At 37.0% G+C, this 115,269-nt stretch overlaps 6 protein-coding genes across 8 annotated transcripts; 1 reads left to right on the top strand and 5 right to left on the bottom strand.

Annotated features, from left to right (window-relative positions):
- The first annotated feature begins 627 nt into the window (after positions 1–627).
- Positions 628–5,113, top strand: rfc2 (replication factor C (activator 1) 2). The gene is made up of 11 exons (XM_067424097.1): positions 628–786; positions 967–1,036; positions 1,132–1,173; positions 1,266–1,372; positions 2,158–2,259; positions 2,790–2,890; positions 2,999–3,156; positions 4,192–4,257; positions 4,339–4,419; positions 4,512–4,625; positions 4,884–5,113. Exons 1-11 carry the CDS (start codon positions 677–679, stop codon positions 4,992–4,994), a joined length of 1,062 nt encoding a protein of 353 aa, XP_067280198.1. The 5' UTR covers positions 628–676; the 3' UTR covers positions 4,995–5,113.
- A 136-nt stretch (positions 5,114–5,249) lies between these two features.
- On the bottom strand, positions 5,250–9,457 carry si:dkey-183i3.6 (LAT2 domain-containing protein). 2 transcript variants are annotated; one of them, XM_067424098.1, is made up of 12 exons: positions 8,636–9,457; positions 8,105–8,209; positions 7,927–7,969; positions 7,700–7,743; positions 7,410–7,449; positions 7,157–7,185; positions 7,032–7,070; positions 6,920–6,941; positions 6,736–6,779; positions 6,391–6,450; positions 5,956–5,997; positions 5,250–5,639 (listed from the first exon to the last, which is right to left on the bottom strand). In XM_067424098.1, the coding sequence occupies exons 2-12, from the start codon at positions 8,205–8,207 to the stop codon at positions 5,608–5,610; spliced, it is 498 nt and encodes a 165-aa protein (XP_067280199.1). In that variant the 5' UTR covers positions 8,208–8,209; positions 8,636–9,457; the 3' UTR covers positions 5,250–5,607. The 2 variants fall into 2 exon arrangements, with proteins under 2 accessions (XP_067280199.1, XP_067280200.1); XM_067424099.1 differs by lacking the exon at positions 7,927–7,969 and having other exon boundaries at positions 7,700–7,735; positions 8,636–9,455.
- Positions 9,458–9,771: 314 nt separating this feature from the next.
- si:dkey-183i3.5 (uncharacterized protein LOC566445 homolog) lies at positions 9,772–19,658 on the bottom strand. Its single transcript, XM_067424715.1, has 11 exons — positions 19,192–19,658; positions 14,396–15,084; positions 14,035–14,246; positions 13,367–13,427; positions 13,193–13,288; positions 12,896–13,072; positions 11,925–12,050; positions 10,983–11,096; positions 10,799–10,905; positions 10,442–10,725; positions 9,772–10,116 (listed from the first exon to the last, which is right to left on the bottom strand). The coding sequence occupies exons 2-11, from the start codon at positions 14,918–14,920 to the stop codon at positions 10,097–10,099; spliced, it is 1,722 nt and encodes a 573-aa protein (XP_067280816.1). The 5' UTR covers positions 14,921–15,084; positions 19,192–19,658; the 3' UTR covers positions 9,772–10,096.
- A 4,645-nt stretch (positions 19,659–24,303) lies between these two features.
- Positions 24,304–56,492, bottom strand: ddx10 (DEAD (Asp-Glu-Ala-Asp) box polypeptide 10). Its single transcript, XM_067424714.1, has 18 exons — positions 56,210–56,492; positions 55,658–55,718; positions 55,445–55,575; positions 54,057–54,215; positions 53,839–53,959; positions 53,252–53,441; positions 53,039–53,165; positions 47,340–47,502; positions 47,066–47,150; positions 46,222–46,323; positions 43,157–43,244; positions 42,762–42,850; positions 41,229–41,580; positions 39,057–39,176; positions 38,803–38,967; positions 32,136–32,192; positions 28,692–28,852; positions 24,304–24,652 (listed from the first exon to the last, which is right to left on the bottom strand). The coding sequence occupies exons 1-18, from the start codon at positions 56,396–56,398 to the stop codon at positions 24,448–24,450; spliced, it is 2,565 nt and encodes an 854-aa protein (XP_067280815.1). The 5' UTR covers positions 56,399–56,492; the 3' UTR covers positions 24,304–24,447.
- Positions 56,493–56,982: 490 nt separating this feature from the next.
- On the bottom strand, positions 56,983–92,280 carry dixdc1b (DIX domain containing 1b). Its single transcript, XM_067423645.1, has 21 exons — positions 92,062–92,280; positions 86,376–86,505; positions 86,160–86,285; positions 85,836–86,085; positions 83,426–83,545; positions 72,096–72,202; positions 71,856–72,010; positions 71,690–71,779; positions 71,245–71,298; positions 69,727–69,777; positions 69,500–69,604; positions 69,350–69,403; positions 65,644–65,736; positions 63,220–63,291; positions 63,031–63,096; positions 62,635–62,796; positions 62,471–62,537; positions 61,646–61,754; positions 61,417–61,525; positions 58,455–58,534; positions 56,983–58,344 (listed from the first exon to the last, which is right to left on the bottom strand). The coding sequence occupies exons 1-21, from the start codon at positions 92,119–92,121 to the stop codon at positions 58,338–58,340; spliced, it is 2,067 nt and encodes a 688-aa protein (XP_067279746.1). The 5' UTR covers positions 92,122–92,280; the 3' UTR covers positions 56,983–58,337.
- Positions 92,281–107,372: 15,092 nt separating this feature from the next.
- Positions 107,373–113,734, bottom strand: zgc:171740 (uncharacterized protein LOC795694 homolog). 2 transcript variants are annotated; one of them, XM_067424232.1, is made up of 6 exons: positions 113,580–113,734; positions 112,318–112,499; positions 111,719–112,165; positions 109,598–109,808; positions 108,032–108,055; positions 107,373–107,914 (listed from the first exon to the last, which is right to left on the bottom strand). In XM_067424232.1, exons 3-6 carry the CDS (start codon positions 112,112–112,114, stop codon positions 107,730–107,732), a joined length of 816 nt encoding a protein of 271 aa, XP_067280333.1. In that variant the 5' UTR covers positions 112,115–112,165; positions 112,318–112,499; positions 113,580–113,734; the 3' UTR covers positions 107,373–107,729. The 2 variants fall into 2 exon arrangements, with proteins under 2 accessions (XP_067280333.1, XP_067280332.1); XM_067424231.1 differs by having other exon boundaries at positions 112,327–112,499.
- Positions 113,735–115,269: the final 1,535 nt, after the last annotated feature.

Genomic DNA, 115,269 nt, shown 5'->3' with positions numbered 1-115,269 from the left:
GCATTGTGTATTCAGAGCAAGTAAAGCTATTATCATCATCATATTTGCAGTCTCGTTAGGGATCATTGTCCTAGATTTGAATGCAAAGAGATAATCTGATCCATTTGTCAGTGTGAGAAACTTTAAGTTGACCAACAGATGCTCTGAAGGTTATGAGTTGTGAGTTAACTTTCACATGTTTCATCCTGCAAGTTAGTATTTTATTTATTTAAAAAATAAAAAATGAATAATAATAATAATAATAATAATAATAATAATAATAATAATAATAAAAGTAATTATAGAAATAAAGTGTATTTCTTTTTAATTTTTAATTTTTTTTATAATTATTTTGACATTTGCTCATTGACAGTGCTGAATCTATTTTAACATTGCGGTCGTTCTGTAACATTTTGGCGTAAAATACAGAAAACTATTAAAATAAAATATTGTAAGTGTTCCTTTATTTATTGCTTTAGCTTATGCTTCTTTATTGAACTTATTATCTTAAAGGGCAATATAACTATTTTATTCAATACATTTGATCAGATTTTACATTTTCTTTGCTAGCTTGTTAATGCTGCTATATTGTCGAAAAGTATTAATCTAAATAAAAATGTAGGGGCTCCCTTTGCCGGAAGTGACGACATATGTTTTGTTCCTGTCGTGGCGGGAATACGCGCTGCTGACGGTCAACATGGATGTTGAAATGAAAGAGACAGACAGTGAACAAATTCAAGCCGACGGACCGCCTAAAAAAGACAATAATACACCGAAAACATCATCGACTGCTTATGAACTACCATGGTACTGTTTGTGGCTGTTTGTAAGCGCGCTGTCGTGGCATTTAAGTCAATTTTAATATCGCCAAAATGTCGCCTGCAGTATAACTTCCATACAGCAACAGAATTGCCTAGCTCGATTTTATTTGCGGTTGCATGTTCATTGTAATTGGTAATTGTGATTTAAGTGTGTTATTACTTCCAGGGTTGAAAAATACAGACCTCTGAAGTTGAATGAAATAGTTGGAAATGAAGAAACTGTCAGCAGACTGGAGGTCAGTATCGGTAACGTTACGTTATATGCCTGCAGTGGTGAATAGACTTATGGAAATGCTGACATGTTAACTCTTTTGGGCCATTATTGTCGCAGGTGTTTGCAAGAGAAGGAAATGTGCCTAACATCATCATTGCTGTGAGTTAAAATATGCTTTCACATCCAAATGCCATCTAAAATTACGTTTTGATATATCCCTATGCTATGCATTAAACAATGTTTGTTTTTAGGGTCCTCCTGGCACTGGAAAAACTACCAGCATTTTGTGTTTGGCTAGAGCTCTTCTTGGCCCAGCCATGAAAGATGCTGTACTTGAGCTGAATGCCTCAAATGACCGGTAAGAAGCACACTTAAAGGGACAGTTCACCCCCAAAATGAAAATTTGCTCGTTCTAAACCCATAATACTTTCATTCATCTACGGAACACAAATTATCTTTCTGATGAAACTATATAAGTCAAAATTTTCTGAAGAGACTATTGCTTTATATGATGAACAGATTGAATTTGGGTTTTTATTCACATAAACAGTGAGCAGCGAACAAACAGGAGCTCAACCGAACCTGCTTTGACAAGTGAGATCAAACCTCAAATGTGCTGTGTAGCACACGAGAATGAACCTCATGGGTCCTTGCACATCAAGCAAACATGCTTTGGCTTCCGTTTACCACAACTGATGTGTGAGTTGATGAATGTTTATATGTGAATTAAAGCCTAACAATATTTTCATCATATAAAGTGAATAAAGTCTCATTAGAAAATTTGGATTAAACAGCTCAATTAATTTTGATTAGGTATTACAATTTCTTTATATTTTTGCAAGTGTCAAAGTGGTAGTTGCATAGCTGTCAATGGAGGGATAGAAAGCTCCCACATTTCATCCCCTCCAAAAAATCTTCATTTGAGTTCAGATGATGAGCTAAAGTCTTACGGGTTTGGCATGACGAGGTGACATTTGACATGGTGACTTGTTGAGTAGAATTTCCATTTTTGGGTGAACTAACCCTTTAAATAGATGGCATTGTAAAGGGAAACTAATGACACTTTTTTTAAAAAACAGGTTTTCTACTGATTTTTGGGATAATCATGTTTGTTTATATTTGTTTGTGTATTATTTATTCCAGTGGTATTGATGTTGTAAGAAACAAGATCAAAATGTTTGCCCAGCAAAAGGTCACACTCCCTAAAGGTCGCCACAAGATCATAATCTTGGATGAAGCTGACAGGTAAAAAGTATTTTAAATAATTTGTATAAAAAAAAAAAAATTATATATATATATATATATATATATATATATATAAAATACACACATGCATACATACAGGGCTCGACAAAAATATATAAAAAAAAAATTTATGATGCACCACAATAAAAATTCTGGGCTAAAACAAACAAAAAATTATGAATGCACTTGTATGAAAACCTTATATCTTTTATTTTTTGTAATTATTAAAAGTATTTGTTGTATAATTGTATTAATTTGCCTTTTTAATAAAATTTATTAATTTGAATAAAACTGTATTTTTAACCAATTATTCAAATAATATATGGTCCTAGATTATTATTATCAGAGTAGTGTTATTTTACCACTGTTGCCCAGCCTGTCTTTAGAGCTTATTCACAGCAGCACCATCTTTTTAAGATATCTTTCCAAGAAATTTCAGTAGACAAACTCCATAAAATATATTATATATTTTAATTATTAGATGTATAAAAAATGCTTTCTTTAAGTACGTGTTTGTATTTCTAAACCAGCATGACAGATGGAGCTCAGCAGGCTCTCAGAAGAACCATGGAGATATACTCTAAAACCACACGCTTTGCACTCGCATGTAATGCATCGGATAAGATCATAGGTGAGTGATGTGCCACATAAAAAACAAAATGCTGTTTATTATGGATTGTCATTTTAACATGCTTCAAAGTACAGAGTTTTTTCAGATGATCCTATCGTTGCGTTACAGAGCCCATCCAGTCCCGCTGTGCTGTGCTACGTTACAGCAAACTCAGAGACGACCAGATCATGATGCGTCTGACCGAGGTGGTAGAGAAGGAGAACTTGCATGTCACCAATGATGGACTTGAGGCCATCATCTTCACTGCTCAAGGGGATATGAGACAGGTGAGGTCAATGATCTTTTTCTTTTTATGTATGTACATTATTACACACCTATAATGCCCATTTTTACAAGATTTAATTTAAGTTTCAGTTGTCCCCAGAATTTGTCTGTTGGGTTTCAGCTTAAAATACCTCATAGATCATTTATAAATCCATGCTGTAATTACCCATTTCTGACTAGTCAACAACAGTCTGTTTTCGTGCATGTGCCTTTGAAAGCAAATAAGCCGCTGTGCCACCCCCTCTCTACACAGTTCTTGCCTCAATCAGATTATCTACCAAATACTATTGATATCTGCTTGGTTTTGATTTATCATCCATATTGTGATCATTCTCACGGATAGCATAGTTCTTGTTTCATCATTAAAGTGTATTATTTCCATGCTTTTTAAAGCTATAAAAGTTTAAATTTCTAATGGATAGTTTTCTGAGTTTGTAGATACCATGGAGATTATAGCACTTAAACAAGGAAAAACTCAGATTTTCATTATATGCCCCCTTTTAAAGTACTTGAATTTGACTTCTTGATATTGAAGTCCTGGTAAACCTTCGAAAAATAGCTATATTTATGTAGAGATGCTTGAAAAGTGCTTGACTTATTCAATAAATCAATCCACAAATACAGTCTTTTAACACTGCAACCCATCTGATAAACCCTCACCAGACCTTTTCTCGATACAAAGTATGCCAACATAATATTAAATTATTTGTCCGATAATATCCATTTTAAGCTTTGAAAATATGTATTATTAAATACGTAAATACATTAAATATTAATTAAGATATTATTACTCTATAGTTGTAATTTGAGTTTTAAAAAAACTTAAAATGATAGATATTATTTGATAAGTTTGATTTATAATTATAGTGTTTGAAAACTAAAAAAGTAGTGTTCAAAATCATTGATAGTCCTGGAATTTATTGTACAGTATTTTTTATGTTGACCAACATGTTAAAAAAAATGATATTGTGATAAATTGTATGACATATACTATACTTTAGTGTATAACTTTTTTGTATTTTTATTTATTTATATAGGCTCTGAATAACTTGCAGTCAACAAACTCTGGATTTGGTTACATCAACAGTGAAAATGTGTTTAAGGTATTTTTTGTTTTGTTCTTTTCTAATGCATGGAAATAATTTGTATGTATTGATGATGTATAAACAGTGTTGATTCTGCAGGTGTGTGATGAGCCACATCCTCTGCTGGTTAAAAGCATGCTAGAACACTGCGTCAATGCCAACATTGATGAAGCCTACAAGGTACCACTAAACATTTACCCTTGAAAATATTCAGTATCCGTTTGAGAAATAAGACTCTGGACACCAGGCAAAAATGATTCCTCTTTCTACAGGTTATTGAGCAGCTTTGGTCACTCGGATACTCACCGGAGGACATAATCGGAAACATCTTTAGAGTGTGCAAGACCCTTCAGATGGCAGAATATTTAAAGCTGGAATATATTAAGGTATGTATTGCCATTGTAGTATCTCCCTAAGAAGCATTTACATTTGCTTTAAACTTAACTTTAAAGGTGCAGTCAGTCATTTATTCTCTTATATTGCATTGACCCCTAGCACAATAGAGGCAGCATCACACAAATGTTTTTACCTTTTCAAAGCCATTTTTATTTTTTCCATGAGTGAAAGTATTAAATAACAGTGATGGGTACAGAGATAAACCAATTTTAATTTGAATCACACTTCATTATACTTTTAATTTTCAGGAAATTGGCTACACTCATATGAAAGTGGCAGAAGGGGTGAACTCTCTGTTACAGATGGCTGGTCTATTGGGTCGACTGTGCAGCAAGACGGCTGCACCTGATGCAAGCTAAACAATAGATGTTACCAAATAATCACACGTCTCCTCGTTGTTCTTAACCTCCACAACTTTTATATTTTGAAAAACGATTAAAAAAATGACAAGTTGCAGTAATAAAAATGTACAAAATGATATTTGTGAATGACTTGTTTTTACTATCACAAGGACAAGGAGCAACATAGTAGAACAAATTCCATTTACCTAATGAGAATTTGAGGCAATTTATAAAGCATGATTATGTTTTTTTCCAAACAATTAATTCCCTTGTACTGTATGTTAGAAAAAGTTACAGTTTTAAAGGTTTCGATTTCAAAATCGTTATGGAAATTTAAGAGCAAGGAGGAAAAAACATCAAGATGAAGAAAACAAACATCTGACTCGTGTCACCCCTTTATGAAACATGCTTAAAGATTGCACGCCTTTATTGTAGACCCTCTTTTAAAAGCTGTATAGCACTTGTCCATATTTGTTTGTTAACACTGAATTGAGCTGTTTATCAGCAGAGCTCAACATTATTTGACGATTAAAATTTCAACACAGTACACTTTTTAACTTAACAGTAAATGCACATCAACCTAAAAATAAGATGAAGCAAATTTATCTTCATTCTGTTAAAAAGATGTTTCTTATTTATTTGGTGCATTCACGTAGTCTGATTCTGTATAGAAGGGAAAGAACAAAGTGAGGGGTGCCGTTTCAACATAATTTTTGGTAACTTGAGTATGGGGAACTGATTCACTATTAACTTTTGCCTCAATAAACTCCTAATTTACTGCTTATTAATAGGAATGTAGTTCAGGTATTGGGTAGGATTAAGGGCTGTAGACCACGGCATTAATATGTGCTTTATAATTACTAATAAACAGCCAATATCCTAGTAATATGCATGCTAATACAGAACAAGTTAACAGAGAATTGGACCCCAAACTGAAGTGTTATTGAAATGTTTTATCAACCAAAAATGAACATATTACCTTCCTCACTCTCGTTTTTCAAGTTTTCATAATTACAGCTGTCTGTTGAACACAAAAATAAACATGTTTTATTTGTATATCTTAAATCTTAAATTAAAATCTCAAAATTGTTCTCAATCTATCCTAATATAAGAATTTTACAATAATATCTTTTCACAAATAAGGTTTAGCTAACACCTGTGTACATTAATGCTTATGTGTGTGTGCGAAAGCTAGGTGCCAATTACGCTCAAGGTAGTGGGGGGAAAAAGGTCAAAAAATGTTTATATATATCTATATATATATATATATATATATATATATATATTATTGTTGAGCTTAGGGTGACATTGGGGCCTATTTTGAAAATCATTATATAGTGTAATAATATTAATTGATGTTATTAATGACAGGTCTAAACTACTAACATCTGTCAGAATCGCTGAAAACACCAACCTGAGTCATGTTGCACTTCTTTTGTTGGGAAAACATTTCCGTATGTTCCAGTATCCAAATCTGAGGAATGTGACATTTCATTAAAATAACAGCTTTAAGCATCGTCATCCATTTGTGCAATGTATCATGCGCCTATGAACTCTTTTTTTCAGTTGTGTGTGAATTGTGGCGTCTTTTGAAATAGACATTCTGTATTTATCATCAACTGCTTTTTGGCATCTTCACCAGTTCACGGGTACTTAGTCTAAAATGTGTCACGACCTCATTTTTCCTGTGAACACGACTGAAGAAAGCGAACCGTGCTCAACGGTTGAATTAGACTAACAATTATCAGCACACATTTACCTGTTTCATCGCCGTTTACATAAATAGAATTTGGAATTGGGTCCCTGTAAACATAAAATGCATGTAAGCATATCATATTTAGACTGAAGCATAACTTTAAGCAAGCTTATCTTTTGAAAACCAAAGTCTTTGATTAGTATCTGGCTTGTTTTCCTCACATAACCATATGAGAAACTACACTCACACATATGTTGGTTCCATGATGCCTGTTGCAGAAGCAAAAACATGCATCACTTTAGGCTACAGGTTCATTAATAAAAATGACGTCTTAAGATAGCATTAACAATGACTCATACCATCTGGAAGGTTCTGATAACTCCAATGCATGTCGCATGCTGGGAAATAACAAAAATGATAACATCAAAATATTGCAAAAAATGTCCTAAACTGGTACCAAACATTGCAAATTTAAAAATCTTACTAATCGCAGGCCTGCTCGCCATGGATTCCCTGTGAAAATACATGTAGTAAACATTTTCTTTATTTTGATCTTTCTATCATGACTATTCAGAAAAGGCAGCAGTTGATTTTGTTCAGATACTAATTACAGCCATAGCTTTCATTACAAGAACATCCCCTTCCCCACTCAAAATAATATGGTATTTTAGATAAAGTGGACGTGAATATAACAGTAAATAAAACGAAATGGCAAGCTGTAATGACAAGGACCTCACCTTGAGGTTGAGAGCCTCTCTCTTTGGTTTTGTCTAATCACTAAAAAAAGACAAGATATTTATTCAATCTTGTTCATGAATAATGAAAAGTGCATTCTGAAGTTCTGAAAGAAAAAGTGTTAAAAAAACAAACTATATATATAAATATATAAATATATATATATATATATATATATATATATATATATATATATATATATATATATATATATATATATATATATATATATATATATTGACACTACATGTTCATGTAAAAAAAAAAAACGAATGTGATGAAAGTAGTTTACCTGTGTTCGATTGTTTATTGCCAGTAAATTTACCATCTAAAATGCTGAAAGCAAAAATAATAATACATTTATTATTTTTATTTTATTTTATAATACCATCCATTATTTGTAAGTGTGCATTTGCATACACACACACACACATACAATTTATTATTCATTATATTAAGTAGTGAAATTAATAATAATTAATCATTAACATTTATCATTAGATAAAACATTTTACTTACAAAGGATCTTGGTCATACAGGTCATTGTCTTCTTGTTGCATAGCTCAAAAATAAAATTATAGCTACATTAGACTACAGAGACAAACATATCTATAGTGCACACGTAACATAAAATCTAAGCATCTGAGATAAATTACAATGCATTTTTATAGAACCGTCGTGATGTCAGCCTACTTACAAGATTTCTTTCTGCAGCAGAGACAGAGAGCATAAATGCAACCAAGACATGCCAAAGAAGTGATGGCAAGGACAACTCCTTGCTGGCTTTGGACTTCAATCATGCCTTGAACAATACAACAACAAAAAAAGAAGATATAATTATCTTCCATCTAATTTAATTCTCTCCAAGGTTTACAGATTTTCTTTCACGCAAAGTAAGGAAATGAGAACAAATTGGTGTTCTCTATAGTCATTACCACAAATACAGCTCTCACCACTCTTGACACAATGGCACAGATCAAGATAAGGCAATTATTCATATGTGTGAAGATAATTGAACTTGATAGAGTTGGATGAAGAAGTACCATGAGTTAGTTATCAGCAGCGAACTGAACCACATGATGCAAGTTATGTAACCATCAATAGTTTATTACATTAATAAAAGGTCATTTAATGTGATAAAAAAAAGTGCTACAAGTATCTGACAAGTTAAAAAACTACCTTCACTCACACATGCACATTATTAAGGTTAATAGTGGTGAGCTGTTACCTTTACCGTGGCACCGATCTCCATTGTGATGGATTTAGCTAGAAGTCGAATGAAGGACTAATGAGAGAGCAGAATAAACCTGAGTGTTTCCTGTTTCAAACTGAATGTAACCACATCCGCACAGAATCATGCCGGACACCAGTGAAGAGACCACCACAAACACACAAGAAGAGGTGAAAACACCACCTTCAAAGTCTGCTAGCTACATGAGTGTTTAGTCATACAAAATGTCAAAACTTTGAAATGCAGCCACCTTCATTAGCACTTGGTGACAAAAACACACACACACACAAAACTACAACAACTGTTGCAACCAGACAGAGAATCACCTAGAACCTTATTGTTGTTTCATATATAGGGCAGAATATTATTTTAAAGGTAAAACATCTTCAGAGACAAACTGTTAGAGATTAGTTTTATAATTAACACACGTTTGGAGGGTCTTTCGAAGCAAATAAAAGCTGGTAAATGTTTGCGAGACGTAGCTTTTCAATGCTATAGGCTCGGGTGGTTTCATTATTTGGCCTTTCTGACATTTGAAAAAGTAGGTGGTGTGTGGGTGTTTTTTTCCGCTTTTGAAACAGTTTTTTGTTTTTACTATGGCTTAAATTTGATAAAGATCTTCATTTCGCGATATATTTGAAAACATGCCGTAATACTTTATTTTTCAGCGTACTTGTTATAGCCTATGTTTCATTCCTCCAGTAAATGTATGCACATTTACATGCAACTAACCCTGAACCAAACCTTATTAATCCTATAGTACATGATATTAATTAATTATTATATATAATTATTAATTAATATTACTGTGTATATAATTACACTGTAACAATGACACCTTAAAATAAAGTGTAACCCATTATCTAAGAAGGTTAAAATATTAATCGATTGGTCTAATTCAATTACAAATACAGTATTTTAACATTTTATATAAAACATATTCGTTATATAGACATTGTTTTATATTTATTTATGTATATATTTTTAAAAGAATGTGCATGTACATTTGATACACTTTTGCATATACATTTTAGTTTTTTTTTTACAGACACTATTATTATTATTATTAAAATAATGTTTATTAGAATTGTGATTTGATTGACATTATTACATAGAAAGATTAAAGACCACTGTGTTTTTTCCTCAGTAATAACTAGGATCATTTTTTATTTTATTGAAGCAGGGAGTGATGAATGAAAATAAACAAAATCGTGCAAAAACAATAGACATTTTGATCTGTTGTTCAAATGAATACAGAATGTGGACCCTCATCAAAAATGACCGTACAAAATCAGTACAGATGGGTAATTAATCTTTCATCGTTATGTTCACTGTATGCGACGGTGCTGTCAAAGCGTGTATATTTTTGGGAGGCGTTGATGGTAGGCTTCTTCACTGTGCCCCATATGTGGAAGGTCAGCATTCTGTTGTGGCTTGATGAGTGGAGGTTGTGAATCTTCAGTAAACAGTGGATGACACTGGGTGAAAACAACGGAAAGTGTGACTACAAGCGATCGTGACATTTCACTGCAAAGTATATATGAAGGTCATTTTAACCATTTGAGTTAAGTTAGGTGGGGTCCACAACTGAAGTTGCTTTTCTTTTTTAATATAATTCACTTATACATTATATTGTAAACAGAACAATTTAAGTGAAAATATAAACTGAAAAGATTATGAATTTGAAAATGTCTTAGTATTTGGTTTGTCTCTCTTTAGCCTTTCAATTTTCAATGTGGCCTCAGACCTTTGGAGCACACTATACATGTGTATAAATGTATGAAAGCATTTATGAATACTTACAGACACTGCTGTTCAGGCTGGAGGACATGTAACTGCTCCCTGCCCCGAAAGAACTTCCTGCACCTCCTCCAAAGCCCAGTCCTCCACCTAGTCCCAGTCCCATTCCTAGTCCCCCAAGACCTCCTCCTAGCCCTCCGCCCAGCCCAAATCCACCTCCAAGACCAGCACCTCCACCCAGGCCTGCACCTCCCGCACCCAGACCTAGACCTCCTCCTCCAGCAGCAGCTCCTCCTCCGACTACAGTCTTAGACATGTGTACGGTGACACCACCTCCAGACTTCAACCTGGTCCACGAGACAGATACAGCGTGATTGTTGAGTGAACAAAATCAAGTTTCCTCATGTTAAACCTCCTCACCTGTTCTCTTCACTGTCCAGGAGTTTCTTATAAGCTGTGATTTCAACATCAAGGGACATCTTGCTGGCGAGAAGCTCCTGATATTCTTGACCGTAATGAGTAATTTGCTGAAGAAAATGCCCATTTAGATGTAGTAGGTATATTAGGTTAATAATAACGATCATTTAGTCTGATTTGGGTTTACCTTTCTGAGGTCATCAAGCTGAGATTTGAGAGTAAGAACCTGATCCTGGTACGTCTCTGTGTGAGAGTTGGAGTGACATTCTGCCTCTTCCACCTGAGACTCCAGCTGCAAGTTCTGTCATTGAAGAGGCAAGCAGTTATTTACAAGAATGCCAAAAAAGGTACAAAGTTACATCTTTTAGCCAGGATTAAAGGGTTAGTTCACCCAAAAATGATTTTTTTTTCATCAATGACTCACCCCAATGTCGTTCCACACCCGTAAGACCTCCGTTCATCTTCAGACACAGTTTAAGATATTTTAGATATGTAAGTGTATGCCCACTTGCTGTCCACGTCCAGAAGGTAATGAAAACATCATCAAAGTAGTCCATATGTGACATCAGTTGGTTAGTTAGACTCTTTTGAAGCGTCAACAATATATTTTGGTCCAAAAATAACAAAAAATATGACTTTATTCAGCATTGTCTTCCGTGTTCCTCAAATTGCTGAAATCACGTGACATTGGCGATATGAATCACGAATCAATCTGCTGATTCGCCACCGTTTGATTCTTTATTTGCTATGTTTATTTGAGGTTTGGGAAAAAAACGCAGAAGAGAAGACAATGCTGAATAAAGTCGTATTTTTTGTTATTTTTGGACCAAAATGTTTTGTTGACACTTCAAAAGAGTCTAACTAACCAACTGATGTCACATATGGACTACTTTGATGATGTTTTCATTACCTTCTTACCTTCTGGACGTGGACAGGAAGTGGGCATTCACTTACATTCAAAGGACAGAAAGGCCTCCGACTAAATCTAAAATATCTTAAACCGTGTTCCGAGGATGAACAGAGGTCTTACAGGTGTGGAACGACATTGGGGTGTGTCATTAATGAAAGAAATTTCATTTTTGGGTGAACTAACCCTTTAATCTACCTTGTGAAACACTTAAATACGCACCAGAGATTTGAGTCTGTCCATCTCCCTCTGCACAGAGTCGATCTGAAGTTTGTAAACTCGCAGCTCTTCTTTGGCTGCGGTGAGTGTCTGAGAACTTGGCTGAGAGGATACAGACATCATCGAGAGCTAGATAGCCAAACAAAAGACAAGAGGCTGTAATTTAAACTCAGTCTGGCCCAAAACATTTTGTTACACCTGCAATACAAGCACTCGCCACTTGGGGGAAGCAGTTTGTAAAAGATGAATCCAGTATAGTTCACCATAAAGTCATGCATGTATAGGGTGACCACCAAAGACCTAAGCATGTATGAAATTTCAATAATTTATTTTTTTCTTCACTGAAATTACAATACCATCTAGATCTACTGTCCTGCAACAGATAAATAATGAGGTGGTCACCCTATGTAATGCATTATGTTGATTATAATAATAATAAAAATGTATGTGTGTGTATAAAATGCATTAGGTATGATGAATCAAAACATAATTATCCTTAATATTTAAATGTATATTTATATATAATTAAATAGATTTAATTCAATTGATAAATATTAATTTATTAAGACCACATTCAAATATATACAATCTTATTGTAAATGGTTTAAAGGGATAGTTCACCCAAAAACAAAAATTCTGTCATCATTTACTCACCCTCATGTTGTTCCAAACCTGTATGCATTTCTTTCTTCTGATAAACACACAAGATATGGTAACCAAACAGTTGTTGGACCCCACTGACTTCCAAAGTATGGGGGAAAAATACTATATAAGTCAATGGGGTCCATCAACTGGTTACCAACATTCTTCAAAATATCTTTTGTGTTCAGCAGAAGAAGAAAAAAATCATAGATTTGGAACAACTTGAAAGTCAGTAAATGTTGACAGAAGTTTAATTTGGGGGTAAACTATCCCTTCAATATGGCAAATAGGAGTATGTATAGCTTGCTTATTAGAGAACAAAGGTTTCATACACTGTCCTGCACTGAGAGGAGGGCGTCCTGCTTGCTGCGTTGAGCCAGGGCTTCATAGTGGGCTTTGACTTCAGTCAGCGCTAGGGTCAGATCCTTTGCCTGGGCTGCATTATCCACTGAGATAGACACTGCTGACTTCACACCACCACTCACAATGTTTCTCACCTCTTTCACTTTCTAACACACACCCGGACAGACATACACACAAGCTTAGGCCATTGGGGAAATATATAATCCATTTTAATGGTGCTGAAATAAACTGAGGTATATTGAAATAGAGATATCCTGCAGACTCACAGCGTCATACACCTGCTTGGACAGAGCAATATGATCCTCCACACCATTGATGCTGGTTTGCAACTCAAAGATGGTAAGGTAGAGATGATCCACTTCCTAATGGAGGAGAATTGGCGAGAACGGTCACCTGTAAGTCTACGGGAAACCTCCTGATGTATGATTTATGTTTCGTACCTCTTTCAGTGCAGTCCAGTCGAGCTCCAGAGATTTGGTTTGAGCTGTTTCCTCATCATACCTGAGTAAAAGAGGAGAGAGTGGACAGGTACATTAGCAGTTGTCCCCTTGACTGGTCCTTTCTTACCTAAAAGGCATATTTAATCTGTGATAAACACCTAAGCAGGTGGTTAAATATATAAAGAATAATTTGAGGAACTTTAAATCCCTTACTCATTATAGTAAAATTACTTGACTACATATGCCAACTAGATTCATGTAGAGTATTAAAATCAAACCACAAAGTGCCAATAAGAAGATAGAACTAAATGAGCAGCAGTTAAGTGGAATATAATTACAAATGTCCACTGAAATATTTTATGGAACGATAAATGTACAGTCTAAAATTAGCTTTAATGTTGGAAAAAGCAATGATGTTTCTTTAACATATTTTAAACTACTGCTGCTTAATATTCTTGCGATAGTTTTGTTAGGATTCGTTGATAGAACGTTTATAAGACGTTAAGGCTGTTATCTCCTTTTGCAAGATCATAAATGTCTTTACTGTAACATTTGATACATTTTCAATGCATTGTTGCTGAATAACACTTTTTAATAATAATGTATATTTTTATACATGAATGTACATTTCTGCTGCAGTGATAGAATTAGATATTCTGTGGATTCACCTGGCTTGAACATCATCAATAATGCCTTTATAGTGCTCAATCTCAGCAATGATGGCTTCTTTAGTAGCGGTGAGGCTGTCAATCTGAGATTTATACATTCCGATGGCAGAGGTCAGAAGGATGGAAGTGCTGGCAGGTCCGCCCTGCTCTGGGTTAGTAAACATAGAAATCTTAGCTTTTAGTACTGCGTTGTGTTGCTCCAGAGACCGGGCCTGTGAAATGACAAAGTCATAGACATTAGAACCTTAAGCTTTACTTTTTTACTTATCCTGTTCATCCAGTTTAGCATGATATTTGTAAAAATGCTTGTAATTAACCAGTTTAGTAAAAAACAAAAAACAAAAAACAGACTTTTACTCACCTTATCAATAAAAGATGCAAATTTATCATTGAGGGCCTGCAGCTCCTCCTTCTCTTTCAAGCGTGTGATCTGTACTGTGTCCAACGATGGGAGTGTTGGATCGATGCTGAGCACTGGACCGGAACCTGCGTCCACCGCAGTGGTAGAGCTTATGAAGGATGGGTTGAAACCATAACCTCCGATTTTGAAGACTCTGCCCCCCAGACGGGCTCTCAGAGGAGCCACACCTGCCCTAATTCCCGCTGCTCTGGCTCCTCCAGCACCCAAGCCGAGGCCGCCACCGATGGCGAGACTTCCCAGTCCTGCTCCTGTTCCTGCACCAGCTCCAGCTCCAAAACCTGCCCCCAGACCTCCTCCCAGGCCAAAACCGGCTCCTGCTCCACCCCCCCTCGCCATGCCGAGCGAACGGGACAGAGCCGCACTAACACCTCCACCGCTCCTAGCTCCGGAGAACAGACGGTTGCCTCCATAGGTGGCTCCAAATCTGACGGCTCCCCCACTGATACGCAAGCTTGAATCTGTCATCTCTGCACTCAGAGCTGGGGCCCAAGTCTTTGCCGAGGTGCTCAGTCAGGATGATTCGCTCCAAATTTGTGCTTTAAATACCCAGATTTTTGAAGGGCCGCCCAGAAAGCTTTGCTGTCAGTGAAAGTCACATGCCCCGGCGGACAGACAGGCAAGCGTCCACCCTGCAGGCACAGATTTATCTCCAACATGTTTGAGTAATTTAACAGCCTTGGTATGTGGGAATGAGAGAAACAAAAACCCGGCAGCAACTATATGTGCACATTTAGAAAGATTATCATATGATTCGACATTTTGAAAGTAATTTTATATTTGTGTAAGAACAAAACTTGAATTGAATTGAGCTGGATGGTATGAGCACTGACACTGTTATTGAACTGAAGTGAATCAACATTGATTATTTTGAGCTAAATTGGTTTAGTTTCATAATTGATGAACTGCATGATCTGTGTTCAGCACACTATTGTCATTTTTGGAGCTGCTTTACAGCCGAATTTGAATTTGTCATATACACTGTATTACCATAAGTAGTAGGACACCCCTCCAAATCTTTGAATTCAGGTGTTCCAATCACTTCCATAGCCAAATGTGTATAAATTCAAGCACCTAGGCATGCAGACTGCTTCTACAAACATTTGTGAAAGAATAGATCATTTTCAGGAGCAGTGAATTCAAGCGTGATACTGTGATAGGTTGCTACTTGTACAATAAGTCCATTCATGAAATTTCGTCACTACTAAATATTCCGGGGTCAACTGTTGGTGGTATTATAACAAAGTAGAAGCAATTGGGAACAACAGCAACTCAGCCACAAAGTAAAGGAAGTGAGTGACGAATCACACTTCCCTGTCTGGCAATATGAAGGACGAGTCTGGGTTTGGCAGTTGCTGGGTTTTGGAGAACTGTTTCCTGACTGAACTTTTCCAAGTGTAAAGTTTAGTGGAGGGGAAGGTATAGTGTGGGGTTCTTTTTCAGGGGTTGGCTTGGCCCCTTAGTTACAGTAAAAAAGCAACTATGCTGACAACTCCATATTAAACCCTACGGATTAAGAATGGGATGTCTTTAAATTTCATGTGCATGTAAAGGCATGGCGGCCCAAATCTTTTGGCAATAGTGTATATGCGTATTCTGTTAGTTCATTGTTCATTATTTAATTGACTTTGTTAATAGTCTTTTTACTATTATTACAAATGTTGAAAACAGTTGGGCAGTTCAATATTTTTGTGGAACCTGTGCTTTCTTATTTGATGAATAGAAAGACAGCATTTTGTTCACAACATTATAAATCTCTTTACAGTCACTTTTGATCAAATAATGTGTCCTTGTTTGTGCACATTTATAGAGACCATCATAATTGTCATTTTATTTTGGAGTTTAGTCTTATTCATCCACGCATGGGAGATAAACTGTGAATTTCATGTTACTGAGCTGACAAGTCTGCAAGAGGAGCCTGTCATAAATCAAGATGGGTGTGACAGTGAGAGGCAGGTGAAACATTACTTTTTTTTAACCCCAAAGGATAAATTAGAGTTGCTGCAAAACTGCTGACAGGTATGCAGCGTGCTGCAACAGATTCTAGAGTGTATGGGTCAGTCTATACTTTAACTCTAACCATCAGATAAACTGTATCCTAGTTATAGAAATCTCATTTTCTTTAAAATAAAGTTAGAATAGCAGGCAGCTCCTCTTAAAAGTAACAGAATGAATGTACTAGTGTCAGCTGCATCTATAGGGCTGAGATAGAATAGACATGGAAAGTTATTGTCCCGGGAGAGCTCTTCCCGACCCTAATACACCATTCAGCTGATTCCATGCTTTTACATCTCTAGAGATAATCTGACATTTTTATCAAGGCCCTCAAATCAACCTCTTTGTTAATCGTTTCACATGATCACCCAGTACCGTAAGACATTAAATGCCAGATTAGTTGTACATATTCATACCTTTATAAACATAATCATAGATCAATAAGAATAGATTTAAGTCTGGAAACGGTCTAAAACTGTGTTTTGTCATGTGTTCCAATAACAAGATGCAAATGACGATCGGCAGTTTGGCATGGATTATGCTGAAACTTTGCCAGAGGAAAAGCAACAGCTTTCATAACTGTCCAACCACGCATGTGGTCTCCTTTGTGGTCAAGATGACTCCAGAAATATAAAAAACAAACATTTAAATCATTAATAATAAATGTGGCAAAAATGCTCAGTTTGTCTGCATGATGTGTAGTCAAATAAGCTTTATTTGTACATGAAAATCATTACAACTATAAGAGTACACTTTAATAGCATAAAATAATCAGAAGTATAAATCTGAGAGAAACATTTTAATGATCTTTTAGATCAGTGTGCTTTGATATTGGCATGATGAACACATGGATCTGCTGAATGCTTGGTTATAGCAAAATCAAGTGCATAGGATAAAGTTCCTGTCTAAGCTCTGCAGTATTGTTTCATGTTCAACTACAACTACAAAGAAATATACAGTCTATAATAGTTACTAACAGTAGAATAGTAAAGTTCATAGTTTTCTATCATTCCCCTCCTGATTAGACAGGATTAACCCATTTAATCCCAAATTTGGTCACAATTGTAACCGGTGGAAACGGTTAAAAACAATAAAATCCATGATATCAGGCAGTTTAAAAAAAAGGGAAAGGCAAAAATGAATGAATATTACTTAATACTGGTTCATTAATGTAATAATACCTTGACATTTACACTTTTATGATGCGATTTAAACAAGTTAATTATTCAATATGGGGCTTGAGTTTCCCCCCGGGACACAAATGTAACCATTGACAAATATTGAACAGAGCAATGTAAATGATACATTAATAATAGGCCCTTTAAATATTATTATGTACTTAACATTGTAGATATATTATGTAGTATGACATGTTTTATCTCCAGAGGGGCAAACTGGAATAAACTAGTCAATTTACAACATGTAAAAATGTGCACATGAAATCAAGACATTCTGCTCACGACTGAACATTCAGTTCTAATTTTAAACCATTCAAGTTCTGAACTACAAATAAACCGAGGGATTCAATGGATCAAATAAGTACGGGGGGAGGGGGGGGAATCAGCACCTTGGACAGCACATACAGAGGTCACCATCCATTGATGTTCACTTATAACGCATTAGGCTGAGCTGTTATTGAACTAAAGGATAGTCATTATTCAGAGACTCTGTGAAGTCCACCATAACGACGTAAGAAAGGTCAATAATCATAACTCCCAACGTGAACAAAGATAATATAGATACCTGCTCATCTGACATATTTACAAAAGCCCGTTTTCATTGGCCCGTTATGAGGATCCATTAACTCCCTCGGGCTGTTTAGCGTCAGTGTTTGTCGGTGGGTGTTGCGGTGGAGCGGGGCGAGCGATCACGCAGCGGTTCAGTGCGGGCTTTACCCTGACCGGGACAGAGGAGCCACAGTTATCCCGCTCAAATTCCTCCTGTGCCCTGAGCATCTTCCTCCTCTTCATCTTGCTTTTGTGAAAGTGGTAGGTGGTCAGTGAGATTAATATAATCCCAATAATGACCAAACCCAGCACAAGAAGAGCGACAGTGGATGAGAAAGGCTGGAGCACGTGCTGAACTTTCTCCGCGCGAGTCCCGTTAGTCTCGGATGCCCCGTTAAAAGCGCCCCACATAATCTCAGATGTCTTCATTATTCACAGTCCTTGAATTCAGGCTTGCAATTCCACGAGAAATGCTTCAGATATCCAGATTTAATTCAATTAGCCATCTCTTAGTTGTGCCAACCCTTAAAAGGAGAAAACAATGAGCAGGTTTCAAAACTTGAAATAGCCTAAATTATTGTATTTAGCCTACTGACTTCCTAGACAACAAAAATGGCTTTTTGGAAAATAAAGAACGGTAATTAAACGTCTTACCCGTACCTTATATATCAGTCCAGCCGCGTTCACTGAATTGGTGTGGAAAAAAGGTGTTGGTTTGGAAAGACGACTTCCCACGAATCTCTGACGTAACCTGTATTCATTACGTATTCTGCGAGCCTTCTCCGCGACAACGTTGTAAAAAAACGTTTTTAACGTAATAAATATTTCAAAACGTTTCAAAAATGTTGTCTTGACGTTGCAAGCACATCCCCTCGCGACGTTCTGGAAACATCAGTTGAACATATGCCGCTGGTTTTGTCAGGCACGTTAAAGTACCATAACATAAATCCCCATTTGTTAGATAAAGATACAGATTAAATATTCACTATTGATATAATTTATCGTGAGGTGCCTTACCTCAGAAAACGTTCAGTCAGACTCCCTGCGCGCGCCGATCCAGTCAGTTAACGTTTTGTTCTGCCTCGAAAACTGTAGGCTATCGTGCGCGCGCCCGATTTAAAAATAAAATAAAACAAAAAGTCTCTTCCATTTACGTCAAAAACTAGGAATAATCAGAGTTTAGCCTACTTAAGTGTCTGGCAGGTTTGGTAAAATTAGTTAAAATCGACGTTCAAATTTTGTTTAATTCAGACTCGCAACCAACCCAAGAGAGCGTTCTCATTTATCTCACGATCCAGCGCGTGCTCTCTTACTATTTTTCGACATTTATTTTTAATGACGCATGAGGACCGCTCACTCCGCCAAATAAACCCCATGAGAAGGAACATTTGGAGCACCAACGGCTAGTGAATCAATGAAGTGCTCCAGTAAACACTTCACAGAGAGGGATCGCGTGGACGTGCATGTAAATGAGACAACAACCAACTAACAAACCCCCAGAAAGATACAGCTAGACTAGAGATGGTGCTGTCCAGTGCTGAAAATATCCTGGCTGTGGCTGTAAATTACTGTAAATTAAAATACACCTGGATAGATTTTCCATTTTGAATACGTGATTTTAATGTAAATTCCTTTAAGGTTAAGATTTAGACAATATTTTAAAAGCAATTGCATTGTGCCACTTCTATGCATTTTAAAAGTATTATTATGATTATTATTACATTTCATTACTAGCCTTGTCTAGAAAACATGTAATGCTAATATTTTACAAAGATAGTTTTCTCAATCTTTTTTTTTTGGGGGTCCAAAATCGCGGTAAAAGGGTTGACTATTTAAAGGCACAGTATGTAAGATTTTTGGATTAAATGTCCAAAAACCACTAGAACAACATTGACTTGTGTACTTTCATTAACGCAAATGTTTCCAAGAATGTTTAAATTCAGAGAAATAAGTCATTTTAACCAGAACACGGACCATGTCTGTGCGTCGCCTATCAATGACATCATAACCGTGTTACCCTTGTTTCCGGTTTATTTTGTATTGAAACCATGAAAAAACACCAAAGACGCTTTAATATATGATGTGCTTTATTAGACAGGTAAGGAACTGTTTGGGTACATTCATCAACAGAAATCTAATCAGTGTTATACAGCTCAACAGTTAGTCTTATTGTTTAAATCTTGTTTTCTTGATTTACCACGAGTGTACCATGTTTTACCACGCCTAATATCAATCTAGGTTACTGCAGTGTGCAACAAGTGTCTTATAGTAGTCGCCGAGTGAACGTGAAGAGAAGCATTATAACACACTTAAATAAAGCATCTAATATGATAAAACAGCGCCGCATATGCACGAACCAAAGTGGAAGTGGTCGTTTGTGGCATAATAAACGCTCTGCAAAGTCCAGGCCTCATCAAGCTACGCCTTTGTTTTGAATAAGCGACCTCGAAAGGCTAAAAATGACATGTTGTGGCTTTAAGTTTTGCCCTTGAAGAGTTCATTCAAATCACCTGGGGGCACATTACATATTTATAACTATGATAATTTTGTCTGAATACTCAATTCTGATACTCATGCTGTGGATTACCACTTACCTAATTATAAATTAATAAATGCAAATAGATAAAATATGTATAATAATGCTATAATGATTGTAAAATTGACTTTTGCTTATCTTATGCTCATTCAGTGGAATCAATGGTTTTGTTATTGATGCTCTTTTCACACAGGAAAGAAACGTATAAAAGTTGTTTTTATAACCTGTAACCTCAAACTGACTAAAGATGCTGAAGCCTCAATGGTCCTGTGCTTGTGACAAATTCTCTTCCTTCTCTAGTGGTCCTGCTAACCTATTCTGAAGTCAAGTAACAGCAGTCCCCTTTTCCTTCACAGTCAGATCACAGACCACTGGACACATGTTGAAACTACAGCTAAATTGCCTTATAGTCTTCACCTGGCAAAGGAGCCAATAAGCGATTTAACCACTTGGCAGTGACCTCATAAGACACTATAAAAAGATGTGAACCCATTCACCCTAGCAACAATATACATTCTATATAACAAATTGACATGATGAAATGATGAAAGAATTGTATAATTTGGGTAAACCATTACTTTAACAACCCTTCTTTGTTAAACAAAACAGTAGCTGCAATTTGAATTTGTATCATCATTAACATGTGCATGTACATTAAGCTGTGGGTGCACACTTCTACAGAGAAATGTCTGAAGTGCTACACACTCCTCAGTGCTGAAACAGTCATTAGAGGGGAGAAATAGCACAGAGGGAAATAGCTTTTCAGGCAGGATGAAGGCGCCTAATAAACTCACGTCTGTGATGGATGACTCTGCACCCACAAACCCAGAACACAAAGAGAATCTATGCAACCCAGTAATACACAAACACAATACATCAAGGTGCATGCCTGCCACATCCACCACAACACAACAAGTACTGCATGCCTGCAGTTGTTCGGTGAAGGTGATAAGTGATAAGAATCAAAGAAGGATAAATAAGCCATCTCTGAACTACACAGAGAGTACAAACATTAAACAAGCCCACTGTGAGAAGAGTCACTCCTATCATGTAATATACTTCCATGTGATATACTGGATATCACGACTAAAAGTTTGACAAAATTCACATTTGGGAGATCACTATATTTCTAAAAGTTTTGGGCCACCTGCCTTAACATGCACATGAATTTTAATGACAGCACAATTAATTCTTAATCCGTAGGGTTTAATATGGAGTTGTCCAACCCTTTGCAGCTATAACGGCTACAACTCTTCTGTGAAGGCTTTCCACAAGGTTTAGGAGTGTGTTTATAAGAATTTTCAACCTTTCTTCGAGAAGCACATTTGTGAGGCACTGATGTTGGACAAGAAGGCCTTGCTCGCAGTCTCCGCTCTAATTCAACCCAAAGGTGTTCTGTTGGGTTGAGGTTAGCACTCTGTGCAGGCCAGTCAAGTTCCTCCTCACCAAACTCACTCATCCATGTCTTCGTGGACCTTGCTTTGTGCACTGGTGCGCAGTCATGATGGAACAAGAAGCGGCCATCCTCAAACTGTTCCCACAATGTTGGGAGCAGAAAATTGTCCAAAATGTCTTGGTATGCTAAATAATTAAGAGTTGCTTTCACTGAAACTAAGGGGCAAAGCCCAAACCCTAAAAAACAACTCAACATCACCCCTCCACTAAACTTTACACTTGACACAATGCATCCGACACTTTGCATTGCACTTGGGGATGTAAGGTTTGGAGGCAGCTGCTCGACCATGGAAACCCATTCCATGAATCTCTCTACACACTGTTTTTGAGCTAATCTGAAGGCCACATTAAGTTTGGAGGTCTGTAGATACAGACTTTGCAGAAAGTTGGCAGAGTTGTTGTTGTTCCTAATTGCTTCCACTTTGTTATAATGCCACTAACAGTTGACCGTAGAATAATTATTAGTGAGGAAGTTTAATGAATGGACTTATTGCACAGGTGCTAGGCTGCTAACCTATCACGGTCCTATGCTTGAATTTACTGAGCAACGCATTCTTTCACAAATGTTTGTAGAAGGAGTCTGCATGCCTAGGTGCTTGCTGGTATACACCTGTGGCCAGTGTTTTGAACACCTGAATTCAGTGATTTGGAGGGGTGTCCTAATACTTTTAGCAATATAGTGGATCAACAATTTTAAATTTTACACTTCGATTTTCTGTCCAATTGAATGCTAGAATCTAAAGCACATTTATATGCTTTATAAGTATGTACAGAAAATACATTATTTCTTGATATTGTTGTATAATAAAATGTATTATAATATATTATTGCATGTAATAAATTATATAGGTATGGATTATAAAAATAAATAATGTTTGACATCCTCAATATAACTTATGATCCTATTAGCCTCATGTAAGCAAATTCAATCCATCACAGAGCAATGCACAGAGCTAACTTTAGACCCCCCCCCCCCCCCCATCCTGTTATTTTCTATCCCGCTAATAATAATTTAATTTTGCCAACAAGGGACAATTAAAGGGATAGTTCACAAAAATTTTTTGTCATTAATTCACACCAAAACTTAACACCGTGTGTACTTTCAAAACTTGTTTGTTTCTTCTGGTGAACACAAAAGAATATATTTTAAAGAATGTTAGTAGCCAGACAGTTGAGGTAACCATAGTTTTTCTTTTCTTTCTACTATGGAAGTCATGGGGGCCGTCAACTGTCTGGTTATCAACATTCTCTAAAATATCTTCTTTTTGTGTTAAACAAAAGAAAGAAACGTATACAGCTTTGGACTAACTTGATGGTGAGTAAATAATGACAAAGTTTCATTTTTGGGTTAACTATCCCTTTAATAATTGTAAGCGTGTAAACTTGATCAGATCACATTTCTGAAATTATTATTATTCTCACATTTCTTTTTTTAAAATAGAAGTTCTTGAACTATAACTCAAGTATATTGACTGAGGTACTGCACAGCAGGATTGACTCAGGACACCTATGTTAAACAGCGGCTATATAACTGTTATTATGGAAAACCAGCTGCCAAATCAGAGTGGGCGATTATATCTCCAGAGCACTTTGAGAAGCCATTAACGGATCTAAAAACAGGGTGAATAAGGTCACTGTGGTACAATGCAAGGTTATGCTGGGGCTAAATGGTGGCTGTATGTCTTGTATAAAACCAGTCCAATCTCCCTCCCGATATGAGCCAGCTAAATGCAGACAACCAGACAATTCAGAAAGATAGATTTGTTGAATAGGGGACAATAATTGCTAAACCAAAGTTCTACAAGAATCTTCCATTTCCAACAGAAATGTGGGAGATTAAATCACACATTAAGTGATGGTTCAATGTGACAGGAAGGCTATATTCAAACCAGAAATAATGAGAGCAGTTAACAGTAATAGGTTATAGATGGCACCTGGGACTTCAGTGGTTTTATCAGGATTGGCATCAGCTGCGCTGCTTTTTTTGCTTCGCTGCAAAACAGGAGTTTTTAGGTAATTTGAGAATGTCTGGCAAGATGCCACATAAGAATTCAAATCTTGAGGAGAGGATGTAAAGAAGGGAAGAGGCAGGAAAGGAAATTATAACCTGCGCGCACACACAATAAATCACAAAGATATGTGAGGCACTGAATCTTAAAGCTTCCATCACAATCAGGATACATTTTATTAGTAATGGGACATTTTTATAAATCAACGGACAATTACAATGAATCTAAAACTCTGAAGGGAAAGATGGGTACAGGGACCTGTTTTCAACGGAACTAGCTGCGACTGCCCAATAAATGCAACACAAGCTCCTCGTCTTCGGCCAGCGAGAGGCCAGTGTCCAGAGGTGTTGCTGTGGACTCCTTCCTGGGCTTCTTGCTGCCCACCTGTGTCTGCTGTACCTCGTCATCACTATCATCATCATCCTCACTGCTGTCTCTGCCGAAACTTCTCTTCCTGCCACCGTGGTCTGATGAATCGCTGCAAAGACAAAAATAAAACGGGTAACTGCACAGAAGGACAAGACAAGCTAGATATACAGGAGAGAGTGGGGAAAGATGTGCCAGCTGTGTCACTCCATTAATCTAAGAAAATGCAACCCTATATTGCCACAAACTACCTGTTTTTGTTTCATTTTAATGAACTTTCTATTTGTTTTTATCAGTAACCGAGTCATCACCTGCTTGTCATTTGAGTTCAATCACCTAGTGTATTTAAGTTCCTCCTTTATATTCAGTTGGTGTCTGGTATTGTTTGTGTAGCACAAGCTGTTATACTGCCTTCCTGCTATTGGATTACCCAAGTTTGTTTTATTAAAGAACGTTTTGTTTGAGGAAACTTGCCTGAACCTTTTTTCTATCATCTTCACCTGAATCAGATTGTGACATATACGTATGTACTGCTGCCTGTGTTTCAGAGATGCACATAAGGAAAATAAGCATTTTTAACCTAAAATTGCCAAAAAATTTAAATCATCAACATGCAATGAATTTTAAAGACATCTATGAGATGAAGGAGTTTTTCAATGTACCGGCCCATGCGGGTGACCTTAATAGCCAATGCAGAAAATTCTTAACATAATTAAACGAGTCAAGGCGAAAATGGTGCACTCATGCTCATCCAGAGCAACTAATACTATTTTAGTCAAGAGACTATGAGGTGTGAAAAGCTGTCCTCTGGTCTGATTTATAGCAAGAACCAAAAAATAATCTGTTTTGTAAAGGAAATGTTTACTTCCACTAGAGGGGCATGATTATTCATTAAAAGATCTTGATTCAGAAGAACCTCATGTGATCTTATTACTAAATGACAATGATTCGCCTATGTCTATTAAACCTTCGACAAAATCACACACCAGACCAGAACATTCAAATCTGACCCAGGAAGAGCAGTTATCATATATAGGTATAAAACAGCTTTACAAACAGTATATTCAACCACACAGTAGACCTACAATTATTTCTGTGTTACAAATATTCATGTTATCAAATCCCCGTTTGAAAGGTACTTCAGATAACAATTGTATTGATTACCTTGTTATGCAACCAGGTGGCGACAAGTGACTGTTAAAAATGTATGTCACTGAATCATTCTTTCAAGAAATTTGTTCAAAAAAGCGGATTCATCCAGTAATGAGCTTTAAAGTATTAATGAGAGAGTCATTGAACCATTGGTTTGTTTATATATATATATATATATATATATATATATATATATATATATATATATATATATATATATATATATATATATATAATATAAAAATTACATTTTTAAATAGACATTTTAAATAGATGAAAGCATGTCTGTGCCTTCCTAAACTCTTTGCAATAGCTAACAAGATTCCATATGTGTAATGAGATTTAGTCACTTCCATGGCATTGGCCATAGGTCTATAAAATCAAGCACCTAGGCACCATTCACCATACACTAAGCACCATTCGCGAAATTTCCTTACTACTAAATATTCCACAGTCAACTGTTGGTGGTATTATAAAAAAGTAGAAGCAACTGGGAAAAACAGCAACTCAGCCACAAAGTGGTAGGCTACGTGAAATGCCAACTTTCGGATTAAGAATACGGTGTCATTAAAGATCATGTGCATGCAAAGGCAGATGCCTCAAAACTATTTGCAATATATTATATGTAGACAGGATGGATCAGCACATTTACATATTTTTGCCCAAGTTAGGATCTAGAAGGGATCTTATCTATAGTTTTCTGTACAGCTCTTCCACATAATAAAACCACGAAGAAAACAGGAAGGACGAAAGGTAAGCACATTGTTTAATTAAGTTAGAAGGTCTTAAATGGTTTTAACTTAATTAAACGAGTTAAGACTTGAATTGTGCACTCATGTACATTCAGGACAACCAACCAATATCATTAAAACCCTGTCAGAGACTGTGCAGAGACCACCTGTAGGTGGGAAAATCTATGCTCTGGGTCTATAGCAGTCAGGGCTGTAGCTAGCACACATCATTAAGCTGTTAAGGGCTTCTGGTAATACAGAGTTTTAAATCACTGACTATGTCTGGAATGACTCAGGATTAGGGATGTGCAAAACTATGTCTTCATGATCGAATATCTAAATAAAGCACGTCCTCTAGTAAAAAATAAAATACCGGTAGTACTTTTTTTTAATACTTCAATATTTAAGCTCTATTAATAATTATGTAAACTCATAATTCATCAACAGAACAAGCAATCGTTAATCTCTTTCCAGTTCAACAATGGGCACTTCATACAGCATTATCCTGCACCTGTTCAGAAAGACAAATGATCCAGTTTATATTGTTTACTTGGACGTCTCCAGTGTAGACCGCTTCAAACAATGGTGCATCATATAAAAAATGTGCCTGGTGAAGATACGTTGGATGAGTTTATTATAAGCGTGACCATCGTGTTTGACCTAGACAGTGTAAGGTCTCATCATGACACATAGCAACAAAGCTAAAAGTATTCTTAATATGACGGACTGTTTATTTTAAGTAGCCTTTATTAATACAAATTTTATTTTGGGTGAACTACCACTTTAGAAACACGGTATATCAGTTTAATTTAAATTATTCACGCAGCCCTAATTGTTGGATCCCCTACTGTGATTGGTTAACTGCTGTAGGATCAGTGATACAGCCAGTTAAACTATAACTGAGAAGAGAGTCGTAGATTATTAATTAACAAACCCTGATTCTTTTCACAAGAATCTTCATAAACTGACCAATCATTCATTTAATTTCATTGTAACTCAGCATTCATTGTGAATTCACTCTCTCTTTAAGAAATATTCCCAAAGACTCATACAGCATCTTGTTATTCTGGACACAAAGTGTTGGCAGGGGCAGAGGTGAGGCAGGGCCAATAAGATCCCATTAGATTTATGGGAGGGGGGTATCTGTCAAGACAGCAAAGCAGGAAGACAGGTACCGCAACAGGAAAGAGCTCAGGGTTAGTGATGCCTCTGGCTCCAGTCCCGAACACCAGCCTTCGATATGACGGAAGAGATAGTGTGTGAGTGAGCCAAAGGAAGAGGAAGAAAGTGAGATTTATCAGATTTACAGCGCCGGAGCCTCTCTTGCATTCGGTAAGTGTAGCCATGCAGTAAACACCCCGCACTAAGTCATTAATCAGAGCCGCTGCTGCTGTCTATGCCGTATCACCTGCACCGCTTCACCGAAAGTGTTTGTGTGTGTCGGAGAGCGTCCTAATGTGTGTACATGAATGAATGACAGAAAAACAGAGACATAAATGTGCAGGCCGACAGATGGAAAGATCGACAGCAAAGGAGAAGAGGACGTGATCAGGTTTTACCAGAAAGACAAAAAGTGAGCATTAGAAACAGGGTGAGAGTGCCAAAAAAAAACCAAAAAAACATAACATCTGGTCCTAACTCTCACTTTAAATGTGGATGTAATTATTCATTTTATAGATTATCTACGGCCAACTAAAGGATCTGTGCTTAATGCCACCAAGGGGAAAATGAATCATCATGAATCATTTTACCCTTTAGAGGGATTTCTCCTCTGAGAGGCAATTCTGCAGCAGACCTCAGTACAAAAAGAACACCAGATCAGCATGCCGGAGCCTAATCGAACGCTACAAACTCAATACAAGCAGAGAGAGCTGAGAAAGCCGAGGCGGTAATTAAGTATCAGAAGAATCAATTCCTCATTTCGGAATAATTACGGCCTCATGATGTGGTGTCGGACTGATTGGCTTGATTTACCGTTGTAATGGTTTTTCCACTAACACAAAGCACTGCATATTTCTGCAAATGCAATGATGATGGAAAATATGATATTTGGTTCAACTCTGAAATATAGGGATTCAATTTGAAGCTGTTCACAATTAGAAACGTCATATTTTAGATGATCAATATCAGTTAGGGAATGTCCTTTGCCTTTCCCCAAAAAAACTCAAATCGGCTCTCATGGAGATGAATTTCAGAGCTTTACAATGCAGCATGACCTTTGAAAATGATAAAAGTCATTCATGTTGTTCACAAAAGCTTCATTCTTACCCATTTTCTTCAGAGGACTCAGTGCACACTTTGTCTGGGTCAGGAAGGGTGCTGGGGTCAAATTCTTCATCAGCACCTGACAGATACGCTACCACCTCCTCATCCTCACCATCGGCGCCATCCTCATCATCATCGTCAGCAGCAGCTGCTTTGTTTTTCTCCTTAGTGACAAGGAACAAGGAATACATAAATTTAATTTATATTTTCAATTTTCAGATTTATATTTTTATTTACATTGCATTTATACTTATTGCTAAAAGACATACACTATACATACATATAAAAATCAAGCACCTAGGCATGCAGACTGCTTCTACAAACATTTATGAAAGAATGGGTCACTCTCAGGAGCTCAGTAAATTCAAGTGCGGTACCGTGATATGCTGTCATCTGCTAAGTCCATTTGTGAAATGTCCTCACTACTAAACATTCCACGGTCAACTGTTGGTGGTATTTTAACAAAGTGGAAGCAATTAGGAACAACAGCAACTCTGCCACGAAGTGGTTGGCTACGTAAAAGGCCACACCTTACATCACGGAGTGCAATGCAAAGTGTCAGATGCAGTGGTGTAAAGCACGCCACCACTGGACTCTAAAGCAGTGGAGATGTGTTCTCTGGAGTGACAAATCACACTTCTCTGTCTGACGAATCGGTGGAGTCTGGGTTTGGTTGATAGCAGTAGAACGGTACTTGCCTGACTGCATTGTGCCAAGTGTAAAGTGGTGGAGGGGGGGATTATGAGTGGGGTTGCTTTTCAGGGTTGCCATGGCCCCTTAAGTTCCAGTGAAAGGAACTCTTAATGCTTCAGCATACCAATACATTTTGGACAATTTAATGCTCCCAACTTAGTGGGAACAGTTTGGGGATGGCCCCTTTCTGTTCCAACATGCACTTATGCACATGCATTTTTGCACTTATTTTTGGAGAGTACCCGAGTCCAGCTGAGCAACTGCCTTTAAGATATGCTAATAGACGATCTCTTCAGGTATTCTAGATCTTCTTGAGGCCATAGACTGTACTTCCCATCCTCTTCAAGGAACACCACTCCCTAAATAGGTCCACTTTTTGAGCAATTAGAAACAAATAATGTAAATTTTCTCCAGTGGTAACAGTGAAGGAATCAAACTCGTCTCGGTTCTTTCAAATTTCCAGGAAGCTAACAAATCTGACCCTGTGCTGGGAACAAACAGGTTTATTTCCCTACTGGTCTGCTCCACCTTCAGACTGACTTCTTGTGCCCTCAGGCAAGCTTCTTAATCCTGGTATGATGTGTCTGACCCAGCGTTCTGAGACCTTTTCTTCTTTGGTTTAAGAAAGACAGAATACCTGTGGCCGGACTGACATTTCTTCCTTCTTTCTTTCACAAAACCCCCCCCCATAAATCTACATCCACACTGTGTAAATATACACAGTATTACATACATCTAAACAGGCCACTTAGATTGGTAGAAAGAAACCATAATTTATTTTAGATAAAGCAACAAAATGAAACATACAAATTGAATGTGGTTGGTCATTTTAAACGTCAGTTAGACAATGTCTTCCTGTCTAAATTGGGTGGCATTTGGACTGAAAAATGTACAGTGTAGACCAACCTTTTGCTGTAAAAAGATTTGGTTCCAGGGGACTGTGTATATGTGTGCTTGGACCTGATAAGGGGTCTGTTCAGGTACAGGATACTCTGCATTCAGCGGAGCTTCTGCTTGTGCTGTAATCTAATCATGCTTTGTAAGACCCATTTGAATTCTGCTGACAGACCTGCGCTTTGAACAGACGCGTCGATGTGCACTGAATAACGCCAGAGTATGAGAATAGCCAAATACGGTTGTTAGTATAAAACTCACTTGAATGAAGCAAAAACTTCAAACAAAACTAGAGCAGACAATAAAATAAAATACATACAAATTTACAATAAATAGTATACTACCATTCAAATGTCTGGGGTAAAAATAAAAATAAATTAATACTTTTATTCAGTAAGGATGCAAATGACCAAAAGTAAAAGCAAATATATTTATAATGCTACAAAACATTTCCATTTCAATTAAATGTTGTTCCTTTGAATGTCATATTCAAAGAATCCAGAACTGTTTTTTTTTGTTTTTTCCAGCAAAACTCTTTATATGTATAATAATAAGAAACGTTACTATCTGAAGGATCACGTGACACTGAAGATGGGAGCAATAATGCTGAAAAATCAAATAAATATTTAAAATATATTAAAATGGAACATTTATTTAAAATAGTAATATTAGTTCACACTATTACAGATCTTCTATTTTGATTAAATAAATGCAGCCTTGCGAAGCATTAAAAAAAATAAAAATGTAAAAATTAAATTTAGATTTTTTTTCTACATTAATTTTACAAAAATGTAATTCTAAATTATAAAAAATAAGAGGGATTTCTTGGATGCTGATTAGATAGATGGTGTCAACAACAATCAATTTAAAATCAATATTTACTGGTAAATATCTCATAAGTCTGCCAACAAACTAAAAAAATAAGCTGACATTGGTAACATAACTGTTATTTACCAATATACTGTGTATCTCTAAAATAAATATGATATTCAATACATTTCCATGGTGCTTTAAAAAAATTATTTAAAATGTGCTGAAGAAAATTTTCTGAAGAAAATAGACATATATATATATATATATATATATATATATATATATATATATATATATATATATATATATATATATATATATATAGTAAAGGTAAAACTGAGCATGTTGAAGAGAAGATTTCAAACAGATGGTGTGATATTAATGAAAATCTCTGTGATGACTGCCACCGACTGAACAACAAGACTGTCTGTCTATCTATAAGGGTCTATCTAAGGTCTATCTATTTCCTCAAATGTCTAAAGAGGAGAAAACCAAAAGAAGTGAAACTGACAGGAAATGAAGCAGCACAGCTATCCGTTACAGCACATGCTGTCAAAAGGGTGATTCAATAGCGCTCTAAATTAATCTGGACTAATCGTAACGATGGACAGATCGACCACCAGTCGGGCTGTTAAATCGAAGGAATGAATGAATGCTAAAAGAGCGCCGAGATTCATTGTTAGGGAGGTGATGAATAGTCTCGCATTCTTGGACAGTCCTCTGCATTGATCAGATGACAAACGAGAGGAGAGAAGCAGCTGCATTTCCATATGGATGCGCAGAGCTCAATCCCCCAGTGAGGACAGGCAGAGAGAGATGGGACACATGACAGCTGCCAGCCAGACTATGAATTATGGGCTATCTGCGGGAGGGAAAGGCCAGAGACTGAGGGGCATCTCTCCCCTCTGACAGGAATTCCTCATTTCAAATCAGAATCAGAAACCATTTTACGAGCATTTGAAATCATCAACATTGCTTAACTCACATACATAACCAGCACTCATCATTAATATCTTTTGAGATAACTTTGATCTTCGGTTGACATACCTCTTTATGGTGTTTGTTTGCTTCCCTCCGAGCTGCTTTCTCCTTCAGTCTCTTCTCCTGTTCAAAATAAGAGAAAAAAAGAAACAGACTTAATAAAAAGCTGCACCATACTCAAATTTGGTCACGGCACAATCTCATAAACATGCCAGGGGTTGAAATGATTGCACAGACAGACTCAGGAAAAAAAAATACAATTTAACTTTAGTGCTCTGCATTTCTTTAGGAGAGAGAATGATGAGTACTTGATGTTTGTCTTGTGTCACTTTCTAATATGAAGGGCGACTGGATTGCCAGGCACAACTATACACATTACCAGTGACTCACGGATGTCTGGGAGACGGGAAATATTAAGAGGTTGAGGGTTGAATGGAAATCAGAGAGCTGAGAGTGTAATAAAACCAATGTCAAGTGGATTTCATTGGATTTTCATTACGTTCGAAATGTCAAATGATGCTAAATGTGGAAACATATCCATCGGTTCACTTTGAAACATCATTGAACAAAAATCAGTGCCACAGCATCAAAGTCAGATACAGCGATAGTTTGCCATCAAATGTTTTAATATTATAATTTTAAAATAAAAAATTACTTACGGAAAACTATATGGAAAGCATCAGCTTTCGTTTCTTCTCTGGCAGCCACAAGGACACGCTGAATGTGGTGAGTGCATGTTAGAAATCATTGTGCTCTGTACACTTTTCGTTTTCAAACCAAATATAGGTCTTTAGCCAACAAAGTTTAAATCCAGTCTGGCTAGCGCACTATCCAAAATATTTATGCATACAGTCAGTAGGTGTAGAGTTTTATGGCTGTTCGAAACTAATTTGACCACATAAGTGTTTACACTATGAAAGCAATCCAGTCGAATGCATTTTGGACCGGACTGCTTAAGTAGTCAAGCTCAAACGGTTTTCGACCCTGTTTACACCTGTAATTTGCGTAGTCCCCTTGTGATCCGATTGACCAAAATCCAAAACACCAGGTGTAAATAGGACACCATGGTACTGGAAATTTGCAAAAAAAGAAAAAGAACAACAAAAAAAACCTTGAGAAGGTCTAAGGACTACGCCTACCCCTAAAGTTAGACGTCCCTTAGAGTTGTTGACACGTCATATATGCAGCAAAACCCATCAGTGGTTTTAAAGGAACAGGGAAAAGTCTAAGCAAAAGTCTCTGCATCTCACATGCCTCAATTACAAATGCCATTCTGCTGGAGTAATAAAGACTTCATAAGAGAATACAAAAAATAAACGCACCAGCGAACCCAGCGTGTCTGATTAATGAGCATGTGCACGTATCTGATGGATTACTGGGTAGCTGCCTCTCAAACTCTGACAACACAAAATCTAAATGGATTAGGATGGTTAGGCTTTTCACAGACACGACAAAGTCTTCTGCCTTGTATCTTTCAGAGAAAAAAGAAGAAAAAAAAGAGGGTTTTATTGTATGCCAGTCTGCACGTCAGCACTTGACAGTACTGGCAGGAGAAATTGCCAGGAGAGACTGGCATGGTTTTATTTTAGTTTTTGCTTGGCTGAGAAGTTAAAAGACATAAAACGCACTATCCTGGGTTTACATGGACATTAACATCTCTGTTTACAAAAAAAATGTTTGAAGGTGAAAATAGTGCCTATTAAAACAAAATACCTATTACATATTGATAGCGGCTCCCTGATGGCCACAAATTAATTAGGCTACCCAACTATCCACCTTATTTTTCAACGCAGAAGAAAGCTATTTTCTGTATGTGCAAGACCTCCAAATGATTAGCAGTTATAAGGAAATAATGAGCAGAAAAACAAAGTGCTATAAATGGCAAAACTATTTGCGCTACAAACCAGTGTGTTCAAAATTACGAAAATACATTATTATAATAATAGGGTAAGAAATACCAGTTTGCAATATCAAGCAGCATAACAAGCTTTTTTGGACAGCTAAAAATAACTGGAATCGGATGACACCGGATACCAGACACATTCAATTTACAAATGCGCCCACTCTTAGCTGAAATATAAGGTGGATATAATTGCGAGAGAACACAAATGACCTAAACTATTAATTTTTTTCTTCACCATGTTCCTTTAAGCTCTTTAAAATAAAATAATGGTAACACATTAGTCCACTTTAGACATTGTAGTAACTAAAAGTAACTACATGTCAACTACCAACCACTATCAGACTGTCTGCCTAACATCTGCCAACAGTTAATTTTGATGCCCCTCCAACATCAACTTTGCCAGTAGACTTCTACTAACCTTCTAATTAACAGTCTACTAAAACTTTGCTTCCTTGATATTATATTACTCAAAGTCTATTACCCTGCCTTATTGTTTATTGTAGATACCTTGCACATATTTAGCCATTGCACTGAATAATGCATTGTGTACAATGTTGTTATTTTTGTTTATAAGAAATGCCTTATACTGCATTGGCATAGATGTACGTTTAGTTATGTATGTGTGTGTTTCTACCCATAAGAAGGAGGAGCAGAATTGTGTGCGTTTGTGTGTGTGTGATGAAGGACACAAAGAATTGTGTTTCTACTCATTGAACCTTAAAAGGAAATTAAGGTTCAGACATGAAGAGGCGTCCAGCTTGCACCTGTGAGGCCTTGAGAAGGATAATGGAAACTTTGGGAAAGTTACAACATGCGTCAAATCATAAAGATTAGAACCTAACTTCGGTGGGAAACAACAAAAGTATAAAAGACGCCTAAAAGCTCAGGACAAGAAGCTAAAAGCTGACTACACCTTTGACGCAACCTTTGATTATTGTATTTTACACTTTAATAATGACGTTTTATTTGCTTCTAGATGTATGTTTACAGGAAGGTTACAAATTAAAAGAAATTTAATTGATTATAAAAACTGTCTACTGAGGCTTGATTTATAGCATTTTAAGAATTTTAACAAAAACATAAGTCTTCTAACCAACATTGTAAGTAATTTAAAATGCTTATAATTCGGGCCAGACTCGACTTACTTTACCTAACCTGAGAAAAAATAATAATAAGGTTAAAGGGGTTGAGATCAAAGTACACAGCGCAAAACAATATGTAGTTGCAAATTAAAGGTGCAATAGGTGATCTGGGAAAATGTTAACTTTAGCCTGCAAGCATTAAAAGCATACAATCCCACCCTCCCTGCAAAACACAGATCAGGAGCGAGACGACTAGAGACAACATTATTGGGTTACATCATGTGTGCATTCACCAGTGAGAAAACTTTGCAGTATAATGAGTAACAGCACTACAAGAACAAACGTAAACAACTGTTTGCCTGCCATTCTCGCTCTGTCTGCACAGCGTATGTGAACGTGCTAGAGCTGGGCGATATGACTGAAAACTATCACAATCAAAGTGTTTCATATCGTCCGATAACGATAATAATCTATAGTTTTAATGACATATTTAAAATGAGGACCAGGAGAAAAATATATTACATTTAGGCATTTTTATTTTAAACTTAACCTTACTCTGGTTATAATTGCCTCAGTTATAAAGGCAGAAATGTGAACAAAACCACGTAAAACACTCAAATAATTAAAAATCTAAAATAACAATGAACACTTAATTATCTCTTAACATTAAGGTGCATTGCGCTTCCTTTATTTCTTTGTACAGTTTAGATGCTTTAAGACACTGATGTAGCGTACCCTACCTCTCCATGGCTGAAACTGAAATCGCCTCCATAACCTCAAATAGAGCACTATTTGAAGTATTTGAAGGGACAGTCATTTGTTGTGGCGTCCAAAACTATAGTGGACATTACTGAGTGCACTCATTTAACACCCCACTGCAATAACGGGTCTAGTACAACTGATGTACACTCAACAGCTGTCCGACTTCTCTCACTTGTTTTCATTTACTCCTTTAAGTGAACTATATTTAGTGTACGAACATAGGGAATAGTGAATGAGGGTTTAGGGGAGATTTCAGATCAGCCCATATCATTTCAAAGAATAGCACAACAGTGAGCGAGCACGTCGTCGAGTATAAACTCCTCCCCAAACAGACAAGGTGCATGCACTGTCAGCAGAGCCAAAAGAAAGTATAAACGAGGCTTAAGGTGGTTATATAAGTTTGTGGTATTACCAGTCTTGGTTGGGACGGTGGTCTTGCAATATTTGCAGACAACATTGGTCTAATACGGTCAGACTTATAAAATCCATAAAATGCAATACTGGCGAGCTGAATTGTTTTATAAACAATTTCCTTGCTCGCTGCAGGACTCATTTTTCACATATCTCTCTATGACAGTTCTGTTACTGAAGAATCCAACATGAATCTTGGTGAAACCAAACTAGATACAGTTACATGATTGCCTGTTAGCGTGTCACTCCCTATGTTGCTTGGTTACCAGAGAGAGAGTGCCTTTTTTTCATGCAACCTAACTTGCTCTTTTCATCGAAGCAAAAATAAATAAATTATCAAACGTTTTATCGAACGCATTTTTTATTGATATCGATTACATGTCTATCGCAATACATATTATCGTAGATAGCCCTAGAAAGTGCTGATGACGTATGATGTCGGCGTGAACAGGCTGCGCAGTGTTTACAAACAAATGTTGACTGACAGGGAACACATGCTATAATTTAATTTCGACCCAATGCAATGATTGAACGAACATTTTACTGTCATACGGTCTAAATGTATTTTTTACGGTCTAAATGTATTTTTATAAATATGTATCGGCTGTGAAAGACAGCCGATACATATTTATAAAAATATATTTAGACCGCTTAACATAACATAAAAAAAAATTCTGTAGAGAATCACCTATTGCACCTTTAATAAGAGTTGGTTGGTATGTAGTTGCAAAGATTCTTATAGTTAGTAGACGTTCTAAAGAGGACTACTTAAAAATAAAGTGTAACCAAAATATTTACTTGAAGTACCGGTACCCCCTTTTTAATTGAGATTTTAATATTTGGGTAATTTAGGTTAATAGTTTCATAACATGCAGGTGAACAAATGAAATATTTCATCTTTTTAAGTAAGTGTTTAAATTTTTTATTTTTTTATTAATAAAATATTTACTTAAAGGTCCACTGAAGTGCCTTGAAACGCGCCGCATTATTCAATGTGTTTGTCTTGTGTCTTGAACGTAATTTCCCCTGAAACGGCTTCAGCTGTTAGCAGCTCCCCCCCTTTTTTGAAACAGCCAATAGCGTTTTGTTAATATACAGTTTGACTAGAGCGCAAGAGCGGACTTTCTCTGTTTGGTAAAGCCAGTTTCCTCTAACACTGTTTACCATCATAATCTCGAAATGAAATGCAGCATTCTGTAAAGAAATTAAAATGGGTCGATATGTTTGTTGTCTGCGCGGACTCGCGCATATGATCCGCGCTGCGCTCTCGTGTCTGTAGTCTAAATTTAGACCAGAGCCGTTGGGGTGTGTGCGCTGCTGCGTTGCATGAAACTAACGTGAAAACAGACTTTATTCGCCTCAAATGAAAGCATATTTACACTGAATCGTTTCCTATCACATATATAGTGTGCTATTTGCCTTTCACCATGTAGAAATTAGTAAATGTATGTGGACTGGCCGATTTCAGCTTCAGCAGTGTAGGGGGCGGGCTTTAGATTCTAGAGCGCATTCTGATTGGACAGAAGATTTGACGAGAAAGTGAAGTCTGCGAAGATGTCACCAAAATCTGAGATTCGTTTTAGCGGAAGTGGGAGACTGTAAATTTTGAATGCTTATCTCCTAAATGCAAATTTTGTCATAGTTTTGGAACATACCAGCTTATTCATAACTTTAAGGCTAAAACAGTCATACTAAAAAAACTTACATTTTGATTTCAGTGGACCTTTAAGATTAATTACTCAATATATATTTAATCATTTTAGAAAGCATAGAATTAAAACAATGATTTGAATTTTGTATGATTTAATTAATTATTAGTTTTTATTTCATTATTTTAGGAAACCCTAGATAGTGGTAAGCACACAAATGGACCCATGCTGTTCATGTTAGTGCTGAATGTTAGTTGAAATCTTCCACCCTTCAATTCCAGTCCTCTCTCCACTATCGTTATAAATAAAGGAGGAAAACAGCAACACAAAAAATTACTTTAGGCTTTAACTGTAATGGAGAAAGGCCACCAAAACAGTCCTCATATGTATCTAGTTCTAGAAATAGATCCCATTATTTCTGTGCTCTCACTGAGCTACACACTCCCAGTGATCGATTTAAAAAAACAAAATAAAAAAAACTCCACTGAAACCTGCATCAGACATAAACTAGGGATGTACTTCACCATACTTGACTCTTAACAAGAAAACACTCTCCACTGGAATATGTGCAATGGTGTAATTTTTCCAGAGAGCAATCCTTTAAAAGCTTGTCCAATACTCAGAACTACAGTAATAAGTCAGAGGCCCAATCTCAAGCGCTGATGCCTGGAGCTTGAAGCCCCTGCCTGCACAGGCATCACAGTTATTTTCGATCTGCCTGAACCTGCGAGAGCACCAGCCACAGGGCCAAAGTGACTTTTCGATTCCTCATTGCCCTCAGCTCTTTCAATATACCTTTAATCTGAACACCTGGAGCTGATCACAATGAATCAAAGGCTTCTCTGAATCATTTTATTTAAGGTGGAGCCACATGGACTTGGCGTGAACCAGGAGGATGGTAAACATGATGGTAAATTTGATCTCACCCTGTGTTTCTCCTGGATTTTACGGCGGTACTCGATCTTGTCAAACTCCTGGTCTTCTTTGCGGAGTCGCTGTTTGGCTGCTTCCAAGTTGATGCCAGACACCTCTTCGTCCTCATCTCCATCTGGTACCATGGTCCTCTGTAGCGGAGGCCACTGCTGCACCTCCTGCAAACATATAGAAAACATAATTTACACTGCTTTTCATAATGACTATCATGTCATGTTGATGACTACTATCATTTGATAATACAAACCTCTCCATCCTCAGTGAAGATCTTCTTAGTGTTGACCTTTAGGTTTCTTTTATATACTTTCTTTGCATCTTTGAATTTGGACTCCTTTTTTGTCTTGTTCTTGGTGTTATCATCTGTGCCCTGAAGAAAGAAAAAACATGTTTTACATAACCCGATGTAATCATACAAATCTTTTTAAACTTCCTGGTGCAAAGATTAAACCTACTGAAAATGAAAATTCATAAAGGAGCTCGGAAAGCAGTTCATTCGATCCCTTCATTCAACCAGGACATTGACACCCTACACCACTCCACACTATTACTTTCTCCTTTGCAGTCATTAACGTTGAGTGCTGATGAGATGTGAAAAGGTTCAGATCTTGAAGAAAACCACTTTCCACTTAAATCCTCTCCAAACTCGAAAAAAGGTACTCGCTCATCTGCACTTCAACAGTCGCGTGTCACTTGAACCATAGCAGCTTTTAAACTGATCACATCACATTTTGAAAGACTAAATATCCAAGTGTATAGCTTAAGAAATGTTTTATATGATAATTCAAAGACATTTGATTGTTGTGACAGATGAGTAAATTATTGAATAGATCGATCATGTAAAGTGACCTTAGAACTGTGCATTTTGTTTTAGGTCCAATTTTATATGAAATATGCAGTCTAGTTGTTGCATGTTTTAATTAAATTGTTTAGGGCATGATAAAATATTTGTGTGTGTATGTGTAATATTATATCTAATGTAATATCTATAATATGGTTTGTTGAAGATACCAACGTGTAAAATAGACAGAGTTAGGTTAATGTATGTTTAGGTCGATGCATTCAGGCAATACATTCCCAAAACATTACAACAAGTGCTATGATCAAAAAGCGTGGACATAACAGCCACTTGTATGATAGTGCCTTCTGCTCGAATATAACTCAGTCATATACGGCGTCATCACCTGGGTGTTGATAGCGAGTAAGCGCAGGTGAGATATTTTTATTCTGGTGTGTCACCATTGCGCTGTGCATTGGGTCTAAGCCTATTTATTTCCACCCCCAATGTAATACCACAATCAGTATTTTAATCAACAGTAGATTTTTAATTTTGTTAACCTTTTACCATATGTCTGGGATTATCACAATAATATCGCGAGTTCAATATCATAACATGTATTGAATAGTGACATGAGAGTATCGATACACCCCTAGTAACAATGTAAAATTATTTATTGTTATATTAATATTTAATAATTCACCATTTAAAAAAATACCTTTTAGTACTAAATTAACACAATTGACTGCCCTTATTTTGGCAAAGTAGCAATATGGAGATTTTTAAAAGAAATAATTATTAAAAAAATAAAATAAATGACTGACTGACTGTACTACATTATTTCACTGTGAAGCCTCAAGACAAATTAGGCAGGTTTGACATGACTCACAGGTTCGCGTCTCTCATAAACTTGCCAGGTCTGCACAGGAGTCATGCTAACTGTCTCGGAGGCATATTGAGAGAAGTGTTATATAATTTAGCATGTCCTGATATCTACAGGCCCACTGAAACAATATGCTTTGAACGCAAAAATGCACAGAATTTCAATGAAAGACCTTCTAAATCACAGTGCAATGGGCCACAATAGTTACTCAACAACCACAGTACCTTAGGAGACATTCTTCCTACAGTTACAAAAATAAGCTACAATAAACTCCTTAGAACATACAGGTTTAGAGCTGAAGTGTGTAATTTATTGATTTGATATTCTCTATTAAAGTCCTGCGTCATGCTATAATAGAGGGGTGGTGAACTCCGGTCCTGGGGAGCCACAGACTTGCACAGTTTTGCTTCAACTATAAACAAACACACCAAGCTACAGGCAGGTGAGTTTTATCAGAGTTGGAGCTGAACTCTGCAGGACTGAGGCTCTCCAGGACTGGAGATCACCACCCCTGCTATAATATACATGGAAAATGATGCATAAAGGAAAGTCCTGTTATAGTAGTGTTTTTAGATTTTTCTGAAAGGAAAAAATAGAATATTACTCTATTGCATGGCCAAAAGATTGTGTCCATTTCCTTCTAATTAATAGTTTTAAATATTAATCTATTATCAAAATTATTACTAACAGGTGCATAAAATCAAGCACACAGTCATGTAATTTATATTAAAACATATGTGCACTATGTTATGTTTATTTACCTCATTGTCTTCACTTTCTTCATTGATATTGAACACATCTTTACGCTTGACAGTCAGCAGATTATTCAGGTCATCATCATCCTCTTCTTCATTAAAGCCACATAGCAGAGCTGAAGGCTTTAATGTCTCCTCCTCTTCATCATCATCATCATCATCATCATCATCATCATCCTCTTCTTCCTCAGACTGGGAAGACTCAGGTTGCTGTCCTTCAAATTTTGCTTTAAAACTCTGCAGCTCATCTTCAGACTCGTGTCCTGCAGCACCGCTGTCGTCCTGCGCCGCTCCGCTCTTTTGCTGTTGGGCCTTACTGAGAAACCGGACCCGTGGTGCCACCGCCAAACCCAGTGACCTGATGAGATCACACAAAAATGAACTTGAACGATCAAATGTCTGTCTTCCTGGTTCTTTTATTTTAGATCTTTTTTCCACTTTTTATAAATAGAGATAGTTTTGGCCAAAACAACAATACAAAGTTTGTGATCTTGTTTCACATATAAAATAATCTATATTATTATTAATTTATTTTTTAATTACATGCAGTAAAACAAATTATCATAAACAAACATTACTGCTGCATGCACGCACGCACGCACAGTCCTTCTCCAAAATCTTCCTCAGGGTCTGGTCACCTCTTCTCGTTGTGCAGCATTTTTTGCCACACTTTTTCCTTCCCACAGACTTCCCACTGAGGTGCCTTGATACAGCACTCTGGGAACAGCCTATTCGTTCAGAAATTTCTTTCTGTGTCTTACCCTCTCGCTTGAGGGTGTCAACGATGGCCTTCTGGACAGGGTCGGGTCGGCAGTCTTACCCATGATTGCGGTTTTGAGTAATGAACCAGGCTGGGAGTTTTTAAAAGCCTCAGGAATCTTTTGCAGGTGTTTAGAGTTAATTAGTTGATTCAGATGATTAGGTTAATAGCTCGTTTAGAGAACCTTTTCATGATATGCTAATTTTTTTGAGATTCAATTTTGGGTTTTCATGAGCTGTATGCTATAAGACATGAAATATTTCAGTTGGTGTGCAATTAATCTAAAATATATGAAAGTTTAATTTTTATCATTACATTATGGAAAATAATGAACTTTTATCACATATGCATTTTTTTTAGAAGGACCTGTATATATGTATTATATATATATAATTTTTTAAAATAAAAGTTAAATGCTGCTTTAAAAAGAAACTGTTTAAATACGATCATAATTATGACGGATTATGACATACTGACGTATCCGTTTAAATAACTTGATTGAAACACCTGATTCACATTTGTTTTTCTTTGTTATGTTTCGCAAATTTTAAAGAAAACCCAGTTTATGATGATGAATTACACATTTAAAAAAGATGTATTAAACAGTCTCTGTTTTGAAAACAGATGGTGGAGTTTTTTTGGGGGAGGATTTCATTGCATAACAATGACACATTTTAAAGTACTCATGAGTGTGTTCAAAGTGGACACATGCCATATACGCAAACACATTTACACAGAGGACTGGTGATACTGGGCATTACTTCACAGCATCCACTCACACGGCATATTCTGGGAGTTTGAGCTGGAAAACATCAAAGACATCTTTGTTCTTCATCAGATAGACTGAGCGGAGGTAGGACACGAAACACTGCAGTTGAGAGGAGGGAAAAAAAGAGAAGAAGTATTAGGGAGGATAAAATCTGAAAACTTATCCCTGATAAACACATTAGTGAGAGTGCACAAGCAGGCGTTTCATGGCAGCAATTTGCCCGATTACATTTCACGCTGTTCATCTCTCTATAATGAGCCTCACAAAGCTCAGCCCTGAGCGTGAGGCAGACAATCAGATTATCCTAAAAGCATGGCTCTGCTCTACAGAATAACATCAACCTTCAGTGTTTGAGACAAGGTGTGACAGACTGCACAGGAAGTCAGGTCTCCTCTCAGGCCTTACCCTCTGCGCCCGCTCCTTCTGCTCTATCTCCTGCGCCAGGAAGGCCTCCAGCTTTTGCTGAACTGACACCAACTTCTCTGGGTTTACCCTGAGAACAAATTAAAACAAATGATCAAAACAATAGGCCTTGTTTTTCACCTGATACAGCCATCTGGCAGGTGTAAACAGCCTAATATATTCATGAAACACACACGTGAGACAATATACATATACACACATACATTATTTGTATTTATATATATATATATATATATACACACACATATACACATACATATATATATATATATATATATATATATATATATACACATACATATATATATTATATATTATATATATATATATATATATATATATATATATATATATATATATATATATATATATATATATATAGCATTAGACATTTTATATTAGCCTGACAAACCAAACCCACATTAAGATGTTGGGTCTGGGTGGGAACAAACCAATCCAGGGCGTTTTGGTCTGATATGCCAGCAGCCATATCAACCTATAGCTCAAGACTGGTTTCCCACTGAGGCTAAGCAGGGCTGAGCCTGGTCAGTACCTGGATGGGAGACCAACTGGGAAAACCAGGCAGCTGCTAGTAGAGTTGTTAGTAAGGCCATCAGGGGGTGCTCACCCTGTGGTCTGTGTGGGCCCTAACGCCCCAGTATAGGGACACTATACTGTCAAAGAGCACCGTCCTTCGGATGAGACGTTAAACCGAGGTTCTGACTCTCTGTGGTCATTAAAAATCCCATGGAACTTCTCGTAAAAGAGTAGGGGTGTAACCCCGGTGTCCTGGCCAAATTCCCTCGATTGGCCCTTACCAATCATGGCCTCCTAATAATCCCCATCCACTGAATTGGCTCTATCACCCTCGCTCCTCTCCACCTATCACTGGTGTGTGCTGAGCGCACTGGTGCCGTTGTACTGTGGCTGCCGTTGCATCATTCAAGTGGATGCTGCACACTGGTGGTGGTTGAGGAGAGACCCCCGACATAAGTGTAAAGCGCTTTGGGTGTACAGTAGTACATATGAAAGTGCTATATAAATGCCTCATTCATTCATTCATTCATTCAGGGGGCGGGATAAACAGTTGTCTTTCTTTTCAAGTCCCTCTGCACACAATAGGATAGCGCTACAATCAATTAGAGCAACGAAGAAGGTGAAGGGGAGCTAGTTGATAGATCTCTGAACACGTCTTCCTTTTTTAAGAATGACTTCAGTGCCGTTCTGTTCTTTTTTCAAAGAAAAGCTCAACTCCAAGTCTTCCAGAGTCGCGGCCAATGCCGATTTAAAAAGGCCGCTGTTCGCCACTTTGTTTTCAAGTAGCATATGGAAACGGTCCAACACTGCCATCATTATGTTAAGCCCGCTCGACGACTCTATACAAGATGTGATTGGCCTGACTAGAGTTTGATTTTTCAAGCTTGCAAGCCAACAGAGTTGCAAGACACCCTGGCTGCAAATTGCATTTGCTGCTGCTAGGATGTGTCTAGATTACTACTTGAAAACAAAGTGGTAAACAGCGGTCTTTCGAATCGGCTTTGCCCAAGACTCCGGAAGACTTGGAGTTAAGCTTTTCTTTGAAAAAATATATAAATAAATAAATGTATAATGAACTGTATAATTGAAAAAATTTAAACTGTTTTAAAAATGTAAAAAATAAAAAAAGCTTATTAAACTAAGTTGAAGTAAATCAAAAATCATCATACACACATATAAATATATATTGTATAAGCAGTACATACTGCATTATTTTATATTTTATTTTATATAATGAGATGCATATTAATAAAACTAACTGTCCAAATATGAATATAAATATAATTGCTGAATATGTAGTGACATAATTAGCTTCAGATAAAAGTATCTGATAACATAATATATGTAAATGAAAGAAGGTAGATCATGTAAAGCACACAAATTGACATTTAATACAGATACTCAACTAACATAATTGAGCATTCTAGTCAAACTGGGATATTTTTGTAAAAACAGTAACAGTGACTAATAGCAACATAAAAGCAGCCTTGTGGAGACTGTGACTGCAGTTGAATTCTCACAGAGAAGATATCACTGATCATAATGATCACATGCATTAAAGGGTTAGTTCACCCAAAAATGAAATTTATCTCAATAATGACTCACCCTAATATTATTAATAGTTATTTTATATTTAGTCCTAGATCGTAAGAAAGTGTTGCACACTATACAGTCCATGTCCAGAAAGGGAATAAAAACATCATCAAAGTAGTCCATATGAGACATCGGTTAGTCAACTAGAATCTCTTGACACATCGAAAATACATTTTGGTCCAAAAATAACAAAACCTACGACTTTATTCAGCATTGTCTTCTCTTCCTGATTTGATTGCAATCCTCAAATAAAGATTTAAACGGTTATGAATCAACGGATTGATTCATGATTCGGATCGCGTGTCAAACTGCTGAAATCACGAGACATTGGTGATCTGAATCATGAATCAATACGCTGATTCACAACCGTTTGAATCTTTATTTGAGGATTGAAATCAAATCAGGAGGAGAAGACGATGCTGAATAAAGTCGTAGTTTTTGTTATTTTTGGACCAAAATGTATTTTTTGATGCTTCAAGAGATTCTAACTAACTAACTGATGTCACATATGGACTACTCTGATGATGTTTTTTATTACATCTCTGGACATGGACAGTATAGTGTGTATACACTTGCATACGCTTTCGGACTGAATATAAAATATCTTAAACTGTGCTCCGAAGATGAACGAAGGTCTTACGGGTGTGGAATTTCATTAGGGTGAGTCATTAATGACATAAATTAAATTTTTGGGTGAACTAACCCTTTAATCTGCTATCTTGTGTTCTTAGCATGCACGTGACTTTCACCATTCTTCACAAAGACACCATTCTTCTCTGTAAAACACTTAAGAACCAGCATCCAGAGCAGAATCAAGCCATATTTAAAAAACTAAGGCACAGACAAAACTAAACAAATTTCCCAAGCACGTCTTGTTTTGACGGAGCAATCACAAAGGAAAGAAGAGGTGCACTCACTGGATTTTGTTAATGGGAACTTTTTTCTCTTGAAGCTGTGCAATCATGCCTTTTTCCTCAGAAGGCAACAGGACAAGAAGCGCCTCGCCTCCCTCCTTATACCTAAAGGGTAACAGAGAGTTAAAAGGACAAATGCACTAAAACATGTCCTCTTTTCTTTGCTACAGAAAACAAGTAATAGCATTCAGTTTTAGAATGGCATGAGTAAACTATGACATTTATTTTTAGGAAAACTATCCCTTTAAGATCACACAGGCAAGTCTACTTCAGTACAGGCCTCTCACACAAAGGTTTCTCTTTTTTAAACACTCAGCTCTATGAGTGCTCATGTTAAAGCTCATGAGGTTTCTGCTGAGGGTGGTGGATCTACAAAGGGGAGTTACTGGTGATATCGATTTCACACCGAAAAGACAAGTATAGCACAAAGAACAGAGACAGCTTGGGTGAACGGCAGGTGTGTGCTGTCCCGCTCAAAGCTTTGAGAAGCTTGACATGTTTCCATAGCTAGACTGCAGCTCCTCATACTTGCCCCCAAGGCAAAATTGTAACAAGCCAAGCCAGAGTCCAAAAATGGAACTTAACATTTGTGTGTCTGCAAGAGCATTCCAGAGTAAGATCACATATAAAAGCACCCATAAATGTAATTTAAAACATTTGAAAAGCAGAATTCAAATTTAAACACTGATGTATAACATGGAAGTGATGATTAAACAGAACAAATCTGCCATCTAGTGTTACAATCTTGTGCAAATACAGATTCCTGTTATGATTTTTAAAACAAGGTTTCAAAATGTATCCAGTGAGAACAGAATACAACAATTATAATAATGTGTATCAGGGTTACCTGGCTGTTCTGCCAACTCTGTGAATGTATGTGTTTGCATCTTCAGGACAGTCAAACTGCAGCACCCAGTTCACTGCAGGGAAATCTAGGACCACAATGTTTTTTTAAATATGGCTGTTAATCAAACTGAATTATTTGCAGGGCATGCTGCTTAATTATTAACCTTTTAACAAGTATATTCGCTGAGATTTGTAGTCCAACAATAAACTGACAGTACTAGTTTAAGAAATTTAAACCAATGTGGGCAGATGTCCACAGAACAAATTTCCATTACCAAGTCCTCTGGCAGCGATATCTGTGGCAAAAAGGACTGCAGAGGTCTTGCGGACAAAGTCATTGTAAACCTCCACCCTCTTCATCTGCTGCTGTTTCCCATGCAAAGCAAGTATGGAGATACCAGGACGTAACCGGCAGAAGACCCGGAACAGATACTGAACCTGCACATAGAGAAAAAAAAAACTAAACATTTCAGTGGAACAAACAGTACACTACTAACAAAGATATATAATCACATTACATAAAAGGACACAGTGGCCAGAGGGGTTTTGAGTTAGTCCTCTTCCAGAACAGTGGAAAGGTCACTATGTGATGCTGGTGGAGGAAAAGGCTTTTGTGATTTGCTCCTCAAAAATATGTAGATCTGGTGATTGAGGCCATGGGAGATGTTCAATTTCAAGTTAATTGTCATCAAAACCACTCTCTCACCAGTCCTGCTGTGTTTATTGGTGTATCATCATGCTGATACACGGCAACTCCTTCAGGGTACAATGTTAGAACCATAGGTGCATGGTCCTCCAGAATGGTTTTGATCCACCCTTGAGCTCTGGGCAGCAACTGTCCGGGTGTTAAAGGGTTACTTCAGCGATTAGCATATGGCTTTGTATCAGTAGAAACCCTGGAGAATATTCAAATTATTGTGCTTTCCCCCCTCATATCTCCCTGAGACAAGAGATTTATGCGTTTTATTTCTGGAAAAATTCCTCCTATGATGCAAAATGACGATTTTTGCATCATAGGAGGAATGTTTGCCCAGAGGCTAAAGACTACAGCCAGCAGAGGGAGCCAGAGAGAGCTCAGCTTGCAGACAGGATCATTTAAACGGAGCTATGGTGAGCAATGTAAGTCTTTTAACTTCTTAAATTAATTTCTATGAAAGTTAAGCTTGCAAAGGCATGATCTGAAATGCGTGCCAGACTGAACTCGCGTTGTGAATGTATGCCGCGAATGTAGTCGCAGTTAGTTAGTTGCACTCCTGCAGTTAGTGCTCAGGGCTGTGACACTCGCGCGGTGACTCACTCATTATATTGAACAGACCAAGCCTGCAGTCTCCCTCTCATTTACTGAAGCTTTCGCGCCTCGATCGCCCCCCGGTGACCGGTCCCAGTATAGCCGCCCCTCTGTGTTTTCTAATGGACGCGAGGCAAACTAAATAATAAAATTACACTTCAAAAATGTTTCCCCAAAGTTAGTTTATGTCACTGAAGGCAGTTATCATCACGATGATTTCATTTCAGGTGTTCGTTTTAAAAATAAGTTTACTTTGAGTTAGTTATTTGATGCTATAAAAACGGGGGGTGTGACGTCATGATTGACAGCTGAGACTGGCGTCTTCTCTGAGTGAAGTTGTCACTGAGGCACTAACGGACTTTTTTTGAAATTTTTGGGAGCAGATTAGAGCTTTAGCTTTAATTTCTAAATTTCCATAACTGTTTATTTCACACCAACATAATTAATTGTTCTGCATCTGCGAGAGTGTGGGCGGGCTTTTGATATCGCTGCTGTACTTCCTGCTCTACTTCCTGCGCTCTACTGCGCAACTCCGGTCCCGAAATCGCTACTGCGCAGACTCGGTCCCAAGATGTCCGCGCCGTGCAAGGCCTCCTGAAAGCTTCAAATATGGCAAGCGGAAACGGATGATGTCGAGTCGTCCATATTTTTTTACGGTCTATGGAACAGACACGTTCAGTTTTTAATTGTAGTGTCTTCTCTAACTCAAGTTGGTGGTGTTGGGAATGGCCTTACAGGGCAGCGAAGCATTCTGGGAATTGTAGTCTTTCATCCCCATGGGACAAAAATACATTTTCTGTCTTTTCTCAGTCTAGAAGACACCAAATTCAAAAATAATTTCACATTTCTACTGCATTGATGACCCAGTTTAAATACAGATTCATCTTCCCAGCGCTGAAGTACCCCTTTAAGCTTCTTTAAGCCTCTTTCTCCACACCTTGACTTAGTGAAGGAGGACTCTGAAAACTATACATGTTTCACATTGTCCCCAGCCCAAGATTTGCACTCTTGGCACCAATGAAACTGACATTTGGCATTGGCACAAGAGACCAAAGGTTTGTCTATAGCAGCCCGACCATGAATATTGACTCTGTGGAGCTCCTGAATAGATTCTGTTTTGGTGAAAACAGGAGAGTCGATGTGTGCATTTAATTCTGCAGTGAGTTGGGCAGCTGGGGTTTTATATTTTTTGTAGTTTTTTTAGTACTCAGACATCCCTTACAGACAGCTTCCTGCTACATCGACAGTTACTCCTGTTGGATACGGTTCGTTCTATGTGGTGGTATGCCGACATTACCCTGGATACTATAGGTCTCGATACACCACAAAGACTTGCTGTCCAGTCCAGCTCACAGATGAGCCAGCCGGACACGTACCAAAAATGTGTTCTCTTTTGACCTCGTATTATGTTGTGTGGATTGCAATATTTGATGCACTATTGCTCTGCTAATTCATACTTAAAGGAAGTGTATGTAAGATTTAGAGTGCGGATCAGGCCGCATTTTTCTGTCCAAACCCGGCGCGCGTCCGACAGAGCAGTAACCGAACCCGACCCGAGCCCGACAGGCATTACAATATTTATGTCCGAGCCCGACAGTTAAAATCTATTTTTTTCCCTCATATACTAATGACACGTATGTTTGTTTGTGTGGAAAGCCCGCTTTTATTAAGGAACTATAGGAAGGCATTCTGAAATGACGAGCGCATTAGCACGCACATGGGGCATCAAACGTTACAGAGCCCAATCAAGTAGCCAACTGAAATTAAATGAACAAAGGTCTGCTAAAAATGGCCCAAGAACAAAACATTAACGTAACACAATTGAAATGCTTATTGAAATGAAAGCCATCTTACCAATTTTCTCAAACTGTATGGTTCCTAAATTGCAACATGGGATCTATTTACATAATCTATCCATCAAAGTTTAGGCTAATCGAGGTTTTATGCAGAAGGATTGCATCAACTGTGGATGGCTTCAAGGCTGTCCTGCTGCCAGCAGCGCTGAAGTTGCGCTCACTGGAATGACAAGGATGCCGCGGACAATATGCACGCACGTGTTGCGCGTTGTTGTCACGGCGACATAAACAAATTTCTGCATGCAGGAAGATGGATGTTAGGGTAATATTTTACATTTATTTTAATCATAAAAACAAACCGTTGCATCAAGTTAAACAGGCCCATTGGCTACTTGCATAAGCAGTTTTAAACTTAAAAGGTTCAATGCCTTATCGCGCTGACGTGCCCGAGCCCGACCCGAACGTCATTTCTAAATATCTGTCCGAACCCGGCCCGACCCGTCGGGTACCGTTGGAACCCGTCGGGCTCGGGTCGGATATCCATCGTGTAGAAAAGATTGTGGCCAAAACTGGTATGGTAATCACTTTGTAGCTGCAGCTGTGGTAACTAGAGCAGAGCTGGCAACCCAGATGCCAAAACTGACCGAAATTACTTTGTGATTGGTCGATCTTCAGGCCAAAACACAACATGTCAACATCAGTTGAGGGCTGCAACAGCTTTTAAATGACAATATACTGGCAGGACTACTGTTGTCAGTGATATAAGTATTTGAAATGAACATGATTTCTTAATGTCTAGTGACATATCAGGGACATTTTATGATTAATTGAAATACAATTCTTACATACAGTTCCTTTAAACTCCTCTCAGGGAATGTAAAATATTTGGCATGTGTATATAGTAGGGATGTCAATTTTCACAAATTCCCATGATCGATCATCGTTTAAATTAACGATCAATTAATCGATTAATCGTTAACCATAATACTGAAATATGCGTCTACAGCAGTGGCTTATAGCCGACAGCATGTGCAATGCTGCTCAAAACGCCATGTTCTTCACCAAATGAATGAGAAGGATTTTTATCTAAACAAAGGGCTATGGGATTGTAAAATTAGTCGATGTTATTTATAATTTAATTACATTAGGCTACTTATTTAATAACCAAATATAACATGTAATACAACACGAACGCCGCCTCAGATCTGTTATTCAGAATTTGTGGACGCACTTGCAAGAGCAACGTGCTGAAACGTCACCTAAACCCAGTTAATTCAAAACGATTTATTAAAATATTGTTTTCATTAATGTTATGTAATGTGACAGTCCCAATCATAGTTATTATTAGTCGCGCGTTGCTGTTTGAACTGCGCGAGCTGAAGCGGATGCGCTGAATCAATACTGGTAAGTTACACTGAAACTTTGCTAGCACGTTATTTAACTCAACAAAAAGCTTCCTATATGAGATTAATTAGATTTATATAAAGTTAAATGGACTGCATGGACAAAATATTACAAATTATATATCTTCACAAAATGATGCGAATGGACAAGTGAACTTGAATTGAGTTGCTGATATTCATATTCAGAATGGGAGACGTGTGGTGTTCACGCGCTCTAGGAACAACGCTCTGAACACAGCACCTAAACCCAATGACTTTACAACCATTTATTAAAATAGTGTTCTCATTTCTGTTATATAATATGATCGTCCCAATCATCGTTATAATGCATTGCTCTGCATGCGCTAGAAGCACTGAATGAAAACCGGTAGCCATCACTGACTGAAGCCATCTGTTAGTGCGCTTTATTTCGCTTGAAAGAAACGCATCCTATATGATTGATCACATATATAACGTCACAAAATAAATGTAATATTACAAATTACTTCAGCACAATCTGATGCGAATGCACAAGTGAACTAAGTTACATGCGCGAGTCAGAATGCGTGACTCATGTTGTGCATGCGCTCTTCCTGGATCAACGCAATGAAACACACGGCAAATAAACCCAAATAATTAACAATCACAATGTTTTATTAGGCTACAATAGTGTTCTCATTAATGTTGTGTAACATGACAGTCCCAATCATAGTCATTATTAGTGCTGTTGGAGCTGCACTCTGAAGCTGATCACCGCCACGCTTTTACTACCGCTCACCTCTAACGTTAATTATTAACCAAATGCATCCTTACGAGATAAATCAGCTATAGATAGGCCTGCACAAAATAAACACAATATTACAACTTACATTTGCACAAAACAAAAGGCTGCGAATGCACATGCAAGCTTGCAGTCATGATGAAGGTGTGACTCCAGCTGTAAAATGGTTCCAAATAGAACTCGGGCACATCATTTTTCCTCCCGTTTCCTCACGCACGCGCATGACCCTGCTTAATCGATGATCGATAAGTCTTATCGATCAAATGTCTTATCGACAATTAATCGATCATCGATTAATCGTTGACATCCCTAGTATATAGACATTAAACCTCCAACACTATATTGGCCAGGGTTTCAGTTTCACTGTTCAACACCAGTACATACACACACAACCGTTCAAAAATATGCATAATGTTACTATATATATATATTACTATATATATTTGAACCTACGAGTCAAAGAATTGCCACAAAAATATCAAGCAGCACGAATAAAAATAAGAAATGTTTCTTGACCAGCAAATCAGCATATTCAAAAGATTTCTGAAGGATCATGTGACATTGAAGACTAAAAGTTTGAGGACTTTTATTGTATTTTTGATCAAATAAATGCTGCCATTGTAGTGGGTATAAGCGTCTTTTTTCAAAAACATTTTAAAAAATCTGAATGGTAGCGCAAGTTATTTTTAAAATGATGTACTAAAGAACAAATAGTTTGAGCTCTTACCTCTTTGCAGCAGGCAAAGAAGACTATGATCTTCTTCTGAAGGTGACTTCTCAAAAATGAGAAGAGCATGTTGACTTTCTGGTGCAGCTCACACACCACATAGTTCTGTTCCAGAGTCGCAGGAGTACTGCAGGAAAAAAAAAACACTGACATTAAGAGCAGGCTGACTGACCGAACTGAACAACACAAATCACTATAAAATCACGATCTTACCTGAACTTGGCCTGCTCATGGACCGAAACGTACTCTGGGTTTTTCAGGCTAAGTCTGGCTAAATCTTTGACAGACCTGGTCTGAGTTGCGGAGAAGAGAAGGGTCTGTCGTGTTTCCGGGAGGTTTTCAACAATGGCATTGAGTGTGTCAGCGAATCCCATGTCTAGAATCCTGTCGGCTTCATCAAGTACTGCCATGGAAGAGGATGCATGTCATGTTATTGAAAATAATGGGATGAAAATAAGACCTGCACACATATAGACCACAGTTCAAAATTGTGGGGTCAGGATGCAGAAAACTGATGGAAAATGACAGCGAAAACTTTTACAATGATACATTAGATTTCTATTTGAAAGAAATGCTGTTCTTTTGAACTTTGTATTTGATAAAGTATCATGAAAAAAAGCATCACAGTTTCTACAAAAATATTAAGCAGCACAACTGTATTCAACATTAATGATAATATAACAATTAGAATGATTTCTAAAGTATCATCTGAGCATAAGGCTTTCAAAAACTTTAAATCTTGTCAACTGCAAAAGTTTGAAAAGAGGTGTATTTACTTCACTTTCTAAACATCATCTTACCAAGCATGTGCAGATTCGAAGCATGAAAAGCGGACGTCTCGTCCATGTGCTGCAGCAGACGTCCTGGGGTGCAGATAATGATATTTGTGCGGTGGATCTTCTCTGATTCATCTTTCAGATCCTGCAGTCATTGACAAATAATAACCAAATATTACACTAAAAAACCTAGACACAAAACATGCAAGAACAATGTTATACACTAAAAAATAAAGGCACACCTTTCCACCAATTATAAGGCCAGCAGAAAAATCATGGTTCTTTCCGACCTTCCTCAACACCTCAAAGGTCTGATAGGCCAGCTCTCGGGTGGGAGAGATAATAAGAGCGCCAAGGCCGTCCTCCGCAGTCCACTGTTCACGATACAAGCACTCCAAAACCTGGAGACAGTCACAGCATAAGAGAGGCTTCAAAATTAGGTCTGAATTCTGAGGGTAACACTGCAGATTAAACATTTAAAACATTTTTTTACTAAAAAAGTAATAAAAAAGAAAGTGCATCATCTTTTACTCATCATGTTTCTCTAAAATTTTCAGTAAATATTTACATAAATATATCTTTTTTATGTTTTTGAAAGAAGTCTCTTATGCTCACCAAGGCTACATTTATTTCATGAAAAATACAGTAAAATAAGTTATACATCTTAAAATGTCATTTATTCCTGTGATGGCACAGCTGAATGTTCAGCATCATTACACCAGTCTTCAGTGTAACATGATCCTTCAGAAATCATCCTAATATGCTGATTTGCTGCTCAAGCAACATGTATTATTATTATTATTATTAAATGTTAAAAACATTTGAGCTGCTTTATATTTTTTGAAGAAACTGTGATGCACTACTAGATGAAAGTAACTTTAAAAAAACATTTTTAATAAATTAAATACTTTTATTTAGCTTAATTTATTTAGCTTATTTATTAAGACAAAATTAATCATCAATCAAAAAAAATATTAAGCAGCAAAAACTTCTTAAAATAAACAATATTAAGAACCATTATTGATAGCTAAACACCAATAATAATTGAAAATAATTCAGCAGCAAATCAGCATATTAGAATGTTTTGTGAAGGATCACGTAACACTGAAAACTGGAGAAAAAATGTTCTTGCCATCACAAGAATAAATTACATGTGAAAATATATTAAAATAGAAAACATGTCTTTTAAAATGTAATATTTTACAGTATTTTTTTCTCAATTTTTTATTCAAATAAATGCAGCCCTGGTGATTAAGCACAAAATAATTATTATTTCAAAAACAGCTTAATTATTCCAAATTATTGACCGTTAGTGTACAAATTTACAAAAATAATATAAACCAGAACTAAAAAAAAACTTCTATTTTTTATAAATATAAAACAGTAACAGTTTTATACAATTGTGTCCATATTAACACATCTATCATCTTGAAAGTTATTTTACATATATACTGGGTAATAAAAGGTAAGCAGGAGTTAAGGTTAGGTGTAGGTACAGGGTTAGTACCTATTTATTGCAATTACTGTAATTTATGTACATAGTATGTACAAGTGAAACAGTAAAATAAAGTGCTACTGAACAGTGTTACCAAGTTAAAGCTACAACAAATCTCAGAGGTGTATGGCTTACCGGGATGAGGAAGGCCAAAGTCTTTCCAGAACCTGTCTTTGCAGCACCAAGAACATCTTTACCTCGCAAAGCAAAGCCAATAGTCTGCCTCTGAATCTCTGTGGGCTGCCTGTACTGAGCCTCAAGAAGACCTAATGAGAAGATCAAGATCCTTTTAAAGGCTGAGAAGATATAAATTAACTTATAAGCATGCAAACAAACAAGACTTCTCACCTCTCAGAGTCTTTTTTGAAAGTGGAAAATCAGAGAACTTCACAGCCTCTTTGGAATTGATCTAGGAAAACAGTTATGTCAAAACCTTCACAAGAATATCAAGTGGCATATTGAATTGGGTGTATTACGAGACTGGACTAAAGTATGGGACTTGCATAAAAAGCAAGAACACTTGGCATGCTTAAAAAAATAACACCTTCATAGGTAAACTGTACGTATATCAGTTATGTGGCCTGTTCTGTTCCAGGACTCAAAAAACAGTGACCTCTGAAAAAACAGTATGTGAAGACCTGGACTGACAGGCTTCCTGACCAGATACAACCATCAGCAACACAAGCACGATGCGTCACATGTCTATATTTCAAGGACTAGTAAGATTTGTGCTTGTTAACATTCATATGTCACCGGTTTACACGGTGACTGATCTGTGTGTCAAGATGACACAACATGCATTATAACAGGTAAGTAAACACGTCACGTGGCAACCCCTAAAAACAAGCAATAGACGTCAGAAATGCTTCATAACTTCAGCAGCATTCTATTATATCTCACCTCCGAGTATTTATTCACCAGTCTCTGTATGTTTTCTCTCTCCACCTCCCAGTCGCGTTTCCTCCTAGTGGTCTTTTGAGCTCGTTTAACTCGGGTTTTCGTTTTGTCGTACTTCTTTTTCCATTTCTCAAAATTCTTTACAGGGTCATCGGTTATCTTTTTCTTCTCATTGTTCTTTTTAACCCGCATTTTTACACTATTTCGTTGACTAGGTAGAGTGTACCAACGTAACAACACGTGAATGTTTACTTCGCGAGATGTTTTGCTCTCAGTGAGCGTCGCTGATTAAGTAAATCAGCGCCACCTATCGACCCGGGGCGGCGAGACACTTTTATTGATCCACCTCAGCGACCGAGCGACGTAGATGAAGCATAAATAAAAATGAATGCTGCCTTCACGTGCAATCGGAATTATAGTAAATAATAATTGTAAAAAAACAAAACAGTCATTAACCCCCCTTTAAAAGGCAAAATCTGAATTCGATGAGCTCGTATTAAGAAGGGGGAAGTAGGACATTTACGATAGCACGCTGTTTTAGGTGTGAACGTACACATATCCTAAAATATTACTTTGTTTTGTATTTTTAATTAAATAAATTGACAGCATTATGTAATAAACAGCATTGGTGAGCATACGATACTTTAAAAAAAAATGTAAAAAACGTATAGTTATTGAGTTAATCTTTAAATACAACTAGGGGTTAAAAAGATTATTAATAATAATAATACATTATAACAATAGCGATTATTTAATAAAAACACATACATAGTGTATACTGCTTCAAACTGTTTATTTGCAAACCAAATAACAATCTTCTTAAACCTGCAGTACTAAACAGCAATAATCAGGAGGGTAAAAGCAGAATTTCAGGAATGCATACAGCTGCTTGTACAACCATCCACTGTGTGAGAACACGGTTCATGTTAGATACAGGCTTCTCTGATGAGAGGAATTCTATCATTTTTTGGAAACAGAGGGGACATTTTCATATCTTTAAAATATTATTCAATATTTATAGGACATCATTTATACAGTGTAAAGGCACTATGCCTCGCTCTGTCTCTGAAATATTCACATATTTACATAAATATAAAACAAAACAAAAATACAAAAGGAAAACCCGCCTCTCTCAGGTAGCAGATTCCAGGCACTTTCCTGTAAACTCAAATCAGTGCTGTTGAACGGCACATCTCATAGTTCCTAAAAGCCCGCAATGATAAATCAGAAAGTACTTTCTTGCTATTCATCTGTACTACATTTATATATTGTGCTATGGTCAAAATCATGAACAATAATCTCACATTTATGCCATACAGTCAAATCTTCTGTGAACTCTGAAAAGACAAGCATTGAAAAAAAGCCTTCATCGCCTTTTTGAATGTTAAAAAACAATGATATCGTAAGATCATATATCAAACAAGCAAATTACTTTGGTCCTTGGATGAGTTTTTCATCATAAAGTATGTGTCTAACATGTTTTAGGGAAACTCTTTCTCTAAGATAAGAAAAAAAAATATATAGCAAAGCAACTACAGGCTTTAAACTCCTTTCCGCTCTATACTCACACATACTTTTACAGCTATTCTTTCTTTTAAAACACATTCACACAAGTACTCTTTACAGTCAAGATTACCTACTTGTCTCTTTCCACAGCAAAATTATTTCAATTTTGGTTAAACGAAATAAACAAAATTACTAGATAAAGGTAAACTGAGAAATCCAGTGTTTCATTACAGTAACAAACAAAAGGCTCCTTGCATCACAGTGAAGAGTTTGTCTGCTCGTAAAGCATTTGCTGGAATGGGTGTCTGTTCTATGGCAAGACCTTTAAAAGAGATCAGAAATGCTTTTCTCCCATCCTCTGTATCGTTATATGCATGTAATACTATTGGTCTGGATAGGACGCAAGATGAAAGTTTCCCCATTTGGTGATCCTTAGGATGATCCTCCATATCCTTTCAGGTTCATTCTGCCGTTCAGCTCATGCAGGATAGAGTAAAAAGTGGATGGGACTTTCTTAGGGCACTTAAGAGAATTCCATTCTTTGTACACTTAGGATACAAATCAATGTTATTTCATTTTGGCACAGATGTCTCAAATTCCTTTGACAGATTCTTGCTGACTCATGTTAGGTCCTGTGGAGGAAGGAAAGAGAGAGAGAGTGAGTGAGTGAGTGAGTAAGTGAGTGAGCTTAAAAAGGTGAAAAAACGATGGTGGATGCCGGCTGTATCGGTGCATGCAGTACCCTCTTTGCCCATGATCCTCCTCTACCCAGGCCACGATCTTCCCTTCCCAGCCAGGCACCACTGCATCATCTTGGAAAACCTGAGGGAATCCATTAATCTCCATTACTTACTGTTGATACAATAGATGTAACATTTGAATTAAAAATGTATTTAATTTAAATCAGTGGTTCTCAACATTTTTGACTGAACAGTCAAACATATATTAGCATATTTTGAATAGAAACTGGACATGTTTTTATATAGATAATTTAAAGGTGCAGTAAGTGATTTCTGAGAATCGCTGTTGAAAATGTCAATATTTTCAACAGCATTAAAAACAAACAATTTTGTGAATATTTGTTAGGTATCTGTTCTGTGTGTGTGCTGAAAAATAAATAGTCCTGGCTGTCTAATGGGCCTTTCACACCGAACGTGGAACGCGCTGCGCTGCGCTTGCGGGTTCAGCGCAGCCCTTCAGATGCGCTTCAATGGCCAGCGCAAAGTAGGCGGAGTTTTCAAAACTTTTTGTGAGAGTTCTATATGTCTATTTCTATTCATTCAATCAGCAGCAAATATGTATCTGTCCCGTGCTAAAAAGCGAGCGATAGCAATAACCCTTCTAGTAAGAAGAAGAAGAAGAAGAAGAGAGAGAGAGCAGCAAGGAAGAAGAGGCTGTGGGTGCATGAAACCCTCAGGTCCAGGGAACAGTTGGGTGAATTTAGGCTAGCGAAAGAGCTCCGTTTCCACAGAGACCGTTTTCAGGTGTACTTTCGGCTCAGTAGGGAGCAGTTCGACAGTTTGCTGGGCAGAGTCGGACCTAGAATTTCAAGGATCCATACAAATTACAGAGAGGCAAATTCTTTTCTCCCGATGTCCCTATATGACCGCAAACTTGTATTATACAGTTCCGTAAATTCCAACACGCACAGTACAAGATGTTCATCCATTTTGATTTCCATGCTCGTTTCGATGTACCATTTCTATTGGCTGCGCGGGTAATCGTCACAGAGCGCAGCGGCAAAAGTTAAAATATTTTGAACTTTGACCGCGGCATGTGCGCAAGCTCGTCAAGGGTGCGCGCCGCTGCGCTTGCACTTTGGTCAGCGCAGCAACAAACCGTCCTTGCGCGCCGCAAGCCATTGAAATGAATGGATTTCTTAGCGCAGCGGCGCCGTTGCCGCGTTCGGTGTGAAAGGCTCATCAATAGGAAAAAGAGCAAATCCAAGGACCACCAAAACGCACTTGTAGCCAATCAGCAGTAGTGGTATGCATTCATGATGGGGGAGGAGAGAAAGAGTGACACTGTGTCTACACCAAGCGGCAACCTCCCGCGATCTCTCTTGAAGCCAATACGAAAGTAATGCAAACTGTAAACTGCAATTCCTCGACTGGCCACTAGGGACAAGCTCCAGAAGAGAGCAGAATCTCATTGAGCCCCATGTTAAAATGACTTACTTTACAGCAGAAAAAAACATGTTTACAGCCTGGTACAAATTGTGGTTTTGGTCTATAATGCTAATTTTGACCTTCATGACAACTGTGAGGGGGGTGAATGTTTTTTTTATAACTGATTTATTTACATTATATAAAGCCTTAAAGTTTTGCATAATTAAGGGCGTGGTTACAGGTGGATAGCCATTTATCTGCCGTCTATAGTCATTGCGTCACCTAAGCTCAGCCCACATCCCGCCTTTTTGCCCATTTTCTGTTATCCGGGAATGACAAGCGATGACGCGCTCGCAAGATGGCAACGCCCAGCTCGCCCCTACTTTAAGCTTCAGAACGGCTTATCGGAATCCTATGGGTGACGTCCTGGACATTACATCCATATTTTTTTACAGTCTATGGCCTACACCGGACTCAACCGTTGTCGCTCAAATCGGAACAGCTAAAGGCTGTCTGCACAATAATAAATAGAACTAGGCACTAGTTAACTGTCAGAGATTTGTTGCTCACGTCGTGTCACACGTATGCGCCACAGCACGTATTTGCGTCAAACAGACGGAGCGCAATAGAATAGGAGCGCCATAATTCTGACTAAAATATAAATTTCGCTAAAATATTTGTTTTTGAACAATAAATGTGAAATACTGTATGTAGAATTTTAGACCTAAGTGTATTTCAATGATAGCTGTAACCATAAAATGACTTGTAATGGGGTAGGTAATCAAAATTTACTTAATTTGCTTTTTTAAAATTTATTTTCATTTTTATTTTAGTGAATTTAAATTCTGCTTTAAAAAGCAATGTTTTTCTTTTTAGATTTTAGTGTTACAATGTTAGAATGTAATGTGGTTTGACCCCTTTTCACATAATATTGATATTCACTATATTTGTTTTTTTCTAGCCTTTAATATTACCATTGTGTGTAGGACAACACTGGGCAGGATAGTAAATACAGAATTATTTTCTAAATCAAAATAGAAAAATGTTTTAAAAAAAACACAGCCCGATGTTGCATATAGTGTTTGTTATTCTGGGGGCAGAGCAATTAAGGGAGGGGTGTTTTTGTATGGTTGTTGATTTCGAATATCAACAGTGTTTCTAAGATATCGCTTACTGCACCTTTAATATACCACAATTTATTTTGTGATTTCAAAAAGTTTCACAAAGTGTGTGTTCTTCAATAAAAACACTAGTGTATATATTGGACTGGAATCAAAAATATAATAAAATTAATTGTGGTTCATTCATTTCCACTGATTAATTTCCATCTCCTCTTACATATTGTTATAATTCTGTTAATAATATATTATGCATTTAGGGGGAAATTGAAAAATAATTTCAGCTTACATCAAAATGTATATTAAAATTATTAATATATTTTGAATTATATTATTATTAATAAAATATAATTGAGATCATTTTAAGTCATCATGTGGCCCCCTTGAAAGTTTGCTGAGACCCCCATGTTGAAAACCACTGATTTAGATGCTTGAATATTGAGAGAAAATATCCTGTTGTTTGATTATGTGGCATTACCTCTTCCTTCACAGTGCCAAACTCCGGATCCAGTGCTTTAAAATGGTACCGATAATTGCCTTCCCGATCTATGGCATCCTTAAAGTCTCGCAAGGTGACCTCCCCAAGCCTGCCGACATAAGACAATGCAAAAGTTCACAGCACATACGTAAAGTATACTGCATTATAGTGATTTAAGGCTGAAGACCCACTCAAGCCAAATATATGTGTAACAAAGAGTTTGACTGACTTTTTGGGAATGTTGATCATGAATGGCGTGAGTGAGCGGTCAGTAAAGTACAGGACTTTGGTGCACGCCGATGAGTTTAGTGCAGGGCTGCTGTGAGAATGAGCCATTTCTGTAAGTGAGCAGAGGAGATTCTTCATTTAGTAGTGTTTTAAATATGCAGCAATATACCTACCGAGAAACCTGACAAGTGCAAATAAGTGGTCATGAATTGAGAAAACTAATTTCCCCTAACTTTTTGATATACCGGTATAGAGGTCATTGTGCTATAAAAACAAAGTGTACGTTTCAGAACTCCAAATGTCCATGTTAGTACAAAAACAGCTTTAATTTAAAAACCAAGCTGGAAAAGCACCTCGTTTTGTACTTGCCGGGTTTTTGCCACAAGACGGCCTGCCCTGCACCATCAGATCAACGTCTACTTCTGCATCATTGCTTCTTTAGCCTAGCCCACTCACATGTTTTAGAATAATTACTACATAAGCATAACTGGACTAAAAATAAAATGACCTTTCAAGGGATCCTAATTTTAGGAATGTGGCAGTTTATTTTCAACTAGTGAATGTCTGTGGATTATTTGGTAAACCTGTCGCCCTTCAAAATGGGCTTTGCAGATTTTTACAGAGCAATATAGACCCGGCAGTAATTCCACAACATTTAAGTAACTGTATTCATTCTAATGCCTAATCTATGATCAGTGATTTTTGATATGTGAAGACTCATGGTCTATGGTTTATTACCATTTATAAGCTAGTGACTAAGCGGTCAAATTGACGCCGTACTCTTAGTCCTGTCATTTCCTGTTTTGGGATTAGGATGTATGCTTACTTGAAGTAGGAGGGCAGGAGTCTCCATCTGAGTGAGATGATTTATGTCCTGGAGATTTGCCTCGGCTCTACAAAGAAACAGACTGATTTGACAAAAAAGAATTCTGGGACATTGATATCAGATGCAAAACCCGCTGTGTGAGACAGAGCAAACATTCCTCGTACCCTCCCGTCCTGTTTGTGGCGCGTTTCCAGGTCATAGAGGCGATCCATCAGGCTGGCCACACCTTGCTCAAGGGTGTCCAGAGTGTGATGCTGAGGGTCGTGACCTCCAAAGCTGTTCCTCAGACTACGCAGAGCATCTCTTACTAACTGCAGCTCCTCAGCCTACAAGAGACACAATTACATAGATCTCTATAGATATATTTATTCATTTATTTTGATTACCATATCAGCACATGTGGCTATTTTCACGGAAAGATCAATATATTAAAAAAATAAATATATAAGAAAAATTAACACAGTTTCTCATAATATAATATAATATAATATAATATAATATAATATAATATAATATAATATAATATAATATAATATAGAAAAGGCTTTAGGTATATTTACCCCGTGTTGTGGTTTTGATGTTGTCACTGGTGGGTGTGAGTAGCCGTTGTTTTGTGAGCCAGGAAGCTGAAACATAAGACAAGTCTTTACTTGAAACTTTAACGATTAATGGAAGTGTTAAACATACTCTGCAATGTGTGAAAACAAACAGCTACAGATAAAATTGTTTCAAATTTATAGGCGTGTTACCTCCTCCGTCTCATGGCTCATTAACTCTTTGAGAATACTCTCCTTGTGCTCCAGCTCCCTCTGCAGGCAAGCCTGAGAAATATAAAGACATTCTCTTTTACACACAATCGTCCTACAAAAACAAGTGCAGGAGTCTTTAGCTACATAACGAGGTAAACAGGTTCAAGCTGGTACTTGCCCTGGTTATATTTTCATTTGCAAATATATTAAATATTTTCAGCTGCATATTTTTAAGTTTCAAAAACATTTACTGTAAATGTAACCTACATTTACAACTATAAACAGTATTTTATATATTATATATTTTGAGTTATTATATATTTATCATTTGTTTTAACAGTAATATTACTTTATAAATTAGACTTTTTTTCTGGCTGATACTTTTGCCATGATGACATTTTTAATAACAAAAAATAACACATTAAAGTAACATTTTAAAGGGGTGGTTCCGTGATTTTTTTTTAGGCTTGGTTATGTTTATGGGGCGCAGTATAACATGTCTTAATACTTATTTTTTTTAAAACGGCATATTTTTCTTATATTTTACCTTTATTCCACACCACTGTCTCCACTGTCCATTGAACAGCTTGTTTGCTTCCTGCTTCTTTGAAGCCCATCCCTCCGAAGTTTCATGTATTTTTATTGGCTGAAGTGCCAAGCACAGGTTGTCTGGAAACGCCACGCAACTTACCATTACGAGCAGAAGTTACATCTGCGGTGACTAGCAAGGGTTGATGATGTCACCAACCGGGGAAGAAGCTTGTTGTAGTCCAAACCGGACGTTTTTGTAGTCAATAAGTTGCCGTAATTTTAAAAGACAATTATCTCCGTTTGCACTGAACTTTCAGTGCTGTAACTTTGCAGATACTGTTTATGCTCAAGCAGCAACATTACACTAACTAAAGTTAAAAAGGTGAAATTGCATGCAACCACCCCTTTAACATTTTTAAGTTTTAAAAGCATATACTATAAATTTAACCTACATTTACATTTATAATCATTTTTTACACATTATATATTTTGAATTAATACATATTTATTATATATTTGACACAATAATATTTAATGAATGTGACAAATGTAAAAAAAAGTATCCAGTTTTAGGTCAAAAAATTATTATTGCAAATTAAACATTAATTTTATATTGGGGGTGAAATGCTGTTTCATGCATACTGAGCTTTTTACACTGTTAAAGACTTGGATTCCCATCCTAAACATAGTTTCAAAAACTAATGTTGATGGAGTATTTCTGTGTCAAAAATACTCCTTCCGGTTTCTCACAAGTTTTTTTCGAGTACGAGTCCGCTTGACGTCGACAGAGCGGAAGGTCCTTGTATGGGCCATACGGGCTCTTCTCCCGGTAGGGTGCGCGCGCGCGTGACTAGAGGCGAGAGAGCAAATGCACAGCGCCCATAAACACTCTCTCAGCTGCAGATCCACTCATCCCTGAACACTTCTGTCGCGCCGCGCTCCACTTTATTCCTATGGGTGACATCAAACGACTTTAACACGGCCGCACAGCATTCCGGGAAGGCAGCGCTGCATTTGAACCGATTTGAACGCAGAAATGACGGGAAGCTTCATAACATCGCTTCAGTCGTGTCGCAATAGTGGATCTCCACGCTCACTGCTGTCAGGACTTCACGAAATCAACAGTTACCAAAGAAGTGTGTTTTTGACGGAGCGGTCCCAACGATAAAGCTTCACGGTCATGCTTTGGAAGCAGGCGGTGAGTAAAACTGCTTCAAATGTCTATGCCGTTGGCTATCGTCGCGTGAGTAAACATCAGTAAACAACACAATCGTGTATAACGTTAGTTAATTTATCAATGGAGCATGCGATCTATGGTGTGTGTTTAAATACATTTGTTTAGCTGAACAATATAGGTGTCAGTTTGTTTATCGTAAAACCACCCAAACATAAACCTAGCGTTCTCACAAAGCGTGCTTCGTCATTCAAATGCGCTAACGGTTACTCCATTGTTGTTCTCTGTATAACGTTACACTAGTCTGACGTGCAAAACCGTTTTGCTTGCTACTGCTAAGGTTTAGTCGCATACAATAGTCCATAAACCGAATCATGTCCTCATAAATTGCGAGTAAACACACACAAATGTTGACAGGCCACTAAATACAGTACATATGAAGGATGCAATACTACTCTATAGGTACTCAAGATTGACATGAGATTGACTGAAACTGAGTGTTTCACCCCCCCTTTAACAGAAGCTCTATGCATGTGCAAACTGAATTGCGTTGGCTCCATAAACAAGCCCAAACCTTTCTCGCACTGGTCATGCGCTGTCCTTTTGGTCGAGCCCTGATTATAACAGATTTTTTTTTATAATGATGTTAAATTATGACATTATCCATCTTACTGCCTCTGATAGGAAAGCAATGAGTCTGAGTCTGTTTGATGCTGTACCTGCTGGCTGCTGCTGTCTGTCAGTTTGCGCAGTGCCTCTTCCAGCTTCAGCTGTTGCTGCTGCAGAAGTCGATCTTTTTGGCCAAGTTCTTTCTGTGCAGCACAAAGACAGTGAGTTTAAACAAATTATAGAATGAGATGCGGTTTAATTATGAAAGCTGTAGGATAATTATCAGCATTTGATTAGAAATAACATTTTGTTATATGGGAGAAGCTACTTTGTAACTTGTCAAGCTACAAGCTACTCATAATTAAAGGTGCAGTGTATAATATTTATGAGGATCTATTGACAGAAATGCAATACATAACTTTGTTTTCAGTGGTGTATAAATACCTTACATATTGAACTGTTATGTTTTTATTACCTTAGAATGAGCCATTTCTATCTACATACACCACGGTTTCTTTTAATATGAAGTCGCCATTTTTTGCAGCAATGTTTCTACGGTAGCCCTAAACGGACAAATTGCTCTACAGAGAACTAGTCACTCTCTGCTGTCTCAGACGACATCTTTGTCCTGTATAAGCCACCGTAGATTCTTTAAAGTCAACCTACTCTTTTGAAAAGGTAGATAGCTTACACTACAAGTTACTAATAAAAAGTAACAACAAAACTAAAGATATTTGAGGGGCGAGAAAAAGCAGAAAGTAACAGTATTTTGATAATTATCTTTCTAAATTTATAACTACCAAATAATGGTTATATTTATTTATTCATTAAATAAATCAATCCGAGTAAATAAAAATGTATACAAATTTAGTATAGCAAATAAATATTTATATTTATTATAATAAATAATTAATGAACCCGAGCAATTAAATCAAATCAGAAATTCATTAAATAAAAGCAATCAGAGGAAATAAATAATATCTGGCATAAAAATAAAGAGGATCTCAATTAACGTGACAACATTAAACATGAATTAAAACAAAACAAAAATCATAAAAAAATGAGAAAAAAATTATATCATTCATATAAAAAACAATCAAAAACACAGTAGAATTAGAATAAATCCAATACTGGTCAAATTTTTGAGAACAGTAATATTTTTAAAATATTTTTTAAAGAAGGCTCTTCTGCTCACCAAGGCTGCATTTATTTGATTCAAAATACAGAAAAAAACAGTATTATTGTGAAATATTTTTATATTTTAAAAATAACTTTTTTCTATTTGAATTATATTTTAAAATGCAATGTATTTCTGTTATTCAAAGCTGAAATTTCAGCAACATTACTCCAGTCTTTAGAGTCACATGATCCTTCAGAAAACTTTTCTGTTCTCAAACTTTTGATCGGTAGTGTACCATTCAGGTGCTGGTCATATAATTAGAATATCATCAAAAAGTTGATTTATTTCACTAATTTCATTCAAAAAGTAAAACTTGTATATTATATTCATTTATTACACACATACTGATAATTTCAAATGTTTATTTCTTTTAAGTGTGATGATTATAACTGCCAACTAAGGAAAATGCTAAATTCAGTATCTCAGAAAATTGTAATATTACTTAAGACCAATACGAAGAAAGGATTTTTCGAAATCTTGGCCAACTGAAAAGTATGAACATGAAAAGTATGAGCATGTACAGCACTCAATACTTAGTTGGGCCTTCTTTTGCCTGAATTACTGCAGCAATGCGGAGTGGAATAGAGTCGATCAGTCTGTGGCACTGCTCAGGTGTTATGAGAGCCCAGGTTGCTCTGATAGTGGCCTTTAGCTCTTCTGCATTGTTGGGTCTGGTATATCGCATCTTCCTCTTCACAATACCTCATAGATTTTCTATGGGGTTAAGGTCAGGCGAGTTTGCTGGCCAATTAAGAACAGGGATACCATGGTCCTTAAAACAGGTACTGGTTGCTTTGGCTCTGTGTGCAGGTGCCAAGTCCTGTTGGGAAATGAAATCTGCATCTCCATAAAGTTGGTCAGCAGCAGGAAGCATGAAATGCTCTAAAACTTCCTGGTATACGGCATGTCACCAGCAGATGACATGGCACCCCAAACCATCAGTGACTGTGGAAACTTTACACTGGACTTCAAGCAACGTGGATTGTGTGCCTCTCCTATCTTCCTCCAGACTCTGGGACCCTGATTTCCAAAGGAAATGCAAAATTTACTTTCATCAGAGAACATAAAGGACTGCCGAGTGGTCCAAAGTTTTGTCTTTAACCTAGGCGAGATGCTTCTGACGCGATCTCTTGTTTAAAAGTGGCTTGACACAAGGAATGCAACAGCTGAAACCCATGTCTTACATACGTCTGTGCGTAGTGGTTTTTGAACCTCCAGCTGCAGCTTGTACACTTTTTTCTACCACATTTTCTATTAATGTGCTTTGACACAGAGCTCTGAACAGCCAGCCTCTTTTGCCATGACCTTTTATGTCCTTGTGCTAGTGATGTTACGCCTGATACCGAGGCTTCGAAGCGTGTGTCGAGAACGTCAGGCACCTCTCATCGGAGCTCCGTATCGAGGCTTGTATTGTTTTACTGACGTGACGTCACTGATGACGTTCGAAGCCTCGTTTGAGTGCAGCGCTTCGAGAAAGGGTTCACTTTTGGAGGGATGCTTCGACTATATGACGTGTCAAACTACACAAGCACTACCACTACCCTCTCTCAAGTCCACCCAATCTAAAGAACTCCATTTCCCTCTGTTAAACAAAAATACTCCCCAGTTACAAAATTATGAAACACTAAGCATAAATACATGAATGATTATATATATATATATATATATATATATATATATATATATATATATATATATATTATAGCAGTAAAATGTATGACAAAGATCTGATGCAAATCAATCAGGGGTTCTAATCTGCCTGTAGCCACACTTGTTCTACTCCCTTTTCACATCACATATCAGATCGCAAAGGCATTTATTTTTAATAAAAATGGAGAAAATATTAGAAAAGTGGAAATAAAGCGTCTAACATGTGTTTAATAATAAGTGTTTGTTTTTTTTTTGGTTAGGGGTAGTTAAACAGACATGTACTGAATTAGAGACGATAAAAGTGAGTGGTCCAACATCGTTGGTCGTAAAAAGTGGGTGGGTCTTGTCTCTATATATCTATATATATATATAAAATAAATTTTTGCATTGACCAGCAGGTGTCTAGTGTGCATTCGAAGCCTCAAGAAATGAACCACTTTTCAACACATCAGGCTGGAAAGCTTCAAAGCTTCATGAAGCTTCATTTCGCCACCACTACCTTGTGCTAGGTGTCAATGGTCGTCTTTTGGACAACTGTCAAGTCAGCAGTCTTCCTCATGATTGTGTAGCCTACAAAACTAGACTGAGAGCCATTTAAACCATTTAAAGGCCTTTGCAGGTGTTTTGAGTTAATTAGCTGATTAGAGTGTGGCCCCAGGTGTCTTCAATATTGAACCTTTTCACAATATTCTAATTTTCTGAGATAACGAATTTGGGATTTTCCTTAGTTGTCAGTTATAATCATCTAAATTAAAAGAAATAAACATTTGAAATATATCAGTGTGTGTGTAATGAATTAATATAATAAACAAGTTCCACTTTATGAATTAGTGAAATAAATAGAATTTTTGATGATATTCTAATTATATGACCAGCACCTGTATAATGTTTTTGTTTTTTTGTAATCAACATTATTATATTTTTTATATCACCTCCACACCCAACCCCCCCCCCCCCCAAAAAAAAAACAGCAACATAAAACATGCCTTGTATTCACTTAGAAGTCTGCTCCTCTCCTCTAGCTTCCTTTGTAGCTCAGCCTGCAAAGATATACACATATAATAATTGACAACCGGTCTCAGATAAGGTATGACTGAAGAGTATTTAATATGTAGCAAAAAGTCAAACACACTCACATTTTGTCCTGCCAGCTCATCTTTGGCCATACCGGTGCGCAGGAGTTCCTGTTTGAGTTGCAGGACTGAGGACTCCTGAATAGCCATACGCTGCTGAAGAGCATCCTTATGACACAGGACAGGGTTAATCAACCTCAACATATCTATCTTACTCTGCTTCATGGTTTTAAGTGCAAGGGTCTTATTTTTGTATAGGTATGTGAAGATTAGAGAGGCGTAAGACTCACTTTCACTCCTTGCAGGTTGCGAGCCTCCTGCTTGAACCTCAATAGCTCCCTCTGCATGGAAAAATAAAAAAGAACTCCAGAGACTTCACATCATAAGCCCTATTCGCACGGGATTAGTATTATATACGGACCTCTGTGATTTAGAAATGAATCCCCCACATCTCAGTTTTGCGTGGCGCATTCGCATGAGATAAGCAAAGCCTTTGATTGTAATGTTTTTTCGTTATAGATATAGCTGTAAGAAATCATAAACTGTCATATGTTTCAATATCGTTTTGATAGTTTTATAGTAATAAAAATAATTTTGTTCAGTTAGAGTACAGAAGCTACAATTAAAAACTGAACTGAGCTCAGACCAGCGGCAGGAGTCAGATTTCATTTATCACGAGTGAGAAGCTGACAATATACAGCGGAAGATTCAGTTTCAACACTAAATGTAAAAGCGGCCATTTAAGCGAGCTTGTCATTGTACTGTTTTGTTATGTTTTTCATTAAGAATAGTATTGATATTAATATTAAACACACCATTCAAGCAATTTGCTCCCAAATTGGTACTCATTCTAAAGTGAAAGTATAATCTTTGCACTTGCGGGAATTCCTAACGATGCGCATTATGAATGCAGCCTTCATTCTTCGTGAAAGATAAAGATAGAAATGCGCACAGGAAACAAAAACCTTGCAAAAATTATATACGATCCGCCTGATCCTGGCCAAATCACAGAGATCCTGATTCGCACGGGACTAATATTATCACAGGACCTCGGTGTTCAGCAAAATATGGTAAGTAATTTGCGGGGGAATTTTTACTTAACAAATTACAGACATGGCCGAGTGGCACGGGATTAAGATCACAGACATACTCTGCAATTATTACAAATCACCAGAGGTCCCTAGATAATACTAGTCCTATGCGAATAGGGCTATAGACTGGTTTTAAAATATCAAATGGACAAGACAAGATTAGGCCATCAATAACTAATCACATTTATTCTGTCAAATCAAACCGAAAAATACAGCAGCGATTATGAAATTATCTGGTACTACACCCTGAAGTAGTGAAACAAATGGAAATCATATTCAAAAATACACTAAAACAAAGTAAGATATTAGTGTGTGTTTCCAGCTAAACTATTCTGGGTAAAAAACAATATATATAGGGAATAATTGATAACAATCCATTGAATTATTACAAAATAATGCACACCTGAGGTGGTAATGCAGCCACAACACAAAGTGTAATTTTAAAATAATTTTAACATAGTGGAGTCAATCATTCTGCTTCTACTACGGTTACTGCACCTCAAGGCATTTTTCAGATGTTGTATTTCCAGACATTTGTCAGGTGTTTGTCCTTAAAACGCTCTTGTGTGTAGGACTTATTTCTTAAGCACGTCACCCATGCCTCCATTGCTAATTCCAAAATGTAATTTTAGAGCTAGTAATGAGACTTGAGCCATTGATAGCAAATAATGCAGTTATGAATGCAGTTATTGGAGAAAGAGGGATAATAATGCCCACCTTAAGATCTTGACTCTCCTCCATGCTCTGGTCAAGGCGACTTCTTATTACAACCTGTAGCACAACAACAGAGGGTTTTTGCTGCTTCAAAACAAAACCACATATATAACTACACATCACACTATAAACAAAAAGGAACTGTTTTTAACACGACAACCTTATAGAAAACAGAGAAGAACTGGAAGAGAGAAACAGACAGCGTAGGAGAGAAGGGAAGAAACGGATACCTGCGTCTCTCCCACAAACAAAGCAAAGTTCACAGTGAGAGTAACATGATCTGCCCTGAACAGAGCTCAGTGAAAGAGCAGGAGAGAATGAGAGAGATGGGGGGAGGGAGGGGTATAGGAAGTCACATATTATCAAGAGGGAGGGATATGCGGGATATGGAAGAAAAAGAGGCCAATTTGGGGTAAAACAAAATCGGGATAGAAATAAAGATACGCACCAGTTGCTGCTCTGCATTTTCAACTCCTTCACCCAGATTAAGCGACACCTCCTGCTCATCCTCAGGCAGTGAACCGTGCAGAAGGAGAGCCTACAAAACCATCTTTTATAAGCCACAGGCTCTCTAAAAGCAATACAAACTAAATAAGGGGATAATATAGTGTCACCTGTAGGCTGGACACCATTTTCCGTGCCTCCTGCATCTCCCTCTCCAGCTGCTCCTGCTGCTCACACAGTTTATCCTCCCATGTGCAGTCACCAGCTAGAACATCTTGCACTGAGACCATGGCCTGGTCACACAGGGCCGATTTCACTGTGTCCTCTAATAGTAATCAGAGATAGATCAAGACTGTTGTATGTGAACGAGCCCATCAATGTCAAGATGATTGATTGAAATGGATCAATACCTGATTTAATAGTTTTCTCCCTGCACAAGGTGTCTAACAGTCCTGCCTTCATGTCTGATAGGCTGATGGAGTCTTTGGGACTGTGGGTGGGGCTCGGTGAACTGAGGCTGTGGAGATAAACAAAAAATACAGTTACGGATGTAGGGCTCAAGTCCAATTTTACTTTAAATTACTGTTGAATTTCTTACATTTTTAATATATATATATATATATATATATATATATATATATATATATATATATATATATATATTTTATCCTGTTCTTGTTTTTATAATGTTTTATAATAATTTAATTTAATTAAATTAATTGCATTTATAATTTTGTTTCGGGTTCAACCTTACTTTAGATTTTAAATATATTATTAATAAATGACGATGTTAAATGTGTCATGAACTGGCTTTTTACATTTTTTTATGCTGTTGTCTGAGGCCAATTAATGACGTTTGTGTGGTTTTTACATTCAAAAACATCATAACTAATAAGTAATAGGCTATTTTCTACACTGGTTTTGAGGTTCTCTCCAAAACGTTGGGTTTTGATGGGCGTGACACACTGGAGACTTGGAAGTAAATGCCCACGGCTAGGATTAAATAAGATTTGCATATTTAATGAGCTTCAGCTCCTCTATGCCACTGTCAGTTCAGTTCACATGAGAGAAGGGTTGTTTTGAAAGGGGCAACTGGAATGATTCTTCTCTCACAGAGCTTTATCAGACAAACACAATTATTTATTTCTCATCCACCTGCGATTGACTGGACTATTATTTTTGTATTACATGGCCTGCACGGTCGTTCGATATAAGCAAGAACCATGCGCGTACCCTTCAAAATGTCAAGTCAAGAGAGAGAGAATAGCGCAGAGCAAGAAAGGAATATCATGAGATTCATCGGCCTGCCGATGGGCTTACGTTTTGGTAGCCTATCTGGAAAACACATAGCCCCAGGATGTTGGGCTTTGTGAGCCCAGTGTGCTAAAGGTATGTTCTGTTAGACACGTTCACATAAGCAAAACAATCCATAACAATGCGATACTATTACATATAAAAACACGTTTTACTCACATAAGTGTGTTGCACCATTCCTCCTTTCGAATCCATTATAGCATAAATAGCATTGAGTTTTAATATCAAATGTCTATAAATTCAGCTCGACCTGAGATTTGTTTACAAACGATTCTGCAGTGAAATGAAGTAAACACCACTGTCTTCCCACGTGAGCTGGAACTTCATTAAAAATAAAGTTCAACCACACATTCCTAATATTAGGATTTGAAGGAAGCTTATGCAGTGACTGTGTTCTTCCACAACCAGCAATAACGCAATATCTTGCTATATTCTTCGGCATGTTTATTGCTGCTGAGTAAATGACAAAAAGTTGATTCATTTGAACTATCCCTTTACATTAATTTCATTTGCAGAATTACCATGGAGGTGTTCCAAGAGTGAGTTACAATATCACAAAGACATATGCTTTTGTAATTTATGTTTATCAGGTGCTGCATCTGGTTTCCCAGAAAGGCAAAGCTAGATAAAAATAAACAGTCCTGAAGCAAAGGAGGAAAGTGCTTTTTTAAGTCAGTTGCCATGGAGACCCCTTGCAAATATGAACAGCCAAGTCTGTCAGGATCTGAGCTTTTGTTTGATCTGATGCCCTATCAATAATGCACCGTTAATCCATTTCAAAGGCACAGGCTTATGAGCCAATGTCTGGCATGCATGAAAATGATGCAACCTTTTTTTTTTTTTTTTTGAATTATGATATACAGTGCTACTGTATCAGCTCATAAAGACATTGTAAAAGAAATCCATATGAATTGAGTGGTTTAATCTTCAGAAGACAGACAATACTTGATCAGCATTGCTGTAGCAGTTGAAGCGCTTTCAGAAACCCTCCACCACACCAAACAAGCAACTAGATTAAGCTTCCATTATTCATATTTACAATATCTTTATGCACTTTTTGAAGATTTTAAAGATGGGTTTGGAATGACTTTTGATTTTGAATAAACTAACCATTTAAATGTCACACCATAATTTTTCTGAGAAGCGTATTGGCTTCTACAAACCCAAATTAGGTTCTATAAAGCCAAACTTCAGCATGATTAATTGAAATTGAACTGTGCGCAGTTTGGCAAAGGCTGCTTCATCTGAAAGCTAGAGGGCACTCTCACGCAGAAACTCCAAATATGCCCAGCAGAAGTACGATAATGCACGCTATTCCAAAAAATCATAATGGACATCATACTATCGCTAGATAAATAAGTACATACTATCTCTAAATAAACAGAAGATTGAAACACTTTGATTGATAAAAACATGAAATAAGATAAACACATAAAGATAAACATAAGATAAACACACAACTATGACAATATATGGTTTATCTGAGTTCTTTAAGCATTCTTGGGTATTTTTAATGATAAGCATTTATGTATTATGTAAATGTTAAGTATTTATACTTCAATGCTAATCAATACTTTATAGAAGACTATGAAATAATATGCTGATTTCAGTTTAAGAAGCCACATCATCTCACAGACGGATGCTCAACTGACATTATGAAGTCAGTTTGGAGTAAAACATTATTAAATGTCTTGTTGGACAAGATATTTGGAAAGATGTTTGACATGTTGCTTTTTCAAATGCACGTTATATAACGACTCAAGCTGAATTTACAACTGATCACAGAGCCGTGCTTTACTGACAAGCTGCACATAAAAAATAAAATAATAATAATTACAATCTTATATCACATAATCACACTAAGCCAAATCGCGTTTTCGGGTTAATTGCGATTAATCGTGTAGCCCTAACCCAAACATAGATAGTTTACAGAACTAGAAGAAGATACAAATGTGTGGCATCAGACTGTAAAACCTTCTTCAGTTTAAACAGGACCTTTATTTGTAAGAGTGTATGGTAGGAAAATGAGGGATGGGGAATTTCTGTCTGTTACAGTTTTCCACATGAATTAGACTAGTGGAGGAGTGAAGGCTTGACACCACAATGTCTTTCAGGCCCTGGAGCGGAGGACATAGAGTAGATCTGTCTCAACCCATGATGGGTCATCCAAGTTTAGCCCTGGCAGACCTGTCTATGAGGGGACAACAAAAGACTGCAGTGCCAACAACCTCACTCTTTCTCTGTCTGCTGTCTTCATGCATGGCAAGCTGAATTCTCCCACATCGATTCTCCTCCAAAGTAAGTCTGCACCCTTTGACACAACTGACCTTCATATTAAACAGAGTGTGAAGATGCTGCCATAGTCAATACTAGACTCATATTGGGGAATAAATCCCATCCACCTCATTGGTTCAGTTCAGTCGGACTGAGAACTGACAGAACTGACATTTCACACACATAAACGCACAGAGCGAGTGGATACCGCCTGAGTGACCTTTAGAGAATTCATGTTCATTTTCAGACAGATTAAGGCCTGGGGATCCACAAGTCAAACTTCATTGTGTGGATTTAGTGCAGCAAAACAAAAAACAGGAAAATCTCCAAACATTTTTGAGTCCGGCAAATTATTTTACTTATGTGTGATGTATGCAGACAAAGGACCAAGAGTGATCCGCTGTGTCGTCTTAACAAAGCAACTATGCTTCTTCTCGAAAGAAACAGAGCGCTTGTTGTTTTTTTTGTTTAGTGTGTATGTTGTGCTGGCTCTCATTGTCCTGATCCAGGCTACAGACCGCAGAGACCCTGAAAGAGACAGCCCGTCGCACTCCACATTACTCTCTTTGTTTTATTTTTCTCACGTTGTGGGGAGGGAGAAGGAGGGGAATGCTCTCTTTCAAACCCAAATCCAGACCCCCTCCTGATTGTGACCCACACACACACTAAAGACACTCACTTATTCAGTTCAGTTCAATTTCATTCTCCCCTTTATGCTGTGTTTGCTTGAGAAAAACAATTAATACATGGAGACAGAGTTAACTGAAACCCATGTGATCCAAACTAAACTGGAAAAATATTTATTATGTGGTTTGTACTGATCTTTGAACCTCTGTTCTCAAAACAAAACTCTAAAAACAATGTGCGCATTGATTTGAAACAGTTACTCCAGCATAAAACAAAGTTAAATAATGGAGTAAAGGGTTTATTAAAAAATACATATTTGTACATTTTCTGAAGAAAATGCAATCGCAATTCTAGTGGTTACCAGGACACAGTTAAGGATGTTAAGGTGTGTTTTATTGCGTTGCCGTGTGGTTGCTAGGGTTTTCTGAGTGGTTGTCTACTTCAAGTGATCACTGGATGATGGCAAAGGTAATCTAAATGTAATTTGTAATGAGCATGAGAATTAAATATTTCATCCAGTGAAATGCAGATAACTTTACAAATATGGTAGATATATCGTACATGCAGTTGCTTACAACAAATGTCTTTTTTTTAAAAGTATTTTAAGTATTACGCCATAGGAGAGCAGACAAGCTTACACATTGTTTATTATTCAGGCTAGGTGCTAGATCCAATGTATTAGCAATAGTAAAAATGATGCTTAGCAAGCACCACTAATAAGACAAAGATTATTAGTGAAAAAATTCTTAGATTCAGTGTACAGTTCCACTGGCTGCCCAGAGGACATGAAATATAACATTCAGCATTGCACAACTAAGCATTTCATTATAAGCACTTCAAATGGCCTTGAAGTGTACAATATCAGCAATTGCCGTTGCTGAAACATCCTTTATTCATAGTAAAGATGGATGGAAAACGAAAGCTATGGAATGACTGACTGATTCCACTGGAGAGGAATCAAAGCGAACCCACAATGCGATCTTCTAGTTATAAATAAAGATCCGCTAGAGCTGTGTTCTCTGGATGAAACACAAGCTTGCGCTGAGATCCTTTGGTGTGCTCACCATTCTATTTGAAATGCAAAACAAAAAGAAACAAGCAAAAAGCGCTCTATTTTTCATAAGCTACCGCAGCATGTACTGACTGGGTTTTATATAACCACTGATTGAATGCAATGGGAACATGCAGAACTGTTGATTTATGGTAAAGCCTGCCCTGATGATTCAGTCTTGCTTCAGAGTCCCAGCAGGAAACTAAGTTAATCTTTTTAACAGAGCTCGCTGTGATCCTCCTCCTTCAACATCTTCTACACTGATAAATATTACTAGATCTCAGACCACCGTAAAAAATGACCACCAAGTTCCAATGCAAACAAACATGTCCTGCTCTCAGATTCTCACATGAGATTAGTCAGCCGGAAAGGTCATTAGATGATTCTCATGAGATCTCATCAGAAGTTCATCACAAACCCAGTCATTAGCAGGAACTGGAAGCTCATTAAAGTATATTTACGCTCCAGTGTTAGTAATTGGGCACAAGAGCCTGCGTTATTTAAAGAAAAAGGCCAACGTCAACATAACGGAAATTCTCTGCGGCCAGGGTGAGGGTTCAGGAATTATTTCACTTCTGGGAGGCTGTTTTGAAGAGAAGAGTCTGAGCAGACATATCCGGCATTCTTTGCACTGTTGTAAGGAAAACAAACTGCTTTAGAACAAAACGAGAGAGGAATATTCTTCCAGTATTTCCTGTCAAATCCACATGCATTCATGGCACTTCCAAGTGTCAGATTCAGGTCATATTGTGTTATATACATATGACAGATGTCAAAGATACAAAATTAGATCTTGAAGCACTCTACAGGTGGCAATGACATAGAGAATGGTTTCAAAATCTTGTGAGCTATTAGAAAGGTAAACTGGGTCAGACACTCTAAAGCAGTGACAGCTATTATTCACAAAACGCTGAAGGTCGGCAAGACACTGTATTGATGGCTGCGAGTAGACAACACAACTGTTGTAGCCTGCACAACTGTTGTATCTGTGGATCATGTGTTTGCTAAGAATTCGCATAAAGATAAACCCTTCTCAACATTATAACATTGCCAATAGTTTGTGTAGCTTACGTCACCTCAGTCTGCCAACTCTCCTTTAAATAAATGACTTCTGGTAGCTTTTTTTTGCCTCTAATCGCTGTCAATGTGAACCTTTTACTGAGAAGCACCAAAAGGTTATATGAACGCATCAGAAAAAGTTAACTGGCAAGTATAAGTGAATCAAACTTTACTTGGATAAAAAAAAAAATACATTACATAGGAAAAAAAGTGAACTGCTAAAACACTTGCAAGCGTGTTTTTTAAAGGGATAGTTCACACACAAATAACAATGTTGTCATCATGTACTTACCACAATGTTGTTCCAAAACTGAATGAGTCTTTCTGCTGTGCAGAAGAAAGTTTTGGTGAACACTGACAAAAAACATGACAATTCTTAAAATTTCTTCATGTTCCACAGAAGAAAAAGTCATACAGTTTTGGAACGACGGGGTGAGTAAATGATGCCAGAATTTACATATTTAGGGTGACACTATCGATTTAAAACATCCCAGAAATGTACTGACAAGATTCTTACCATTTGATTTGCTTGGCTCCCATTTTGGCACTAGAGTTTCTAGCCCTCTGCACTACGTTTATTCATCAGCAGAACATCAGAAAGTCTAGGAATCAGCATCGTTCTTACAGACAACTTCTTTAGACTCCTGGCTCAGCACACAGCATCTACAGCGTTACCACTCGTTTGCTAACTTGCTCCTCTTTATCACCATGCTTGAAATTGACAGCGGTTCTCATCCAAGAGTTCAAAGCCTCTTCAGATGCAGCCGACGTTGTCCATATGGAAATCCTGTTTTCAATCTGTCTACAGTGACAGGAGAGAGAGGCACTGCTCTGTCACCAAGGTAGCTACATCCTGCCCCCTCCTCTTCTTCCCTGTCTGGCTGTGAGTTGGGCTAATTATTCCTCTTCTCAGTTCAACCTGTTCATTGGAGACTGCTTCACTCAGTAAAGCTCTCCATCGCTGAGATCTGCATGTCCCTGTCTAGTTCCCGTACTCTCTCCCTCACTAGCTCCTCTTTTTCTGTGCAAAGATGTCAGACTCAGCCCGGCCTTCCTCTGTTTACCCTCCCCCAAGCCCTCCCTCTATCTCGCCTTCTCTTTCTCTGCCCTGCCTCTCTCCCCATCTGTTAGAATCGGTATTTTGATGGAGGGGAGCTGGTACAGGGACTGTCTGGCTTGTAGATGGGCACAGATCTGCTCTGGACAGTTTTCACTTCTGATTTAACAAGACATTCAGGTGTAACTTGTCTTTCACGGAGAGCATACTAACTAGGTTTTATATACATAAATTTTTTCAAAAGTTTAGGGTTGGTAACAATTTTTAAAAGAAGTTTTAAGCTCACCAAAGCTGCATTTTTTGATCAAAACTACAGTGAAATATGTAATTTATTCCTGTGGTGTTTAGCATCATTAAGTTCTTTCCCAGAGGGTGGGAATTACTTTTTGCCCATAATATCTAATACTATTTAAGTAAAGCAATTAGTATGTGCACTTAAACATTTCTTATGCAATGTTTTACTTGAATATATGAAATCTTATAGTGTATTATTCATTGACTGGGCTGCTGGTGGATTTTGTAACTGATTCAAAAGAGAGCAGACACAGTTGGCCAGATCTTGGCTAATTTTTCAGCCTAGCTGATATATCCATCTGTCACACTCACAACATTTCCACTGTACTATTTAATTAAGAGTTAAGTGAACGGAATATCGTAGGGACATAGTGAAATCCAAACCTGAACTAGTGTCACTCACATGCCTCATTGTCAAGAGTCTGCACCATGTCTCTGACAGAACAAATCTAAAATGATCTCTGCGGAAATCAATAAAGACGAACAACAGATGCGCAAAGCATGCAAAAAGCTGTCAATAATGGGGAAAATACTGTTGCGTACCAAAAGATTTCAGAAGTATCAGAAATACCAATGTGATATAAGAAAGTGGTAATAAGCTGATGTAAATAACTGTAGTTAGATTTTTAATTATCATCCTTACAAATTGTCAGTTTATTTATCCCCGTTGGGAAAGTACATTTGCTTTGTCTTGTTTCTGATTGCTTTGGGAATAAAAGATAGTTTGGATCTGTTTTCATGCATCTGGGAACAAAATAATGTCGTCCAGATGGCAGTAGTTCAAAAGCATAATGTAAGGGATGCCTCTTATCATGCACAATAATGTTGGCTTTATTCAACTCTCTCTCTCTCTCTCTCTCTCTCTCTCTCTCTCTCTCTCTCTCTCTCTCTCTCTCTCATATATTATAAATAAGGGTCAATTACGAAGTTTATAAAAGCATTTGAGTTATAACAACTGTTAATAGCTATCTACTAGCTTGCACGGCAGTGAACTAGTCAGATTATTCAAGATTTGACTGATCAAGTGCCTCTTAACTTCAGCAAGTCACTGACCTGACAATGTCCTAGAATAGTTTCTTACATAACATTCATCTTATGTAAATACATTTAAAGGGGTCATGAACTGCTTGTTTTATTTTTATTATTATTATTTTAATTCCTGAGGTGCACTCATATAGTATGATTTTTACATCAAAAATTCACATAATTCACATAATTAGAAATAAATTAGAAATAAAATATTCTGTACCCCGATTTTAATCCTCTGATTTGAACACTGTTTGAAGGGGCGTTGTCCGCTGTGGGACTTCAGTGTAAACGACCACTTCTGTGATTGGCTAACACCTTTGCATATGATATAAATATTACATATGCAACTCTCTCAAACTTTTAATATGTTTTACTATAAAGTTGTCGACATTACCTAAGCGTGATTTTAACATTTTGTTTGGATCTACTCCCGATTCTAAATTCTATTGGGTTTTTCTTGAGGGAACCAGTATTATGATAACTCGTGGTTTGCCTACAAAGTGACATCACACCTGCACCACTCTATTCCGTCACTGATAAACTCTCACTGTGTGATTGACAGCTACAGCGATTATAAAGGGATCGCTTTCTGTATATAACTTAATCACAATTTAAATAACAGATTATTTTCATCCTATTAAGAGAAACAATGTAAAGTTGAACATTAAGTCACTGGCTTGATTTACTGACGCTTAGACAAAGAACATCTGACTGTAAATGAATCATTACATATCAGAAATCACTGATCACAGGTATTAGAATTAACACAGTTACATGTTTTGGCAACACCGTCGGGTCTATATCAAATTAAATTTGTTCTTCAATTCATGACCCCTTTAAAGAAATCTGCAAAAGCATAATGACTAAGCGTACAAATGATTTTCTTTTGGTGTTCTTTTGGATAATCAGGTACTGAATCATCTCCTCCAGCCAAAAGTCTCACATAAAAGGACAGTCACACATTTTATGGTTTTCAGTGGCAGATCATAATGATGCCTTAGAAAAAGCCAACAGGCAGCAACATTTCAGGCTTTATAAAACAAGCAGTGAGAAAATCCTCGTGACAACCTCCTCCAGCCTATCTATGTGTTCTTCTCTCATAAAAGCAGAGAGAATAAAGAGGAGGGGTTGTGATAACATGTTTTTGTGCATTTTGTAACTAAGAGATCTGGTGAAAACTGATGACACTGATTGGTTCCAAGAGGTCTTTTGCAAAACTGAAGCAAATGATTCTCAGCTGAATGTATTCTCAATTTACAAGCTTATATCTAAATCAGCACCTTATTGGCTATTTATCTGCATTTTTTTGTTCAAATGTTGATTTTGATTAAATGTTTTTAATCAATCTTAAAGGGTTACTTCAGCGATTAGCATATGGCTTTGTATCAGTAGAAACCCTGGAGTATATCCGAATGATTGTGCTTTCCCCCCTCATATCCCCCTAAGACAAGAGATTTATGCATTTTATTTCTGGAAAAATTCCTCCTATGATGCAAATTGACGATATTTGCATCATAGGAGGAATGTTTGGAATAAGGCTAAAGACTACAGCCAGCAGAGGGAGCCATTTCCGCATGTTTTCACCTCACACATGAGGGATGGAGATCACACTCACAGCTCAGCTCAGCTGCAGGCACTCATTTAAACGGAGCTATGGAGAGCAATGTAAGTCTTTTAACTTCTCAAATTAATTTCTATGAAAGTTAAGCTTCCAAAGGCATGAACTGAAACGCGCCAGACTAAACTCGCGTTGTGAATGTATGCCGCGAGTGTAGTCGCAATTACCTCAGCTCTAATCACTCCTGCAGTTAGTGCTCAGTGCTGTGAGACTCGTGCGGTGACTCACTCATTATATTGAACACACACGTTCAGTTTTTAATTTTAGAGTCTTCTCTAACTCAGTCACAGTAATGAAGTTGGTGGTGTTGGGAATGGCCTCACAGGGCAGCGAAGCATTCTGGGAATTGTAGTCTTTCATCCCCATGGGACAAAAATACATTTTCTGTCTTTTCTCAGTCTAGAAGGCACCAAATTCAAAAATAATTTCACATTTCTACTGCACTGATGACCCAGTTTAAATACAGATTCATCTTCCCAGCGCTGAAGTACCCCTTTAAATATCAACATTGAATATCTCATTTGTAATTACCTTATTTTTTTTAGTACTTTCAACTATATTAATGTTACTCACAGCTTATTAATGTACACCTTTATTAACCTTCACCAAAGAACCTTGGTTCCAACAATGTTTGAAAGAAACTAAAAGTGGAGTTCCCTTCTATATGTTTGTTCAAACTATTAGTTAATTCAGTGTAAAGTAGGGCTGTCAATGTTAACACGCTAACGCAAGCAATTAATGTTTCCAGTTTAACACGTTAAAAATATTTAACGCAATTAACACAGCATCCATTTTGTCACCCTTTGGTTTAGCTGGATCACGCTCTTATTCATGCAAATGCTTTTAAACCATTTAAGTGCGAAAAGACCAAAAGAGAACGTAAATGTCTATAAAAATGGAAACAGAGAAAAGAGAAAAAGAGAGAAAATTACTCACTGCACTTGAATAAATAACTTTTGTAGCTTTAATAGGGATTAATCTATATTTATTTAGCATTTACTATTTTTAATTTATTTTTAAATGTATTTTATTTAATTAAATTTATTTAACAATTTTTAAAAAAGTATAGCTTTCAATTACAATGTAATGTTGAATGGCTATCATTAATGTTTAAAATTGGGAGGGCAAATAATTTGAATTGAGACATCAGAAGCTATATTAGTATTAGTGATACTGGCCTTCGTTCATAAAACGATGGCATTACAACAAATATTTAAAATATGCTGTTTTTATGTTTTTTTCTACATTAATTTGGAGATTAAATGTGAAATTAGTACATTATAAAATATATTAAAAACTTTAAAAAAAAAAGTTTTAATTGCGATTAATCACAAAAAAAAAAATTCAATCGAGCACTAGTATAAAGTAATATACAGACTAGCTGCATTTTATTTACCCATCAATATTCAGAATTTACCCAGTGGATCTTGCTCCTGTCTCCTCTTCAAATGTTCCCTTCTGTCCCTCATACTGCTGGACCAATGCTCGGACACTCCAGCAGGGGTTCTCACTGTCCTCCTCACCACTGCAGCCACGACTAATAAGAGCAACAACAACAAACCAAAAAATTGCAGAAAAATTAGAATGTGTAAAAAGCGGTTTCAAGGATGGATGATCTTTTCATTTGTAAGCTAAACTGATTGGCATCACTCTCTCAATTATTTTTAACAATTCTGTCTTGTTTCAGGCTTATGTAAATTATTCTTTTTAAAGCTCCAACAAAGCATATTAGAGCTTGATGCCAGAGTTGACAGCAAAGCATAAGTTGAGGATGAAATGTGTTTAAGTAAATCTGATTATCCATATGCTTCCTCTGAACTGGGCTGCAATACCCACAGACAGCAGCAAGAGGGCATCTGTTCAAGAAACAGTGTAGCCTGAAATTATTTTTTATCTCTCATATGACTATCATTCATATGACTTAATTTTTTCTTATAAATGCAAAGGGAGACATTTTTTTAAAAAAGTGCCCTGATTGGTCTTGTCCATGCATTTTCAAGATTCAAAAAGGCTGTGAAAGTATCATAAAAGTATTTGACAAAATGATTATGATTATTTCATACAATGATTATGTATGCAAATGATTGTGCCCCTGTGACGTGACATGCTATCTCAGATTATTCTTTTTCTTCTTTTCTTGATTATATAAATGCTTTTTTTATTGATGATGAGGACGTTTAAAGTAATGGAACTTTCAGGATGTATTAATGATATAAAGACCTCATATATGCCAAAAGATCAAGGAACATTTTATTTATGTCATGACCCCTTTAATAATGTTTGCTGGTGTGCACTTATAATTATATTATAGTATGATTTTTACATCAAATATGGTCATATTTTAGAAATAAAAGGCGATTTTTCTCTTATTTGAACGCTTGAACGAACATGTCTGTTGTGAGACTTCAATGTAAACGCCTACTTCTGTGACTGGCATTGACATGTGGAACTCTCTCGAATTTTACTATCATACTTGCTGATATTAACGAATCGTGAAAAGTGTTTAGGAGACATTTTTAACTTCCTATTGCCCTGATTGGTCTTTTCCATGCATTTACAATGAATAGGGACTAAAACTTTCAAGCTTCAAAAAGGCTGCGAAAGTACCATTAAAGAATTTTTCACAGATAACATTTCACCGGTTTTGTGAACTGAATCACTGAAAAGCTCTGGCTATAGGATGATTTATTCATGAATTGGACATTTTTACTTATATCAAATAAGCATTAAAGGGTTACTTTAGCGATTAGCATATGGCTTTGTATCAGTAGAAACCCTGGAGTATATTCAAATGATTGTGCTTTCCCTCCTCATATCCCCATGAGACAAGAGATTTATGCATTTTATTTCTGGAAAAATTCCTCCTATGATGCAAATTGACAATATTTGCATCATAGGAGGAATGTTTAGCCAAAGGTTAAAGACTACACCCAGCAGAGGGAGCCATTTCTGCATGTTTTGAACCCGCGCATGGGGGATGGGAGATGGGAGATCCCACTCACAGCTCAGCTCAAGGCTGCAGGCACTCATTTAAACGGAGCTATGGCGAGCAATGTAAGTCTTTTAACTTCTTAAATTAATTTCTATGAAAGTTAAGCTTGCAAAGGCATGAACTGAAACGCGCCAGACTGAACTCACGTTGTGAATGTATGCCGCGAGTGTAGTCACGATTACCTCAGCTCTTATTACGAGAGCTCAGCTCATTTATCTGACTCCTGCAGTTAGTGCTCAGTGCTGTGATACTCGCGCGGTGACTCACTCAATAAATTGAACAGACACGTTCAGTATTTAATTGTAGTGTCTTTCCAACTCAGTCACAGTAATCAAGTAGCTGGCTTTGGGAATGGCCTCACAGGGCAGCGAAGCATTCTGGGAATTGTAGTCTTTCATCCCCATGAGACAAAAATACATTTTATGTCTTTTCTCAGTCTAGAAGGCACCAAATTCAAAAATAATTTCACATTTCTACTACATTAATGACCCAGTTTAAATACAGATTCATCTTCCCAGCGCTGAAGTACCCCTTTAAGAAGAGCTAGGGTGGATGTGAAGATTTTCAGTGCATAATGACTTCAATTTTAGCCTCGCATAAAGCTGACAATATAAGGGTAAATGATGACAGAATTTAATTTTGGATAATTATTTATACTTTTAAGCAAAGATAATGAATCTTCTTAAAATAAGAAAGAAATCATGACCAAGCTTCTGCTTAATACTTTTAAGAACAGTTGCTCTAAGGCAGGAGCTCTACTTCAAAGAAATAAAAGTTTACAAAACTTTATTAAATGAGGAGAAGGAGAGAGAGGGCAAAATTAAGCTAAATGTACCTCCATTCTTGTCTTAGATGGAAGACGGAACGGCCAGGGCGTGCGGCATCCTGTCTGGCTGCTGCCAGCGCTGCTGCTGCATTCTGGGCCATGGCCATAGTGGAATGAGGTCTGTGATTGGCCGAGGAGCCAGTGGAACTCCTGCCTGCACTAGCTCCAGCTCTGTGACTGGCTGACGAAGAGGGTTTAAAATGTGCAGCCAAAGCGAGGATGAGCCTCATGGCAGATTTGAGGTTCCCCTCCACAATGTCTTTGAGGACAGAGAGAAAGAAATAAGTAGGTCTATCAGCTTAAGCGTGATTAAGAGCCGGCTTTGTAACTCACCCCTGGCAGACGTCTGTGGCATTCTGATCCGTTTGGACGACACAAACTGCAGAACCTTCTCAACGTTCTGCTTCTTCTCCTGATCGTCCCGTGGCACATAATGAATGCCATCTAGCAGCTCACCAGCTTGCCAAATACATAAAACACATCTCAATACAAAGATCTGCATTGTATTAGAGCCCTGCAATAATTGTGGTATAGCATGTATAGACTTACCCACTATCTCAATGAGGTGTGCTAGGACCACACCATCTCTGAGATCCTGTCGTAGATCACTCACAGGTTTCAGTCCAGGCTTCTTCCTCAGCTGTGCATTAACCCAAGACACATAGGCAGCCAGTTGCTGCTAGAAAGACAAAAATGTTTATACAGGTGAATGCAAACTTGTAAACTTGGTTATAGTCTATAGCTCAAGGGCAGATTGGGCAAGTAATTAAAATAATAATCCATTATTTTCTTTATATTCTTAGCATTTGCTTTTTGCAATGTGTCCAGAACGTTGATGTAATATTGTTCTATTAATGACTCTATGTGCTGTTAAACTGCATGGCTCCCCAGAAAGATTATTATTAGTGCTGATGGTCCTGGTGGAGAAGCTGCACAGGATGTGCCCGTGTTGATACCAACTAGGATACCCGCTGTCAAAAGAAATGTATGCCTCAGTGCTCAAGAAGCACCTACTGTGACAGGCCAGGTCCCTCCCCATTCACCCTGGCCGGTCAGCATCAGCCAGGTTCAACGGCATGGATTAGTCTGACTTGCAGTTTCTCTGCCTGGTCACAAAAGGACAGCTTAACTCCCCACGCTCATGCTTCCTCTTCAGCATATACATGTAGGAACACATAAAGACTGCAGTGAAGTTTGCCGCAGTTCTACCCTTTGGCAAATGTGCTGCACTTTTTTTTTTACAATGCAGAAGAATGTGGGGAGCTTGCAGGAAAAATACAGCAGGTGGAAAAAGCATTTTCTTATGTGAGCTAAATAAGCCCATCAATAACTAAGGAATAGTTCGCTCTAAAAAAAAAAAAAGTGCCATTAACCATTATAATTTTTTTTCTAACGTTCATGAATTTATTTCTTCCACAAAACAAGAAACTCTGAAGGTTTTGCTGGTCACTCTTGCCCATGTAATTACCGTGAATGGAGACTGAAGCTTTCAAGTCCCCAAAATGACACAAAAGACCCATAAAGGTATCATGAAAGTTGTCCATATGACTCGTATCAAGCCTTCTAAAGCCATACAATGGCTTTGTAGGAGAAACAGACCAACATTTATTGACTGATAATATTCCCCACAACTGAGCTGTTATCCAATGGGACAGAAGGCAGTGAGTTGAACTTGAAAACCTCTGTTGAAAGATGTCTTATTCTTCAAAATGTCCCTTTTTTGTTTTTTAAAAAGAATTTGAAGTAAATTAATACAAAAATCGATAAGCAATTTTTTATTTGAATTGTTTTTAGCAAGGTTGCATTAAATCAATAAAAACAAAAGTGTTTAGAAAGAATTTATAATGTTATTTCTATTTCAAATTAATCATGTTCTTTTTAACTTTTTATTAATCAGAGAACCAATAAAAGTTTCCACAAATAATATTGCTGTTTTTATCACTCATTGATAATAATAATAAATGTTCTTGAGTACCAAACCAGGCTGCATTTACTTTACATATTTCTTATTATTTTAATTTTTGTTCCTCCCATGTGGCACAGATCGGATGTAACCTGCAAACATGTAAGCAGGAAAAGAGTACATGGATTCAGACAGTCTCAGAACGGTTTCAGGCCTCATTCATATGTGAAAATTTATCTGATATGAATCAGCTATGTGCATGTCTACTTTGGTCAACAAATATGTCTACCTTGCATTGTTTCACCAGGTATATAGTATAAATGCAGTTCTGTCATGACAACTCATGGAGTGTTTGACATGGTAATGGGTATGCCAGCATTGATATATTTGGTCTTTGTGAAATGGATCTGCTACGCTGCTGCAGAGCAAGTACGGGACTGTATCTGTATTTGCTACTGCCAAAAACTCCACAACACGCTGCTCTGAGCAAGTAAGACATGCGGTACAACATTAAATACATGAATTGCCTGTTGTAGATCTATACAGGTGTGTGTGTGTGTGTGTGTGGGGGGGGGGGGGATCTAAAAGCATGCTGTACTGCTACAGCAAATGTACCAAGTATTTGAAGATTGAGCATGTAAGGCCCCATTGGGCCACTGAATCTGCATTATAGACAACAGCCTTAGTCCTAATGGGTTGTTATCATGGCTATCAAAATCCAGTGTTCTGTATTTTGCGTACGTGAGTTTTTGTTGTAGGTGGCTATTGTAGATGGCTATTGTAGATGGCTATAAAAAAAAAAACTTGTGTACTGTGCTAATTAACTGAGACTTCTTACAGCTCTTACAGGTTGTTGGCCTTGTTTGTTTCGTTGCTTCTATTGCTCTCCCCTTTTTTGTAAGTCGCTTTGGATAAAAGCGTCTGCTAAATGATTAAATGTAATGTCAATGTAAGGTCATTGGCTGGCTACTGATACTACAGGAAGCAATCAGCTGTGCCCTATAGAGAATTATGTTATTGCAAACAGGCATTGCTTTGTATACATCAGACATGGATGACTTTTAAAAGAAGCTGGAAGTCATATAATTACAGATATACCGTAGTCAACAAATCGGAATTGGGCATCAAGACCTACAGTATAAATGCGGTCTTATAATGATTTCGGAAGGATCATGTGACACTTAAGACTGGAGTAATGATGTTGAAAATTCAGCTTTGCCATTACAGTAATAAATTACATTTTAAATAGTCAAATCAACTTTATTTATATAGCACTTTTACAATGACGATTGTTTCAGCTTATTTCAGTTTATCATATAGCGACAATATGGGCAGATCAGTGAAATAGTTGATACAGTTCATTTAGTAATTAGTGATTTTATTTGGATATTAAGTTGAAAACTTAGATCTAAATTTTAGTGTCCCCAACTGAGCAACCCCAAGAGTCCAAAGGCGACAGTGGCATTGAAGCGAAACTCCATCAGGGGCATAATGGAGAAAAATAAACCTTGGGAGAAAACAGGCTCAGTCAGGATACCAGTTCTCCTCTGGCCAATAAACAAACAGTGTATGATTATTATTTTGGCAATCTTACAAGTCAGAAATCATATTAGATCGGAATATTCGAAAAATATCATGCAAGAGACGGGTTTATTGAGGATGAAGTGTCGATTACAAAAAATATAAATATTTGAAGGAACAGAGTCATCGCGCCAGGTTTATTTAGGATGATGTATCGAGTAAACAATTATTAAATATGAATATTCTAATAATCGGAGACATTACACCGGAGATGGTTTATTAAAAAAATTGAATAGAAAATAGTTGCTTTAAACTGTAATACACTGTATTCTGTGTTACTGTTTTATTGATCAAATAAATTGTTTAGAATAAGAGACTTCTTTCAAAAACATTTTTTAAAAAAACCTTATCGACCCCAAACTTTTATATTGTATTTCATAAATGTGTTTATGACCGAAATCGAACAAGCACGAATAGTCACTCCCTGACAAAACACAGTCTACGGTCATTCTGGAAAGCTGTGGGGAAACCTTCCCTAGGCCTCAACCTCCCAACTAACATCTAGTAGTTCACAATCATATGCTAAGTTGATCTGTGTTGTGTCCCGACACGTGTCGTGCACAGTCAAGAAATAATGGACAAATGAGCGTTGCATGTTTTTCACGAGGACCTTTCATGCACCAATTGTGCACAGTAGCGTTTATTGATTTGCCACATGGTGGGCTAAATAACACAATGCAAGCTCTGTCTGTAGCATTTCTGTCTCACTTCAATCTAACATTGGCTCAGAGTGACAGGCATCTCAGGAAGAACAGCTAACACAGACAGCATTCAGCACAGATGCAGTGTAATATGCTGACTCTGCTGTAAAACTGGAAGGTAGCAAGAGTCCTGTGCAGCCAGCTGTACAAATGAGCTGTCTGCTCCCACAGCCACACTACAGATGGATATATCTCCATCAATAGAACTTGCTGCTACGCTGTATTCTCACCTTTTCCTCGAGTCTAGGTGGAACTGAAAAATCTGCAGGGATTGAGACAGCTGGGATTCATAACAAAAAATCAATGTGAAAAGTGCTTGATGGTTTAATGGCTACAGCCGCAGGGCAGGCAGATGTAGAAGCACTCAGTCTTAGGTAACATCAGTAGTGAATATCTGATGATAGTGCACACATAATTACAGAAATGGCATAATATGCCTAACACCACCTCCCACACTTAACACCATTTATACGAGCATGATGATATCGCCACAGGGTTAAAAGGACTTTAACACTTACCGTATTCAGAGTTAGTTTCTGCTCATAGAATTAAGAAATGCATCAATTAAAAGAGTATAATAATTTTTTTCTAATAAAAATCTAAACTAATCCAGCTGTCTAGACTGTCATGTGTAAAATATATCAGAGAAAGGAAAGCAGACAGGTGACTACATGTCTGCATAATGACAGATTACATGTCTGCATAATGACAGACACAAAGTAGCATGCTGCCCAAAAATACTGCCAATGTTAGAAGCACATAAAAAAAAAATTAAAAAAATAAACTATTGCATTAGTAAGACTTCACATCCCATTTTTGACAGCCACTTATAGACTTTTACTGACATTTTAATGCTAAAACTACCGTAATTATCACTTTTATTGTGGAAACTCTGGCATTTATGGCATAATTCATCCTTTCCTGTTTCAATGTTCATAATTGTTGATATTTAAAACATTATTTTCATGCAAGCATTATTCATGCAATTGTAATTCAAGTGCAAAAAAATTATATTTATATCTCTGTGTCTCTACAGTAAATGCAATATTAATAGGATTGTGTGTCCCACTGTTAAACAGATGTCAAGATTATCCTTCACTCTGAAAGTCTTATGGACTGTTACTGCGAAACTACTTAAATTAGCACTTTTATTGTACAAACTGTGATCTATATGGCATAACTTAGCTAGCTGTTAACTTTTTATTTTCATTCATTTAATTTTTCAATATTTATTTCATATGTAAAACATTATTTTTAACATTACTTATTGTAATGTGTTATTGTAATGCATGTGTAAGTGCATGTATCAATGATATCACATAATATACATATATTTACAACAATGTGGCATTGAACAGTCTCTTTAAATGAAAGATTAATGGGATTGTGTCTCCCATTGTTTAACAGCTGTCAAGACTGTCCTGCTCTCAGTTTAAACGTCTTATGGACTGTAACTGTCAAAACTTACTGAAACTATCACTTTTGTTGTGTAAACTGTTTATATATATATATATATATATATATATATATATATATATATATATATATATATATATATATATATATATATATATATATATATATATATATATTACTGTTTTATTTATCATTTAAAGTTTCATATCATAATTTCATAAGTAAAACATTTTAAAGCTTTATTTTTTTGCAAATGTAATTCCCATGAAAATGCATGCATGTATAATATATAAATATCTATACATAATATATGTTGGGTGATTTAAACAGGCTATACATGCATTGCAGGCTATATGCAGCTTCAGCGCAGTGTAAATATAGCACAATATTTGTATTATAAGCATTAAATACTAACGCAAAAAGCTGCTATCTGTTGTTCTACAGTAAAAGCTCACACAAGGCGTAAACAATGCCGTCACACTCTTCGGAGTTTCGTGCGTAAAACGCCTAATAAAGTTGAGACAGCTACTGTCTGTGTTTTAACTTTTCATTGAGCCTCGACTTATCAGAATCTAAACGAGCAAATGAAACGGATGCACGTGTAAACAGGCATGAGGGGTTTTGAGTTCAGTACCTCATTAGGACCCTCCTGCAGCACGTCAAGCAGATTTCCTTTAGACAGGGATGCGATCATTCTTCTGACTTCTCATCAAGGTGAGAAAGCGCGAGTGGGAAATGTTAACGTCCTTAGTCAGCGAGAGCGTGTTGGCCGCATATCGGAGGAAATGGGGTAAACAAAGGAAACTACAGAAAACACCTCAACCAAGGCAATGGCCATATGTGCCACCCCGTTAGTTCGACGAGGCTGAATCCAGCTTCTTATTCGCAGCTTCTTATTGACGCTATCCGGTCCACCTTAAAAGACGCGACGCTTCCGCGTCTTTGGTTTCTTATTCACGCTCATTTTAGGGACCGTGCGGTTTTTCTCTTTTTCACGTTTTTTAAGGGATTGTGTTGCTTTTGTGTCCATTTTCAGAATAAAAGAATAATTGTTAGCGAAGATTGACTGTAAACATATACATTGCACATACAATATAATTACAATAGCCTATGCTCTTGCTATCAGCTCAATTTAGGGACCATGCATTTGTTTTTTCTCTTATTCACTTTTAGGGGCCTTGATACTATAGTGTCTATTTTCAGAAAATAATAATAAACCATTTTAAAAGGTAATTACTGAAATATCAGTGAAAATGACTGTAAAAATATAAATGTTCATACAATATAATTACATTTCAATTATTGCACTCGAATGCTTTAAATACATTAATAAATCAATAAAAGGTAAGGTAACTAGAGATTAATGCCAGCTCCAGCTTGGATCAAGCCTCCGAAGACTTCAGATGAGCCAACACCAGATGACACCTACCCCTGCAAGCTCTCCAGAACATCGAATATGGATGAAATACAAAATGTATAATCATGTTATCATTGCTTTAAAATGCGAACTAAATTTTCTTAAATGGATATATGGTATTTGTCAATACTGTAATTTGTAATCTTACAACTGTACTTTCTGATTTATTGATTAATTAAATTGACTTGAAAGAGCCATTGCATTATGGTTACTTATTTTGATGTTATGAACACAATCTGACAATGCAGTTAGAAGAGCCATCACATTGTGGACTCATTTGGGGACGTAAACAATTTCACTGGTGCTTTATACCCATCGTGATTGAATATCTTCATAAAAATGCTAATATTTTTTCTTGTAACGTTATGAATTTATGAACCAACGAATTTGACGAACAACAGTACAGTTAGAAGAGCCTTTGAATTAATGGCACCCGTGGCCCATTTGGATGCGCTATATCTCGGCTGCCTTTATGGGTGCGTTCAAATTTGCACTGGGGCATTATACCCAGTGTGCTTGACTGTCACCATGCAAAATTCCAGACATTTTTACTGTAGCATTTAAAAGTCATGGATCCATTAATTTGACATATATGACAATACAGTTAGAATAGCTATTGCATTGTTGGCCCAATTGGAGGCGCTATATCTCGGCTGCCTTTATGGGTGCGTTCAAATTTGCACTGGGACATTATACCCAGTGTGCCTTACTGTCACAATGCAAAATTCCAGACATTTTTACTGTAGCATTTTAAAGTTATGGATCCATTAATTTGACATTATGACAATACAGTTAGAATAGCTATTGCATTGTTGGCCCATTTGGAGGCGCTATATCTCGGCTGCCTTTATGGGTGCGTTCAAAGTTGCACTGGAACCTTATACCCAGTGTCCCTGACTGTCACCATGCAGAATTACAGACATTTTTACAGTAGCATTTTGAAGTTATGGATCCATTAATTTGACATATATGACAATAGAGTAAGAATAGCTATTGCATTGTTGGCCCATTTGGAGGCGCTATATCTCGGCTGCCTTTATGGGTGCGTTCAAATTTGCACTGGGGCATTATACCCAGTGTGCTTGACTGCCACCATGCAGAATTTCAGACATTTTTACTGTAGCATTTGGAAGTTATGGATCCATTAATTTGGCATATGAAAATACAGTTAGAAGAGCTATTGCATTGTTGGCCCATTGGAGGCGCTATATCTCGGATGCCTTTATGGGTGCGTTCAAAGTAGAACTGGGGCATTATACCCAGTGTGCCTGACTGTCACCATGCAGAATTTCAGACATTTTTACTGTAGCATTTTGAAGTTATGGATCCATTAATTTGACATATATGACAATAGAGTAAGAATAGCTATTGTATTGTTGGCCTATTGGAGGCGCTATATCTCGGCTGCCTTTATGGGTGCGTTCAAAGTTGCACTGGGGCATTATACCCAGTGTGCTTGACTGCCACCATGCAGAATTTCAGACATTTTTACTGTAGCATTTGGAAGTTATGGATCCATTAATTTGGCATATGAAAATACAGTTAGAAGAGCTATTGCATTGTTGGCCCATTGGAGGCGCTATATCTCGGATGCCTTTATGGGTGCGTTCAAAGTAGAACTGGGGCATTATACCCAGTGTGCCTGACTGTCACCATGCAGAATTCCAGACATTTTTACTGTAGCATTTTGAAGTTATGGATCCATTAATTTGACATGTATGACAATACAGTTAGAATAGCTATTGCATTGTTGGCCCACTTGGAGGCGCTATATCTCGGCTGCCTTTATGGGTGCGTTCAAAGTAGAACTGGGGCATTATACCCAGTGTGCCTGACTGTCACCATGCAGAATTACAGACATTTTTACTGTAGCATTTGGAAGTTATGGACCCATTAATTTGACATAAATGACAATACAGTTAGAATAGCTATTGCATTGTTGGCCCATTTGGAGGCGCTATATCTCGGCTGCCTTTATGGGTGCGTTCAAATTTGCACTGGGGCATTATACCCAGTGTGCTTGACTGTCACCATGCAAAATTCCAGACATTTTTACTGTAGCATTTAAAAGTCATGGATCCATTAATTTGACATATATGACAATACAGTTAGAATAGCTATTGCATTGTTGGCCCAATTGGAGGCGCTATATCTCGGCTGCCTTTATGGGTGCGTTCAAATTTGCACTGGGACATTATACCCAGTGTGCCTTACTGTCACAATGCAAAATTCCAGACATTTTTACTGTAGCATTTTAAAGTTATGGATCCATTAATTTGACATATATGACAATACAGTTAGAATAGCTATTGCATTGTTGGCCCATTTGGAGGCGCTATATCTCGGCTGCCTTTATGGGTGCGTTCAAAGTTGCACTGGAACCTTATACCCAGTGTGCCTGACTGTCACCATGCAGAATTACAGACATTTTTACAGTAGCATTTTGAAGTTATGGATCCATTAATTTGACATATATGACAATAGAGTAAGAATAGCTATTGCATTGTTGGCCTATTGGAGGCGCTATATCTCGGCTGCCTTTATGGGTGCGTTTTTTTTCTTTGCACAAATAGACAATGACATAAAAGCCTTAAAAGTTATATTTTGGTATACTTAAAATGTGTGGGTCCATAACTTCATAATGCTGGAATAAAAAGTTCTATATTTTGGCATGGTGACAGTCAGATGCACTGGGAATAAGGTTCCAGTTACAATTTGAAAGCAACCTCAAAGGCAGCGGAGATATAGCGACCCCAAATTCGGCCAATAGTACAATTCCTCATGTAACAGTATGTCATATCTCAGAATCAGGGGATCATTACTCAGTAATCCTACAGTGAATTGTTTTCATAATGTTGCATATAGTGACAGTCAGGTGCACTGGGAATAAGGTTACAGTTTAATGTCACCTTTGAAGGCAGCAGAGATATAGCGCCTCCAATTGGGCCAATCAATTTCTCGTGTAACTGGTATGTCATATCTCTCAGAATCAGGCGATCATAACTCAATAAAGCTACAGTAAAATTCCTTATAATGCTGCATAGTGACAGTCAGGTGCACTGGGAATAAGGTTACAGTTCTAGTTTGAACGCACCCATAAAGGCAGCCGAGATATAGCGCCTCCAAATGGGCCAACAATGCAATAGCTATTCTTACTCTATTGTCATATATGTCAAATTAATGGATCCATAACTTCAAAATGCTACTGTAAAAATGTCTGTAATTCTGCATGGTGACAGTCAGGGACACTGGGTATAAGGTTCCAGTGCAACTTTGAACGCACCCATAAAGGCAGCCGAGATATAGCGCCTCCAAATGGGCCAACAATGCAATAGCTATTCTAACTGTATTGTCATATATGTCAAATTAATGGATCCATAACTTTAAAATGCTACAGTAAAAATGTCTGGAATTTTGCATTGTGACAGTAAGGCACACTGGGTATAATGTCCCAGTGCAAATTTGAACGCACCCATAAAGGCAGCCGAGATATAGCGCCTCCAATTGGGCCAACAATGCAATAGCTATTCTAACTGTATTGTCATATATGTCAAATTAATGGATCCATGACTTTTAAATGCTACAGTAAAAATGTCTGGAATTTTGCATGGTGACAGTCAAGCACACTGGGTATAATGCCCCAGTGCAAATTTGAACGCACCCATAAAGGCAGCCGAGATATAGCGCCTCCAAATGGGCCAACAATGCAATAGCTATTCTAACTGTATTGTCATTTATGTCAAATTAATGGGTCCATAACTTCCAAATGCTACAGTAAAAATGTCTGTAATTCTGCATGGTGACAGTCAGGCACACTGGGTATAATGCCCCAGTTCTACTTTGAACGCACCCATAAAGGCAGCCGAGATATAGCGCCTCCAAGTGGGCCAACAATGCAATAGCTATTCTAACTGTATTGTCATACATGTCAAATTAATGGATCCATAACTTCAAAATGCTACAGTAAAAATGTCTGGAATTCTGCATGGTGACAGTCAGGCACACTGGGTATAATGCCCCAGTTCTACTTTGAACGCACCCATAAAGGCATCCGAGATATAGCGCCTCCAATGGGCCAACAATGCAATAGCTCTTCTAACTGTATTTTCATATGCCAAATTAATGGATCCATAACTTCCAAATGCTACAGTAAAAATGTCTGAAATTCTGCATGGTGGCAGTCAAGCACACTGGGTATAATGCCCCAGTGCAACTTTGAACGCACCCATAAAGGCAGCCGAGATATAGCGCCTCCAATAGGCCAACAATACAATAGCTATTCTTACTCTATTGTCATATATGTCAAATTAATGGATCCATAACTTCAAAATGCTACAGTAAAAATGTCTGAAATTCTGCATGGTGACAGTCAGGCACACTGGGTATAATGCCCCAGTTCTACTTTGAACGCACCCATAAAGGCATCCGAGATATAGCGCCTCCAATGGGCCAACAATGCAATAGCTCTTCTAACTGTATTTTCATATGCCAAATTAATGGATCCATAACTTCCAAATGCTACAGTAAAAATGTCTGAAATTCTGCATGGTGGCAGTCAAGCACACTGGGTATAATGCCCCAGTGCAAATTTGAACGCACCCATAAAGGCAGCCGAGATATAGCGCCTCCAATAGGCCAACAATACAATAGCTATTCTTACTCTATTGTCATATATGTCAAATTAATGGATCCATAACTTCAAAATGCTACAGTAAAAATGTCTGTAATTCTGCATGGTGACAGTCAGGCACACTGGGTATAATGCCCCAGTTCTACTTTGTACGCACCCATAAAGGCATCCGAGATATAGCGCCTCCAATGGGCCAACAATGCAATAGCTCTTCTAACTGTATTTTCATATGCCAAATTAATGGATCCATAACTTCCAAATGCTACAGTAAAAATGTCTGAAATTCTGCATGGTGGCAGTCAAGCACACTGGGTATAATGCCCCAGTGCAAATTTGAACGCACCCATAAAGGCAGCCGAGATATAGCGCCTCCAAATGGGCCAACAATGCAATAGCTATTCTAACTGTATTGTCATATATGTCAAATTAATGGATCCATAACTTTAAAATGCTACAGTAAAAATGTCTGGAATTTTGCATTGTGACAGTAAGGCACACTGGGTATAATGTTCCAGTGCAAATTTGAACGCACCCATAAAGGCAGCCGAGATATAGCGCCTCCAATTGGGCCAACAATGCAATAGCTATTCTAACTGTATTGTCATATATGTCAAATTAATGGATCCATGACTTTTAAATGCTACAGTAAAAATGTCTGGAATTTTGCATGGTGACAGTCAAGCACACTGGGTATAATGCCCCAGTGCAAATTTGAACGCACCCATAAAGGCAGCCGAGATATAGCGCCTCCAAATGGGCCAACAATGCAATAGCTATTCTAACTGTATTGTCATTTATGTCAAATTAATGGGTCCATAACTTCCAAATGCTACAGTAAAAATGTCTGTAATTCTGCATGGTGACAGTCAGGCACACTGGGTATAATGCCCCAGTGCAACTTTGAACGCACCCATAAAGGCAGCCGAGATATAGCGCCTCCAAGTGGGCCAACAATGCAATAGCTATTCTAACTGTATTGTCATATATGTCAAATTAATGGATCCATAACTTCAAAATGCTACTGTAAAAATGTCTGTAATTCTGCATGGTGACAGTCAGGGACACTGGGTATAAGGTTCCAGTGCAACTTTGAACGCACCCATAAAGGCAGCCGAGATATAGCGCCTCCAAATGGGCCAACAATGCAATAGCTATTCTAACTGTATTGTCATATATGTCAAATTAATGGATCCATAACTTTAAAATGCTACAGTAAAAATGTCTGGAATTTTGCATTGTGACAGTAAGGCACACTGGGTATAATGTCCCAGTGCAAATTTGAACGCACCCATAAAGGCAGCCGAGATATAGCGCCTCCAATTGGGCCAACAATGCAATAGCTATTCTAACTGTATTGTCATATATGTCAAATTAATGGATCCATGACTTTTAAATGCTACAGTAAAAATGTCTGGAATTTTGCATGGTGACAGTCAAGCACACTGGGTATAATGCCCCAGTGCAAATTTGAACGCACCCATAAAGGCAGCCGAGATATAGCGCCTCCAAATGGGCCAACAATGCAATAGCTATTCTAACTGTATTGTCATTTATGTCAAATTAATGGGTCCATAACTTCCAAATGCTACAGTAAAAATGTCTGTAATTCTGCATGGTGACAGTCAGGCACACTGGGTATAATGCCCCAGTTCTACTTTGAACGCACCCATAAAGGCATCCGAGATATAGCGCCTCCAAGTGGGCCAACAATGCAATAGCTATTCTAACTGTATTGTCATACATGTCAAATTAATGGATCCATAACTTCAAAATGCTACAGTAAAAATGTCTGAAATTCTGCATGGTGGCAGTCAAGCACACTGGGTATAATGCCCCAGTGCAAATTTGAACGCACCCATAAAGGCAGCCGAGATATAGCGCCTCCAATAGGCCAACAATACAATAGCTATTCTTACTCTATTGTCATATATGTCAAATTAATGGATCCATAACTTCAAAATGCTACAGTAAAAATGTCTGTAATTCTGCATGGTGACAGTCAGGCACACTGGGTATAATGCCCCAGTTCTACTTTGTACGCACCCATAAAGGCATCCGAGATATAGCGCCTCCAATGGGCCAACAATGCAATAGCTCTTCTAACTGTATTTTCATATGCCAAATTAATGGATCCATAACTTCCAAATGCTACAGTAAAAATGTCTGAAATTCTGCATGGTGGCAGTCAAGCACACTGGGTATAATGCCCCAGTGCAAATTTGAACGCACCCATAAAGGCAGCCGAGATATAGCGCCTCCAAATGGGCCAACAATGCAATAGCTATTCTAACTGTATTGTCATATATGTCAAATTAATGGATCCATAACTTTAAAATGCTACAGTAAAAATGTCTGGAATTTTGCATTGTGACAGTAAGGCACACTGGGTATAATGTTCCAGTGCAAATTTGAACGCACCCATAAAGGCAGCCGAGATATAGCGCCTCCAATTGGGCCAACAATGCAATAGCTATTCTAACTGTATTGTCATATATGTCAAATTAATGGATCCATGACTTTTAAATGCTACAGTAAAAATGTCTGGAATTTTGCATGGTGACAGTCAAGCACACTGGGTATAATGCCCCAGTGCAAATTTGAACGCACCCATAAAGGCAGCCGAGATATAGCGCCTCCAAATGGGCCAACAATGCAATAGCTATTCTAACTGTATTGTCATTTATGTCAAATTAATGGGTCCATAACTTCCAAATGCTACAGTAAAAATGTCTGTAATTCTGCATGGTGACAGTCAGGCACACTGGGTATAATGCCCCAGTGCAACTTTGAACGCACCCATAAAGGCAGCCGAGATATAGCGCCTCCAAGTGGGCCAACAATGCAATAGCTATTCTAACTGTATTGTCATACATGTCAAATTAATGGATCCATAACTTCAAAATGCTACAGTAAAAATGTCTGGAATTCTGCATGGTGACAGTCAGGCACACTGGGTATAATGCCCCAGTTCTACTTTGAACGCACCCATAAAGGCATCCGAGATATAGCGCCTCCAATGGGCCAACAATGCAATAGCTATTCTAACTGTATTGTCAAATATGTCAAATTAATGGGTCCATAACTTCCAAATGCTACAGTAAAAATGTCTGAAATTCTGCATGGTGACAGTCAGGCACACTGGGTATAATGCCCCAGTGCAAATTTGAACGCACCCATAAAGGCAGCCGAGATATAGCGCCTCCAATAGGCCAACAATGCAATAGCTATTCTTACTCTATTGTCATATATGTCAAATTAATGGATCCATAACTTCAAAATGCTACTGTAAAAATGTCTGTAATTCTGCATGGTGACAGTCAGGGACACTGGGTATAAGGTTCCAGTGCAACTTTGAACGCACCCATAAAGGCAGCCGAGATATAGCGCCTCCAAATGGGCCAACAATGCAATAGCTATTCTAACTGTATTGTCATAATGTCAAATTAATGGATCCATAACTTTAAAATGCTACAGTAAAAATGTCTGGAATTTTGCATTGTGACAGTAAGGCACACTGGGTATAATGTCCCAGTGCAAATTTGAACGCACCCATAAAGGCAGCCGAGATATAGCGCCTCCAATTGGGCCAACAATGCAATAGCTATTCTAACTGTATTGTCATATATGTCAAATTAATGGATCCATGACTTTTAAATGCTACAGTAAAAATGTCTGGAATTTTGCATGGTGACAGTCAAGCACACTGGGTATAATGCCCCAGTGCAAATTTGAACGCACCCATAAAGGCAGCCGAGATATAGCGCATCCAAATGGGCCACGGGTGCCATTAATTCAAAGGCTCTTCTAACTGTACTGTTGTTCGTCAAATTCGTTGGTTCATAAATTCATAACGTTACAAGAAAAAATATTAGCATTTTTATGAAGATATTCAATCACGATGGGTATAAAGCACCAGTGAAATTGTTTACGTCCCCAAATGAGTCCACAATGTGATGGCTCTTCTAACTGCATTGTCAGATTGTGTTCATAACATCAAAATAAGTAACCATAATGTAATGGCTCTTTCAAGTCAATTTAATTAATCAATAAATCAGAAAGTACAGTTGTAAGATTACAAATTACAGTATTGACAAATACCATATATCCATTTAAGAAAATTTAGTTCGCATTTTAAAGCAATGATAACATGATTATACATTTTGTATTTCATCCATATTCGATGTTCTGGAGAGCTTGCAGGGGTAGGTGTCATCTGGTGTTGGCTCATCTGAAGTCTTCGGAGGCTTGATCCAAGCTGGAGCTGGCATTAATCTCTAGTTACCTTACCTTTTATTGATTTATTAATGTATTTAAAGCATTCGAGTGCAATAATTGAAATGTAATTATATTGTATGAACATTTATATTTTTACAGTCATTTTCACTGATATTTCAGTAATTACCTTTTAAAATGGTTTATTATTATTTTCTGAAAATAGACACTATAGTATCAAGGCCCCTAAAAGTGAATAAGAGAAAAAACAAATGCATGGTCCCTAAATTGAGCTGATAGCAAGAGCATAGGCTATTGTAATTATATTGTATGTGCAATGTATATGTTTACAGTCAATCTTCGCTAACAATTATTCTTTTATTCTGAAAATGGACACAAAAGCAACACAATCCCTTAAAAAACGTGAAAAAGAGAAAAACCGCACGGTCCCTAAAATGAGCGTGAATAAGAAACCAAAGACGCGGAAGCGTCGCGTCTTTTAAGGTGGACCGGATAGCGTCAATAAGAAGCTGCGAATAAGAAGCTGGATTCAGCCTTGTGTTAGTTCGCTAGACCTGAAACAGGATACGAGGTGGACGCGGATGGGGAGGAGAAGAAATGCGCATGCGTTCGCAGCAGCTGCCTCGCGGTCGTTATGGCGACGCTTGAGCTTACGTTGCTGCTTTACTGTCTCCAGCTTATATGCATTGTTAAGTCTGGTCTGGGACAGCGAAATGGCATATTGTAGCTATTATCAACTAAATTACTCGTTTTAAGTCCAATTAAAACTTGAAGGTAGCACAGTATATACTTACGCCTGGATATCACACCCTGTAGTTTAAACCAGCACAACACCACAATATGAAAAATTGTGTAAAATCTGAAATTTTGTACGAAGTTTACGCAGTCTGTCTTCATTGTGTACAGCGCCATTAGACCACATCCTTCCTGCCTGCCTCATGCTTCCTGCTTCTGCCTCTACACTTTAAAAAACTAAAACTAAAAATCAAGCCCACAACAATTAGCTATTTCGCGCACACACACACACACACACACACACACACACACACACACACACACACACACACACACACACACACACACACACACACACACACACACACACACACACACACACACACACACACACACACCTTATTATGTTTTTATTATTAAATAAATGTCCATGTGTCCCCCTGCTGTAAGAACTGCAAATGAGAGGTAAATAACATGGTTTTAAATTGTCAATAAATAATAATCCCAATAATTTTTGCTAATATTGGGAAGCTCAATCATGCATGTCATCTAAACAATAAATATTTTGCAGTAAAATAAATTAGCAGTATTGAGATTTTTTATTTTTTGTGCAAACAGTATATAATGGCATAATTTATATTTACTTTATTTAATCATCTTATATTTATTAATTTTTGAATTTGTCTTTTCATATTTTAATATTCATTTATTAATATTAAGCATTCATTTGCCAATTGTAATTCCTGTGTAAATGTATTTATTGTGTATTATATACTATAGCTATACATAAGTAATGTATAAATGCATGGTACAGTATCCATAGTTTGTGTATATGGCACAACTGCTTTTATTTGTTTCCTTTATCTTATCTTATCTTATCATCATTATTATTTGCATCACAAAACAAAAACAAAAATATCACAGTTAAATAAGTGAGCTCTACTGAGTCTGTGGCTAAGATTTAAAATGAAAAGGTAATTTTCAGAGCACAAACTGTGGTAGGCTACATATGGCATAATTTTAGTATTTAAAAGTTTAATGTGGCTATTATACGATTTTAAACTTTTGTTTGTAAACTTAACTCACTCATATGAATAATTAACGTTTGTTGCATTACAGTTAAAATTATCAGAAACCTAATATATTGCACAGTATGGCTCATATAGCACCATTCACTTAATTTAATTCACATATAGATCACATTGATTTCAAACTGAAAACCTTCGGGATTTATCAATTGCAGATGTTTTAATGTGATCGTCATACTTAACTTACAGGTTTCTCCATAGATGGTGAATGCAGCATCTTGCGTATCTACAAAGTCATAAACATGTTAACGTTAATCGGTTTTGATTTAAGTTCTCTATTTTACCAGGCCAGCTCATGAAACCAACCGGTTGATGAGCCAAGTCTCCCCCTAGAGATGTCTACACTTTACACAAGACTTATAAGGAACTTTTAGTCATTTATAGACGGCTGACTCCGACTGAACATCACAAAGAGAAGAAATAATACAACTAAAGTTAGTTACTAAGATGCTGAAATGTAAAGATAATCGGGTTGATCAAACACGTTCTCAGCAGCCTCTAAGTTAAACGTTAAAACTAGGTAGCGTTAGCATTCATAAAATGTTACCAAAGCAATACTTAAACGTTTGAGCGACCTACCTTAGGTTTCTCACGCTTTCTTGACGATATCATCAGCAAGTTTGTTCATCCGTATTCATATAAATTTCCGCCAGTAAAAATAGTAAATCACTGCAGCAAACTCCTCAATTTAGTTTCTATGGTAACTAGAAACAGTGGCACGTGCGCCAAACAGCCACGCAAAACTGGTTAATTACGAGTTTAGAAGATTATTTTAACTGACATTAGAGACTGCAAATTTAATAGAGCAACTTGCAAGTGTTATCACTTATCCATGTCGAGATGAAATGCTGTTTTCTTAATTATTTCATTTATTTTTATCGTATAAGTGGTCTTTGTCTCCCCCTGCTGTAAAAGATACAAACTGTAAAAGGTGTTTTAAGCATGCAAGAAAACGTATTAGAAACATTTTTGTAATTGGCCTTATGAATCAAAACCTTATGAATATAATTGGCTTTAGTTACTAAAATAAATCCCACATGACAAATGTTCAGCTGTTGTACATTTGTTTATTGATACAAAAAAACCAAAACAAATATTTGCACAAGAACAACCATACAGTATGTAGTAACAAAATTTAAAAATATATAAATTTGTCAATAATTATAAACCTTATCAGCTTCCAATGTAGTGTTTTACAGGAATACAGCATTTAGCACATCAGGCTCACTGCATATTAAAGACAATATTGGCAATCTGACATGCTAGTTATATGATAAATGTTTACCACATCCGGAACAGGATTCGAGTTATCAGTTGATTTGGATTATAGTTCATATAGATAAAAAGAAAGTCACAGTCTCAAATAATCTTAAAACAAACAAAAGCAAACAATTGACAAAATAATACACAAAAGTTAATAAAGAATCCAGTGTCTCCGCTCAACCTGGAAAACTTCATTCAAGCATTTCTAAGCACCTTTCAATAGTATTTCATGTATTTTTCTTTGCTCATACATGCAGAGCATTTTTTTTCTCATATGCTTTTTTATTTTCATAAATACTTGTCTAGATATACATCCAATGCTTTACTTGACCTAACCGTGTTATTTCACTTTGCACACAATTTCTCAGCGCTGCATTCACTTTTGCTTCCAAATGATGCTATAGTTCACATTTTTTTATACTTCACACTTTTAAGTTTTAATTGAGCTTTAAATCATATTTATTTTCATATTCATGTAAATATTTAATCTTAAATTTTAAGACCGCATCACAATCTACTGATATTGCAAGGGATATAACTCCACTTGGCACATACATACAGACACGGGCACCTTTGCTATTACATAACATAAATTACATGGATTTTGACAAGAGGCTTTTACTTAACATGTAAATTACATACTGCCTATTTCTTTCTTTTGGTGAAACCTAGAGCTGCTGAAGCACAAAACGAAAGCTTCAAGCACAGCAGAACTGATCTGTCTCGAGAGCAGATATGAACACTCATCGCTCACAGAATTTTTTTCTATGTGTCTGTTCATCATCAGCTTTTTAAATATATTGTGGGGAAGGTATGGAAGTGTAAGGCCATGCGTGGATTGGATTGACTAGATATTTGCACCAAACAGAAAAACAATGACAGTGGGTTTTCGAGATCTTTTAGATTTGATCATGTTTGTTAAATATGAAAATACTAGAGCTGTCGATTAATTGCATCTAACATAAAAGCGTGTGTGTGTGTGTGTTTGGAAACATTACTATTTTTAATGTTTAAAAAAAAAAAAAAAAAGTATCTTATGCTCATCAAGCCTGTATTTATTTGATAAAAAAGCAGTAAATAATGTTTTCTATTTTAATACACTTTAAAATAATTTATTTATGTGATGCAAAGCTGAATTTCCAGCATCATTACTCCAGTCTTCAGTGTCACATGAGCCTTCAGAATGATTGATTTATGACACAGATGATTTATTATCAATGTTGGAAAATAGTCTTCAATCTTCAATTATCAATGTTGGAATCTTTTGTAAAAAAAAAAAAAAATACACTACCATTCAAGTTTGGGGTCAGTAATTAGTTTTCTTTCTTTTTTTGAAAAAAAAAAAAAGAAGAATACTTTTATTCAGCACCGGGGGAAAAAAAAAACCAGGTTCCAAAAAATATTAAGCAGCACAACAGTTTCCAACACTGATAATAAATCATCATATTAGAATGACTCCTGAAGAATCCTGTGACACTGAAGACAGGAGTAATGGCTGATGAAAGTTCAGTTTTGCATTACAGAAATAAATATTTTTAAAATAGAAAACCATTATTTTTAAATTGCAATATTTCTAAATATTTGATCAAATAAATGTACCCTTGATGAGCATAGAACATTTCTTTCAAAAACATAAAAATAGCAATGTTTCTAAACTTTTTAAATTATGTTGTGTTAGATTTAAGTTAATCGGGTTGACAACACTAGAAAATACATAAAACACAAATCTATCAAAATATAGATTATGTACAGGTTGCATATCCTGTCAAAAGTCTTATATAGTATAAGTTAAAAATAAAAATAAATAAAAAGATTGCCTTTTTTTTTAGCCAGATGTCTCATCTGTGTTTAAGAGATGGGTTAGATGCTTTAGAAGGATCTGTCATCTACATTCAGCTCAGAACAGCAAAGAATCAAAGATATGCATCCGTTTCCTCAGCCAATGGGCAAGAAAGATTTCAAACGGAAACATTCCTACATAACCACAATTATGATACATTCATAAACTTGCAATTTTAATTCAAAACATTGTACCTCCAGAAATGTGAGTATTCAAGTTTAGAACTGTACAGTTAAGTCTGACGTTTTTCACTCTGTGAAAACTTTGTATTAGGTTAACGCACTTTATCATACAACAAAATATGTAGACAGTAAATGAGCACCTTGTGACCAACACTGACTTGTTAGTATTACTAGTAATGGTGGAGAACTATCCACCGGTGTAGTAAAAAAGAAGAAGAATGTACAGAAGCAAATTTTAAGCCAGTAAAGGTCTCTCGGCAGTTTGGACAAAACTGGTTCTGCCCACGATATGAAGTCAAGACCAAAGCATGAGACAGTGGGACGGACGGTCTGTGAGTTGCACAGAGCCTGGAAAATAGCACCTACTCACTAGAAACGAGTACCGGTACTTGTACCGTGTGTAAATCTAACCAAGAGTGGAATGACCCCTGAAGCGGTCACATTATGATTTAACTGTAATAGTGAACTATTGTACAGACTTAAACACAGAAACAACATGAGAATCAGTACTCCAAATGAAATTTAAAGTCAACCATCTTATCGTGTTTTAGTAGCAGACACACTTCTTGAGGCTCTTCAGTGAAGTTATAATCATTGTCTTAACCTCTAATCAACATTCATCAACTTTTTCCTTCAAATTTAGTTTGCTTAATATTTACATACTGTAAGTGCTGCAAATGTTGAAGGATGGATTTAAAGAAAAAAGACTAATAATTACAAAATTAAAAGTGCAAAGTCAACAAATGTATAAAATTCCGAAGCCACAACATAGCACTGTTGCAATGGGGGAAAAACAAATAAGTGCATTTAATCATGTAAACATAAACAAAGCAGCAAAATGGAACTTTACCAAAGAAACCGTCGACAAAACGTTGCTTAATGTAGTGGGGAGTCTGTCTCTTTCCACCCGAATTTCACGATCTGAAGACGTGCACGGCTCGAACCACGTACTGTCGGCAGATGGGACACTCGTTCATACGTTTCCCGCATTTGCTGCACGTGACCATGTGGCCGCACTCCAGCAGCACGCAGTCAATGGGGGAGTCCATGCAGATCTTACACAGGTTCTCCTCCTGGCCGCTGGGCTCAGCAGGATCAGCTGGAAGAACGGTGAGAGATTCAACGTGTAAAAATAGTATTATCGCACAAATTCAGGAATTGTATTTTTGATATAGCATTTTAGGGCTATAATCGCCATGCTATCCATAAAACATACCTGCTTCTGTTTTTGTATTTGACACTGAAAGTTAAAAAAAAGGTGCAAGGATGTCAATTTCAGTGCATTTGATAAATAACAATAAGTAGACTACAATGGTTTAAGTTACACTATCAATAAAGTTTTGGGGGTCAATCTCATTCTCACAAAGTTCATTTATTTGATCAATGACTTTTCAATTTTAAATTTAAGATGTATTTTATTATTGTGCATTTTCAGCATCATTACTCTAGTCTTTAGTGTCACATGAGCCGTCAGAAATCATTCTGATATGCTGATTTGATCTCAAGAAACATTTCTTATTATTATCTATGTCAATATTGAAAACAGTTAATATTTTTGTGGAAAGTATAATAGATATTTTCATGATCTTTAATGAAAAGAAAGTTCATAAGAACAACATTTATTTGAAATCTTTTGTAACATTATAAATGTCACTTTTGATCAATTTAATACATCCTTTCTGAATAAAAGTAATATCTTTGAAAAAAATCAACAAAAAAATCTTACAGACCCCAAACTTCTGAAGGGTATTGTATATTATAAAATATGATGTTTTTTATGTGCCTTTAGTATACATTTATTCCAGTCATAGTTATCCATTGAAATACTCACAACAGTATATTTCTGCTTGATTGTAAAAAACAACAACAACAACTCACATGCTAAACAATAACCAATAATACATTTGAATGGATTTTTGAATACCATATATAATATAATAATACCATATATAATACCATATATAATATAAATTAATTTTATTTATATTTATATTAGGGCTGTCAATAGATATTTTTATCGTGATTAATTGCACCCATAATGTGTGATTAATCGCGATTAATCGCATGCTTATTATGAAATTAGGCAGTCGCCATTTATCTTATTAAACACATAAATTTTGTCATAATTTGCTATAACTAAAGTAACCATTACACAAAACTGTATTCTCTGCAAGCTTCAAGGATCATTGGAGACTCCAAAAGGAAACCAAATAACCAAATATAAGGAGTCCATATAATTCTATAATATAATAAATTCAAATTTGTACGCACCTAAGCACCCATGAAAAAAAAAAAAACATTACTAAAGAACCTTTACAGAATTCATCATAGTGTATAGTAGTAGTGCTTAAACTCGGGTTACATAGATAGAATGGAAATTTCCTCCTATCAGGGTTACAGGGGCAGATTCTCAGTGTGATTGATAATTCCTGACATCTATGATCGACTGCGTGACGCAAATTACTTTAATATCGCAGCTTCACGTAGGCTACTTCTGTAATTTATTTGCGTTAAATTATTTTAACGCGTTAACGACTTTTAATTAATCTCATGCGTTGACAGCCCCAATATATATATATATATATATATATATATATATATATATATATATATATATATATATATATATATATATATATATATATATATATATATATATATATATTAATTAAAACAAAACTCTTAAGATTTAAAACAGCAATCTTTGGTTACCAAGCATTAGTAGCTTTTGGCATTATGCTATACCATTTTAGTCTCAGTGCTTTCATGCAGACAGACGTACCCAGGTTGTGAAGATCTTTCTGATCATTAAAGAGGAGGGTGACCTTCTCCATGAGTTCCCATTTCTCGCAGCAGCCCTGATAGTTCACAAAGTTGCGTGCCAGAATCTCTTTCAGCTGCCGCACGCTGAGGCCTTCGATGTCCTCCACCCTGCTCAGGTCAGACAGGGAAGCTCTTCTGCTGTGCACCAGCGTCTCCTCGCTGTCTGTGGACTAAGAACACATTGACACAGCAACAGAAGACTGTGGTCAGTCCTGTATTTGAGTTGCATTCGCACACAGTTCTGTTATTTGGGGAAGTGACAACCACATTCTATAACCAAACTCACAACCACATTTGCCAAACTGGACAACTAGATGTCGATCACGTCATACAGTGCACTAGATCAGCTCTGTGCTGCACAATCGCGTGTCTACTGTGTCTTGCAGGTTTTTTCATGAGTAATTCCGGTAAGTTTAACATGACAAAGATATGAGCGGTGTCTGTGTGTTATCTGATGGTTTTAGATCTAGTCACTGTTCTGCTCATGTAAAATTCGTGTTTTTCACACGGCTCAAATGCTCCACTCTCCACCCAGACACAGTCATGCTTAAAAGTTTACATACACCTTGCAGAATCTACAAAATGTTAATTATTTTAACAAAATAAAAGGGATCATACAAAATGCAGGTTATTTTTTTATGTAATAATGTCCTGAATAAGATATTTTACATAAACGATGTTCACATATAGTCCACAAGACAAAAAAAAAATGCTGACTTTATAAAAAGTTTACACATGATCCACAACTGTTTGCTCCAACACGATCTCATGGTCATGCGTATAAAAAGTACGAGTTTGCAATCTCGTGGAATGTATACGCCAAAATTGGTTTTGGCGTGCGTATGGTACGCGGTTTTTCGTGTGCATATGATACACACTTTATGGCGTGCATATGACACGCTCTTGGGTAGGTTTAGGGTGGTGGGGTGGGGGTTTGTATGTATAATACGCCATAAAGTGCGTATCATATGCACACGAAAAACCGTGTACCATACGCACTTTTGTGATGGTTGATCATGAGTCCCTTGTTTGCCTTGAGCAGTTAAACTGCCTAATGTTCTTCAGAAAAATCCTTCAGGTCCTGCAAATTCTTCAGTTTTTATCCAGCATCTTCTGCATATTTTAACTCTTCCCAGCAGTGACTGAATGCTTTTGAGATCCATCTTTTCACATTGAGGACAACTGAGGGACTCAAACACAACTATTAAAAAAGGTTCAAACATTCACCGATGTTCCAGAAGGAAACACGATATATTAAGAGCTGGGGGGTGAATTTGAAGATCAAGGTAAATTGCACTTTATTTGTCTTCCGGGAAACATGTAAGTATCTTTTGTTGCTTCCAAAAGGCAGAACTAAATTAAAACATTCGATATTTAATGCATCATGTTTCCTTCTGAAGCGTCTGTGATTGTTTTAACCTTTTGATGGATCTCAAAATCATAGTCACTGCTGGAAAGAGTTCAGATATGAAAATGCTGGAAAACTGAAGATTTTGCAGGACCTGGAGGATTTTTCTGAAGAACATTAGGGTCAGGACAAACAGGACAGACTCTCCATCTGTCAGAATTACCATCACGAGACAAAAAAAAGTCGTGGATCATCCAGGCAACAATACACAGTATTGAGAATCATGGGTGTGCACATTTTTTTTTTTTTTTTAATAAATTCAGCTATATTTTTTGTCTTGTGGTCTATATGTGAATATCTTTTAAGCAAAATACCGTATTCAGTACAGTATTAAATAAATAAAAAATGACATGCGTTTTGTATGATCCCTCTTATTTTGTTAAAACAATTAACATTTTGCAGATTCTTCAAGGGCTAAGTAAACTTTGAGCATATATGATATTACTTTGGTCACTGGTAAGAGAGTACAGGCTTGACTTTTGTAGCACTTTCACAATGCACAGTATCAGAGACGTTACTGTAAGTTTCTGTTTGAATGAGACATTTTCGAAACTCACACCTGTAAGTAAATGAAGTTGTCAATCCCAAAGATAAAACATGATTACATCGTGACGAGACGCTAATACATTCAGAAATACATGATGACATAACGGAAATAGTTGTTTCATATACCTCTTCCTCATCCTCTTCATCGTCTTCCTCGCCCTCTTCTCCATCTCCTTCTTCTTCTTCCTCCTCCTCCTCCTCCCCCTCTTCATCCTCCTCCTCCTCTTCCTCCTCCTCGTCTTCCTCCTCCGTGAGGGGTTCAGACTCTGCAAGTGGACGGGAAGGCAGAGGAGGCACAGGCGGCTGTGAATGGGATTCGGCGCTGCCGCTGCATCTGGGAGTCTGTTGAGCCAGCACCAGCTCCACCAGCTCCTCCTTCTCTCGGCACATCTGCGTAGAGGTTTGATGCAGGTGGAGATAGTCACGGAGATCCTTCACCTTCAGCCTCATCAACTCCGCCCGCTCAAAGAAGGTGCAGTGGAGCCGCTGACAGGTGTGGCACATCCGCGGCCGGAGGTCCATCTGCACCGAGCAGCGGCTGCAAAAGTTGTTTTTGCAGTCCACGCAGACATGCTAAGAAAAGCATAAATTGCACAATATGCTATATCTAATTCGATTTAAGCATTTTTGCTGATTTCAATCCATTGTTCTCACATATTATCGGTGAGAACAATGGATTCAAATGGTTTTAACAGCAGAATTTGAGAGATTTGAGTAGACCTAACCTGATTTACCGTTCTTGCGGCGTCATGGCCTCCGCAGGCCTTGCACAAGTGTTCGGGTGGTGCTGGAAGGGGGCTGGGGCCCGAGTTTGTGTAGGCCTGGTGCCATGAGCTGCTGTTTTCTTCCACGGTGGCGGTGATGTCCACACAGAGCAAGCTATAACATAAGGTCTGCACAACCCATCCTGCTCATACAACACAGGTATTACATTAAAAAAATAGACAAAAATAAGCATATTCTAAGAATGGATTATTTATTTTGTGAGTCAGTAGGTTTGTATTTGCTATTATTTAATATTTACCTATTAAAAAAAAATCTCTGTTTGGCTCTATGATGAAGGACTAGGGGAATTGACCCTAACAATTCAACCCAACATTCAAACTGAAGTTGTATATGTTTAAAGAAACACTTCAATATCGATTAACCAACTAATAAAATAACTGCAGATTAAAACTGGACAAATATAAATTGCAGTTATAGTATTTACATTTTTTTAATTATCCTAGAACCAAGTCTGTGTAATTTCTTCTTCATATTATGATCACTTCGACCCATTCCTATATCTTATTTTAAGAAATTCTACAGGCTCTGTGATACTCTCTTTTACCTGCTGAGCATTTTTAACAAAGTTATCAATTTGTCATTATTACAGTTTTCATTCATACTTTTAATTAGCTTTTATTTTTCTATATATAAATATTTTTTCTAAAAATATATATTTTTGTATATTTTAATTATTTAAGTTTTAATAGTATAGGCTAATTCAGCTCATTTCAGTTTCTAATTTTAGATGATACATTTTTTGCATATAACATTAATATATTTCATTAAAAACTGTATTTCCCCCCAAAATTGTAATAGTCTATAAACTGTAAGCAGTGCTATTAACAGCTTTGCTTTTTTGTCTTCTTCTTCTTTTTATTTATTTTTAATAAAATAAATAACATGTTCCACATGGACTTATTAAGATCATTTAACATAAAAAGACAGTTCACTTTGGCCCTGCCCGCTATCCAGGGAATAAGTAATGGTTAAGTGTGCAATAATACTGCGATTTTCTCTATTGGGCATTATTGTAATGCAAGACATTTGCAGGCATGAAATGACCTAGGGAGCTGCCTACCATGACAACTTTGCTAGAATGGGCGCTTATGATGCCCCAAAATGCTGTCTTGGTAGTCAGCTCACTGGGTTTTGAGATACAGCCACACGACTGCATCTTGCAGAATATAATTAAGGTAACTGAATGCATTTGAAATCTTACCCAAAATATCCGGTGCAAAGTCCTATTACAGACATAATATATGTGTTTAATCAGGAACGCATAAGCGATAAAATACTATATGAATGAATACGCTTTGTAGAGAAATATAGGTGAAATCGCTCTGCAGTTCTCTCGACTAACGCAAAGAAGCATGACGTCAGAACGTGTAATCACGCGAGAAAAGCCGGCGCCTGCCTGAGTGAGGGGGTTCTTCCAGTGTTGCCAGGTCCACATCTTTCGATTATTTGTGAACTTTTTAAAGAAGTCTTTATTAAACCACTTAAAATAACAAACATCATTATCGTTGTTAAAAACACAACAGTAAATCCAAGCAGCATAAGGTGAAAAGAAAAATATAATAATATAGCCTACCAAATTAAAAAATACTTAATAAATGAGGCTTAATTGGATTAATATACATTGCAAGCGATTTAAAAAGATGACAAAAAACATACTGGATAAAATGTGCTACACGCACAATCTTGATTGTGGAACGTGTGGAATGTCTCTGGTGTTTATTTTAGCGATACCTGGCAACACAGCTGTTTTGTTTTTTCCTTCCTCTTTATTGATCATTTGTGTTATACTGCCATCAGCAGGGCTGATACTACAATGATGGACTTTAGGCTACATACACATCAAGAAAAAGTATGTGAACCGCTTGTAGAATCTGTGAAAATGTTAATCATTTTAAAATAAGAGATAGATAATAGATTTTAAGATCATAGATAGGCTAATACATAGACCAGAGACCTGGAGGATTTAAAAAATAAAAGAAAAATAAGAACATTGTTTAACTGTTCAGGACAAACAAGGGACTCATGAACAACCAGTCTATGTGAACAACCATAATTAAAAAAAAAAAAAAAAAAAAAAAAAAAACTGGATCATCCAGGTAACAACACACCGTTTTAAAAATCAATGGATCATAAACTTGAACATTTGAATAAATTCAGCAATTTATTTTTGTCTTGTGGACTATATATATATATATATATATATATATATATATATATATATATATATATATATATATATATATATATATATATGTAACATATCTTATCTTACTAAATAAAAAACAACATGCATTTTGTACCCTCTTATTTTGTTAAAATGAGTCACATTTTCAGATTTTGCAAGGGGTTCACATACATCTCTCTCTCTCTCTCTCTCTCTCTCTCTCTCTCTCTCTCTCTCTCTCTCTCTCTCTCTCTTTATATAAAGACCAATCCTAAATATAGCTATCAGCAAATCTCATCAAGGCCAATGCAACCTACTTGCATTTACACACACGTAACTTCATAATGCACCATGGATCAAAGGATTTGTGAATAATCTGAAGCAGCTATAAAACATATACTGTAGTGTACACTGTCATACAGCAAACACGAAACTAAAATGCTCCTTTTTGCACCAGAAGAGAGCGCTGTTTACCAAACTTTCAGTAGCACATCATATAGCTCCAGAGATCTGTTCACTGTATAAACCACTAGACTAATCCAGAGAGGTCGGTGGATCAGAGGTGAAGCCCTCAGTCATGGCTCTTCAGCAGAGCTGCTGGTTTGTTAATGAGGTTACCTCCAAATCCGATTTGAGACGGCTGTTGGGTGTAACAAGTGGATTGTGTCCGACACAGCCTATGTACGATGTTTAAAGGGATAGTTTTCCCAAAAATGAAAATGACCCC

The sequence above is a fragment of the Pseudorasbora parva genome, chromosome 18, assembly GCF_024679245.1.
Source record: "Pseudorasbora parva isolate DD20220531a chromosome 18, ASM2467924v1, whole genome shotgun sequence".
Classification (NCBI taxonomy): Eukaryota; Metazoa; Chordata; class Actinopteri; order Cypriniformes; family Gobionidae; genus Pseudorasbora; species Pseudorasbora parva.
The sequence above is the reverse complement of the archived record's forward strand: the minus strand, read 5'-3'. Positions and strand labels throughout refer to the sequence as shown.

Coding starts and splice junctions, on each gene's coding strand:
- rfc2 (XM_067424097.1), top strand. CDS start 677: ATGGATGTTGAAATGAAAGAGACAGACAGTGAACAAATTCAAGCCGAC. Junction 2,891..2,998: donor TGCATCGGATAAGATCATAG/GTGAGTGATGTG, acceptor GTTGCGTTACAG/AGCCCATCCAGTCCCGCTGT. Junction 4,626..4,883: donor TAAAGCTGGAATATATTAAG/GTATGTATTGCC, acceptor TTTAATTTTCAG/GAAATTGGCTACACTCATAT.
- si:dkey-183i3.6 (XM_067424098.1), bottom strand. CDS start 8,207: ATGATTGAAGTCCAAAGCCAGCAAGGAGTTGTCCTTGCCATCACTTCT. Junction 6,780..6,919: donor ATCATGGAACCAACATATGT/GTGAGTGTAGTT, acceptor TTATGTTTACAG/GGACCCAATTCCAAATTCTA. Junction 5,998..6,390: donor AGAAGTGCAACATGACTCAG/GTTGGTGTTTTC, acceptor TGTGTTCAACAG/ACAGCTGTAATTATGAAAAC.
- si:dkey-183i3.5 (XM_067424715.1), bottom strand. CDS start 14,920: ATGACAGATTCAAGCTTGCGTATCAGTGGGGGAGCCGTCAGATTTGGA. Junction 12,051..12,895: donor TCCTCTCAGTGCAGGACAGT/GTATGAAACCTT, acceptor TTGGCTATCTAG/CTCTCGATGATGTCTGTATC. Junction 10,726..10,798: donor CTGGACAGTGAAGAGAACAG/GTGAGGAGGTTT, acceptor CTCGTGGACCAG/GTTGAAGTCTGGAGGTGGTG.
- ddx10 (XM_067424714.1), bottom strand. CDS start 56,398: ATGCGGGTTAAAAAGAACAATGAGAAGAAAAAGATAACCGATGACCCT. Junction 54,216..55,444: donor CTTTGGCCTTCCTCATCCCG/GTAAGCCATACA, acceptor GACTGTCTCCAG/GTTTTGGAGTGCTTGTATCG. Junction 42,851..43,156: donor AGAAGGAGCGGGCGCAGAGG/GTAAGGCCTGAG, acceptor TCTCAACTGCAG/TGTTTCGTGTCCTACCTCCG.
- dixdc1b (XM_067423645.1), bottom strand. CDS start 92,121: ATGATCGCATCCCTGTCTAAAGGAAATCTGCTTGACGTGCTGCAGGAG. Junction 86,086..86,159: donor GCCACAGACGTCTGCCAGGG/GTGAGTTACAAA, acceptor CTGTCCTCAAAG/ACATTGTGGAGGGGAACCTC. Junction 69,404..69,499: donor ATGAGCTGGCAGGACAAAAT/GTGAGTGTGTTT, acceptor ATATCTTTGCAG/GCTGAGCTACAAAGGAAGCT.
- zgc:171740 (XM_067424232.1), bottom strand. CDS start 112,114: ATGGACCTCCGGCCGCGGATGTGCCACACCTGTCAGCGGCTCCACTGC. Junction 109,809..111,718: donor ATGAAGAGGATGAGGAAGAG/GTATATGAAACA, acceptor ATGTGTTCTTAG/TCCACAGACAGCGAGGAGAC. Junction 107,915..108,031: donor AAATACAAAAACAGAAGCAG/GTATGTTTTATG, acceptor CCGTTCTTCCAG/CTGATCCTGCTGAGCCCAGC.